This window comes from Medicago truncatula, chromosome 8, assembly GCF_003473485.1.
Source record: "Medicago truncatula cultivar Jemalong A17 chromosome 8, MtrunA17r5.0-ANR, whole genome shotgun sequence".
Lineage (NCBI taxonomy): Eukaryota > Viridiplantae > Streptophyta > Magnoliopsida > Fabales > Fabaceae > Medicago > Medicago truncatula.
In genome coordinates this window covers 48,855,125-48,999,303 of record NC_053049.1, presented here as the reverse complement: position 1 = coordinate 48,999,303, position 144,179 = coordinate 48,855,125, and the positions used below count along the sequence as shown (strand labels likewise).

Sequence of the window (144,179 nt, the reverse complement as noted above, 5' to 3'; positions counted from 1 at the left end):
TTATGTTGATTCAATAAAAGAATTCTAATCCTAATTTAGGTGGGCTAATTTAGCTTCTTCAAAAAAAAAAAATTCTAATCTCTCTTGTTTTCTGACACTATTCTACCGAATACCTGACATGTATGGTGGCTGTTGTTTTATGTATTATTCTGTTTTGTTGGTATTATTGACGTCAGGAGCGTTTTTGTACAATTTATTATTTAGGATAAAGGCTTTGTACAAGTATTGTTAGTGATGATAAAAATGTTGAATCATACTTAAAATTCCTTTTTTTTTTTTTTTTTTTTTGTTTCACGAGAAATTGTTTAATATTCTCTGACAGTTTTGTATGTATTGCAGACGATGATGTTCCATCAAAGACAGCCAAGGTGGACATCCCATCAACCCCATTTGCAGGTGGAATGGTGCCACCTCCTATGGGTACCGGATATCCTCCACGATCAACCATGGGCCCAATTCGACCAATGTATGCTGTTAAACATTTTTTTCATTTTGATTTTCTCATTCGAATTCTTATTCTATTTGGAACGTGGTAGAAGTGATATATTCGTGAATATTTTTCTATTTAGAAAATTATCAGTGACACAAAATCTGCTCATTTACTTATCTCTCTGCTGCTGCAGATATAATCCTGCTGTACCAGGCCCTCCTAATGCTTGGGGAGTTGTTCCACCTCGACCTCAGCCATGGTTTCCCCAGCCTCCAACTGTTTCAATGCCTCCTCCGGTTCAATACCCACAGCAACCATTATTTCCTGTTCAGAATGTGAGGCCTCCATTGCCATCAACTACTTCACCTGCACTACAATCTCAGATTACTCCTCCTGGACTGCCTTCATCTACACCTCCTGTCCCAGTTTCACAGCCTTTGTTTCCTGTTGTTGGGAACAACCACATGGCCACTCAAAGTTCACCATTTTCCGCTGCACCCATGTCTTCAAGTGTACCATCAATAACTCCTGGGCTTTCTTCAAATGTTCCTATTGACGCACATTTGGGCATCAACTCTTCTGTGACAAGTAGTTATCAAGCAATAGGGATTCCAGGTAACGTTTTATTTTCTTTCCTTGAACCACTGTGACTGGTTTTTTGACACAACTGAATGTGTTTGATGTAGTAAAAAACTTGGAACTAAAAATTTAGTGTTTCCATCTCAGTTGATCTTATATGATTCATGTGATTTTCATTTTCTTGTTCCTCTGGTTTCTTATAGGTGGGATAGCAAGTAACTCGCATTCTTATGCTTCTGGTCCAAATACCGGTGGTCCTTCAATTGGACCTCCACCAGTAATCTCAAACAAAGCTCCCGCTACTCAGCCTGCCACTAACGAAGTCTACTTAGTTTGGGATGACGAGGCAATGTCCATGGTCAGTCATATTCTTGAAAAATAATCTTTTCATTGGACCACTAGTCTACTATTGTTTCATGGTCGATAATGTTTTGATGCTTTGTTGCTGTAGGAGGAAAGAAGAATGTCTTTAACAAAATATCAGGTTCATGATGAAAGTAGCCAGGTAAGTCGTACTACCTTTTTATTACTTGGAGTTGCTTTCACATCTAACCAGATGAGTAGGCTTTATGCTTTCTGTTTTCAGATTCAGTTGTTTACACATATTAAAAGAGGTACATTCTGTATAAGTTTGCAATCATTTAAAAAAAAAAACGGCAAACAAAAAAAGTGTAGGCTTTATGCTTTCTGTTTTCAGATTCAGTTGTATACACATATTAAAAGAGGTACATTCTGTTTAAATTCCAAACACTTTAAAAGAATAGATGGCAAAGCAGACAGTTTATGCTTTACGCTTTCTGTTCTCATATTCAGTTGTTTATGCATGCTAAAAGAGGTACATCATGTATAAATTTCCAATCATTTTAAAAAAATAAACGGCAAAGAAAAAATGATCACTTAATTCTCCCTTTTGCCTCCCACCTGAATGGAAGTTACATTTATTTAAAGGACCACTGTCAAGTTATGCTTCCAATTTGGGGACCATATAAAGATATACGTAGCTATTCTACTAATTCCTTTTGGTAATTATGATTATAACAACATAATTTGTGAAGCTTGTTGCACACAACCAACTTTGTGATCCTTCATCCCAGCATTTGTACACGATAAAAGAGTATGTATATGTGATTTTTGTTGGGTTTGGTTTTACCAATGTTATTCTTTTTACCCTTTGCTTGATTCGAAAGTTTGGGGTTTTGGGTGAAACATGATCTTACCCAACAGACTTTTGCTCATTCGTAACATCATTACAATTTATTTTATGGAACAAGTGAATTCAGACTTGGCCCAGGTCAGCTTCTTTCGCAGAGTTTGGATCTCTTGCATAGGACCATGCTCCAAAATATTTGTTTGTTGCGGTAATTTGTGGTCTATGAATACTTTTTAATTACTATTGTCATGTTTATCTTGCAGATGAGCTCCATTGATGCAGCCATAGATAAGAGGATACTTGAGAGCAGGCTAGCTGGTCGCATGGCATTTTAAGTCGTCAATATTATCCATGTACACTTCTCAAATTTCTTCAATGATATGAACTGAAAATGGCATTTTATTAAGCTTCTGACAACCGGCTTCCAACATTCCTTTAATTGATCGATGATGGAACCTTATTACTGGTGCCATCCTTTGCTTAAATGGGCAAAAGTAGCCCTTTCGTCATTTTTAAATCTGAGGAAGAAGGTTGCAATGGTTTTGAAAGGCTCATCTGACAATATTTGTGCTTGGGAAGTTGCAGACTTTGTTTCTCTTTTCCTACTTTTTTCCCGCTGATATTTGTATTCAAACTTTAGGACATGATGATATATATACTTTAGGACCATTTGGTGTAATCTTTATTTACATGTCTTGATTTGGGGGGAAAGACCGCGGTTCTTGATTATATATTTCGATTATTAGTAATAGCATTTACCATTTTCTGTGTTAGAGCAAAATTAAAGAATGTATTGAGAGGATAAATTACAAGCCTATGCTTAGCACAGACAGAATGCTTCCTTATCCCCTAAAATATAAGATACAACGTCCCAATGTTGTGTTACGTTAGGTGTTGCAATAGCAAGTGAGCACCAAGACGGAGACCCCTTGATTAGTGACTTGTAAACCACTTGTTTTATACAATCCAATTCCAAGACTCTTTGTTTGAGTTGAGACACCTCGTCTGTCAGTACTTCAACGGGACTGGTAGTTCCATGGGAGTTGAGACAGTGCTAGATTAACTCCACTTCTTATGAGCCTAAACCCTTATCCTGAGAATGAGTTTTTTTTTTTTTTTTTTCCACTCTTGTTATGTCATTTCTATCAAATAATTTACTTGTAATTAACTAATTATTTGGTTTACTTACACCTTTCCTTTATTTAAAAAATGTATTACTTAAAATAGTGAGTATATTTTAGATGAAGTATATATGTATATCATAATCTATGTTTGTTCAGCCATCTCTCCAGCGGCTAATCCAACGGTTGAGAAACTACACAAAAAATAAATTAATTAAAAAAGCACTCTAGAAGAGAGAGAAAAAACGTGGGATGTAGATTGTTGCTGGTTTTCCCGTACTTGTTCCTACTTTCCCTAAAGCAATCATAAGTTTAACTTCTTTTCCAGCCAATTAAACAAGTCACCGTAATTTGACATGCATCTATTCCAATTGTTTACAAATTATGTGACTCTTGTTGCCATTTCTACTCTTCTACAGTAACTCAAATCAATCAATTTTGCACAAATCAATTGTATTTAAAAAAGACAAGTGAACAAACTCCCAAATTCTCAATTATGTGACTCTTGTTGCTCCCCATACTTGTAATACTTTGTTTACACCAGACACCGCCCTTGACCTCTTGTTGAAGCCGTATGACGTCAAATTGGATTTTCGTAATCACCGACGTCATTGTCAATGGCCAGTTCAGATTGAACTGAACGGTGAAGAGGAAGGGGTGGTGGTGCGGGGCAAAGCCCGATGAAGATGATAAGAGCAGCAATTATTGTCATGGATTGTGAAAGAAGATCATCTTCTAGGTTTTATTTTTTTATTTTTTTTTAAGTATGTCAACTTTTTGGCTCTGAGCCTGTTGGATTAATCCAACGGTTGACAGGACTGAAGCAGCAGAGAATACACTGGAGAGGATCCAGATCCAATAAGGTGTTGGAAAATCTTCTTTAAAAAAAAAAAAAAAAGGTGTTTGGAAAAGTCTTTGATGTAGGCTAAACAAAATATATTACATTGGACGTAAAAATAAACCCCCCCTTTCAAATCTATATGAAAAATAGAAATAGCTTTATAAATGAAACATTTTCTACTATATCAGATTGCACCTGAAAATTATATCGAAATCTTTCGTAACTATGAAATTTTGATTTATTTAATTTTTTGTTCTATATGTAACACGTCCTACTTCCCTTGCAATCAAAACATTATATATATATATATATATATATATATATATATATATATATATATATATATATATATATATATTTTTTTTTTTTTCCTTTTGGAGCAAAACATGTAAGTGAATAGGAAATAAATAAGTAGAAACACTATAGAAAAAGACAAATGAAACTGAAAGTCAACTAAATTGAAAATTTGAAGTCTTGAGACGTGTACCCGGAGGATATCATATCCCCTCCACTGCATACAGCCAAATAAATTTGAAGTTAGTGAGCATAGCTAAGTTGATAGGATAATGCATTATTATATGCAATGATTGAAATTTGAACCTCGAAACCTCACTTATTTATCTTATGAGGTGAATTTTAACCGCTAAACTACCTGACAAAAAAAATTGATAAATAAAGAAGTGTTGAATCACTACTACTAGAAGAAAGAACAGGGATTCGACACAACTAAGAACAAAGGTAAGGATGTAAATAGATGATTAAGTTGAGTTACGCTTAGTAACTTTTTTTAAGTAGATAGATCCACTTAGACCACACCACACAAGGTGAGATGATTGGGTTAGGATCTCTCCATTTACGTGTTTTTCCTTTTCTTTAATTTGGAGAGATAAAGACACGTGAAATTTTTTAAAAAATAAAATATAATTAATGATGGTGGGACCCACTTAGTGGTAGAACCCACCATCTATTTTTAGTCTATCTCTCTCTAACTTGCAAAACTCCATTTATTTTGTCAAATAGAGAGGATCTTCATCTATGATGATTACATTACATTATATCACCAATTAATTAATTGCTTTCATGTGCAATTATACACCGATGTCTTTAACTTCAAATGGAATGGATTAATTCATGTAGCTTTTTTTATTCAAACCTAAGAAATGAAACTACAATATGCCTTAATCATCACACACATGGAATCCAATATCGCTACTTTAAACGGTAAAAAACACACATTACTCCTAACTGTCACTTTCATTCCTATTCTTAAAGTTTAGGACTACTAAAACTTAATGAGAAAAATGCAAACAAGTTTTGGAGGGTCGATGACTGTTTAATGCATTTTTTTTTTATAGATTTAGCTTATTTTACATATTTCTTTTAATTGTAGTTATAGTTTAGGATGACGGTGGTTATAAATATTTTGCATTCATCTTTATTTTCCTTGCATTCCTCTATTAAATTGGTATCAATCAAAATCATTTATTTGTCTTTTCTTATCTATAATAAAAGATAAATAAATTATTTTGATTGGTGTCAACTTAGTAGAAATAACTCTACTTATATATTATTTTTTGAAGGAACTCTACTTATATTTTGTTGATGGGTAATATAATTTTCACATTTGTGTAAAAATATTACTACATTCTCATTTGTAAATGATGTATTCAACATTAACTTTTTATATTCTAATGTAAATTAATGGTATTAATTATACTATTTTTGTGCGTCAAAACAAAATTAAGCTATGTTTGTAAACAATTAATAAATAGATGAAAATTGAAAGGGAGTTCATACTTATGGATTTTTATTTTTTTTTGAAAAATGTTGAGAGAGTTGTTTGAAGCACATATTAGCCAAACTCGATTAATTCACTTAAAATTTTCTCTACAAGATTGTTTTCTTAATAAGCAATCAAATGATTAAAATTTAGCTTTAACATTCAAACTTCATCCTTACATATTACATATGAGTTGAATGTGTGTAAAACAATGATGATTGATGATGTAAGTAGACCAGTACCGGAGGGTAATTAAATTCCAGCATAGCATTGATGAGAGGATGGAGGACCCATTGTTTTAATAAGTTCACATGCCACTAACACTAATACTACTATCACAAAACACAACACATACACTAGATAGATAGTGACGTGTTTGGCTATTTCATGATCCACCGCATTCAAAATTAAATATGAGTTGTTGAGTCTCATTTAATTCCAATTCATTTCTATTGGCCTTTTGAATAAGGGAAGTTACCACTCTACTTATATAATCAATAAATGTTTACCCACTTCCTTTCATTCAGAGGACCATCACATTTAATTTTTTTTTGGACCACCTCCTCGGTACTATACACTGACATGTCACGGATAATATTAATTCCTACCATTATCATATCATTCAAAAATCTTATGCCACCAATTATCTCCCAAAAATGACTTCTTCCTCTTCTTCCAAATCTCCTCCTTTAATCCCTTCACGCCATTCTCCACAATTCACACCAGTTTAGTAACATTTTCATACTTTCTAGCTAGTACTATTACTCATTTTTATTTTTTTTATCTTATGTTATATTAATCAAATTAAATATGCAGATTCAAGAGGAACATGAATTTGATGAATACAGAAGCCAAAGTAGAAGAACAACACCAACAAGTGCTTCAACTCCAAAGCATCATCATCATCCACCAACACCAATCAATATCAACAAAAACACAAAACCAAATCACAAGAAAAAACGTTCTGAAACTGAACTAGAAGATGGTTCTGTTTCATGCAACAAATGCAGACCACATTCTCGTGACAAAATCTTTATCCTTCCCTTTGATCATTCCAACAACAGCAACAGTAACAGCAAGTATTCATCTTTGTTGCAAAGTCCAAATGGGATTTTCAAATCCATTGTTTCAAAGCTAACAAGAAAAAGTCCAATGTCAACATCAACAACAAACAACAATGAAGAACAATGGAAAATGGCAGTGGCAGAACTTTCTCACAAACTTGTTCATGCCACAAGAAAAAGAGATGAAGCTCTTCAAGAAGCTTCAAGGCTCATGAATTCAATGTCAGAGTTAGAGAAAAAGTTGAACAAGCTTGAAATTTATTGTCACACTTTGAAATCTGGTCTTGAAGAATGTAACATTGGTTCTTCTAATGTCGTTGCTCAGAAGAATTTTCATCATCATGTTCAAGACAATGACAACGTTGTACAACATTTCTTGGTGGCTGTTTCTGAAGCAAGATCTTCAGTGAGACTTCTAAGTCGTTCATTAACAATGCAACTTAGACACACAGGAAGCAAAGTGTATGAAAAAGTTTCTTTACTTTTACAACCTTATGATATAAAAATATCTTTTTCAAAGAATCCAAGAAGTTTGCTTTTTTACTTGGAAGCACTTTTGAACAAGACATTTTTTGAGGATTTTGAGTCAATAGGGTTTCAAAAGAATGCTTGTAATAGGATATTGAACCCTATGGAAAGGTGTGAATCAAGTTTTGCTTCATTCAACATGATACATGGGTTGACTTGGGATGAAGTTTTGAGCAAAGGGACAAGACATTTTAGTGAAGATTTTAGTAGATTTTGTGATAGAAAAATGAGTGAAATTGTTGCTATGTTGGGTTGGAATAGGGCTTGGTCTGAACCACTATTGCAAGCTTTCTTTGTTGCTTCAAAGAGTGTTTGGATGGTTCATTTGTTGGCTAATTCAGTTCATCCAAGTTTACAAATATTTAGAGTTGATAAAGGAGTCAACTTTGATTCTGTTTACATGGAAGATATGGGTGGGGACAAGTCTTCAAGGTTGGTACCAAACATGGTTAGGATTATGGTTGCACCTGGTTTTTATGTCTATGGTAGTGCTGTTAAATGTAAGGTTCTTTGCAGGTACTTGACCAATAACCTCAGCAACAACAAACAAGACAAAGGTTTAAACCCATCACCTTAAATAAACCCATTTTATTTTTTATTTTTAATGTGGAATTGGAAAGTGTACTCTATTTGGTTTGGAATTTAGAATTTGGATCAGGTTCTATTGTTGTTATGATTCATGGCTTGGTTTTTTGTTGTTGATATTTTATAGTATGTATTTTTCATGCTTGAGTTGGGATATGATATGTCGGTATATGGAGTCAACGTGAACAATTTGGCATTTTATGGTTACCCTTTGTTTTATCTTCATTTATTTGATTAATTACTCTTTTGTTTTATCTTATGTCAAGTCTATTTGGACTTCTTATCATTTTTTGTTTTGTAACATATTTTTTGAAAAGGCAAAAAATTTGTTTTGTAACATATCTATCTGGAAATTTTAGTTTTTGGGTCCTCAATAGTTTGATGGGTCCTAAAGCATGTGAATGGTGATCAGAGATCATTATGAAACTATGAAAAGAGAAGAGGTAAAAACTATGAAATAGATCATTATTGCATCTCTATTTTTTTACTTATGTGTGTTACTTATTAAGTTTTCATTGTTTTAAACTTTGTGACCGTTGGGAATTTGATGTATCTTGTTAATATTATTATGATCAAATTGCATTTGCAAATTGTAATTGTTCAAGTTATGAGCTTCTACGATATAAGTCATTTACGCTTCAAAACAAAAAGGAAAAAATAATCATATTCTTCCTCTTGCTATTTTCTCAATGAACCCCAATCATCTTCGTCCCATGTTGAATAATGCAACTAGAGTCGGAAAGAGGATTCATTAAACTCTTCAAATTCTTCATCTGCTTAAACGAAAGAGTAAGAAAATAAAAAAATGCATTCAACTTATAAACCGCATGAAGAAAAATCAAATGTTTTTTTTTTTTTTACTCTTCAAAATAATGTGATTTTCTTTTTATCATGTAGAATTACACATCCTTTTAAAGGAATAAATGGATAATCCGGATTCGAGTTCTAACCTCAACATATATAATGTGTAATTTCCTACCAATTAAGTGATGCTTGCGAGAACAATATGATTTTATTAAATTGAAAACAAACCACATTTTTGTAAATAATAAAAAACAAGAGAAAACGTTTGTTGGTGCCAAAATGTTCAATACATGGAATATATTAATATCTATATAGACTTAAAATATACACACAATATCTCATTTTCCATTATATTCTAATATTATAACATTGTTTACGTTTCAAGTTTAACAAATTTAAATAAACTTATGTTATGTAAAAATTGTAATATATTTTAATGTGCATTATCATATTCTGCAAAATGTAACAATCATTATAGAGAAATAACTGCCCATCACATGTTAAGAAGTTATATTAACATTTTCAAAACCTAAAAAAAAATATTACATCAAATTTTTAAATAACAATATATAACAACCATTAAAAAGAAAATCATACTCTTTTAAACAACAAACGGTTTAAATGTGCATTACTAGTAGCTTATTATACAAATATAATTTAACTTAATTTAATATTTTTCCTTACAAATTTGCTTGAGATAAGTTGTTTGTCACATTATCAGATCAATGAAGTCTGAAATCAAAGAATACTTAAATAAAAAACTAAAAATTGGGTGGAATTATGCTCTGAAGCCGCAAATCGCGATGGAATCGCATCAAAAAGCGAACAAAAGGTAAGAGAAAGGAAAATTAGAAAATAGAAATACCTGGAAGGACGGACGGAGTTTCTGGCTGCTTATGGCGGTGAACGACCAACTCCGCATGCGATTTTCCGGAGTTCAAATTGTTTCTGATAGATAGATACATACAACAAACAAAAGGATTTAGGGTTTTAACAATGAAATGAAACTTATGCAATTTTGTGTGTTTTTCAATCATGGATGAGCCTCATCCTTCAAACACACATAATGGGCCTTATAAAAAAACGAGATTTTATTTCATGATAAAAATCGCAATTATTTGATTACGTAAAAAATTTAAATTTTAAATAAAATTGTTTAAATAACTGATAACATTTAAATAAAAATGTTCAACTAAAACTAGATGTTTCCATTGTATATTGGTATAGATATAGGTAGAGAAGTAATTACTATTTTCAAAAAAAAAATATATGCAATGATTATAAATAAAATTAAAATATAATGTTCGTGTCTAAACAAATATTTTAAATCTTTTATCTTATTGAGTAAAATAATATCATTCGTTAAACATTTGCATTAATTTGACTATAAAATTTGTAATAACAATCATTCGTTAATGTAATGTTCGTGCCTAAACAAATATTGTAGATTTACTTCTGCAAAAATACCATCAACGTTTATATTGTAAAAAAAAAAATAAAAAAAAAAATTAGAAGAAGTCGTTTGAATTTAAAACCCCGTTCCCATAATTTTTAATATGCAATGTCATCTGTCTTAGTCAATTATTTCGTATTATACATGACATAATCATTCTAATTTATATGATTATAATTACCATATTCTCGATGAAGTAAGAATTCGTCATCAAATCTAACTTCACACTTAATCAGTTCATTAATTCATATAAAGAATCTAATGTATAAACCGATGAGGAATACTCTTATAAAGAGAGTGATGGATATACCTATACAGAATGTAGAGAGAGTAAAAAATATCAATTAATATTTTGTGACTACTTAAAAGTGCTCTCTAATCTTTGCAAGTCTCAGACTACCTCCTAAGTACAAGTCATTATTGCTAAGTATAGAAAAAAAATGACATTGTTGTAGAGTTTTTTTTTTGTTACACATTGTTGTAGACTTCAGACTAGAAATTATAAAAAAAAATAGAGAAAATAAATAAGATTGGTATCAATAAAATTGACTACGGTACTCATTAACATAATAATTACTTAGAAGTGCTCAAACACGCTTTTAGCATGGAGTACATTTTTCTTATGACTCATGTTATCAACCTTGGTTTCTACAACCCCAAGGACATGATAATGTTCTTCAAAATATTGTTTTATCTTGAACTAATAACAAAACTAATTTTAGTTTACTATATTTTCATGTTTTATTAATAATAGTTCACAATTGTTGTAAACCGGTATTTCAACATTATTCAAGGGTCAAAAATAGTAAAACACCCTAATGTGTTGAAATGATCTAAAATATTGTACTAATAATTAACTACAAATGTGAACATATATGAATAACCAATTTTTTTGTTGAAACGATGCATGCTTGTTTTATTTAAAAGTAGTATATATAAATTGTCATTATATAACTAATATTCTACGAGTTATTATCTCATGACATAACAGTTTCACATTGTTTATTTAATTGTAATGATGTGCATAAGAGAATGCATAATTTTATTTTTTTTATAATGTTATATTTGTATGTTTATAATAACATGAATGCATTGCGAATAAATTGTCAAAAATATCAAGATCATGTTTTAATGATATTGTTGCTTTGTGTAAGAAATTATATTACATTCAGAATTCTTAATCTCATATCATGTGTATGATAATATGAAAGTAATTGTTCATTTTTTTGCTTATCTTAATATTAAAAATAATTTGGGTATGTTTTAAATTATTGCAAGTTGGTAAATGTTTTTGGAAGAAAGTAATAGAAAATATTAATGTTTTTTTTTCATTGTTTATTTTTCTATTATGATTATTTGGAGTAAGCATAGAATATTTTCAAACATAAAACTTGAATTTAACACAATAAATTTATGACACATGTATTAGTTTTATAATAACTAAGATCAAAATGGTTGTGTTATATTTAATTTTATATGAACTATATGACTTGCATGTTTAAACTCAATTTATAAAGTTAAAATTAGTTATGACATTCTTTTATGATAATATTTTATTTTACTATATATGTTCAATGCATTCAATATATGATATATCTTGGCCCGATATAAAACAAATTTGAAACTCAAATTGAAATTGAAATGCATGTTTAATATTTTAATAGAAAAGGTGTAAAAAACATAAAGTTTTTTTATTTGAAAGAAAAACTTAAAAGTTTATGTTTATTACAATATACTCAATTGACAAAAGTGTCATAGTTTGATGATAATTGGTGAATACTATCAAGAGTATATAAGTTAATCTACAGACATAACTACGAGAAGTCAAAAATCTATGTAAATAATTGAATATTCAACGCTTATAAAAATTAAAAAGCAAATATTTGACGAACTGATCGACAGGATATTGCTGAGATAAAATATAAAAATCTATAATTGATGTTTTAATGATAAAAATACCTTGTGAAGTAAACCGACAAGTTTTATGAATGTTAATCTACTGATGTTTGCACTTGAGTTTTTGTTACAAGCATAAAAGTCAAAGGGGTGGACAAACTAGAATCTACTTAGATCAAGTGCATTATTTATACTCAATGATAGAAGAATCAAAGTAGCTTTACACAATAGTATCAAAATCATCGTGAAGATATTGAAACTATTGTTTTAATCAATAGAGGTTTAATCGAAGGTTCAAGCAAAAAGATGAATTTCATGATTAATGGAAGATTTCACATTACCATAAGATTAGCAATAAGCATTTAAATTTGAAGGAAGAATATCATGTTCATAGTTGAATAATCATGACTATGATGAATGTTTTTTCCACAACTCACGTCAAGTTTTTGAGTTACATTCTTTGAGGATTTATTACTACAGTCAACACCAAAAGGAATTATGAATATATTTTATGAGGATCTTAAAATATGTTCAAAGTGTCATCCTAATAAAGTCTCTCAAATATATTCAATGAACAAAGACACGTCGTAGGAAAATACCAAGAGAAATTGTGGGAAATAGTGAAACAACAAAAGATTTTAAAACTGATTGATCAACAAAGAAAATAGTGCATACGTCATGATGAGAATATTCATTGCACTCAAAAGTATTCATGTCTATTCACCAAAGTGAGAAAAATCAAGTTTGAATTTCATGATTTATTTACTAAGTCACTTGTGGTAAAAATGTTTGGATAATGATTAAGAATATTTTTATGATCAAAGAATATTCCATAACATGTTCAAAGGAGTTGCAACACCTTTCAATATTAGTTTTGGATCAAAAGGAATCAAACAACTCACTTTTAAGTGAAGAAATGGATTCACATTCGGTTGGGGAATTATCTCAAAATTGAGATATTGATCTCAAGTATAATGGTCTTTCTACAATAAAGCAAGTACATATGAAATAAATTTTTGCATCACCCAGTTGTGTGTCATTTATTTTCTAATGTAAATTTGGACCAATAAAAGATCAAATAGAGGTAAAGATTGTGTGTGGTGTTCCGACACGGTGGCAGTAGAGTCATCGCGGTCGGACGAATGGTGTCTGCAAGCATGTTAGCACTCCAACACCCAAGTAAGTATGAGAAATAAAGTTGTTTGTGTGTGTAAGTGTGAAAAATGAATCGTACCTTGAGGGTAGTCACCCTTATATTGGCGAAGGAGACTCTAACAGCTTACACGAAATGTGGCGCTCATCAGGGACCGTTGGAGGCCACTTGGACGATGCAGATGAGATGGATGCACGTTCCAGCACGGTGGTCCACACCCGAACTAGTGTGTTCCCTTAAGGTATTATGCCAAGTTTCATGGGTTTGATCCAGGTGGCTTCATGGGATTGGGTGTTCTTGCCGGTCCAGAACAGTAACCATTAGAAAGCATACAAATTTGGCAAGTTTCATAGTCTTATTCTCTCCCATTTTCTTACTATAGATCATCCTCCTCTTCTCTAATTCATGAATGAAATGTAGGAAACATTCTTCTTTAATCTATCATCGAAAGATATGTTTAATGTGCTTATGCAAATCACATTAAGGAAATCAATAGTATCCTCAAGAGGATTCATTGTTCATCCAATTTATACCCAATATTTACTTATTGGTGGGGCGAATTGAATCTAAAGATCAGTGTGGAACCACATGCTTTGTTTTACATGAATTATTCATCATCTTTTTCATTAATCAAGTGTTGCAACGTCTACCAAGCAACAAGATAAACAACAATGTGATAAAACTTGTATCCAAATTCACATTCATTATGAATTATACCTTAGGAAATTATAAAAAGATGACCTTTAACACTTACCTAAAAATATGGTATTGCATTCACATTCATTATGAATATCATCAAATTTCTATTCAAATTTGAACAAAAATCATTATTGAACTTGATACTAAATTTTATCACCCTAGACCTCAAAAAATAAGCAAAAGATGAATATTACGTGGTTGGTATCATAGATGTATGTATTTCCCTTGATCGAAGAAACATGATTTTAAAAAAGAACAGTCCAACGACTATTCATCAAAATATACAGCAATCGGTTAACATTGCCTTATGACATGAGGTATACATTTTTATCATTGCAACCCTTATTTTGACAATTATCATATAGACGAACTTCAGATTACTAAGATGTATTTCTCCAAAGAACTACGAAGATAACAATATCTTTTTATTTTATTTTATTTTATTGTGATAATATGAGGAAAAGAAAAAAGCTAAGGCACATTTTTAGGGAAAAATGTGAAGTGAAAAATCAACTTTGTGACCTCAAAGGGCTAACGCATTACTATAAGAATTGGCTTTGCAATGAATGTGTAGAATATGATTGTCCAACCGAAAATGCTAGTTGATAGAATATTTCCAAAAACAAAATATGTTGCAGGGATCAAAAACTACAAAAAAAAAAAAAAAAAAAAAAAAACCAAAATGAGACATATTTTCAGGGACGTGATTATGAGGATCCCAAGGCAATTTCTCTTGCAAAATGATCCATTCATTATGCTTATATATATATATATATATATATATATATATATATGGATATAACTTAGAAGCCAAGTGAACACTACCTTACGTCACATTTTTCCAGCCACTCATCTCTAACATTTTTGGGTGTCTCACTCCAACAATGGTAAGACTAAGGACCACAAACTGTGTCTGGCGCTCTTAATGACATCATCAACAACTGCATTGCTAGGAGAGTGAGCCTGTAAATTATTTAAAGAAACAAAATATTAAGTAAATATTGTAACTTAAATAAGTATTGAAAGAAAAACAAAGTATTGTAACTTACACTCTACCGTATGGTCTTACAATGATATTTCCATTGGCATCTCTTTCTGGCATGAGATGAGGATTATTTTCCTTCACCTCCTCATCCTCCTCGCGGTAGTCTCCATTTTCCTCCTCATTGCACATACTCCTATGCCTGAAGTCCGCATAAACAAGAATACTTCAGGGGTAGAGGCATGGATGGTGTCGGGTGGGAAGGTGATGCAAGAGGCTGAGACGATGCTGGAGAGGGTCGGTGGAATGGCAGTGGATATTTGCCCAAGAATCGTTCAACATCTGATAGCATGAGCCTTTCTTTATCACCATAAGACAAATCAAACAAGACAAAACGTAAACACATTTAGAACTAGACACAAACCAGTGTGCCAAACAACTCAAAGAAACATGTCAAAAGTCACAACTCATAGAAACATTGTTAAGATCGTATTTTCTTTGACAACACTCTAAAGTTGTTAAAAAAGAGCACTCCATTACAACTCTTCTAAACCCCCAGTTTAGACCAATACATTAAAGTTAAATTTGTATTGAGCATTGGAAAAACTGCAAACAGCTGAATCTAGAGTTAAAAAAAATTAGCCAAATCCTTAAGTTTTGGATTTGTCATTAAGCAGACAAATTCTAGTTTGCAGTTATCCTAAGGGGATTTTCTTACCTTAATCATGCAAAAGCAATGCAATTGTTTCAGGTTTATTAAGAGCATAACTTACTTGCATAGTAAAAAACAAATAATAAAAGGAGTTATAGACCCCATTTTCCATGACTAAGTACTAGCAACACCATGTTATTGAGAAACAACTAAATTGAGAATTCTAAATTCACATTCAAGTATAAATCTAAGTTATTTGTCATAGAAAAAAATTCCAAATAAAATATATCATTCAATTTTGTCATTCCGACAACTCTTAAGGATGAAAATATTGAATAACCACCAAATTGGTCGTTGAAATTATAATCAGCTGATAATTTGGTTAAACTATAAATTCGTCAATAAAAACTTTATGCAATATCATCAACGTCTAATGTTATATATACGTCTCCTTCATGTATTTGTAGGCACAACCAAGATGAAAATGAAATTATAATCCAACTGAAAAGTTTATTATAAAACTCCAACTACATCACTATGGAGTATCATCGTCATTCATTCATTCCTTCTCTATATAAAATAAGTTTCATCAAACCATGAATCTAACTACGAAATAGTACACACTGTTCTTCCGTATTAGTTGAAATGAAAAATGAAAACATAAGTAGTGCTTAAATTTCCGAATGATATATAGGAAAAACTAACGCACAAAGCAAAGGTAGTGCATAATGAAAGGAACTTACGTGTCTTACAATATTGCTTACAATGGCCAGGATGTTCGGTTTCACATTCGTCGCATGTTTTACGAAAGAACAACGTGTTTGAGGAAGAGGAGCATGGTGGCACAGTCATACACTCATACGTGCATTGTACTAAACTAAAGTTACATGTTACTTTCCAACGTTTGGGTGGTGGGGTTTTAAATGGCCTGTGCTGTATGTTACACCAATCAAACTTTAATTCATAGAAAGTTTATATTCAACTTTCATGTAGTGGATCAAGTGCAAAGATTAAAGTTTCTCGTCCGAACAAAGAACGTTTCATAACAAACATAATCGACAAAAGAAATGAGCGTCCAACAGCTGAGCAATCACATTACGAGGTCGTAAAGAGTCGAAATGGTCGGATTACCAGCGAAACTAATTCACATCAACAGATAAACAATCCAGTAAGGAATCAAGAGGAAAGACTTTGGAGATTTTAATGTTTTGATTATTGTCTATTGATTTGAGATCAATGTTGTGTAAGGAACTAATTCTAGTCTTCGACCACATTTTATCTTATTAATAATTTCGACTCAAAAAAATCGAGCAGAGATATCAAGTACATGCTTAAACCAATATAGCAGCAGCGGATTTAATAACTAAAAATCTTAATCAAGGGGTCTACAACTGTATGTGATTCATAAAATATCCCAAAAAAAACTACGAAGATGTGTTTGGGTGCTATCCTTAAAATACTAAGTCTGATCCATTATACATAAGTTGGCAAGGCAAAAAACACAGACATCGGAACAAATCTCGCACGTAAAAGCAAATGATCTTAGTTAAAGACCACGGGCTTAACACAATCGGAGAAAATATAGGCCATTCTACCTGCCTCGTCCCATTCAAAGACACATCAGGCTATGCTGCACAGCCTTCCCACAAGTCCAAGTAGAATTTCTGTTATGATCAAACAGCAAAATCAAAAAACAATAACCATCACACCACCCACAAATTGAGGTTAAAGATAAATACAACAACAAACTATAACAATCTCTCATGACGAATAAGTAAAACCCCAAACAAGATGCACCAGCTAAAAGAGCCATGCTCGGCAACAGAAATTGCCTCTGAACAACAGTAAACAGTGCTTCTAAATCTAATCTAATATCCAGTAGTAGACAAAACCTCACTAGGAAAAGACAAGCAAAAAAAAAAACTAAATCACCACTTCCAGTTTGTGATTGCAACTTTGCAAGAATGCTGAAAATGAACAAAAAAATAAAAATGATCCCACCCTGACAGGGAGCTTCAATAAAAAACAGATCAGTAACTTTGGAACAAATAAAATGAAAAGCAAAATAAAACAATAATTAGTGATGTAAACAATTTGACTTCATCAGATTAGAAATTGGAACTCCACTACTTCCCATTTCCCTCAAGTGACAAGCGCCAGGGTGCCAAAATCTGTATTCGAGAATTAACATCAGTCTTTAAGACAACAATCAAACTTCAAAAAGCATCAAAGTACAGTAGATATAAGTATTCAACATAAAATTCATGCAGATAGGCATTATGTAGTCCATCAAGTATAAGAATCGAAAGGCCTCATAATGAAGCAGAGATTACAAAAACCTTCTTGAACAGCGCATAATATGCTCATCTCTTTCTACCACCACGCTCTCTCAAGGCTAGGGAGAGTGTTTCTCCTCCACTAACATTGTAATGTGCAAGTGACATATTGTCCTTGAGAAAGCCTGGTTTTCCACTCAATTTCTGCTTGTTAGCAGGGAGTTGGATCTCCCCAGCAATTTTTTCCTTCAGGCTGCCAACAGTTTCAGACAGAGATTGCACAGTTATTTCCAGAACTTGTCCTTTGAGATTTCCTTCATCAACATTAGGAACAGATATACTGATCCGAGCAGGTCCCTGTAGAAAACAAATGGCAGTTAGAATAGCATCAGTAGCAGGTAGAAAATGTAATATAAATGTATAATTGGTGGTTCTTTTTTATTTAAAAAAATTATTGTTATCAAAGTAACTCTCCATACCGGATGTTGAGCCAGAAATTTATCCTCAGGGATCAGAGCAGAATCGTCATGTTTCTGCCTCTTCGGTTCTGGTTCCTCTGGAAGCGGGGGAGGAGCTTCCTCAGGTGGCGGCGGTGGGGGCACTCCTTGAGGCGGAGGTGGTGGATGCATCATAGGCATCATCCCTGATGATGGATGAGGGTGAGGAGCATAAGGTCTTGGAACAGGAGTGAACTGAGATCCAGGTGGTGGAGGAATGGGAATTCCTTGGTTATTCATAGAAATTGATGGATGCATTGGGGGTGGTTGACCACCCATCATGGAATGTTGTCCACCAGGCATCTGCATTGGAGGAGGAGGGGCAGGCCGGAGAGATTGCATCATGTGCATGCCTGGTCTTGGTGGAGGCATCGGAAGGCCAATGCTATTAGGATTAGAATATTGCATGTTATGCATAAGCCCACGGGGTAGATTCAAAGCTAGTCCAGGTGGTGGCGGAAGAGGACGAACTGAAGGCATACCAGGTCTTGGAGGAGGTGCAGCAGGACCAGGGAGGTTTTTAGATTCATTATTATAAGCATCATTTTGATCCTCACTTCCAATATTCTGTGACATTGCTTGGTTTGCAGTACGGCCAATACTACCGCTGTGACCATCCCATATAACCTGCTTAGGTTGCTCATCATTTTTCTTCTCAATTTCAGCCTTAACAGCATTGGAAACCTCTTCCTCGGTAGTACCAAAAATATCAGGACGAGTCCGAGCAAGTCCAACAATGTTTTTTGAGATTTCATCATCCTGTGCCAAAGTGGTTTCTCGAATTTTGGCAAACATTCTTTCTTTCTGTTCTTTGTACTTAGGATCAATGAGAGAAATTCGCATATGTTCTGACATTTCACTAATAGGAATCAGTTCACCGGTGATAGGAGAAACCACAAACTTGGTTGAATCTCTATCTGCAGGAAGCCTGTCTTCTGGTCTCTTCCAGTTCTTCACAATCCTAATCGGTGGTTCAGGGTCTTCAGTAACCCTGATTTCACTCTTCTTCCCTTCATCATCGTCAACAGCATCCATTCCCTCTTTAACAAGCTGGGCCTCTTCCTCGTCCATTTCCATTTCTACTTCCTTCCCTGGCTCAACGGTATCTTCTTCCATGGGAGTCATCTTGCTTCTCCTTATAACCTCTTCAAGGGTCATCGGAGGAGGTAATTCTTCATCCTCATCGTCAGCAAAATCTATTGATTCAACCACCACAAAATCATGCCAATCAATCATAGCCATTTGTATTCTTTCTTGCTCTATCTCATCTTCAGCCTTTTGCCTAGCTTGCTCTTGTGAACGCTCCCATTCCAGCCTATTCACACATCTTTCAAGCACGGTAGTCATGTCGGGTACACTCTTTTTTAGCTTCTCTGTCAACCCCTTTGGAGGCATCAAAACCTTTGAATATGCATCGGCAAGGGAAGTGAAAAATGTAAACATGCTGTGAGTTGGTTTCATGAAATGAAATTGGGGGTTATTAATCTCCCTACTTGTCAATCCTGTCAAAAAGGATTTCCCGTTACGAGCCACAAATTGTGCTGTAAGCTTTATAATATCCAGCTCCTCTCCTGTAATGCCTTCAGGAAGCCTAACTGTATACTGCTCAGCCTCGGGAGGATCAAGTACTTTCCTTACTGGTTTAAACTGGGCGGAAATATCAGGCTTCTCTGTAGTTGCTACATCATTACTATCAGTTTCCGGCGCAGGTGGACCTGATTCCAGTAGAGCAGAATCCCCTGGTTGTTGAGTAGAAGATTGATTCTGACTACGAAACTCAGAAAGCCTGTGCTGATAATATGCATGATAGGGATCGGATGGATTGAGGAAATTAAACTTGGCATTGCCCGCATTACTAGCAATAATCCTCTTTTCAAATTCAAGACCATTCTTAGCAACGAACTGAGAGGTTTTATCAACAATGTTTCTAATGTCTGGAGGGGGGTGAATTATTCCAATAGTTCTAGTGTGTGTGGCAACAGATGTCGGTGCTGCTTCCTCGATGGAGGAACTCTCATTCCTCTCCTCCACCTCCTCTTGAGTGAGTTGAGCCTCGGGGAGAGGACCAAGATTTCCATCAGTGGGAGGAGCGGGTAGAGGGAGTATAGGTAATGAACCTAGCATCATGAGAATTCCTTAAAAACCTACAAAATGAAAACAACAGAAAGTTAGAACTGGCACAAAATAATTATAATTAATGATGTACACTGGCTTAACACTGTTTAAGTGAAAATTGGAAGGTTGTTCTAGTGTTTGGTTGGAGCAAATCAGCGAATAATCAAATAGTATTAGATTCTGTTTGGGATTTAAAAACTTACATTGTTCTAGTCTAGGATCAATTAAGTGGCCTGTTTGGATTGACTTATTGGAGTTTATCCACTTGCATAAGTTTTGTGAGACTTATTGGGATAAGTAATGAAAACAGCTTATCTCTCTTAATATAAGAAGAGAAGATGTTGTGGAAATCCTATTAATGCCCCAACCTGGTTAATTGACAAATCACCAAAGTAAGGGTAAAATTTGTCTTTAACTTACTTTATTCAACCAAATTACAACAATTAACTAAGATGATGTCATGTAACTATAAATAACTAATAGTTTAGTTCATTTGCTCTTCATAAAGTCATTTCCATTTGATGCCAACTAAATAAATCCGATTTTGGTTGACACGGAAAACGAAAAAAGTTTTCTTTTGTACAAAAAAGATCTACAATCAACTACTCTTTCATAATTTAATACTCTCATTCTCTCAACTGTCTCTCCTCTCTCATTTTCCTTTTCCTCTTCTCTCGTTGACAACAAGAAGAGCACGGCAGGTATAAGAATTCATTTTCCTAATATCATTAATTATTTCATTTGTTGTTGACCTTCATATCATGTATATTTAACAAAAACAGTCCTAACACAATTTTAAAATTATATCAACAACAAAAAAGCAAATATACAAAATATATTCATTAGTTATACAAAAAAGCAAATAAGAAATGAATATTATTTGAGTCATATTACAAGAAAATCTAAGTGAAATTTTTGTTAAATCATAACAAGTAATAACAGAAATTGAATATTGAAAGTGAAAAAAAAAAAAAAAAAAAAAACTTTTTTTTATCAATAGCATCGGAACTTAAAACAAAATCACATCCAATTTCAAATTTGTATTGTTGTTGTTGCATGTAATGGAAACAAAATATGTAAGGAACTTGACCTTGATGAAGACAACAGCCCAGGTTTAAGTGTTTGTGTAAAAATTCTGACCCAGATCTAGACAACATACAAGATTGGGATGAAAACACGTAAGCTCTTTTCCGGCGCGGTGGTTGAAAGCTACGGCGTGGTGGTCACCGGCGAAGGTTGTCCGTTCCTGATATTTTTAAATGGGTTTTGTAGAGAAGATGGAGGGGACTCTTTTTATGGTGATGGATTTTCAAAAGCTTGTACGTGGATGTCAAGATCTAGCCGAAAAGATGGTCGTAGGGAAATTTAAAATCATCTTTGACTTGAAATAAATTTGATAGAGTATAATTACAAATGAAAAGGAGAGGATGAAGATGGTGGAGCAATGTAACGACCGCCGGAGACACACTGAAGGAGGGAGGAGGCGGCGGCTAGGGTTTGTTTGAGAATGAGAGAGTTTTCCAGATTTCTTTGGTGAAGAGAGAGAAAATTAACTTTAAAATAAATATGGTGTGTGTGGAATAAAGTTAAATGACAAAAAATAAAATAAAAATAAAATTATAAAAAAATACTCTAGGTTTGTACGAGATAAAAAGGGGTAGAGAATTGTTGTTCCCACTTTTGGTTTGGCTGTGCCACACAAGTAAATTAGTCAAATACCCCTCAGCAGTTAACTGCCGAAGTTTTAGAAATACGGTTGCAGTTAACTGCCGAGAAAAACTTCGTCAGTAAACTACCGAGAAAAAAAAAAAACTTCGACATTTAACTGCCGAGGAAACCTCAAATCTGTTTTTTTTTTTTTTTGACAAAATCCATAAATTGTATTTAATAATATTTATTGATTTTGAATCGAATATGGGATACAAGGTTTTCTATTCAGCATGGTCAGTCTTTTCTATCAAAAAAACAATGGAATAAGTCAAATTCTAACAACCGTATAATTTTGTAGAATATTATACATAACATTACAACTTGATATTGGATAATTAAACAACATAGTCGAATCACAGGGGAAATTAAATCCTTGCCTTAAACATAATTGCAAGGTGCATTTTATTTTAGGGTGTACATGAACATTAAATTTATCGGTGTACAAAATTAATCTAAAAAAATTAACTAGTCCAATCTGCTCTTTAAGATTCCAATTTTTCTGTTGAAACGATGCATGCTTATTTTATTTAAAAGCATTATATATAAATTGTCATTATATAACTAATATTCTACGAGTTATTATCTCATGACATAACAGTTTCACATTGTTTATTTAATTGTAATGATGTGCATAAGAGAATGCATAATTTTTTTTTTATAATGTTATCTTTGTATGTTTATAATAACATGAATGCATTGCGAATAAATTGTCAAAAATATCAAGATCATGTTTTAATGATATTGTTGCTTTGTGTAAAGGGATATAGACTTTTTTTTTATTGCAAAATTAGTGTAACATAATAAAAATAAAAATAAATAAATTCTTTAAAAAATATATAAAAAATAATAATAATATTTATAAGTGGTCATTGACTAAAATTTCAAAAGTAACATAAATGAACGAAACAAGTTGTCGCTAACTAAACTAACTTTGATAAACGATATTTATAAAAAATTGATTTTGCTAAAATGTTTCATATCACCTCACTTCAATTTTATAATGATATTGAACCCTCATAACTAAACTGCACGGGATAAATGAACATTGACTAATCTTTCAAAAGAAAAAAATAAAATACACAAGATATATTATCATTGACTAAGCTAACTTTGATTTACACAACAAGTTGTCCTTTATAAAAATTGTTCATGTTAAAACATTTAAACTATTTATAATATCATCATCTCAATTCAATTATAAAATGATGTTAAACTATTTGATAAGTTGTAATATTTTTTTTTTAGCAAAAGTTGTAATATTATAATAAATTGTTCGATATTATTTTTAATATCTATATAGACTTAAAATATACACACAATATCTCATTTTCCATTATATTCTAATATTATAACATTGTTTACGTTTCAAGTTTAACAAATTTAAATAAACTTATGTTATGTAAAAATTGTATTATATTTTAATGTGCATTATCATATTCTGCAAAATGTAACAATCATTATAGAGAAATAACTGCACATCACATGTAAAGAAGTTATATTAACATTTTCAAAACCTAAAAAAAAATATTACATTAAATTTTTAAATAACAATATATAACAACCATTAAAAAGAAAATCATACTCTTTTAAACAACAAACGGTTACTGTACCCGTGCGTGAGCACGGGTATGTTACTAGTAGCTTATTATACAAATATAATTTAACTTAATTTAATATTTTTCCATAGAAATTTGCTGGAGATAAGTTGTTTATCACATTATCAGATCAATGAAGTCTGAAATCAAAAAATGCTTAAATAAAAAACTAAAAATTGGGTGGAATTATGCTCTGAAGCCGCAAATCGCGATGAAATCGCATCAAAAAGCGAACAAAAGGTAAGAGAAAGGAAAATTAGAAAATAGAAATACCTGGAAGGACGGACGAAGTTTCTGGCTGCTTATGGCGGTGAACGACCAACTCCGCATGCGATTTTCCGGAGTTCAAATTGTTTCTGATAGATAAATACATACAACAAACAAAGGGATTCAGGGTTTTAACAATGAAATGAAACTTATGCAATTTTGTGTGTTTTTCAATCATGGATGGGCCTCATCCTTCAAACACACATAATGGGCCTTATAAAAAAACGAGATTTTATTTCATGATAAAAATTGCAATTACTTAATTACGTAAAAAATTTAAATTTTAAATAAAATTGTTTAAATAACTGATAACATTTAAATAAAAATGTTCAACTAAAACTAGATGTTTCCATTGTATATTGGTATAGATATAGGTAGAGAAGTAATTACTATTTTAAAAAAAAAAAAAAAATATGCAATGATTATAAATAAAATTAAAATATAATGTTCGTGTCTAAACAAATATTTTAAATCTTTTATCTTATTGAGTAAAATAATATCATTCGTTAATCATTTGGATTAATTTGATTATAAAATTTGTAATAACAATCATTCGTTAATGTAATGTTCGTGCCTAAACAAATATTGTAGATTTATTCTACAAAATAAGAAATTAGAAGAAGTCGTTTGAATTCAAAACCCCGTTCCCATAATTTTTAATATGCAATGTCATCTGTCTTTGTCGACTAATATCCTACTTGGTATGCGTAAAAAAAAAAAAAAACATCCTATTTGTTATCAAGAGAGTGTGATGTCCTACGTCTCTTCAAAAATATCAACGGTGTTTATGAGAAAATATTTGAATTCAAAATCTCATTACATAATACATTATGTGCAGAGTTAATAGTCTCCGTCCACCAATTTAATATTTACTATCAAGAAATTGTGGTATCCTACATCAATCGCCTCTAGCAAGCATATCATATGCGTTGGTTAAGTTGTTTAATTTAATTTAATAATGGATTAAATTATTTATTTTTTTAGAGACTTAAATATATTTTTTATCTTCTAAAATTTGTAATGTTCAATTTTTAGTCTGCCATTTAAAAAGTGATGGGTCTGCGTCCCTAGCATTTTAAATTTTGTCGTATTTAAACTCTAAAAAAATTATTTAGTCCCCCTTTATTTATTTTTTTAAGGTACGGTAAATAACACATTTCCAAAGTTAAAGGAAAAATATATACTCCTTCCATTTTTAAATATAAGTAAAATTGATTTTTTGGATTCATTCAATTAATGATATATGTGGTTCATATTATGGACCACATACATCATTAATTGAATAAATCTAAAAAGTCAATTTTGCTTATATTTAAAAACGGATGGAGTATATTTCAAAAGTTGAGAGACACAAACACATGACTTATCAAATGTGTGACTAAAACAAGTAAGAAGAGAAGAAAGAAAGAAAAAAGTCTCATGGGAAAGGAAAATTCTTTCCCTTTATGGAAAAGTATAAGAAGAGTCGTAGATTTATTACTTCTTTATTTGGATGACCTAGATTTATGATCTGGTAAAAAGATAAATTTTTTGATGGTCACATGGTGGATCATGAAAACCGACCCCACCAATCATTAAATAACATTTTATTATGTGTTTGATTTATATATATTTTTTGTAGCAAATGATGAGCCTGATAATTTTTTTTGGGCTTGTTGTCTGTAAGCCATAACTTTCTGGTTGTAGACATTGCTCTTCTTTAATTTTTGTTGTCTCACCTTATAATGCTGCAATATTAAATTAAATTAGCGAGGGAATTAAGTTTTTAAAATTCTATTAAAAAGATAAATAATACTATGACATAAAAATAATTTTGTTAACATTTATTAAGTGTGACTTTAATTTATTTATTTATTAAAATGACTTACTAAAATGACTATCACATTTGAAATAACATGATGATCAATTATGTCCTTGAAAAAATTACTTACTTATAATTAAACTAGGTATGAGATTCTTTCATTTGGAGAGTTTGAACGGTTGCTGAACAATTATATAATTGGTTTAGATCTTAAAATCTTTCCTTTTCGGTGAGACCTTAGATTTTGAATAATCACTAAACAGTCTTAAAAGTGGTTTAGGTCTAAGAATCTTTCATTTCCGGAGAGACCTTGGAGTTTGAACATTCAATGAACAATATTACAAGTGGTTTATGTCTAAGAATATTTCATTTTCGGCGAGACCTTAGAGTTTGAACAGTCTTACAAGTGGTTTATGTCTAAGAATCTTTCTTTTCTGGTGAGACCTTGGAGTTTGAGCATTCAATAAACAATCTTACATGTGGTTTAGGTCAAGTAATATTTTATTTCCGACGAGACCTTGGAGTTTGAACAATCAATGAACAGTATTGTAAGTGGTTTATGTCTAAGAATATTTTATTTCCGGCGAGACCAACGAGTTTGAACAGTCTTACAAGTGGTTTATGTCTAAGAATCTTTCCTTTCCGGTGAGACCTTGGAGTTTGAACAATCACTAAACAGTCTCAGTAGTGGTTTAAGTCTAAGAATATTTTTTCCCGGTGAGACCTTAGAACTATCTTACAAGTGGTATTTAAAAAAATAAGAATTTAAATCATTTTTTTTTGTCATATTGTTGGTGTCATTGAAATTGATAATCATGTTAAGTTTAATTTGTTATAATTCGAAAACAAAAAACATTTATATTTTTACTTTTTTCCAAATTTCATAAAAAAAACATTGTTCATAATTTTCAAACGTTAACACTATTAAAAAGGCGGAAAGACGCACGTGAATGTCCATCATTTCGCTATTTACCTATTATTAATGTTAGCATATTTTAAAAATAATAAAGGTGGTCTACTTAATTAACTTTGAACCGGGGATATATATTTTTAAGGGGAACTGGTATTTTTTTTGTTAAATAAATATTTGCTATTAGAATTATTTTCATGTAAAGAATAATAACGAGAATACTTAATTGATCTTGAAATTTTCTTGATTACTAGCCTTTCCACCCGTGCTGCCGCACGGGTTATATACATTGTAGATGTAGTAGACAAAAATAAATCTCAATACATATCAAAGAGAATAAAATATGTGGTCCTAAATATATGCAGATGTTGGAATTCGAACCTCAGACACCACGCTTATTCACCTTAAAAATATTAATTTTTATCAATTGTGTGTTACTTCATTCTTTTGTTAAAATTATATCTCAATGTTAAATTATTGGTATGTTACTTCATCTTTTTTTATTTTATTTTTGACAAAATGTTACTTCATTCTTTTGTAAAAATTATATGTTAATGTTATATTATGTACCTAAAAATAGCTCATTCTTAACCTCAACATGTAAAATGTTTTATTTAAATAATTTTCCTTTTATCGAATATTTGGCCTTTACCGTAAATGATACCCTTTAACTGTTTGTTGAAATGTTTCTTCCACCTGTTTATATAGATTAGGGTTAAAATTAGGGCTTGCGAGTTAACTTTAATTTATAAGAAGATTAGGTGTGAGCATTAGGGTTGTTCATGAAAATAGGAGATTAGTGTGAGCATTAGGGTTAAAACAGTAAAATTATGCAATATAGTTTAGGTTAAAATTAGGACTTACATGTTAACTTTAATATATAAGAAGATGTAAAATGTTTTATTTAAATAATTTTCCTTTTATCGAATATTTGGCCTTTACCGTAAATGATACCCTTTAACTGTTTGTTGAAATGTTTCTTCCACCTGTTTATATAGATTAGGGTTAAAATTAGGGCTTACGGGTTAACTTTAATATATAAGAAGATTAGGTGTGAGCGTTAGGGTTGTTCATGAAAATAGGAGATTAGGTGCGAGCATTAGGGTTAAAACAGTAAAATTATGCAATAGGGTTTAGGTTAAAATTAGGGCTTACATATTAACTTTAATATATAAGAAGATATTTGATTAACCGATTATCATTGAAATTATTGAACTATTTCAATTTTTTTATGCTATTGCATTATTTCGAATTAATTAAAAATACTCAAACCTATAGTTTGTATAATACACAAAAGCATTTCCACCAATGGATTCTTTTGTCATGTGGTTCTGGGTACATCTTTGTTGTGCATAAATCACCTCCAACGAAATCAATCTCTGGTGGCTCAGTTTGATAATTTTCCACAATCTCTTCTATATCCATTCTGCAAATTGTAATACAGATGCACTTGTAACAAGAAAATTACAATTTCGTAATCTTCATTCATTACAAAATTTTGATAATAACAAAACCAAAACTTCAATTTTCATAAAATTTATAATTTCAATCTTAGGTTAAAAAATTAGAACGATAAAATTCGCATCCCAATCATCATCATTTATGTTTGAGATGCAGCTTTATAACTACTTGATTCCAGATAAATGTAAAAGCTTTACTTTTCTTTTACTTAGAATGATAGCCGTCCCAAGTATGATTTGTTTTGTGTGTTAGAACACCAAACTTTAAAGTGATAATTATATTGCCATTGCCGAAAATATCAGTGAACAAAAGCAAGATTGTTGTTGTGAGGGAAGCTTTAGAAGAATATTCTATTTTTTTTTTGTCTTTTGCTGGGTTTTTACCATGAACAACTTGAACTGAGATATAACACACTGAATGTTATTCAAACGGTGGTGTATCAAATTCTTGGTGCCATTTAATTTGGAAAAGCAAACTTCTTTCCCATCATGGGAAAGTAAATCTCAACCATTAAATTTAAGAGAAACATTGATTTTATCATAGTCTTTCTACATTATATTTTTTTCCCTTTATTTTTCTTCATCCTTCAATAAAAACTCTCATTCATCTTTATTCATCTCTTAAACCCAAAATTCACGTTGACTCAACAAAACATGAATATAAATATAAACATAACAACAAATAAATAAATAAACAAGTGAATCATAATTAAAGTGATGAAAATAAAAGCAGTAAAGGAATTGAAAGAAGTAAGAGAGATTACTTCAAGACACCCCATAAATTTGGAGACCAACCAACGAGCAGTTGCAGCAGCATCCTTTGGGTCAGGTTTTGTTGAGATCGACAGCAATCTACCTTGTACCACAGAATTTTGAGAACACAACAAGATCAAGATCAAAGGGAGAACAAGATGGAAGAAGACCTTCATTTTGATGAAACTCAAGCACAACAAGTTTTCTTTTCTTCTTATGTATTTGCTTATTATATTCAACGAAGATGGAAGTTAGAATTAAGGGATTTGATGTTGAGGTTGTTGTTGTTGTTTGTAGAAAACATTGCTGTTAGTGGAATTGTTGTTGTTGTTGAAATTGAGGGATAAAGGGGAAAAAATATAATGTAGAAAGACTATGATAAAATCAATGTTCCTCTTGAATCTAATGGTTGAGATTTACTTTCCCATGATAGGAAGGAAGTTTGTTTTCCCAAATTAAATGACACCCAAATTGTTATTGAAAAGTAATTTCTAACAAAAAGAAGTTCAGTTAGTAAAGTGTGAGAAAATATTAAAATATAAAGACTGACTGTTTTTTTGTTTGGACTGAACGAGTGACAACCTCTACCTGTCCTTTAAAATTGGATTTTCCTATGATGGAAAACATCTTTAGTTTTCCAGGCTAAATGCCACCAAGAAAAAAGTCTAATAACTCATAAAACTATATTGATAAGAAGAAATGATATATTCTCCTTGAAATCAAATGCTTGCTGCAAACAAGTGGAATTCACCGGTAACAAGAATCAAAGTGGAATTTCTTTCAAAAAAAAAAAAAAAAGAATCAAAGTGGAATTCACTAGTAACAAGAATCAAAATCGTTTACCTAAATTGAGTGAATTATTTGTTTAAAAAAAAAGGATTATTAAAATACTGTATATAGATTGTATATTGACGATCTGATCAAGACTAAATTTGTTGAGATTTCTAGATGATTGTTCTTTTCATCAACTATGAAATCTGAAACTATCGTCACAGATTTTGGATTTTATACGGATTCCTAGTTATATAATTTATTTTTTTATTTTTTAAGTTAAACATGTTTTTGATCCCTATAAATAATAAAGAAATTTTTTGTTTTAATTCTTTAATTTTTTTTTTTAAACATTTAGTCTTCAAAATAATGTTTAACGTCGCTTTTGTTAGCTCCTTTTAAGTAAATTCATACGTATAATTCATATTTTTGAATAAAATTTTGTACAATTTTTTTTAATATTAGAAGAATCTCTCTAAAAATAAATTAGATTTTTTTTTAACAAAGCATGAATTAAATTTGAAATTCTATATTTCTAGCGCTTAAAAATTCTTATTTAATTCTTCATTTTTAATTCTAATTTTTTTGGAGAAATTTTTACAATATTCTACACATTTCTGCATAATTTCATTGATAAAATATAAATGCTACAGATGCGTTAAATTAAAATTAAAAATATAAACAAAAGGTGATGATTGAAAATTTTATAAAAATTAAAAGTCCAAAAAAATAAATTAAAGAGACTAAAATCAAAAGTTAATATATTTATAGAACAAAAATATAATTAACCCTTTTTTTATCTAGTTCTTGTTACATAAATGATTGGACTTGTGAGCTAGAGCCATATATTGCGCATTAGCTTCTATTTTAAAGGTGACAACCACTTTTTTATTCAAAAAAAAAAAGTTTCTTCCACTTTTAAATATCTTCTTATCTTCTTATATATTAAAGTTAACAAGTAAGCCCTAATTTTAACCTAAACCCTATTGCATAATTTTACTGTTTTAACCCTAATATTCACACCTAATCTCCTATTTTCATGAACAATCCTAATGCTCTCTCCTAATCTTCTTATATATTAAAGTTAACAAGTAAGCCCTAATTTTAACCTAAATCCTATTGCATAATTTTACTGTTTTAACCCTAATGTTCACACCTAATCTCCTATTTTCATGAACAATCTTCTTATATATTAAAGTTAACATGTAAGCCCTAATTTTAACCTAAACCCTATTGCATAATTTTACTATTTTAACCTTAATGTTCACACCTAATCTCCTATTTTCATGAACAATCCTAATGCTCTCTCCTAATCTTCTTATATATTAAAGTTAACAAGTAAGCCCTAATTTTAACCTAAACCCTATTGCATAATTTTACTGTTTTAACCCTAATGTTCACACCTAATCTCCTATTTTCATGAACAATCCTATTGCTCTCACCTAATCTTCTTATATATTAAAGGTAGCCCTAATTTTAACCTAAATCCTATTGCATAATTTTACCGTTTTAACCCTAATGCTCACACCTAATCTTATATTTTCATGAACAACCCTAATGCTCACACCTAATCTCATATTTTCATGAGCCCTAATTTTAACCTAAACCCTGTTGCATAATTTTACCGTTTTAACCCTAATGCTCACACCTAATCTTATAGCAACATTTTTTTTTGTTAATATTACACTTTTCATCCAAATTAGAACTGAACTCTCTTTGTTAAATATTTACCACAAAATGCACCTGAATTTTGCAATCTATATAAACAAGTGGAAGAAACATTTCAACAAACAGTTAAAGGGTATCATTTACGGTAAAGGCCAAATATTCGATAAAAGGAAAATTATTTAAATAAAACATTTTACATGTTCAGGTTAAGAATGAACTATTTTTAGGTACATAATATAACATTAACATATAATTTTTACAAAAGAATGAAGTAACATTTTTTCAAAAAAAAAAAGAAAAATATGAAGTAACATACCAATAATATAATATTGACATATAATTTTAACAAAAGAATGAAGTAACACACGATTGATAAAAATTAATATTTTTTTGGTGAATAAGCGTGGTGTCTGAGGTTCGAATTCCAACATCTGCATATATTTGGGACCACATATTTCATTCTCTTTGATATGCATTGAGATTTGTTTTTGTCTACTATATCTACAATGTATATGACCCGTGCGGCAACACGGGTGGAAAGTCTAGTTATATATTAAAGTTAACACAGAAGCATATTTTAGCCCTAATTTTAACCTAAACTTATTGCATAAATTTACTATTTTAACCCTGATGCTAAATTCCTTTGTTTAACCTTATTGAATTTTCCCCTTCTCAATTTCTCGATAAATCTTCTTATATATTAAAGTTAACTAAACATATTTTGAATCAATTATACAAATTTCTTTCAACATAATTTTTGTATCTTTGTTAGTGATATATAATATATGAATTTTCAATGTAATTGACTCACGAGAAAAAGAGATGTGTGCAGTGCTTTTGGCAAAATCTCTTATGTTATTAAATTATAGATTGCTGCTCAATGTCACTAAAAATATTTAGAATCAATTATACAATTTCCTTCTATAGTTGTATTTAAAATTAGGCTTAATAACACTTTTGGTCCTCGTGTTTTGGCATACTCACGAAACTGGTCCTGCTCTTTTAAAACAGAACAAAACGGTTATTCAATTATCATTTTTGTTGCATTTTTGGTCCTACCCCCCATTTTATTCTCCAAAAACACAGAGAAATGACAGTTTTAGACCTACCCCCTATGCTCAACCATGAAATAGACAACGAATAAAGCATGTGGGTACAAAGAATCCACTTTATTCAACACATTAACCGAAAAAACCCTAATTTCTAAGATGTTTTAAATTAGGGTTTTTTTGGTCAGTGTGCTGAATAGAATAGATTCTTTGTGCCCACATGCTTAATTCCTTGTTGATTTCATGGTTGAGCATAGGGGCAGGTCTAAAACCGCCTAAAACTATCATTTCTCTGCGTTTATGGAGTTTGAAAATAGGAGGTAGGACGAAAAATGCAACAAAAATGATAATGGAAGGACCGTTTTGTTCTGTTTTAAAAGGGCAGGACCAATTTCGTGAGTAGGCCAAAACATGAGGACCAAAAGTGTAATTAAGCCTTAAAATTATGACATTAAAATTATAAGTTGGGACTGTATTATAAAATTTTGCTTTTATCTACTACACTTACAATGTATATGACCCGAGCGGCAGCACGGGTGGACTATCTAGTTGACATATAAATAATGACAATGATCGATAATTTTTTTTTTTTTTTAAGGAGACAATGATCGATAGATAGTAAGTCGACATATATATATATTTTCATGAAACGTCATTCAAAATATTTTTGAAGTTTTATCATAAAAAAAAAAAAGTCGTAGCAAATGAAAAAATACTTAAAATAACTTTTTATGGTATATTTTTTAAACAAGTCAATTTATCATTTGAAACTTCTTTTAAAAAAATTATAACAAAAAGAAGAAACATTGTAAAAATAATTTTTCAAAAAACTGTAACAAACAAACTCATGCTTCATTTGTCCAATTGCATTTCTTTAACCGGCTTACACTCCAAGCACCACATCCCCCAACTTTTAGAGTGCTATGCTATGTACCTTCTACACTCTAGTTTCAACTTTTGGTCATTTTTCTATTCATGTAAGTTGTCTTCTTTTTTGAAACTTTTTATCTGATTCGAAGTTCGATTAATTTGATAAATCAATTTCTTCATCCTTTAACGGGGTTCATTTAACACCAAAGCAAGAATATGTATAGACTAACCTAGTAACCCACATAAATTGATATCATGAGAATTTGAACTAAAACCTTGAGATAAACACTATATTAATGGTTTGAGGCATCATGTTCTTAGCAACACTTAACCTGAGAAGTCAACATACAAATGAATCCCATATATATTTTGTTCATACCTAACCCTCGTAAAATTTGTTCCATATTGCCACTGCTTCACCAAAACTTAAAAGGGTCAATGATGCAAGGATTGAAGTAGACTAATTTTTAGAGCAATATTGGTGGAAGAAGTCATCCATCGCTCATAGATCAGGTCAGTGTAAACAAGCACCTGTCCCATGTGATTGGTAGAAGATGCTGGCATAGGCATAGGCATGGGCAACATATGACACATCGATCATTTATTCATTATCCAACATAAAAACATTAAGACTTTTGTTTGAAAAACTGCATGGACTCGGTCTATTGTATGTATATTTGATCAACATTATATGGCCGACAACCCCACATTTCACACACTTTGCTTGACACACAAAAAATACTAGATAGATATGTTCCTCCTCTCCAAGATTTCTAAACAAAATATAGAGGATTAAGAGAGGAACAAAAATAATAGGAAAAATGATAGTATATCAATTTGCATTTTTTTTTAATATAGCATTGTTAATTCAACCAATAAAAACACCAAAATTATTAAACTGAATGTCATGACCAAAGTTCAAATTCCAACTATTGGTATCGTCATTTTTGTCTATCTATTAAAAAAAGCTCTACTATATGTGTGTTTGGTTAGGTCTTGTGTCATGATAAAAATCATTTAGTAATATGTGGTTGAGAAATGTTAGGTTTACTCATTCTAAGATAGTCCTATAAATAACACACTCAAATAGAAACTAGCAAAATCATGATAAATAAATAAAAAAAAGGTCCTCGTAAACAATATAATATAGTTCATGTTGATTTGTTCCATATTGACAAGATATTCCTTTTTTGCGGGAGCCTACTACCTTGCTACTACTTCAAAAGGGAGAGTGTTGCGTGTGGCAATACTTTTATCACCTATCCAACCTATTTTGTTTCTTGTGGTTGTGGCCAATTTCATATCTGGGATAATATTGATGCATCGACAATAATTTTTTTTTAAAATGACATAATTGAATAGACATTGTGTCTAGTGTTAAACTTATCTTTGATTGTAAGTGTCAAGCGATTTATCAATACCTTGATGAATGAATTGACTATAAGAGAGACATCATATATTTACTATAAACTTTAAAATACTAGTAGACTTTGGTCACATTTATTATTTATCAAACATTGAAATCATCAATAACCGATGTATATACTAACCACTCATATAAATAGCAAACTCCTGTGTACCATTTATCCATCACACATCAAAGTAACACAACTACACCTCCCCCTAAAAATATAGAGAAAAAGATATAATTTATCCTTTTAGGTCTTGATTTGTCAAGCTATTTTGTTACTCTCATATAGAATATGGTGAAATAATTATCTATCTAATATCATATTAGATTTTTATATTATCTTTCTTTTGTTATATTAGATTTTTATATTAAATCTAACTGATTCTTATAATACCAACTTGTAAAATGAAGTGCATCGCACCTTATAAACTCACTTTAAATTTATGTGAGATTTGATTTTTTTTCATCCAATATTGAAATACTCGACAGTATTAAAAAGTAAATGAGTATTATTAGATCCACATGCTACATAAGTTTCGGACAATATAAAACTACAAATTTTGTTGAGTAACATGACTCCAACCTTCTAATGGTGAGACAGAAAGAGAGAACTCGTAATTATAATTGATAGTTAATAAAATTGTTGGTGCATTCAAAAAAAAAAAAAAGTTTGGTACATTTGCTTTGGTTAATAAAACAGGCTTTGATCCAAACTTATTGGTAATAACATGTCTCGCGTTTTGTGTCAAAAAAAAAAAACATGTCTCGCGTTGATTTTTTTCCCCTCTCAGCTTTGGTCTTGTTCATTCATCATGCCCATGTGTATGTTAATTTACAAATTACAACTCATACATATTAAATATATCTGTCCCCATGAGCTTAGCTCATTTGGTAAGGGATAATGCACAATTTGTGCAGGGTCTGGGGTTCGAACCCCAGACACCACACTTATTCATCTTTTAAGGTGAATTTCTTTAGCCATTAGACTACTTGACCAAAAAAAAAAATATCTAATCAACATCATTATCTTATTTTTTCCGTTTTTGAAATATTGAGTTGCATTGATTAAGGATTTTTATTTTACTTCGATTAAAGATATCCGTTAGGAGAAATCAAAACTGTCACACCTAAATACTTAATTTTGATAGTAAGAAAATCTTATGATCTATTTATATTTGAAGGATCAAATAAAACATTTTCTTAAGAAAAAATGTGCATTTGTTAATAAATCAAAAATGAAATAAATGATAAGTTTTATGCGGAAAAAAAATTCAAATTCTAAAGTTTTGAAGCATTGAATGTGCCATTTTCTTTAAGATATTAGTTAACATTTTTTATATTTAGGGTAAAGAGATAATATCTGAGTTCAAAGCAAAGAATGTCATAACACACATGCTTAATAAATTATAAACACGTGTGTAGTGGCCTAGCCAATTTATTTTTTATTTTTAAAAAAAAAACACTCTTAATAAATCACAAACAATTATAAGGAAGAAAATATAGCACCCATTAATTAAATCTATGCTAAGTTTGTTTTTGTTGGGAAATTGCATTAGACATACGTCCAACTCAAAGCGACAATTCATAATTTAATATTTTTACGTTTGGAAATGCCTCTCCCAACGCGAGAAATAATTGATTCGTCACAATTCATTCAATTCAAATTGGTTTTTTATTTTAAGTCTTAATACTCAATTTGATTAGACTTTTTTTTTTCAACTATCATATTGTCAGTTAATAACACACAATTTGGTATAGTCCGGTCCACAAGTAATAATTTCGATTCAAAAAATTGTAGTTAAATTTCTTTTGTTATTGCACCGGGTCTTTATGTTAGTTAATTTAACCTGGTTTACAGAATTATTGTAACATTTCAATTCAGTTCTTCTTCTTGAATAGTCCTAGGCTCTGTTTGGTTAACCTCAAAAAAGAGCTTTTAGTTTTTAGCTTATAGCTTATAAGCTCGTTTGACAAAAAAAGCTCTGTTTGGTAACACTTTTTCACCATGAGCTTATAGCTTATTTCACGAGCTTATAAGCTATTTTTCAGAAGCTATTCCAAGTAGCGTTTGAGCTTATAGCTTATAGCTTCTCACTTTTTCTTCCAATTTTACCCTTTTATTATTTCATTTAAATTGTATTTTTATCTATTATAATTTTTATAATAAGCTACGTAATAAAGACTACTATCCCTTTATTCCAATTTTTGTATATATATCAGCTGACCTTTTTTTTTTTTTTTGAAAAATATATACCTTCATTTTTTTTTTTACGAAACAAAATACTATTATTCTATTAGTGTTACTTTTTTTTTTTTAAGGTAAATGTTATTTTTTTTATAAAGTGGAAACACTTAAATGATAATAAATATAAGATAAAATTTTAGTGAATAAAATTTAATTTAATTTATAATACATAGGATATATTAAATTAATAAATTTAAAGTATTTTTTTAAAGAAAAATTAGTTTACAAAATTACAAATACTTAAATTAATGATATAATTTTTATTATGAATTAAGAATACCCTTTATGTCATTTTACATTTATCAGCTAGTTGAACCGCTATTTTTACCAAACACTTCAATTAGCTTATCAGCTAAAAGCTATCAGCTAGCTTATCAGCTCTAGCTTATCAGCTAAAAGCTATCAGCTAACTTATCAGCTATCCGCTATTTTTACCAAACAGAGCCCTAGTTTTTCTTCAGTTCAGTTTTCCTTCTTCCAACCGCTTTAACCTTAATATTTAGTATTGTACTTAAAATGAGAGAGATTACCGTATGATGATGATGAAATTTTCCACGACCCTGTTGTATATTGAGTTGCCAAACCGACTTTATTAATGATAAATAAAATAAATGATTGTCCTATATTTTAGTTTCGTGATCATAGAACTATAGAAGGAGAAAATTAAGGTTAAAGGTTCACTGAAAATTCAATCGATTCCTTTGAAAGACATAACAAGTTTTCATCTTCGAGAAATCTCATCAAATTGATCCTCCTGTCACTTATTTTTATTTGACTATTAAGCTTTTTATTTTTTTTTATTAATTTTGTCAAAATTTGTTTATGTGACATCTATTTTTATTTTTTTATCTTAAAAAGAAAGATAGACGTGACATATATGGAGTCAATGTTCTACACACAATTAGGACCTATTTGTTCAAGTTTTTTTAAAATAGATTTTTGTAGTGTAATATAATTTTGTTATAATATATTTTTTTTAACCATGAAATTCATAAGGAAGGCTTCAAATAAAAAAATTTGTTTGAACAACTTATCTTAAACCCACTTAGTGGAAAAAAGTTTGGTTGTTGTTGTTGAACAAGTTATCTTAAAATATTATTTTAAATATTTCGTAATTTTTTTTATACTAAAAAAATCTCTAAAAAAATGGCTATTTCAAAAAGTTTTTCGTAAAAATCGTTTTTGAAAGTTGTCATTTTGAAAAATATGTGATTTTTGCTATATAAAATCTTGAACAATAATAATTTAAGTAATTAATGTCATTTTTTAACTTATAATAACTGAGTTTGAAATAACTTATACTATTTTTAAGTAAATTTTCAAAAAAAAATCCATTTTAAAAAATACAATGAAAAATTCATTTTTTTAAATCGAAAAAGAAAAAAACTAGCCCTTAAACTACCATACAAACATCATATATCTAAGTTAGCACACTAGGACTAACATAAGGACCTAGAACCAATATAAAGACTATTTTTATTGTCAAAATCTAGACTTATTAGAACTTTTTTGTTTTCTAATTTCCAAATGAGTTATATTATATGAACAATTTTTTCTTGTGACAACTTGATTGACAATCAAATTATACAAAGAAATTTAGATAAATATACAAAAATCAAAGCAATAGAGAGAGAAAGTAGATAAATAATGTGAGTATGAGAGATAAAATTGTCACAAAAGTTGTCAAAAATGATTGTTCAATTATCATTTTTCTTTTCAAATATTGAACTTTTTCTTACAAGATACAAATGAGGCATTCTTCGATAGTCACGAACACAAATGCATAGTGTTTGGACACACACATATAATTTATATGTCATTTCTTGAAATACTAAATTATTTTATTATCAATTTCTTTTTCATTATTAAAAAAAATTGTAATGTGTACGCGCCTAAACACTATCCATTTGTATTTGTGATTTCTCGATGCGAAGACTAAACTTGATGGCAATTATTTTATTGAAAAATTTGATAGCAATTAGTACCACTTAAGAATTAAATTGGTGGTATATTCATCTATTCTTTCTTTAGAGATGTAATCATGCCTTTATTTGAATAAAGTGCCACAACGAGATAAGGTCACCTTAATAATTTGGAAGAGGACATTCTATCTTTCTTTTTTTAACATTACATTTATTATTTTTAATGAAGTCGCAAAGATGTAAAAAAATTGTCCAAACAACAAAGTAGGGAACCAATCAAACCGTTTTTTCTTTTTCGTTGCAAAGTTAAGCTAAATGAAATGAGTAGCAATATTTGAATAACCATGTTGGATAACTTATGTGATAATTTTTTTTCTCTCTTTTTATTGGTCAAAATCAATGGAAAGAGAAAAATAAGAGAGAGAAAAAAAGTATAATATGAGTATGAGAGAGAAATTTGTAAAAAAAAAAAATCATAAAATGGTTATACAAATGTAATTTATCAAAAGAAATAACTAAATTAACTGTTTACCAACAATGAATGTATGAGTACTACTATACATAGATTATTAAGGATACATTAGTCACAACATTAATTAATACAAAACAACAAAGTTAATTAATGTTGATTATCCATTGAGGGTAGTTATGGAACTCTAAATAATAAAAAGGGTGGGTGTTTAGGGTAATTCACATGGGAATAAGATCCTAGCATTGTCGCAAGTCACTATCTTTCAGATTTGTGATTGTGATTTTTTCTATCTTTCTCTCTCCTCTGTTCCACTACACAACATTGTTTAACGTTGGAACACATAGAAATAGTGAGAAAGACCCATTTGAAGATTCAACTCTAGAATGTGAAAAAGTTTCAATTCTTACATTCATTTTCCAAAGTTAGTAATAATAGCTTAACTGGGTCAGTTCATTCTCCATTGAAGCTTCTTTTCAAAGTGCTAGTTGAAAAAAGATGCTAACTTGAGGAGAAAATATTGTTGGGTTGAAAGAGAGAGTTTTGACTTGACTAGAGTGTGAAGTAGAAGGGAGACAACAACAGCGTATCAGAGAAAATCGAAAAAAATTCGATTTAGTTTTAGTAATGTCCTGTTTTGTGCTTAAAAAATAAAGAAAGTAAAGTAAGAAAGCATATATAAAAAGGTTGTATAAAAAACAAAAACTAGTACAGAAAGAGAAAGGTGCAGTGCAGTGCAGTGCAGATCAAGACGAACCCAACCAACCAATCTGGTCTCAACTGTGTTCATTGTATTGTTTCTCTTTCCTATTCCTATACAGGTAAACATTGTTTCTCTAACTTACTCATTGGGTTCTGTGTGTGCTTCGCTGTTTTTTTTTTTTTTTTTGTTTAGTATGGTTTGTGTGTTTTATTTTTGAGGTCAATGTTTGGTTTTTTTGATTAAACAAATAAAAGTGTGAACGTGCTTTTGTTTGTCCTTGAGCAGAGACTGGTTTCACGCCTAGAGAGCATGATTAGAAGTCTCTTGAATTTTTAATTCATAATATTGGCTGTTGAGAGAAAGGAGAAGGTGCTTCTTTGGAATTTGAGCTGTTTTTCCATCTTTTGAGACCCATGCTTGTCTCTATTTCCCTTCTTTTTAATTCTTTCTCTCTTTTCTCTCACTTCTTTTTTTTATTCTCTAATTTTCTGTGTAATTTTTCAAATGAATTTTCCTCAATCATTCATCATGCTTGGTTTTGCTTTTTTTATTTGATTCTTGTTTCCTAAGAGGCTTTGTTTTGGTTTGGTTTGAATCACGCAAAACAATGCTGTAATGATGCTGTACTTGGTTTTTTGTTCTGTGAACTTTTTCTTTCAACCATCAGATAAAAGTGTCTGAGATTTTAGGACTACTTTACACTTTAAGCAAAGTAAAAGCTACTTCCTATATATAAAAAAGTTTGTGCTCTGTTAATTGAGTATCTTTTGGGACTTCCATAGATATGAAGAAGAGTTCAGAGAAATAGGCAGAAAGAAAGAGATTTGGTGTTAGTTGGTGTTGTAATGGGTCTTCTCTTGAAGATGAAGATGCAGAATCAGCACCACCCTTTGGCTTCTAAGTTACAAGAACAAACGGGGAACAAAAGATACACATTCATTCAAGCACATAGAGCTTGGCTTCTCAAATTAATGTTTCTATGGATTCTTCTGATGGCTCTGATTAGTCGTATCATCTACAGCAAAATGGATGTGGGTACTAAAGTGAGAAGGAAAGAGGTTTTGGGTAGTCTTTGTGATCAAAGGGCTAGAATGTTGCAAGACCAATTCAGTGTTAGTGTCAACCATGTTCATGCTCTTGCCATCCTTGTTTCAACTTTCCATTATTACAGAAACCCTTCTGCCATTGACCAGGTTTGTGCTTGAAAGTTTTGATCATTCTGTGTTGGAAATGAAAAATACTCAATCTTTGTTGTGTTTTTGAACCTTTATGTATCCTCTGATGATTATTTGATGATTTCCCTTCAGGAAACTTTTGCAGAATATACGGCTAGGACCGCTTTCGAAAGGCCGCTACTTAGTGGAGTGGCCTATGCACAAAGAGTTGTTAACTCGGAAAGAGAGCAGTTTGAGAAGCAGCATGGAGTGGTTATAAAGACAATGGAAAGAGAGGCTTCACCGGTTAGGGATGAGTATGCACCGGTCATATTTGCTCAGGAAACTGTCTCTTACCTTGAGTCTATTGATATGATGTCTGGAGAGGTAAAGAACGACACTTGTGAACCATTCCACCGCTTGTTTTTTTTTTTTTTTTTTTGGTGGTGGATTACTTTTATTACTACAATTTCTCATTTTTGCAATGCAGGAGGATCGAGAGAACATAATGAGAGCTAGAGCTACTGGGAAAGCTGTTCTGACTAGCCCTTTTAGGTTGTTGGGTTCTCATCATCTCGGTGTGGTTTTAACATTTCCTGTTTACAAATCTAAGCTCCCTCCCAACCCAACAACAGAAGAGCTCATTAAAGCGACCGCAGGGTATATGCTTATTTCACTAATTGTCAGCTTTTTGTTTTTAGAATCTTTTTTCTTATGTTTCATATTAGTAATTAGAGGATGAAGGTTGTGTTTAGTATAAAAATTTTAGGTACATTATTAGCATTTTATTAAGCAGCAGTTAATCTGTCAATGCCACTATTAGTGTTATCGACACAACTTCTATCATTGAGTTGAAGAAAACTGTTTCTGTTACAAGGCTTGTATTTGGTTATATTTTGTTGTAAGCATTTCAATAGAACATGTGATTAATGAACTTTTTAATTGGAGGCAGATATGTTGGAGGATCCTTTGATGTGGAGTCACTTGTGGAAAATTTACTTGGTCAACTTGCTGGTCATCAAGCAATTTTGGTCAATGTATATGATGTCACGAACTCTTCTGATCCCCTAATCATGTATGGCAACCAATACGAAGAAGGTGATGTTTCTCTTGTCCATGAAAGTAAGCTTGATTTTGGAGATCCATACAGGAAACATCAAATGATATGTAGGTAGGTTCTTCTGGCTACTGTACATTACATTTTCTGGAACTGACTTTCGGCATTTTGTCAGCAGAAAGATGCTTATGATCAAACTTTTGTACAGGTATCACCAGAAGGCACCGCCAAATTGGACAGCACTTTCTACTGCAATCCTATTCTTTGTGATTCTTCTTTTAATCGGTTACATTTTATATGGTGCTGGGAATCATATTGTCAAAGTAGAGGATGATTTCCACGAAATGCAGGAGCTAAAAGTTCGAGCAGAGGCAGCCGATGTTGCCAAGTCACAGGTACTTTTCCTTGACATGTCGTTGGCACTTGGCATATTTCGATATTTCCTTTGATTACGCAACAATAACTAATACTGAAATTTTTGTTTTTGTCAGTTTCTAGCTACTGTCTCTCATGAAATTAGAACACCTATGAATGGCATTTTAGGTAACTGCAAAATTCTCTCTCTCTTTGCCTAACATGTAACATATGCTTTCATAGCTTTCACTTGCTCATTAATAATGTTATCACAAAACAAAACTCTGTATGATTGTAGGAATGCTTGGTCTGCTTCTACGCACGGAATTGAACTCAACTCAACGGGACTATGCTCAGACTGCTCAAGCATGTGGGAAGGCTCTGATAGCATTAATAAATGAAGTGCTTGACCGAGCAAAAATTGAAGCTGGCAAATTAGAGCTGGAAGCGGTTCCATTTGACCTTCGTTCCATACTCGATGATGTCCTCTCTCTTTTTTCAGAGAAGTCTAGACACAAAGGTTTAGAGGTATGCTCAATCGTTACTAAACCTATTGTGAAGGCCAATACGAGTTTCATAATAATATCTTAATTCGGTTTCCTCTCTTTATTTGATGATCTAACTTCATTATCCTTTTTTTTTTTTTCATTTTACCTTTCATAGCTGGCAGTGTTTGTTTCTGATAAAGTTCCAGATATTGTTATGGGAGATCCTGGGAGATTCAGACAAATTGTAACAAATCTTGTTGGCAACTCTGTTAAAGTAAGTGGAATTTTCAAATTTTATTTGCCTAAAGTTATTTGCATTACTAATATTCATCTTATGTTGGAAATGTTTGAAATTTTGCTGTTGTATAGCAAGATACTTGTTGATTACATTTCTGATTAACTTCAATATATTGCAGTTCACTGAGCGAGGCCATATATTTGTTAAAGTTCATTTATCTGAAAACAGAAAGCCCGTAACAAATGGAAAGCATGAGACTTATCGAAATGGAGGGTCTGAAGAAGTTGTGCATGCATCTGGCGGTTATAATCTCAAAACGCTAAGTGGATATGAAGCTGCTGATGAACGCAACAACTGGGATAATTTTAACCACTTAATTGCTGATGAAGAGTTTTTCTGCGATGCTTCAACTAAAAAAGTGGCCTCGAATGAATTTTATGAACAAGTCACCTTGATGGTCTGTGTCGAAGACACTGGAATTGGAATTCCTTTCTCGGCCCAAGATAGGATTTTCATGCCTTTTGTTCAGGCAGATAGCTCGACTTCTAGAAATTATGGTGGTACCGGCATTGGTTTGAGTATCAGTAAGTGCCTAGTTGAACTAATGGGTGGTCAAATAAACTTTATAAGCCGGCCGCAGGTTGGAAGCACCTTTTCATTTACTGCGGATTTTGGAATATTTAAGAAGAATCCAATAACTGAGGTGAAGAAGGTTAACTATGAAGATCTACCATCCAGTTTTAGAGGGCTTAAAGCCGTTGTGGTTGATGGGAAACCTGTTAGAGCTGCTGTGACTAGATACCATTTGAAGAGACTTGGGATACAAGTTAAAGTCGCAAATGCCATCAATAAGGCTGTTTCCTTGTGTGGGAAAAATGGGGCTTCCAGCACAGGGTAAGTTTTTAATTTTCCTTTTTGTAATTAATGCATTGCTATTTTTAATGAATTAATGTTAGGACTATGTGTGTTTAATCATAATTCCATCTAAAGTCACACATGATAGGCTGTGACTTGCTGACAGTGTAAAACGTATAAAACATTATACACTAACAGTGTATCAAAATTAAACTCTTTGAAGAATTGCATTTGTTCTTGTTGTGTGGTTCAATACTTGAGTTCATTAACTGAGTTAAAATATTTGGTTGTGGCAGGTTATTCCAGCCTGATATTATTTTTGTTGAGAAAGATTCATGGGTTTGTGGAGAGGACGGGATCTTCAGTGTGCGCCAACTGGACTGGAAACAGAATGGACATATATTTAAGATGCCTCAAATGATCCTTCTAGCTACAAATATTAGTAATGACGAATTTGATAAAGCTAAATCCGCAGGTTTTAGTGATACGGTGATCATGAAGCCACTGAGAGCTAGTATGGTGGGAGCTTGCCTTCAGCAAGTTTTGGGAACAGGCAAGAAGAGACAGCTGGGAAAAGAGATGCCTAATGGTTCAACTTCAGTTCGAAGCCTTCTGTTCGGAAAGAAAATTTTAGTGGTTGATGACAATGTAGTAAACCGGAGGGTGGCTGCAGGTGCCTTGAAAAACTTTGGAGCGGATGTGAAGTGTGCAGATAGCGGCAAAGCTGCTCTTGAAATGCTTCAATTCCCTCACAAGTTTGATGCTTGCTTCATGGATATTCAAATGCCAGAAATGGACGGGTATGTTTGTTTGCATCGATTATTAATTTTTTTTTTGGTATTATTTGAACATAACATGTTAACATGATAGTTGCATTGCTGATAATAAAAAAAAAAACTTGCATAAGTTGAATGCAAGTTACGTGATAGTTGCCCTGCTGATAAATTCAATGATATGCACGTAAGTTGAATGCACGTAACTTGCATGTTGGCTATACTAATTCACATTCAAATTATTTTGTTTGTATATAAACTCTAATTACACATGTTATGTATGTTCTAATTCACATCCATACTATATTTGTTTGTATATAAACCTTATCAATAGATGTTATGTGTGTTCTAATCCACATGAATATTATTTTTACGCATATTGTTTTTTATAAATCATGTACTTGCATTATTTTCAGGTTTGAAGCAACTCGTCGAATTCGGGAGATGGAGAGGACAGCGAATGAGGAGACGAATAGTGAATGTGGTGAAAGGAAAAGTGAATTCCATTTACCTATATTGGCCATGACAGCAGATGTAATCCATGCTACATATGAAGAGTGTTTGAAATGTGGGATGGATGGTTATGTTTCAAAACCTTTTGAGGAAGAGAATCTTTATCAAGCAGTTGCAAAGTTTTTCCAGACAAAACCTACTTCAGTAGATTCATGACAAAATGCAACTTAATTTATAGCATGTTCACACTACTGGCATATCATTATGCAGAGAGTAACAATATATATGAGGATTCTTGATTGATACTCAAAGTATGAAGTGTTCATTTCTAACAAGCTCAAAGTTTGAGTGGACATGATTACAATCTCAAGAGTAAATTTATACCCCTCATAACTCTTCATCCCTAGCTTGTGTATAGATCTCCCAAGGGAAAGGGATGTGAAAAATTATGTAAATTCCATATTTTTCTTATGCATCTCAATACTTACTTCCTTATTAGAAGGGTTTTTCTTTCTAGTAGTATTTTTTGTAAAATTGCCTCGTGTAAGATTTTCTTAGTTTTCTTTATATGTTCCCAAGAAAATGTTGGTGCTTAATTTAGAATGTGAGTGATGTGGGAACTATTAAAAAAATAGTATTAGAAATAGAAATTGATAATTGAAATGTAGTCAGTAATAAAAAAGATTTGAGCTGGGTGTTATTTTATTGTTTATTTTTTTTTTCTTCAAATAGTTTAGTAATTAGAATTTTATCCATTGAGATGAATAATTGGAGAATGCATGTTCAAATCCCGGTCCATGCTTACCGTAATGTTTCTATAAACTTTATTAGTTGATTTATATTGATGTTTCATTTAAAACTAGAGGATATTATATTCAACATTAAAATTTTAAATGTTACAACATTTATTTATCTTATAATTCAATGAGACATTGAGTCAAAAAGAAAAAAAATTATAAGGAACAAGTAAGGTCTCTATCCTATCTATCTATCTATCTATCTTCCCCATAAAAGGCACATGGTTAGGTTTGGTTGCAATCCAATCCAACACCCACTTTGTCCAGGCTTGTTAAGTGACAGTACAAAAAAGGGGCCCTCTACATGCAAACATGTGTCATCTCGTGCTTCATATATATCAATTTCATTTTATCCCGCATATTTGAATTTATTTATTTTTTTTCAGGTAAAAAGTTGTTTAAAAACATATGCAAATAACCAAAAAATTTAACGGGCAATTAACTACAGTTACTATTAGGATTTTTTGGTCATGTTTATATGTTTTTATGCAACTTTTTACGTGGAAATCAAAAAGCAATGTTGAATATATTTTGTACTCTCATAGTGAAGAATGCTTGCCATTTACAGCTGAGTGAAGACTGAAGCAAGGAAATCGAGGAATGATACTATTTTAAATTATCTTATGGTCTAAATCTCCTTCTAATCACCGACCATTTCTCCCTCTTTCCAAATTTTGTGAAGGATTTTAGTTTTGTGGTTCATATAATTGAGAACATCAAATTGCTCAACTCTTACTTTCGGTGGTGCAATCACTACTCCTTGTCTACTCTATGCACACTGTGCTTTGAGTAAATTTATTTTAATTCAATCTTAATTTCAATATCTTTCAAGTAACATGACCACTCCCACTCAATCCAGTTGAAAACATTATGTCACACTTGGAATGAGAACTTGCAAGTTACAAGGCCACAAAACACACATGATAAAAGATAATTTGACGAGTAGGAGCATTGTTTGAAATTCCCAAGAAAAAACAACCATTATACTAACAAAAATAATGATAACCTCCATCTCGTAGTTCTAAATTTCTTTTACTATCCCGTGAGTTTAGTTTGGTTGATAAAAAAAAAAAAAAAAAAATTAGTCCGAGGCTTAAGAATTTTTTTACATCCATACTTAGTCCCAGGCTTATCCGTCTTTATCACCCGTGACGTGACAACAAGGTCACTTTGAAGATAAATGAGTAAAGTTTTCTCATTGCATTTTTTACAAAAAGAGTCATTCATAATCAAACTTCTTTAGAAATATGTTTTCAATATAATTCATGGAGTTAAAGATAAATGTATTTTTATATAATATTAACTAATAAGTAAAAGTAAAAATAATAATATAATTCTCTTTAAAAAATGGTGTCATGGTCGCCGCCCTCGAGGTATGGTATTCGCACGTGGCAATCTCTAGTGAAACTTGTCACCGTTTGGTAGCAATTACAATGACAAGGCAGTTAACAAATAATGTTTTCGAATATGAATATATATATATATATGTGATGTGATTGCACTCACAAGCAATCTCTAGTGATGTGTTCGAACTTTGATCCAAATGCATGCATAACCGATTAAAGTTCGTTTAAGAAGAGAATTAGCTTTAGCTGGCTTATTATAATGGATAATTTTCAAAACCAGTACGGTGCTGTTCCTATAAGCAACAATGATCTAATTCATAGGGAACTTGATACTACCGGCGTTGTTGATGGTGGCGGAAGCACACAAGCCATGGCAGATACAACCACCGCAGTTGACACTACCACCACAGACGACGGTGTTTTTGTTGATGGGAACAAGACAAACAACCATCACAACAAGAAAGGAATAATTGACAAGATAAAGGAGAAGCTTCCTGGAACACACCATCATAAATAACTAGTTTTTATTTATTATTGTTTACATCATGTGTGTGTATCGTTTATTACTTAAGATTGCAAGTATTTGTGTTGTTTTTTACATGATGCATGTGTATCGTTTTACTCAACCAGTTTAATAAATTACTTGTGTTCGTGTTGTGTGTTTGAGTATATCTTAGTAAACTAGTATTATTATGTTACACACGAATATTTTTACATGAAAATTTGATAACAATAATTTAGATGAGTTTATAAGGCAATTCTCATTTTCCAAACTAGGCTTTCTAATATGGTATTAGAATTAGAATTTATTGTTCATGATCACCCACCATTTAGATCCATTCACTCATAATGAGTGGTAGATTTTGTCTTATATATAAATCGATTTTGTAAAGATAATTTAATAGAACATCGAGTGAGAGAAAAATATTTAACCACGATCGAATGGAAACATAAAACAAAGAATCATATTAAACAAAACAAAGAATCATATTAAGAACCTTTGTAACTATCTTCAATATTGAAATTAGCCTTCAAAATTTGAATCACAGAGATTCTCTAAGGAAAACAATTAATTATTGTACCCCGATGTCATGCTAATGCGAGAACAAATTGAATGGAGGATGATCTATATGCTTCTTCCTCAACGACAACTTATGGAATTAATGTCATCAAAATAAGGATTGCACTTGGCACTTTTGATGGTGGATATTATGGTTCTAATACCATATTTAGAAGCATGATATATAGCCCTATAATCCAACAAATAGAAAAGTAAACTAAGATTGTCAAAAAAGAAAAGTAAATTAAGAAAAAGATAAATTTTACTTCCTCTGTCCATAAGCTCCTTCGAAAAAAGTTGTCCTAAATATACGACAAATACTAGGTGCATCTTCCATTAAAATAAAAAAACACAAGGTGCATTTTTTGAGAGGGAGGTGCATTTATTATTATTATTATTTAAAAATATACCCGATCAAAAGTAAGTTATACATGCAAAATGAAGATATTAAATTCACTATCAGATTTTCTTTTTTTTTTTTTTTTTTTTTTTGGTAGATAGATGAAATGGCAAAGCCATTATAAACTCACACACACAAGTGGAGGTACCGGGGTTCGAACCCCGGTCATGACATCCGGCCTAACAATTTCGGCATTTTGCCAGTTGAGCTAGGACTTCTAGATCTATCAGATTTTCTTAATATATGTGTGAAAGTAAGAGATATTTATAATTATGAACGAGGGGAGAATTAAACGAATAAGAAAAAGTTGATTACAATTTGAGTTTCATACACTTTATATAGTGATTTTAACTAAACTAACAAATTTCAACTAATATGCAACTAATACTAATAAACTTTGCAACTACATTTAACAATATCTAATAAATATTTCTAATTATATCTAACAATATTTAAAAATGTGGTTAATCACATTACATTCTGTATATGAATAATAAATAATATAATGTATTGCAACTCATGAACCGTCTATTGGATACATTTAACCATGATTTGGAATGTCATTAACATAAAGTTTAAAGTGATCAAATATACATATACGTTCACAATTATCCAACTTATGCTTAATTATACATGATTTTTTTTTAGAAAAAATGTTAGTTTGTATCCTTAAGACACAGTTTTATAAATTAAATGTAGAAACTTAATTTTGAAAATTGAACATTCAATGTTTTGAAAGATGCGGATTAATTGAAAATGTAGAAACTTGTTATAATTGAAATGCAAAAAATTAACATTTTCCACTCAAAGCATCATCATTCAAACTTTTAAGTTTCTACATTTCAATTGGTCTTATCAATTAAGGGTCTTACTAACAAGTGTCATTTGAGTACTTTTTAATAAGGGCATTTGTTAGCGATACAAAAATAGAAATAATTGATAAATTTTAAGTAGAAAGGGTTGCATTTTAAAGTTTCAATGTTGAATGCACCATTTTCAAGACAAAATTTCTTCTTTAGTCTTCTTAACAACCGCATTTATGACACTTGTTATCATTTTCCTTTTTTTAATACAAAACTTATCTTTTAATTCTTTTTTAGATCTTTAACTTGTTTTGTAAGGGCACAAGTTAGCATGACCCTTCTTTAAAAGAAAGATGCTTAACATTTAATTAATAACAAGAGTATTAATTTATTTTGGGCTTTGCCCTCTTCTTGTATAAAAAGGAAGAGTATTAATACAATAGTGTACACCATTCACTCATTAATTATTATAGAAAAAACTAATTTTTTTTAAATTCGTTGAATAAATGTGCAACCGTATATATTTGTCATCAATTAAATTTCACCCGAAAGTTTGTAAAATGAGATGCAAAAATATTCCTTAAAAGATTTTGAGATGTTTAAATATGTATGATATTCATTAGTTACAATGTATTTTATATATACTCTTCAAAATAGTTGTTAATCATGTTCAAAAATCGTAGATGATACATTGACCGTAGATGCGCAACAGGACTTAAGGAAATTGAAGTGAAAATTAGGTTTGTAACACCAGAATTCGTCAATCTGAGAGTTGATGGCACAAGCAAAAGTTAACTTGAGAGAAAAGGAACCAAACCAACGACAAAGCTTATTCTCCAATGAAATAAGACAAACAAGAAACCGTAATCATAATAGTAAATCTGTGCATGTGAGGTCAAACCTAGATGAATGATTGCATCTTTCTTCTTCTTGAGCTTGGGTATAACAACTTTCAGAAGGCCATTCTTCATCACAGTTATGTCGCAGCATCAATTGGATCTTCGATGGTGAGAGTATTGTTATTCACATGAAAACAACGAAATCGTCTGATTCTCTCTCGACAAATTAAATACGTTTTCCGTATCCGAAAGTATATACGGACCCACCCACCCTCTTCAAGACTTGCGGGATTGTAGTTCTTAGGCACATTAGTGAGGTAAACACCGACATGGCGTGGATGGGGTATGGCAGCCATGAAAGAGCGGAAGGAGGAGAGGAAGCGGGAAGAAGCCATTGATTTCTAGAACCAAATTAATCCCTATTCATTTATAATAAAATCAAATAAAATAATACTAAGTCGTTGTTGTTTAAATAGTTGATGCATCTAATCTTGATATAGGACAGAAAGAAAGAAAAAAAAGGTACATGCAGGTGTTTTATCCCATATCAATTTTGTTAGCCAACATGCGACATCACTAGCTCATGAGAATCTAATTTAACACACTCAAACATCAAAAAACAACTTTTTATACATAAAAGTTAACAACTGTTTTCATTTTTGAATCCATAACACTTGTTAGCAACACTTGTTTGTTAAACAGATTTGAAATTTAATGGTCACAAACTATCTCATGAGATAAAGGTGTCCAATCAAGGGATTAGGACACTAGAGTAAGAAAAAAAAATAACTTGGAGAAAGTAAATTGAAAATCTAAACCATTGTAATATAATGCATCGTCTTTTAAAATAAAATGGAGAAGAATCGCTTAAAGGTAAATTGAGAATAAATAGAATGGAAGGAAATAAAATTGAGAAGATTCATTTTCATGTTCAAACACGTACTGGTATGTATATTGTAATAGATATTAATCAAAAACTGCATTCTGTAACTATTTTTAGATAAGTTTGTTTTAAACTCTATGAGTTAGTTACATTACCTGCTCCACAAGCTAAAAGCTTTGTATTGTGAAACTCATAACAAATGAATGAAATTCATATTGCATACAATAATTATCTCTATTTGTTCTTCTTCTTCCTGATCCAAAATCTAGAAACCAAGGTATAACCGTCTTCCAGTTTTGACAGTTTATCCACCTTGTTCTATAGGCTCATCCACCTAGTTCTATTGAGAAAACACCATTGTTGCGCTAACATATTGCACAACTCAAGAAATGTGTCCAAGTGCACTACAAATTCCAGTTTCCAGTTTCAGATTTAACACTGTTAAATTAATTTGAATCTTACACGTATGTACATTTTGCAACCTACAAACTTGACGAAATGAAAGAAAAAAAAAATGTCAAGTTTGCGCAAGTGTAACGTTTAATCTAAAATTGCGGATTTATTTACTTAGATATGAGAAATCGACTACTGATGGAAGCACTATACATGCAAATCTTATTATTTTTAATTTTCAGTTATATCTACTTTGAAGGTTAAAGGAAGTCTCTAAAAGGCAGAAGCATAGAACCGAAAAGTAAACGTTGATTTTTAATGACTAGTTCCTTCTGTGTTAGCACAACTCAATTAATCAACGATACAAAAGCTTAAATACAGAGATTCGTGATTATGAACACCCATAAGAATTGTAAGCATGAAAAACTGTGACATTTTAAAATGAAAGTCCTCAACAGAGTCACTACTCTCTATAGTCTCCCACAGAAACCTTGGCCACATTTAGTGAGACCATAAGTTATACAAGTTCTTAACAAACAAATTTGATACGATAAAAACAAATTAAACGCTGCAGATCGGCCGCATGCTGCTTCTATTCCCTGCTTTGATTTACATATAGTGAACCAGTTCACAGATTAACCACACTAGTCTTTAGGGAAAAGGAAATTCACGCCCAGGAATTTGAAATTCACGCCCAGGAATTTGGCTTTAAGTGGGCAATAGATCAGGTAGTAGTTTTTTTATTAGAAACGGCAATAGATCAAGTAGTAGTGACTCGAACAATTCATTCATGTAGCTACTCTCGAGAGAGCCAATTTTCTAAGCACCTTGACGAAGATTTGAACATTTGAGAATAAGAACCAAACTTAAGATGTGTACTCGAATGGTTGAGGAGGTTGAGGCTCCTCGTCCACAGCCATTGCTGATGAAGAACTCTGCAATCCTGGTCCTGACCCGCCAGCAGTTGATGTGGTAGATGCAGGTGTGTCAGTAATAGCAAGAACTTCAGGCTCGGTAGGACGCAAGTCTTTAAGAAGCACAAACCCTGATGGTGCCAACTTAACTGGAACATATCTGCTGTCCTGCAAAAATTTAATGAACTTTTCCTGAGCAGGAACAACTCTTGCTGGATTTGTTAGAATCTCAAAAGTAGGCTCGGGCTCTGATTTCTTCTCTGTTGGGCTATCAACCTTTAAAACAATAAAGTTTCGGAATGTTATTAAGTTGCACGTAGAAATCAAATATTTTAACAGAAATAATAATTTTATCTGACAAGTCATGAATCGAGAGAACTGTAATAAAACAATTTTCACTTATAATGTGATAATGTATGCATTACCTGCATGGCTTCTCCATCCTTCTCACTGGAAGATTTTCCTTTTCCAGCACTTGGAGCTGATGTAGAGTCGGGACTAGATGCAATTTCAGCATTAGCCTTCTGTTCCTCAGCTTTCTTACTAGCCCTGGCTTTGGCCTTAGCTGATGTTGACAATACAGCAGTTGGAAGTTTCACAGTTGAAGTAGTGGTGGGAACAGTGGTAGGCTTGGGGTATTCAAAAAGTGAAGGCTTTGCAAGAGACAAGAACTCAAACTTTGGAGATTTCAGATCATAGTTCAGACCGATTAAAGCCGTTGGTGAAAAGGCCAAGCTTATGAAATAGATAAGAGGGTACCAATACCAAAATTGGCTGAAAACTGCAAGACCAACCACTGCAGTAACTTTATCATGCTTAGTCTTAGAAAGTAGTCTTATGGTCACATTTCTTCCGCCAGCATCAAGGATTCCGGAGGCCAAAATTGCACCCATCTTGCTCATGGTATCCTCATGCTTGTCAAGGATAATTTTCTCCAATTGTCGCCTGGAATACACGCACACGCATGTCAGAAATTAACAGATTTGTTGCTTCAACATCCAAATAATATACATTCCTTACCTGAAGGTTCCAACACGCGAATCACTAGCTTCACTAATCTGAACCATGACCATAGCCATTGCTATGAGGGCACCCTGACGAACAAAATCAACAACATCCGAAGTCAAAGGCTCCAGCAAAGATATGGCCTCACTAAGACCTGTACCCGCACAGGAAATACCCACAGCAAGAGCTGCTCCGTAACGAACATGTGGATTGTATGATTCTGATAGGAGGGAAACAATTCGAGGAGTCTGCAGTGTAGGAAAGTAACATTGTAAATCACAAAAAATCAACCAAAACAGACTACAGCCACACAAAAAAAAAAGGTAACTTGGGACAAGAGGAAATATAAAAAGAAAAGGACAGAACTAACCTGCTCTGGATCAGAGTACAACACAAACCCTAATGCTAGGACCGCAGTCCTCCTGACATCATCACTCACATCAGACACAGCAAAGTGAAGTAATTGACGAATGGCCTTATTGTTTGCTGTTCCGCTATACGCCAAAGCCAGTGCATACATGCCACCATAACGTAATATTGGATCCTGATCTCGAGTCATCTGCTCAATTAAAGTGTCCGCCTCTTCTTCTCTTCCGTAAACCGTAAGAGCAATTCCCAGAGCTAACCCTCTGAAACATTTAGAAACAATAAATATCAGAGCCAGAGAAGCCGTGGTTTAACGGATTGCCGAGTGAAACACCTTTACCTTATAATTTTTTCGTGTTGTGTCTCGTGTGCATAAGTGAGCATTTCATTTGCCTTATCGCTGCCTGTTCCAACCATGAGTAGGCCCATACTGATACCAGCAGCCTCACCGGCAACAGCACTATCGGTGTACAGAACATTTTTTATTTCTTCATAGATATCCTCATCAGCAGTTCCTAGAGATGCCAATCCAAGACCTAGACATGCACCATGTTGAATGACCTGGCCATAAACAACAAATTAGATATAGCAATAGTCTTTTCTTTGACGGGAGAATTATCTATATTTATGAGCACCTCAACAGTCGTGCTGCGCAAGCTATCACGGAGGAATTGTTTGATGCCCTCTCCATGGTTGGCATGAATCAGACCGAGGGCATAAAGAGCACCACCTTCTGAGTATGGACTACCACCACCAGTCCCACCCTGAGGCAAGTAGGGCGCCATCAGTGACCTTCCCTGCTGCAAATGACCTCTATGGATAACACCAAGTCCAGCCGTTGCACTGAATTTGGCCCAATTAGTAGCTCTGCTCAACCAATCCTAAAATTTTCAAGGAACAAAAACCTTAAGAATGGGAAATTACAGGGAAAGAGGGGGAAAACAAAACTATGCGATGATAACTCACCAAATTTTCCCTCAGGAAAGTATCCACGGTTGTTCCAGCATGCATTATTGCATTGGCATAAATGGTAGCACTGTGGCAGACACTATTTCTCATCTCCACAGACTGCTTTATGGTCTTCAAAATAAGGAGGTCAGATCTGAATGCAAATTACATCCAAACAGTATAAGAACTAACATACTACCGATGATCTAATAAAATATTATTAAAAGAGAACAGTCTCACTTGTTATGGCTGTAAAGGAACTGCAGAGTCAGCTGTATCGAAGTTTCTCCAGACAAAATTCCCTTTATTTTGTTTAATCTCTCAGCATACATTTTTTCACTTGGATCCTCAGGCACATTGACAGCAGAAGCTGGTTCCCCATCCGTCATTGGAACATCATCTGGTCCACTCACACCAGCATTCTGAGTAGAATCTGCATCACTGGGTTTTGGCTCTACGGACTCTAAAGGTTGAGACTTTGGCAATGAAAGGCGATCTCTGACATTTAGAAGAAAAGCTTGGTGCTCATTCTCGACCAAATCAAAAGCTATTTGAAGTGCCAAAAGAGCATCATCTTTGTTTTCAGAACGTAAAAGTTTTTCCAATATGCTTGCAACCCCCTCTGGCTCATCCAAGAACATAAGACACTGACAAATGCTCAGATAATCTGGTGAAGGAAGCTTTTGAAATACTTTAACAAGGAGACGGAGAACCTGAACAAAAAAAAACAAGCAATATCAACTTTTGTCAAGACCGCCGCTGTTAAAAATTCTTTATAAATATTTCCAGCACAAACATTTGTCTCATTTGAGAACAGTTGCTAAAGATTTGAGAGTCCTATTAACGGTCAACACCAAAAGAGATGTTTAAAAGATGATTAAAATCATAAAAATTTCAATTGAATATAGCTCAATGACTAAAATTAAAGGGATGAAAAGGGAAGGGAAGATTTTCCGGATATATTCTGCGTATAGACTTCAATATAACTATAAGATCTCATTTCCCTTACCTCTTGTCTGTATTCTCTAAGATTCACAAAGGAATGAGAGACATGAATGCAGTATGAGAGAGTTCCTTGCACATTGTCACTTCTTGTAATTGCTTCCTCAAGTTTATCCAATCTCCTGCATTCAATGGCAGTTCCCATAGCTTGTTGGTATTTTCCATCCACAATACACCTGAATTGAAAAAAAGCAAGGAAAATTGAGAATTGAGGGAACTCAAAGTTAAGGATACAAAAAACATAAGAATTATTATAGTTTATACATACTTGTCCAACAATCTCTCCACAATTGCTTCCAGTCTTGGGTCCACTTTGCTAGATTCATCTGCTGCCTTAGACTTGAAACTAGCATATTCATCTATAGCCTTAGCTGAAAACATAAGATTTTATAAATTGTCGTGGAATAGAACATATGATTTCATTATACCAAAATGAATAAAACCACTAACATGTAACACCAACTAAACCAATATTATCAATGCAGTCCATTTTCATAGAGATCGTAGTATTCTTGAAAGATCTGCATACGGCATTAAATTAAAGGCTTAATTGCACTTTTGACCCCCTATCTTTTCAAAAGTTGCGATTTTGGCCCCCTAACTAATTAAAATACAAAACAGCCCCCTATGTATTGGATCTTTGGCAGTTTTGGCCCCCAAGGCCACTTTTGACTTAGTACGTGGCACTCACATCCCTTAAGTGAGGTGCCACGTGTCAACCATTGTGACTAAGTCAAAAGTGGCCTTGGGGGCCAAAACTGCCAAAGATCCAATACATAGGGGCTGTTTTGTATTTTAATTAGTTAGGGGGCCAAAAGTGCAATTAAGCCTAAATTAAATAGAATAAAAATAAATAACAATTCTCACCTAGAAGAGTATGGACATAGTCAGAATCCTGTGAAACATCAAACAGGGGACCAGCTCCAAGGGCATAGGATAGTGAGTCATTCAACTCGCCCAAGTAATAAAAGACCTAAGATAAAGGAGCGAAGAAAAATCAGATACTAAAATACAAACCATGAGACAAAATCCAGCATTTAAGAATAATAATATATGGATGGATATGAAAAAACTTAAGTCCTCTGGTGATTGGTTTAGAAGCCGGGTACAATCAAAAAGAATGAAAGCCGACAATAGTTATCTCAAATATCATGTAAAACACATCATAACAGCTTAGCTACTTGACGAAAGAGACTCCGTATGTGCAAAAACAGCATCGCACAGTTATCAATAGAACATGTGACAATTCAAATAATGAGCAGAATACACTACCTTTGATACAAGTAATGCGGCAAGTTGCCTTTGATGCTGATCAAACTCCTCATCTTCGTACAAACTCTCACTGTTCAAAACATGAATAAGAAACACACATGTTTAAACCCCAAAAACATTTTCATTCCGACAAATTAACACTAAAAAACTAATTCAACCAAGTAAGAAAGAAACATGATATCAACGAGTGAAAAAAGGACACGATGCTACAAGGAAAAGTCTTAATGATTTCGTATAAATTCCCTTAATTCAGAAGCTTTCAAAACCTATGTTGTCAATAGTGGATAGCAGAAAATGGTGTTTTGTTCAAATTCCCGCTATTAATACTCTAACTATATCCGCTATTTGACAACACTTTGTACTAAATAGCCTATCGTGAAATAGTAGCAGTTTGTTCAAATTCTACTACACGATGGCGCCGCTATTCGTCAACACTGTTCAAGACTGAATTGTTGAATTTTGTCACTAAACCTAGACGATTGAAAATAAACTCTTGCAAGTAGAATTTGACTACAAAAAAGTATTGCTATAATTGAAAAACTAATTAAAAAAACAGAGATGAGCGAAGCAATTGAAACCGAAAAGCACGAAATGAAAGAAAGTTGAAAAAAAGTGATTACATACATGAGGGGAACACTTGTGGAGATCTCTGGCCAGAAGCTATCGACCAGATTGTTGAGGTTGGAGAGAGCGTGAATCTTGAGGGAGATATGGGACTCGTTAAGCATCGCCAACATACCACCGGCTGAGCTGACCAACGTCGTAGCCATGATTGAAATCTAGGGTTAGGGTACGAAACGAAGAAGAGATTCAGCGATTGATTGAGAGAGAAAGAGAGAGAGATCTCGATGAAGAAGATGATTGAGTAGGGTTGGGGTTTGGTATTGAGAGAGAGATTCAGCGATTGATTGAGAGAGATCAAATTCGCGATTTCAATTTCAATGGTGGTACCAATATCAAAGGGTGAGTTAATTAATACTGACTGTGTATTTGCTGCTTTCAATATATGTATATATATCGTATATCGTATATCGTATACCGTATATTCTTTTCTTTTTCAACAAGCTATCATAGATTTTTTTTTGGTACAAAGTAATCATAGATTTTTACTATCTCCCAATCTCGCATGCTTAATATTTCCTTCGTCCGACAATAAATGACTTATTTGATAATATGTAATTTTGATTTAATATATTTTGACAACATTTTTCTACTAATATACAAAAATAACTAATATCATATTTTTAAAATATTAAATTTTCATTTTTTTTTAATATAAAATTAATAATATTAAAGATACAAAATGTGCATTGGTGGTGGCAATAAGTTGTAGTTTTTATTTTAAAAACATTATATCTCTCATTTAATGGAAATGACTGTCATTTTGATAATAATGAATGTGTTTTATGTTTGACAGTTTTTTTTTTTTTTTTTACAAAATGTTTCACAACTTCTGATAAGCATATATTTGTAAAATGTTTAAAAAATTATAACAATTATTGATTATGGCCTCATTTGAATTGGCTTATTTTGAGCTTATGTAGGTTTATCTACTCCCATAAGCATTTTTAAAGGTGTTTAGATAAATAAATAAAAATAGCTTATCATAGTTTCATAAGCTGCTTATGTCATATTTTAATAAGCCTAAATTTTCAACTTACCCTCCAGCTTAACAAGGAGCTTATGAATTTATGTAACCTCCTTCGATTCTCTCTAGATTCACTTTTTCAAAACATATATTTTTATTTGATTTTTTTGTTTTTAGAAAAAAAACATATATTTTAATTATAATGTTAGTTATCTTTGGTTGTGCATGAGTGACAAAATTGTTATATACTTATCTTATTAAAGTAACACACGTAACTAAAATTTTTTTTTTAAGGATGATTTTTATTATTTTTTTGTTACGTAACAAAATGAAACTGAATAAAAAAAACAAACTTAACTTGTCTCTTTTTTTAGTAACAAACTATACATTAATATCTATATATATGGTAAGTTTACAATCATAGTTTCTCAAGTTTCTATTTATATTATTATACTTTTTTTTTTAAGAAAGCTTATCATATATTATTATACTTGTGTATAATGATGTTTAGACTATTTATTTACACCTCGAATGTTAATTTTGTCTTATATGAATATTAATATTTTTTAAAGACGAATATTGATTATACTATATATATAATTATAATTAATATATTATAATATTATTTTTACATCTTGATTAATTTTATCAAAAACTTGATAATTGTGGTTCGATTCTTTGATTTTTTTGTTAAATTAAAAATATTTAAAATTTTGATAATTGCTTATGTAATGTCACATCCAAACACTTCAATTTATGTAAGTACTTTTTAGTGTACATATCCAAACATAAATAGCTTATCAAGTATAAGAGCTTATGATGTAAGCTCTAATGTTATAAGCCCTGATGCTATAAGCATCTATATAAGCTGTTTATCTAAACGGGGCCTATGTTGATTTTGATTCTTATAATAAGAATTGAAGAGAGTATTTTTATTTTTTTTATCTGCAAACCACTTACTTAATTTTTATTTTTTAAAATATACTTACTTTTTCCAATTCAATTTTGCATCTATTGTGTGCTTTTTGTCGACAGTATAATGAGATAATTTCACATCTCTTTACGAAGTGTCATTGGTCAGAGCAATTATGATCTGCTTTCTTTTTAAGTGTGGTGCTCAATTCGCATACTTTCAGGTACGTATTCATCTAAAAGTGTCATTGAATAATCAATGTATCTTGCCTATAATTATGATCGGATACATTAGATATTTAATGAATCTAAAAATTTGTTTTTTACTTGTAAATGTGACTGGAGTATAATGCATTAAAAATAAAAAATATTTTGAGTGGATAGATGTTGATGTGGATCTATTGTATCATGATGTATGTTTTAACCGTTTTTTGTGTCACTTGTGCCATTGTAATACTTTGCTAAAAAACAGGTCTTGCTAAGAAACTAAATGTATAAATTTAAGGGTTAAATATGTGTTTAGTCCCTACATTTTGCGCTCCTTTGATAAATAGTCCCTACATTTAAGTAAAAGTTTTTAAAATTCTCACATTTTATATTCATTATCAAATTTAGTCCTTGCCGTCAATTCTTTGTCCACTCACCAAACGGACTACTGATCTGGATTTTTTTTTTTTTTTACCTTTAAATATGTTTTTAGTCCCTGTAAAATTGAGACCTTCTAAGTTTAGTCCTTACTTAATTTTAATAGTTTTTTTTGTCCCTATGAAAAATTTCTCCACTCAATATTTGTCCTTAGTCAATCCAATTTGTTTAATTTATGCTTAAAATTATCGAAAAAATTTGATTTTTACAATTGATAATATCATTGTGATCACACCCAATTATTGATTTATCTATCGATAGCTACTCAACAAAATCTAAAACGAATTTATACACAAGCTAAGCTAGCAAGGGAAGCCATATGGTTGATTATTTTCCATTTAATTATCTTCCTCTTCATAACAGAAGTGAAATATTAAATTTTCTTCCTCTTCATATGAAAGCAACTTCACTCTGCCTACATAGTAATGTATGAAAATAACAGAAGTGATACACGTTGATATTTCCGTAAAAGAATGAACAAGTAAGACTACAAACCTTCATAATCATTAGCAAAATAAACATATTCATTAGTATTATATAAAATGCAATTGGCATTCCAATTGTACATCATAATGAACCTGCAATTGGTACTCCAATTGTCTATGTTGGAAATGTCTATCCAACCAAAAACAAAATAAAAGAAGGCTAGAAGTTGTAGTAGTTGGACCTAGGTTAAGCTTCATCACATATTTAACAAAAAAAGATGAAGCATTACATGTCAAATGCTTCATTACACACACTTAGTTCAACATAAATAGGCATCAAGCATCAAAAAAGTATTACTAATATAAGTTATAATTTCATGCTTCAATTTCCTTCCTCTTCTCCTAGATTTGATTGTGTATATGTATGTTCTAGTTCCTGAAAAATCTTTTAAGATAAATATTCATACTCTTTTCTTGTGTATATGTATGTTCCATTCGATTTAGATTTTGTTCAGTAGATAAATCAAAAATTATGTGTGCGATCACAATGATATTATCAATTGTAGAAATAAATTTTTTGCGATAATTTTAAGCATAAATTAAACAAATTGGATTGACTAAGGACTAATATTGAGTGCAGAAATTTTTCGTAGGGACTGAAAAAAACTATTAAAATTAAGGACTAAACTTAGAATGTCTCAATTTTATAGGGACTAAAAACATATTTGAAGGTAAAAAAAAATAAGTTGTTAGATCAGCAGTCTGTTTGGTGATTGGACAGGAAATTGAAGGCAGGGACTAAATTTGGTAAGGAATATAAAATGTGAGGATTTTAAAAACATTACTTAAATGTATGGACTATTTATCAAATGAGCGCAAAATGTTGGGACTAAAAACATATTTAACCCTAAATTTAATTTTAAATTATATTTTAAGATCTTTGTCTTATGTTCTTACACGCAAGTTAACATTTCTAAAAAAAAAATATTTGTCATTTAACGAAAAATTAAGAGAAATTTTGTAGGCATCATATAGACGAAGTGGAAGATCATCATGCAACTAATATATGGAGTAAATTATCGTAGCTCATATAGTGAAATATAAACCGCTTTGGCATTTAATTTTCGACGATTTCTGTTGTGGTCTTATTTTTGTTCTATTAAATTTTCCTATAAGTTTATTAGTTATTCGGTTAACTTATGTTTGCTTTATAAACATTACATGAAATGGCTAACTATGATTCTTACACTATATAATAGTACAGTTTATTTATGAAACAAAATTATATCAGTACTGTAATTCTTATTTACGTGCAAATGTTTTGTTTTTCTTAAAATTACCATAACTGCGGTTCAAACTACTATCAAATGCACACAAAAAAAAAAAAAAAAAAACCTTAATTACAACTTTGGCCCTCTAAGTATTACGATGTTGTGATTTTGGCTCCCTATTGAAAATAAGGGTCTTGTTAACCATTGTCCTGCCTCCGAGGCACTCGTTAAGCAACTAAAAGTAGAAAGAAAAATTAAAATTTACATTGAAAAGAACACTTTTTAAACATTCAAAAAGCAGAATGCACAATTTCTAAGACAAAATTTCCTTTTATAATTCCTTAACCACTGGTTAACATTTCCCTAAAAACAATAGCAACACAGTCCGTTAAGTTTACTCCCTTTTGCATTTTTGACCCCTCAATCCAATTTTGACCCACTTAACACAGACGTGACACCTCACTTACGTGAGTGGGATGCCATGTGGGTAATTTTTTAATTAAAAATAAATAAATAAAGTCAAGAGTGTACTTATTGAATTAAAAAAAATTAAAAAAGAAAAGAAAAGAAAAGAAATGGAGAATGGAAAGAGAGACCGAAGAAAGAGTTTCATGAAGGATAGACCATCAGATTTTCCTGAACTACTCCTATCCACCGCAGTCGACGACGCATCAGTCGGAGCACCAGATGGAACGGAGTAGGCGCATCCGCCGGTGAAGGAGCTGAAGCAGGTGTTTGTGAAGGAAGGAGCACCAGCAAACATCGGCGTCGGTGATGATAAGGGTCACCATTTTCTCACAAAGCCACAAATTATCATCACTGAAATCGCTACCAATAATTTGTCTCAAAAGGGAAATCAATAAAGCAATGTAGCCAATCCAAGAGACTCGAATCATTTCGTCAGTGACCCAGATAAGTTGATGTTTCACGGACCCAAGATGTTTTAGGTATAGTTGGTGGACGATATTGAGGAGGAGGTTGAGGAAGGTGGTGTAACCGTTGGCGATGATAGTGTGTAAGTGTTTGGTATGGCGTGAAGGATAGCGTGGTTGAGTTGAATGTATTCGTCAGGATTTGGAATGGTTAAGGAGAAGGGTGGTTTCAAGGAAGGTTCAAGAGATTGGAGGGATTGTTTGAGAGAGATTTCAATTTGATTTCAAGGAACACGGTAGTGTTTATTACATAGATAGGCATACAGGTTTTTGGGTAGCACAAAGAACAGGGTAGTGCCTTTTCCATTTTCCATTTATTTTTTTAATTCAATAAATACGGATTTGGCTTTTTTTTAATTAAAAAAATATCAATGTGGCATCCCACTCACTTAATTAAGTCAAAATTGGATTAAGGGGGTAAACTTAAGAGTCTTGGTTGTTATTGTTTTTTATAGAGGCCAAAATAGCAACATTGTCATACGAGGGTCAAAAATGTAATTAAGTCAAATAAATTATGTAAAGATGAAAATGTCGTTACATAAAAAAATCAGCCATTCAACATACATTACTGCAGTTGTTCTTAAAGTGACATTTTAAATTTTGTGGTAGCCAAAAATACGACATTTTAGAAAACGTCATTTTGGTTTATACTGGCGGTTCAAACTGCCATAATTTGTAAAATTTAGCCGCGGTAATAAGCAGTTTTTTATAGTGGCAAATTAAAAATAACACTATGATTTTATTATATAAGAGTTTATACAAAATATAAACTTAAGTAGGTTTACAGTGAACACAAATATAACTGACGAGAAAGCTTAATAAAAACACAACAAAGTTAACAGCAATAAATCATTATTACAAGTATGTATGTACAGTTGGCAGAGATTGTTGGACTTTCTGTTCATACATGTTGTAACTTAGTTTAAAGTTTAGAGTTTTACTATAACTGGATTATATGGAACAACGTTATATAATATTTTTGGTTATCTATGGTATTACATAAGGGTATATCCTCCCAAATTTAAATTTTCATTATTATTAAAAATCAAAATATGCGTACTAATGTTGTGTACGTACACACATGCATACATATATATAAAGTCAAGTAACTAATTTTTGAGCTTACATTAGTACTATTATTACTGTTATTATTTTCAAAATCAACAAATCATGGAGACACTTGTTATCCACGTTCTTAATAATTTTCAAAACACCAATCACCTCCGCTCAATCTCACATGATTTGAAGGTAAATTGCCACAATTTCTATCGAAGATGACTTGGAAAATATTAGGCTCGACAAAGAAAAAAAATATATGTAGTTTGAGTATCTACATAGTCATGTAATGAGTGTGACATGACTTGACAAGTAAGACATTGAACATACATACATCAGTTAAAGGATGGCATGTGCCTTTTTTGGTATGTTAGGTTTCGTTAATTTTATGCACCGTAGATTAAAAATTGTCTATTCGCATGGAAAGGTTTATTTAGATTATGTGATCATGTCAGACCTATAGTATATTGAGGTATGACTGTAATAAAAATGTTTAATTCATCCATCAAATTGATAAAATAAAACCCTTAGAGGTGAAAAAAGAAAAAAGGTGACATGATCCTTAACTAACCTTCGACAAAAAACAAAAAAAAACTCATTACAAATATTATTATGTGTGGTTCCCTTTAAGTGTAAAAATAAAACTTAACACTTATTACAAACCATTGATTTGTAAAATATCCAAAGTAAATGGAGGAGTTAACACGTCACATCCAATTTCTCTCTCTCTTTGCTAAAAAAAAAAAAAATCACTTCCCTTTCTCTTTCGTTGCATAGTCTTGTCTCCTTAACAAAACCAATTTCTCTCTGACAAAACTTTTTTTTTTCATTGGGGGTTCCTCTTTCTCGTCCATCGTTAACAGATGCAATGTGATCGTCTTCCTTCTCGAACCTTTTGTGGGGGATTCTTTATTTTTTTCCTCACATTCAATATCCAATTTTATGATACTCATAATAATTATCTAAAACACAAAAATAATGGGAAAACTTGGATTAAGTTATGGAGGTTCGTTGGATTTTGTTTTTGGCTTGGTGTTTTCTATTTTAGTTATCTCAATAAGGTGTGAAGATGTCGAGGTTATGAATATTTTGAAGAAAACCATAAATGCTCCTGTTACTTTTCAATGGACAGATCCTGATGTATGTAAATGGAAACACGTTAATTGTGATTCAAGAAAACATGTCATTGCAATTCAAATAGGGAACCAAAATCTTCAAGGCTTTCTCCCGAAGGAACTTGTGATGTTAACAACATTACAAAAGTTCGAGTGTCAAAGAAACGGCCTCACCGGTCCATTCCCTTACCTCTCAAAATCACTACAGAGGCTTCTAATCCACGACAACAAATTTAGCTCTCTTCCTAACAATTTCTTCACGGGAATGAGCAATTTGCAAGAAGTAGAAATCGACAACAACCCTTTGCCTCCATGGCAAATTTCTAATTCTCTTAAAGACTGTGTTGCACTCCAAACTTTCAGTGCTGAAAGTGTTAGCATTGTTGGGACTATTCCAGATTTTTTTGGCAGAGATGGTCCCTTCCCTGGATTAGTTTTTTTGGCACTGTCTGGTAATTCATTAGAAGGTGTTTTGCCTGCAAGTCTTTCTGGAAGTTCAATAGAGAACCTTTTGGTCAATGGACAAAATAGCAACAATAAACTCAATGGTACCCTTATTGTGTTACAAAACATGACATCTTTGAAACAAATATGGGTTAACGATAATTCATTTACAGGTCCTATACCCGATTTATCACAGCTTAACCAACTATCTGATGTGAATTTAAGGGATAACCAGTTGACTGGTGTTGTTCCACCTTCTTTAATGAACCTACCAAGCCTGCAAGTGGTAAATTTAACAAACAATCGTCTCCAAGGTCCACCTCCCAAGTTTAGAGACGGTGTTGGAGTGGATAATATTATCGGTGGGGGTAGAAATGAATTTTGCACAAATGTTCCAGGGCAACCATGTAGTCCTCTTGTGAATATTTTGCTATCAGTTGTTGAACCTTTGGGTTATCCTCTTAAGTTTGCTGAAAGTTGGCAGGGTAATGATCCTTGTGCCAATAAATGGATAGGTATAGTTTGTTCTGGTGGAAATATTTCAATTATCAATTTTCAGAACATGGGACTAAGTGGAACTATTTCTCCAAATTTCGCTAGTCTTTCTTCTTTAACAAAGCTACTTATTGCAAACAATGATATTACAGGTGCCATACCTAATCAACTTACTAGTATGCCTCTTCTACAAGAATTAGATGTTTCTAATAATAATTTGTATGGTCGCGTGCCATCGTTTCCAAAAGGTGTGGTTCTTAAAATTGGTGGGAATCCTGATATTGGGAAGGATAAACCCATCACTCCATCTGCAAGTAGCCATGGGTTTGGAAAAGACAACGACAAAGACGAAGACAAAAACAAAAACAGTGTTGACGGCGTCAATGTTGGAATTGTGTTAGGGGTTGTCTTTGTACTTGGAATTGGGGTGATAATATTATTTATGTTTTGGAAAAGGTCAAGGAATCATACGAAGAAAGGTAAAAAACCTGATGCAATAACAATACATTCTAGTTATAAAGGTGGTGAAAATGTTGTGAAGGCGAGTGTTGTTGTTAGTGGTGGAGGAAATGATGCCTTAAGTCCCACTTGTAATGCTTACGAAGTTAGCAACATGGTGATTTCGATTCAAGTTTTGAGACAAGTTACAAATAACTTTAGTGAGGAAAAGATAGTCGGGAAAGGTGGTTTTGGTATTGTGTACAAAGGGGAGTTGCACGATGGCACACAAATTGCAGTGAAAAGGATGCAATTAGGAATGATGGGCGAAGGATCAAATGAATTCACGTCTGAGATTGAAGTGCTTACAAAGGTTCGACACAAACATTTGGTTTCACTCTTAGGGTATTGTTTGGATGAGAATGAGAAACTTTTGGTTTATGAGTACATGACTAGAGGTGCTTTAAGCAAACACTTGTTTGATTGGAAAGAGGAAGGGATAAAACCGTTAGAATGGAAGACACGACTTAGTATTGCTTTAGATGTTGCTAGAGGTATTGAATATCTTCATGGGTTAACCCAACAAATTTTTATCCACAGGGATATCAAACCATCTAACATTTTGCTTGGAGAAGACATGCGAGCAAAAGTATCTGACTTTGGATTGGTTCGGCTTGCTCCTGAAGGAAAAGCTTCATTTCAAACCAGACTTGCCGGAACTTTTGGATATATGGCACCAGAGTATGCATGTAAGCATATATGCTTATCTTTTAAACTACTTTTACATGCGACTAGTTATAGTCATATTGAAAAACGTTGTTATTTATTATATCGTTGATTTAAGTGATACTCCCTCCGGTCCTATATATAAGAAACAATTTACTTTTTTGATTCATTGAATAGTTGATGTATTTGGTCTATTTCTAGGCTATGTACATCAATTATTGAATGAATCTAAAAAGTTAACTTTTTCTTATAAATAGGACCGGACCGGAGGTAGTATTATTTACTTTTTAGTTTATGATAATATTATTTTAGTGCAAACATTCATTATGAAGATAAGTTACATAAATCTTATTTATTTTGACATTACACTGTACATAAATTACTTTTGTGAATTATATCAGAACAAATTGATTGACCAATAAACTCGAGGCTCGTTTCTCCGATGATCATCACGATGATTAGATGTTGACATTGTATCATGCATTTATTTTTTGATCATTTTTTGCCAATGTTTAAAGGGCACTAACCAACGCTGTAATGAATAATTATGCAGCAACGGGAAGACTAACAACCAAGGCCGATGTATATAGTTTTGGTGTGGTTCTTATGGAGATCATAACAGGAAGGAAAGCACTTGATGGTAGCCAACCAGAAGAGAATATCCACCTTGTTACATGGTTTTGTAGGATGTTACTAAATAAGGATTCATTTCAATCAATGATTGATAGGACAATTGAGGTTGATGAAGAAACATATGCAAGCATAAACACAGTTGCTGAGTTGGCCGGACATTGTAGTGCAAGGGAGCCTTATCAGCGTCCTGACATGAGTCATGTTGTGAACGTGTTATCATCCCTTGTTGAAGTGTGGAAGCCTACAAAACAGGATGTTGATGACATATACGGGATTAACTTTGATATGACATTGCCGGAAGCTCTTAAAAGATGGCAGGCTTTTGAAGGAAGTAGCACCCTCGATTTAACCCTTTCTCCTTCGACAATGAATACGAGTGGAGGCAGCACACAGACTTATCAATCTTCAAACGCGTCTTCACATGCACAAATGTAACACACACACACACACACACATTGCCCGCACTACTACAGTGCCACACATGTCTTCTATATCCTTTCGTTTTCCTAATTTCTTCCTTCTCCGCCCTACCTGTGTATGTTTATGTCTCAATTCTTTCAATTAAAAACTACGGACGTTGTTTTTTCATTCAATTAAAATTTCCAAGCGTGACGAATTGTCTATCCATTCCAATTAGAAATTGCGGGCGTCCGTTTTTTTTCAATTGAAATCACTGTGTATAAATACTTTCATCTAATGCACTCACCTCAATTTATGCACTCACCTCAATTTTCAATTGATTCAGGTCTAAAGGCTCGTAAATGTTTTCATGAGAATCATAGATCTTCGCTTGTTATTATATTTAGTGAAAATAGCTATGTTGTGTGAGAATGATGAAAACACGTTCATCCTTTCATCTTCTCCAATCCACGTCTCTATACCATTTGGCTTCGTGATTTCATAGCAACACCTCCCCATTAAAAAAAATACTCTCTGTAATTTTTTTAAACGGAAAATAAATTTTGCGTTTTCTTTCCTTCCAATGAAAATAGCTATGCAATTGCATTTTTTTTTGCGGTGGCCGAGGTTTGAACTCCGGACCTTGCATATATTATGCATTGTCTCTGCCAGTTGAGTTAGGCGCACAAGGAATTAAGACTCCCAAATGAATTTAACTTAATTTTATTTTGGGTCCTCTACCTTTGCCATTTTAAAGAAATCGGGGCCCCATTTCAAATTCGAATACTTTATCCCCGTATTGTAACATTAATTACAAAATTACACCAGTCCCTATTTTGGCATCCAAAACCTCATAATGTGGCAATTTTTTTAAAGTGGTGGCCTAAAAATGATGATTTGGCAAAATCGAAGTAGAAATAAAATTAAATGAAATTAAAAAAATGATTAAATGTTTAAAATATAAATAAAAAATGATAGTTGAAAATATTAAAAAAAATAGAACACTAAAAATTACGTTCTTCATCTTTCTTCTTTGTTCGTCGGCTACCCAATTTCTCTTTGCACATAAGCGCACCACCTACCCTGTTTGTTTTTCTCTGTGTTTTTCTTCCACTTGAAAAACATCTCACTTTGTGACAATTGAGCACCACCAACCTATTCATCATTTCATTCTCTTGGTTAGTCAGGGTGTTTTTTATGTTTGGAAAAATCGATAACATCAAAATTAGGGGGTGGTGACGTTTTTATTGTTTTTTTAGACGTTTAAATTTCAAAATGTGCCTCAATTTGGATTATTAAGCTGTGTAAGCAAAATACAGTAATATGGGTATATGTCACAACTTTGGGAAGAAACAAAACGATGAAACGATCGAGCTTTGTTAAGATGAACCCAAAAAAAGAAGGAAAGTAGTAAGAACGTAGTTGTTGTTCATGAAGGGAGAGGAGTATTATCTACACCGGACAAGTGAATATACGAATAGATTGTGCAACCGATTTAATTGATACTCATCTCCCTGCTTTCAAAAGACGTCTTCTCAACCAGTTTTGAATTATTTGCAAAATACAATCTCAAATTTATGTGAAAATGACATTCTTTCTTCAATTTTAAAAACGAATAAGTTAATTTATTTTTTGAAGAGAAGTTAATTGTAGCATTATGTGATGATCTAGTACTTTTTTTTATTTGAAGAAATTATGACCTATCTTGTTGTTCTTTTAATTTAAAAAAAAAATGTTAAGTACATATCACAATATAAATTTAATCCTAAAAAACATGATACCATCATCTATAAGAAAAAAAAAAATGATATAACAATTCAATCATATACATTTCATCTAATCTAGCAAAAGCTTGTAAAAAAAAATTAAAATTTAATCTAGTAAAAAAAAAGATTTTTATTTCATAGTTGCGTAATTTATTTATTTTAAAATTCAGTGATACCGCAATCGAAAATGCAGAAGAATATCCTGAAACCCTAAATCCATCAAATTCCGGTTTGATATAATAACAAGGGAATGCAACTCTCTTCTTCTTCTTAAACCCTTTCTTCCCGAATTCACCTTCAATAATTATTTTCTAGGGTTTGCGATCATGTCCGTGCCACCGGTGCAGTGTGTATTCATAACAGAAGACTGTGTTCGCGAATGGAAGAGTTCCAACAACGCTTCTTTCAAACTCTCCCAACCCGTTCCATTGCTCAGATTCCTCTATGAACTCTCTTGGACTATGGTGCGTTCTTTTTCCATTAATTAATCACCGATTCATCAATTCAATTCAATGCTCTTATTATTGTTTTCAATTATTGATTGTTGTTAGGTTCGAGGTGAATTACCGTTTCCCAAGTGTAAATTAGCGTTAGATTCTGTTGTATTTTCGGATAAAGCTTCTCCTCACAAAATTGCATCAAATTTTGCGGATATAGTTAGCCAGATGGCTCAAGATGTGAGTTACTCATGCTTTTGAATTTTGAGATTATTATTGATAAGCTCGTTTTTTTCAGCTTTTACTCTTTATTTTCCCTATTTTTCTTTTGTTTTGAATTGTTGTAATAAAATTTTGTTAGTTAGTAAAGGATTGATGATAGTTATTACTTACCATAGGTGGTTTGTAGAAACTCGGCTTAGGTGGTTTGCACATGTATGTAGAGAGAAGACTTGTAGATTTTGTTGTAAGAGAATAAATCAGATTGCGAGTAGTCAAATCAATAGAAGCAGAGAAGACATAAAAAAATTATAAGAGAAACAATTAGGAAGGATAGGGACATGGAGCTTGTTTGGATTGGCTTATTTGAGCTTATCTACTGGGATAAATTATGTGAGACTGTTTTGGAGAACTTAGAACAACAACTTATGGCAATTTTCATAAGTTTTTCAACTCATTTTCATAAATTATCCAATATAGCTTACAAAATCATGCGATGGGATATTGAATATAGCTTACTATGTTTTTTTGAAATTCCATATTCTTAAACACCGGAACACACACACGCACAGAGGCCTATAATCATGCGATGGGATATTGAATGTTTTTGTAACTTTGAGTGTTTACGTTTTATTAACTATATTGTTTATACTAAGTCCACCGAATTTATTTACTTGCTCATTTCCTCTGTTACAGCTTACATTGTCAGGAGAGTTTCGTTCTCGCCTCATTAAACTGGTCAGTATTTGATTTTGTGATTTATTCAATACAAATGTTTTTGTGTAGATATTCATCTTTTGTATAAAATTTATGGTTTTTATTCATAAGTTTTTCTACAATTTGTTTTTTTGCTTAAAAGTTTTAATTTTACAGGCAAGATGGCTTGTAGAATCTGAATTGGTTCCAGTTAGGCTACTTCAAGAACGTTGTGAGGTCAGCTTTTCTGGTCTCCTTCATTTTCAAATTATAAACATTACAGCTCATTATTTGTCTTCCAGTTAGTTTGTTGAGCAATATTACAAAGGCTTGAGCTTTTATGCATTAGTAGGTTTCATCCATTTATAGAATTTTATTGGTATATTATGCATTTGCAGGAAGAATTTTTGGGGGAGGCTGAATTTATCAAAATTAAGGCTCAGGAGTTAAAGGGAAAAGAGGTGAGCACATAATCTATAAATGTGTGCCACAATGTAACGGGCTTCTGCTTCTTTCTTTTTCTCTTACTCTAAATTACTCACAGGTGTTGTGTTAAGAGGAAATAAATTGAGTTTTGTCCTGAGTAAAATGTGGGGTTGCTACCTGCGAACCTCCACCAAAAGAAATGCCCATACACCTGTGTAGACACGCACATGCAATGGAAGAAACTATATGACAACGAACTTACAATTATATGTCACACACATCTCTATTAATCTTAAGCTTTTTTCATACTCGGTCTTTGTTGCTTTTGAGTTGGAATTTTTTTTATAAGACAATGATCCTACAAATACAAAGTTATAATTATACGTCACACATCATTATTGATCTTAAAATTTATTCATACCCGGTCTTTGTTGCTTATGTTATGTTATGTTATGGAAACAATTATATGACAAGGACCTTACAAAGTCGCAGTTTTCTTGAAAAGGACAGTCACAATTTTTTTGAAAATGGCAAAGTCGCAGTTATATGTCACAAACATCGATATTGATCTTAAACTTCATTCTTACTCGTAGTTGGTTAATGTTAGTTAGCATTGTTCGTCAGTAAATAACAAAATCCGTTTCTGCTTTACAAGTTAGTTGCAAAGTGTAACTAATTGAATTCAATCAGTTAAGTTACACTGACCTTATAAATACCCAAAACCTCTTGTATTCAGAGTCAACTTTTCAGAATCAAATATTTAGAATTTAGATTCTTCACTCTTTGCTTTGTCTTTGACTCTATGTCTGCTTGAATGGGAATTTCATTATTGTATGTATTTGATTCATTTGTGCTGTTGACTTCAGGTCAGAGTTAATACACGACTTCTTTACCAGCAAACGAAATTCAACCTTCTCAGAGAAGAAAGTGAGGGCTATGCCAAACTGGTATGATCAGAATTTCTTTTCTCCCTGACTTTTTTTTACTTTCTAGGATGTTTTCTACGCATTATTATTACATTTTTATTGTTGCATTTGCACCCAGAGAGGTTTTGACTGAACACAGTGCATATAAGAGAAATTGTATCTTCCTTTTTTGAGTTCAATTAATTAGGAAGTGTTTCAGATCTTAAGAAAAGTAAAACAGTGTTGTAGGTTACTGTCGATATTATCATGGTACTAAACGATACTCTTCTACTATGGCAGTTAATTGGTTTCAGGTTTTACATGGTCTGAGACACACATGTTTGGAAGTTCCGAACCAAAATGGAACCTATTTTTCAAAACCTGACCTATCTTGGTTTTGAAATAGCTTGAGTATATGGCATAATTGCTTCTTGACATTTTTCCAATACTCTGTAGAGAGTCGGATCTTGTGGATCATGATAAGGAACAAGCAAATACTCCCTCCGTCCCATAATAACTGAGCTATTTGCAAAAAAAAGTGTCCCAAAATAATTAAGCCATTTCACTTTTCAATACATCATTAATTACTATTTTTCCCTTTATAACTCTAATTAATACTACTTTCACCATTCCCAATTCAATATATTCCACTTTACATTTATGATAGTGGAGAATGCACCAATACTTAACAAGTGCACTTAAAACTATTTTTCTCTCTCCTTCATTTATACATTTGTCTTAATACGTGTGAAATGAACTTTTGGGATAGTTAATCCGGGACGGAGGGAGTAACCTTTATGAACTCAAGAGTATTCAAGAAAACTATGTTTGACTGAAAGAGCAGATAATTTATTTTGACTTAGAGTAATCATGCACGGAAGACAAATATAGATATTAGAAACTCTGTTTAAATGGCAGGATGACATCCAATTAATCAAGCATTAGGATGGGTCCATCTATCGTTGTACCTCGGTCCAGTGAAAATACACTGATGTGGAAATAATATAAGAGCATTAAGGAGTGAAGTTATGTTTCTATGTAAGGGACTTAAAATTATAAATCTTGTTTTCTATTTTGGGGGTTAGTTATGAAACTCTTTTGTAGATTTAGGAATAATCGCATCATGGTTAATAGATATCACATTAGATCATATCCTTAAATTTTTATTGGGCCTTTTCAATCAACAATATGGTTCTTTTTGGTGTTCTAATTCTTACATATTGCGTGAATTGAATACAACATCATGTCAGTCTTTAATATTTGTTTAAGTTGGAGATTTTGGCTGAGTTGTAAGAATTAGAATTCATACACAGTCATAATACTTTCTTTTCCTGTGCCTTATGCTTTCCACATAAGATTAAATTTAGGATAATTGTATAGGTCACTCTTCTTTGTCGGGACTCTGAAGCGCCAACTCAAAAAGGATCTACATCAACAATTGGCATTATTAAGGTCTTAATGGTTCTAAGTATTATGACATTCTGATTTTCTGTTTTTGTTTTATAATAATAATGATCATAATTCTGGTTTAGCTTACTTTTGCAGTCATTGATTGGCCATTTTGATTTGGATCCAAACCGTGTTTTTGATATTGTAAGTTGGAACTCTTCAAGCGTCTTTTTTCCCCATAAATTCAGGTCCTATCTGCATTATCATTTCTTGTTATATCTGGTTACTGACGGATGTTTCTTATCAGGTACTTGAGTGTTTTGAACTTCAGCCTGATAATGACGTGTTTATAGAGCTGATTCCTATTTTTCCCAAGGTAGTAAAAATCGAAGCCTAGGCCATTCTTATATTTAATTTGAAATTTTTAATTGGCAGTTTTTTATATCATAAATTTTTCTGTTCTATGCAGTCTCATGCTTCACAGATTCTTGGATTTAAATTTCAATATTATCAGCGCATGGAAGTCAGCAATCCTGTACCATATGGGCTTTATAGACTTGCAGCTCTGCTGGTGAAGCAAGATTTTATTGATCTTGATAGCATGTAAGATGTTGTGCCCATGTGCTGCTCAAGAATCATATTTACCTTTCTTACGTAATATATAGTCATAGTTCTGAACAATTCAATACTGAATCAATTTTTTGCTCTATGGGTGATACAAAGTGATGGTTGCATTGAAGGATATTTACACACACCATTTTTGCTTGTAAATATTAATACTTATTGTGTGAGTCACGTTTTAAACATTCTAGAAGAAATTGGTGATGTATAGAAGAATGATTGCACCATATAATCATGCCAAAAACGAAGTAGTCTGTATGCATGTTCTGATAATTACCGTGTAAATGCAACTGGCATGTAGACTGGAAGTGCTTTGTGCAATTTATGAGATACTTTTTAACTATAATTTTGATTGCAGTTACGCTCATTTACTCCCCAAGGACGTAGAAGCATTTGAGCATTATAGCACTTTCTCTTCCAAGCGCCTTGATGAGGTATTCATGCTCTGGAAGTTAATTTATTTATTTACTTATTGCTGTTGGTTTATTTTATTCTGCATAACGACAGTGGTGGTGGATAAGGCTTTATTGTTAAAAAAGATATTCTTCATAACGATAGTGGTGGATAAGGCTTTATTGTTAAAATGAAAAAAAAGGAATCTAGCCATAAAATCATAAATTTTGCCAAAGAGAAAAAGAGTGATTAGAGTTAACATGTCTTTAAATTGCAAGAAAACAGTCCAATCTCTTCCTTTCAGAACTAAAAAAAGAGATCCATTTTCCTTGAGTCATATTAATATATGGCTGTAAGTTCCTGAACTTTTACAATCACTAACATTCTGAGGGCCTTCTGACTATGACTTTCTTAGCCATGATGCTTGCTTTGACGGTTCCTTGTTGATGACCTATGTGAGGCCAGCCAAGTGTTTGGGCTCATTCATGCCTTGCATTATTAATCTTTCCTTAGTTTGTTGGTGACTTGTTTCTGAATGTTGCAAAACAATCTGGGTTGGGTATTTTGGAATATGTAAACTCCCAGTTCTTAATTCTCCTTATATTTGACCTATTTGTGTTGGTGTTGATCTTGTGTAATATTAACATAATGTTTTATTCTACCCTGTCCTCCAGTGCTTTCATATTTCGTTTTGGTGCTTGTCTGGTATCAAGAAGATTAACAATCTTAATTACAGGCTAATAAAATTGGAAAAATCAACCTAGCTGCTACTGGAAAAGATCTAATGGACGAGGAGAAAACGGGGGATGTCACCATTGATCTCTTTGCCGCCTTAGCCATGGAAACTGATGCAGTTGACGAGCGGAAATCCGAGCTTCAAAACAATCAAACTTTGGGCTTGCTTATTGGCTTCCTTTCTGTAGATGACTGGTATGCTGATTTGTAAACCTACTTCTAGCATGTGACTATGAAAACAGTTATTATTATGCCACTTTTGTGGTTCTTATATGATATATCAACTTTAATTTTTGCTATGTCACATGTTTTTACTTAAAAATACCATACTTTTATTTATCATCTATCTTACAATTCATAACAAAATTATATTAAGAATTTAGAAATAGGTCTTTCAATCCACAATTTGAATCTCAATTCGATAAAACCATGTTATTGAGATAAAATGTGGATCTTAAGGTTTATGATTTTTATTCTTAAGATTTGGTTCCTCTCAAGTTCTACTAAATTGATTGATGGCTTACCACGATTCTTCTTTTTGTAGAATGTATTTGCTGTGTTTGTAGAATTCCTTCTAATGCATATATGTATATTTTCATGGGTTCATTTCCTTTTGTTTTAACAGGTATCATGCACATGTACTGTTTGAACGCCTCTCAGCACTCAATCCAGTGGAACATATCCAAATATGTGATAGTTTGTTTAGGTAAGGCTTGTGTATGATATCTCTCTGTTTGCAGACACCAGCTTTGAGAACTTATATTTGGGTGCATTTTGGGCATGCATGTCTGTTGAATATATTTTTGATGTGTTTTTCTTTTGGAGATAAGTATATGATAATATTGATGAGGATGTGTACTTATCAGTAGCAGAGTTTGTAGTAATATAAGAGAAATAAAGAGGGTGGGTAATAAGACATCCTCCAAAAACAAAAGCTATGTTTTTCTTAGACTAACTACCATGCCAATAAAATAGAGTTAGACTGTACCGAAAACTGTATGAAATCCAGGACACAAAGAACCCCCACAAAAAACCAGGCTCTGATACCGACTTTGTCACCACCCAATTTGGATCATGACCGGCTACGAAGTTGGACTTAGTGCCAGACTAGGGTGGTAGTCTGTGCGCCGGTCATGATTCGAAAACATTGGTGACTGGGGTGGCAAGGCCTCTGGACTACTTGGTCATTGAGATGGAAGTGATGGTATTGAAATCCAATGCCATTGCATATTAGAAACTGTAATGGCATTAAAAGCTATAAAAGCTATTTTATCCTGAAGCAAAGCCAGAGGAGTTATGTGACATCAGTATCCTTTTTCTTCTTTGTTTAACCTATTATACACTAAAAAATAGAAAATAGGTGAAATTGTGGAACACATGGGAAGATATTATAGTAGAGTGATAAAAAAGAGTGATGATGGCCAAACATAGGATATAAGGCTGTGAGAGGGGGGACAGACTGAGTTGAGCAATAAAAAATGGAGGTACGGGAGGCGGAGGGGGATGGCTGTTTGGAATGAATAGCATTGGGTATATTACTTTATTGTTTATAAAAAAAGGAAAACCATTGAACACAATTTTAAGAAACGGGTCACATGAAGCTACCCATTTTTGGAAGGCAACCTGAGAATAAACAGAGCCGAACTATCCCCACTTGTTTCTTGAATTATTTGATCTGTGGGCCTTTGCCGGTACACACACACACACACACACACACACACATATATATATAATTCATTTGGCGATACAGCACAGTAGCTACACTGCTCTAAAATGTTCCACTACATACCAACCAAATAGACATAACTGCTCCAACTGCATGCCTCCACAAACTTTGCCCCAATCTTTCGTTCCAAAATCTTTTGAAATAGACTGCGAGAAGCACTTCCAAATTGGAGGTGCACATCCAACATTCAGTTATGCCTGTATGTTTGTACTTTGTAGCATGTGCGTGCATTTAAGAGCATATATTTTTGGGCCAATTAATTTTGAATTTTGTTATGGTCAACTATTTGTTTGAGTGATTGTTTTTAGCCATAGCTTTAAATAATACCGAGATCTTTATGCAGGCTTATTGAGAAGTCAATTTCTTCCCCGTATGATGTTATTCGTCAAGCACATCTTCAAAACTCTGGATTGTCCACTGGAGGCAGCACTGATGCTATGGATGTTGATAACCCTTCAGGACACAATTCTTTCATAGATCTTCCAAAGGAACTTTTTCAGATGCTTGGTTGTACTGGACCTTTTCTCTACCGAGATACTATGCTGTTACAGAAGGTGCATCAAGTTGTTTTAATATTCCCGGTGATTTGTCTCCTTTGTATATTTTACGCTGATCATGATTTTCCTTCCTGCCTTATTCTCCCTCAAACATGTGTAGGTTTGCAGGGTGTTGAGAGGTTATTACCTTTCTGCTCTTGAGCTTGTAAGTCAGGGCGGTGCCTTGAATCCTCAATTTCATGTTGGAAATCCTAACCTACATTTGAAGGAAGCAAGGCTAAGAGTGGAGGATGCTTTAGGAGCTTGTCTACTACCTTCTCTACAGCTGGTTCCTGCTAATCCAGCTGTTGGCCAGGAAATTTGGGAACTAATGAGTCTTCTTCCTTATGAGGTTTTCCTTTGCATTTGTTGTTTATCTTTTTACCTGATATATTGTTATCCGTTATGTACAAGATTGGTTGATGAGTGTTACCTATCTAGGCACGATATCATTTATATGGTGAATGGGAAAAAGATGACGATCGCTATCCTATGCTGTTGGCTACGAGACAAACAGCCAAGGTTCGATGATCTACATACGAGTGGACTATCTGTGCTTAATGTCACATCTGATTCTTCATTATGTTTATTCTCTTTGCTTTATTTTTATGCACAGTTGGACACTAGACGTATTTTGAAACGGCTGGCAAAGGAAAATTTGAAGCAGCTGGGTCGGATGGTTGCAAAATTAGCTCATGCCAACCCTATGACTGTCCTTCGAACAATTGTTCACCAGGTGCTGATCTACTAGAGCTTTTATTCTGCAAAGTCTAGGGGCTTGGCCTATATGATGCTGTGCACTGTTTTGTTAATTTTTTCATATTGTTTGATATGTAGATTGAGGCATACAGAGACATGATAACTCCTGTAGTGGATGCGTTTAAGTATTTAACTCAGGTTTGTATTTTTGTCTTCCTTTCGCTATCTTGTTCACTGTATCCACTATAGACATCGTAATATCTGAACTCACAATAAGCGATAAAAGACGTGCGACCTAAGATCTTATTTATTTTTCAATCCTTTGAGTCACCTCCGCCGTATTCAAATCAGGAAAAGAATGTGCAATAAAGGAGGATATGAAGAAACTTGAATTATGCTTACACAACCACCTATGGATGAAAGGAAGCCTTCTAATTAGTTTGAAGCATTGCACAACCATTTTTCTTTTCATATATGCTGTGGCACTTTTCCATTTGTTATTTCTTTTATACGTTAACCGTGTTCTGCTTTTGGAAGTTGTTTTCAATATTGGTAGATTGATTTTGATTTGGAGCCTTACTCTTTTGTCATAACAGCTTGAATATGATATATTGGAATACGTTGTGATTGAGCGATTGGCACTTGGAGGACGTGATAAGTTGAAGGATGACGGGCTTAACTTGTCAGACTGGCTTCAATCTCTAGCTTCTTTCTGGGGCCACCTGTATGTATAGTTGTTTCCTTTGTTCTTCTACTATATTTAGTTTTCTTGACACGTTATCCTGTGCATTTGGTTAAGTTATAGGAAGCAACTACAATCCTTTTGAAATTTAGTATCGGGATATGTGAATGAATATTATTGGGTTTTCTTCTTTGATTAAAGCATAATGGGAACAGTTTTTCTTTTATATGTTGTTCGGATGATATTTGACTTTTATAGCTATTTCTTGCAAATTCTTATTTTTTATGGAATCATGTCATGTGTATCTTTGATAATAACATTCCCTAGTCATTTTTGTACATGTACGGCATCCTATAGAATTTAGATATGTCCGGAGTACCTTGTATCCAATTCCAGGTTGCAGATCAACCTTAGCAAATTCAGGATTGCTGGGTATAGCAGCATTTTGTATCCCTGACCGGCAATTCACATCAATTCAAACCACTCTGCTTGCCAGTTGGTGGGCATGCACAGACAGCTGTATGATGTGCAGTTACTGTTATTTGGGGACAGATATTGTGGAACAGATATTTATTGGTCGAAAGGGGTGGGCATTTCTTTGCTATCTTTTCAAAGTTCAAAGTTCAAACTTCCATTAGTCCATTGTCCTTGTAATTTCTTAAGGACTATTTATACAGTTAATATTGCCACTTAAGGTACAAGTGACTTGTCAGCTGCAATAGGACTCTACCAGGATAGATGGAGAATTATCTGATTTAAATGAAGTTATTCGTTAAGTTGGTTATTAATGTCTCTTCGATAGCTGGGCAGCTCAGTTCTGTTACCAAATACAATTAGTTACTGGAGATAAAAGAATGAGTGCTTACAAAGTGGAATAATATCAGTTGGAAGTCATCTGTGTTGTATGCATGATATCTGTGATTCTCAATGATCTATGTTGGAAGTCTCTAATAGAGATATAAGAATGGAGTGATTTTAATGTGAAGAATGATTTGTATTGTATGCATGATAGCCGTGTTTTCTCTGTCATTTCTAATGTCCATAATTAAATGACAGTTTAACGGCTATTATGGGATACTTACATTCAGGAGGGGGACAGATCCATATACCATGCGTTAAACATTTTGTCTTTGCATAATTGGTCATGGGTTTCAAAAAATTTGGGACCAAATTCCTATGCTTTTGGCCTTGTAGAGAAGGAAGAACCTGGACTGTTTAATTTGGGCTATTACTTTATGATGATTAGTCATTGCGGAATCCCAACTGTTCAACATGAATGCTTTGTTCTTGGCATGGAGCTGATAATTTGTAGGTTGGATCCATCTGATGAAACTTATGTTGGTAGTAGCATTCTTGCAAGTGGAATACTCCATTAGTTATTACTTTCACCCTGTGATGCTAATGGAGACCGCGAAATATGAAAGAAACCATTAACTCTCTGTAGCTGTTAATCTGCAAATGGACATAATGGAGGAGCAGTACTGTTAGATAATAGTACGTTCCGTCTTCAAATACAAGGAACTCAGAAAATACAAAATTCATTTGACTTAACAGTAGTTTACCTGGTTGACCTACAATAGTTCACCACAACAGGATAATTCATGATTGTGTTGTCTGTATAGCACATCGAGATTGAGTTCCCTTGTTCTGATAAATGGATAGCATAACATATTTTTGTAATATCTGGTCTTGCGTGGGTATACATACTTCGGTAATGAAGATTGATTTGCTTGCCGCTGCATTATGTTTGCTGAGCATACTTGTAAATCCTAAACAACTATGGGGGCCATTATTCCGCTAGAAATTTGTTTTTGCTTTGGAGGGATAGGGCCTTGGAAGTTGGAACAGTTTGGTTTGGTTTTCTTCTCTCTCGCCCTCTTTTCCTCTGAAGCATTCTCTTGATTTATATAGTATTCAGTGCTTAATAATATAAAATAGAGTTGGAGTGTGGTTATAATCTGTATTAGCTTTCTAAATTCCGGCTTGTGAACTGAAGTATATGTTTAATGGTTAGGTGCATCTTTAGAGGGCCGTAGTTATATTATTAATAAGCTACTTTTAACATACATACGTGATTCTAAAAATACACGATATGAAAAAATATCTGCTTGATAAAGTTATGGCATAATGTTGTGTAAAAATAGGAAATTGGAGGAAGGTATGATCTATCTTTCATGATTTAGTAAACAAAAATAAATAATTTTTTTAGATAAAGAATATCAGTTTTTACTTTTTAGTATGTATGCTTATTTGAGTTATTTATTAAAGAGAAACCATGTACTTAGACAAAGTCGTTAACTGTGAAATGTAAGAGATCAGTATTAAATGACTGGAAAATATTAATTATAAATGAATTCAAGCAGCAGTCACTCAATAAGAAATAATTTTGGAAACAATGGGTAATGGAGCATGAAAAAGAAATTTAACAAATAGCATGCGAAATAAAGACAAATAATTTGGTCGAAATCATTGACCCTCAAGTTTTATGTGCAAGTAGGACCTGGTATGCAGCATGTCTTAACAGAATGTGCCACTGGTTATATTGTTGAGAAAATTAATCATCTGCGGAGTACCCGATTTCATATTCTTTGGGCAGAGTTGTTGGGATGTGTGGCAGTTATTATATATGAATTTTTCTTTTTAAATCTATTCTATATCAAGAAAGGGGGAGCCTTGGCGCAACGGTAAAGTTGTTGTCACGTGACTGAAAGTTCACGGGTTCAAGTCCTGGAAACAACCTCTTGTGTAAAAGACAGGGTAAGGCTGTGTACAATACACCAAAAATGTTGGGACCCCGTCCCAGACCCTGCGTATGCGGGAGCTTTAGTGCACTGTGCTGCCCTGTTTTTTAATCTATTATATATCAAGTTAAGAGGGTCTTCAGTAAACCTGTTTCTAGTTGATGAAACCATGCTTGCAATTTCTTGCCGGTTTTGTTGTAAGATTCAGTGTCCATTTTTTATTTATTTAGGTCAATGTCCGTGCATTTTGTTATAAATAGTTTGAGTTGGTTGATCTCGACTCCATCATTGCCTGTTTTTGTTCAGAATTGTGTATAACGTTTTTTGTATGTTATTTCAAGAGCATGATATTCTTTGAACATTTTCATGAGTTTGTGTATATTATTTCAATAGCGTGATATTCTTTGAACATTTCCATGATTACAAAACGTCTTTTTATGATAGATGTAAGAAGTACCCATCAATGGAATTGCGGGGCCTTTTCCAGTATCTTGTGAACCAGTTAAAAAGGGGACAAGGAATTGAGCTTGTTCTATTGCAGGTTCTTTTTCTTTGTTGATTTTTTAATGAAGAATACTATTGTGTGAGATATGACTCATGAAATACCAAATACTGTTCGTTATTGAATATTTTTGCTGGTTTTTTAGGAGCTCATCCAACAAATGGCAAATGTTCAGTACACAGAGAACTTGACGGAGGAGCAGCTGGACGCTATGGCAGGGAGTGAGACTCTGAAATATCAAGCAACTTCTTTTGGGATGACCCGAAATAATAAGGTACAAAATGTAAATCTTAAAAGGTTTAGGAAAGCAAGAGATTAATGAAATGACACTCGACAGATTGAAATTCTAATCTAGGTGAAAGGGAGACAATTTTGTCGGTACTGTTTTAATTTACACTGGCCCAGTTTTTTTGTACTTGTCTAACTAATGAACACTTGTTTGCATTTGGTTTTTGAAAATTAAGTGAAGGCATACAATGAACATCTTTTTGTTAGTTGCATAATTGATTGAGCTTAAAATGGACCGATGTGAACTGTGATTAAGTAGCGATTTCATGGTTGATCTTTTTTCATAACTTCACTGAATACTGAATAGAAAGCAGAGAGGATGCCTCCTGTTTGAATTGTGTTTGGTGTTTATATTTTTTCAACCTCTAGTTAATGATATATCTTGCTTTGAAGTTCAACTGCAGAGCAGTTATACCCAATTTTATGTGGATTGACTTTGTAAGTTACTAAGATATCTAATAATTATGCAGGCATTGATAAAGTCAACTAGCAGACTTAGAGATGCATTACTTCCGAAAGATGAACCGAAGTTGGCAACCCCCCTCTTGCTTCTTCTTGCTCAACATCGTTCTCTGTAAGCTCTTAAACTTAAAAATGTTAGAGCTGATGATCAATATTTTATTCTGAAACCCACTTGGGTTGGCCTAGTGGCATTGGCTTGGGACTTGGGAGTGTGCTCCTCCTCAAGGTCTCAGGTTTGATTCCCTCTAGTGTCAATTTGGGTGGGCTAATTTAGCTTCTTCAAAAAAAAAAAAAAATTATTCTGAAATTTGATGTTTTTGCAGGGTTCTCGTCAATGCAGATGCACCCTACATCAAGATGGTCAGCGAACAGTTTGATAGATGCCATGGAACTCTCCTTCAATATGTGGATTTTCTAGGCAGTGCAGTCACACCAGGATCAAATTATGCTATTCTTATTCCCTCTCTTGATGACTTGATCCATCTTTACCACTTGGACCCTGAGGTTTTTGTTTCCCTTCTGTCTTTACGTTTCTGATAAACTTCATTACCTCATGTCATCATCTATATTTCTGTTCTGGTTTTCCCTCGAGTTTCAGCTTTTACGGCATATGGTTCTTTTACCCGAACCTGCCTTTAATTCCTTTTTTCTGGTCAGGTTGCTTTCTTGATATATCGCCCTGTTATGAGACTTTTCAAGTCTCAGAAGACTCCCGATGTTTGCTGGCCCATGGAAGATAAATATTCTGCAAGTGATTCATCCACAAACTTTGAGCCTGACCCTACAGATTATTCTGGTAGTATGGTTCTAGATATTGGCTCCAACAAAAATCCCATTAGGTTATAATTCTAAACTTTTACCCTGTATTTTTTTATAACTTTCATGTGGCATTGTCATGTTGAACTCTCCAGTATGCAAGATGGATTTAGATGCCATTCTGTGTGAATGTATAAGGAATTTAGGCAATCACAAGTATATTACTGCCTCAGTTTGTATTCTAAGATTTTAGAACCTTCTGCTGAGCTCTAGAAGCTTCAACTGTTAGTTTCAGTTCTGCCCGCGTGGCTAAAGGTAGTTCTATTCTATTCAACTGGCACCGGCAGTTACTAGGGTGAAGGTTAACTCAATTGTGAGTGTAGGTAAAACTGCCCTATATAAGGGATTGTAACCTGAACTTTCCGGTCAATAATTCAATATAATCAATAGTTAATGAGATATTCAAGGTTTATTTCTGCTATTTTGGGGATTGGTATTTACTATTTTATTATTGCATGCAGTTGGTCAGATCTTCTTGATACTGTTAAAACCATGTTGCCTCCAAAAACATGGAATAGCCTATCTCCCGATCTTTATGCAACATTTTGGGGTCTTACATTATATGACCTGCACGTTCCAAAAAACCGTTATGAGTCAGAAATAGCCAAGCTGCATGCTAATCTTAAATCTTTGGAGGAGCTTTCTGACAATTCAAGCTCAGCAATCACCAAGAGGAAGAAAGAAAAGGAAAGAATTCAAGAATCTCTTGATCGTCTGAGTAGTGAACTGCATAAACATGAAGAGAACGTCGTATCTGTCAGCAGGCGGCTTTTTCATGAGAAAGACAAATGGTTAAGTTCCTGTCCTGATACCTTGAAGATTAACATGGAGTTTCTTCAGCGTTGTATATTTCCACGCTGTACTTTCAGTATGCCAGATGCTGTCTATTGTGCTATGTTTGTACACAAACTTCATTCCCTTGGAACCCCTTTTTTTAACACAGTCAACCACATTGATGTTCTTATTTGCAAAACCCTTCAACCAATGATATGCTGCTGCACTGAATATGAGGTTGGCAGGCTTGGCAGGTTTCTCTATGAGACTTTGAAGATTGCTTACCATTGGAAGGTAACAATTTGTGTACTTTTTATAATTTTATTTTCACAAATTTTTTATAGCTTTTCAGGGCTTGTTCAATTATTCTAATATTTACGTTCATCTTTGTTTCTTCCTTTTATTATCTCCAGAGTGATGAATCTATTTATGAACGTGAGTGTGGAAACATGCCGGGATTTGCTGTTTATTATAGAAATCCTAACGGCCAGCGAGTTACATATGGACAGTTCATTAAGGCAAGTTCATCTGTTTGCTAGTTTACAGCTGCTCGTAATTGTTTCCTTGCCTCTGTTGTCCAGATTTTTCTCAATTATTTTTGTGGGGCTTGCCTTGTTCTTTCCACCTTTACATAAGATAATGCTGTATACGAACCAATTTCATATTCTTTATTTATTGCCGACAGGTACACTGGAAATGGAGTCAAAGAATCACACGGTTACTAATTCAGTGTCTAGAATCTAGCGAGTACATGGAGATTAGAAATGCTCTTATAATGTTGACTAAAATTTCTAGTGTTTTTCCTGTTACACGGAAGAGTGGGATAAACCTTGAAAAGCGGGTAAGTTATCCCTAAATTAAACTTGGTTGTTTTGAATACTGATGCATTTTTTATTTATAATATTTCATCTTCCATGTAGGTAGCTAAGATTAAAAGTGATGAAAGAGAGGATCTTAAGGTGTTGGCAACTGGTGTAGCAGCAGCACTGGCTGCTAGGAAGGTATGATGTTATCTTATTTCAAGCTTATTTGTTGTCTGTTTTAGTACACTAATCTCTTTCAATATGCAGCCATCCTGGGTTACCGATGAAGAATTTGGTATGGGTTATCTTGAATTGAAGCCTGCACCATCTATGACTAAATCTGCAGCGGGAAATTCTGCCGCTGTACAAAGTGGGATAGGTCTTCAATTTTCTCAAACTGAATCTGCCAGTGGGAAACATCTGGACTCCGGAAACACAGTCAAAGACCAGACAGTAAAAACAAAAACTGCAGATGGGAAGTCAGAGAGAACTGAAAGCCTTACAGCGACAAAATCTGATTCTGGCCACGGAAAACTCAAGGGTAGCTCAATGGTGAATGGAGTGGATGCACAATCATCTCTAGCCTCACCTGCTGGACAATCTGGGGCATTAAAATCTGTGGAAAATCAAAAGCAAGTGGAAGAATCCATAAGTAGGGCACCGGATGAACACATTACAAGAAATGTTGAGGTAGCATTTAATCATTTTGTTATTTTTGAGCTAGCATTTTCCATTTGTATGATGGGCTTGTCTGTAATCCATTGTGTGTCACTTGTCACATTGTTGACTAGCTGCTAATTGCCTCAGCTTTCCTCTTTAGTAGTGGGAAAGGAGACTGGGTGAATACATGTTATCTGGAGGAAGAAGTTCCACTACCAGCTGTATTGATAATAGAAGAGTTGAATAACTTATTCTGTAATTTACAGTTTCTAATAATCATTAAAAACTAATAAATTTATAACTTAGACCCAAGTTTGTGTTCTCAAAAGAATTTGGCAAAACATCTCAAGCAATTCCTAAATCCAATTGTTTCAAGTAATTATAGTATGTTTCATTGTGTGTAGTATCACAATGCCAATTTCAATGGTACATTAATTTACAAAAACCTATTCCCTTGGTGCAGCTGTGCGCATTGCTAAACTGATATTTTTTTTGTAATTGTTGTTTCATTCATACTGGTGGACACCTTCCTGGCAAGGATGACACTAATTCTAGTGCATACTTGCTTTGGAGTGTTTATTCTCTCCCTGCTAAAATTCCTGTTTTTCTCCTGTTTTCCATTTTATTCCTTTTATGTTTATCCATAATGATTTGGTTCTCCTGTTTTCAGTCAAGACCCTCTGTGAAACAACGTTCAGTGGCTACTGGTTCACTTTTGAAGCCATCAAAACAAGATCCTTTGAAAGAAGATGGTAGATCTGGAAAAACTGTTACCAGAACTTCTGGTTCCTCAAGCAGTGACAAGGATCTTCAGACCCATGCATCAGATGGAAGACACACAGGAACAAACATTTCTTCTTCATTTAGTGCTAATGGTAACAGTGTTTCAGGTTCTGCAAAAGGTTTGGCTCAAGCGGCAACAACTGCATTTGATGGTTCTGGTAACGAATCAAAGGCAGAGGTTGGAGCTGCCAAATTTTCTATGGTGAAGGATGATGTAAATGAGTTTGCTGACTTCACAAGAGGATCCTCTTCTCGTGTAGTTCATTCTCCTAGGCATGAAAACACAGCTACCTCAAAGTCTAGCGATAAAATTCAGAAGCGAGCTGGTTCTGTTGATGAGCTAGACAGACTAGGTAAACGACGGAAAGGGGATATAGATCTAAGAGATTTAGAAGGTGAAGTTCGATTTTCTGAAAGAGAAAAGCTGATGGATCCTCGATTGGCTGATGACAAAGTGGGACCAGATGAACTTGGTGTATACAGAACAGGTGATAAAACATTGGAAAGGCCTAAAGAAAAAGGCACTGATAGATATGAAAGGGAACACAGGGAAAGATTGGATCGTCTGGACAAGTCTCGTGGTGATGACTTTGTTGTAGAAAAACCCAGGGACAGGTCGATAGAAAGATATGGAAGAGAACGGTCTGTGGAGAGAGTGCAAGAAAGGGGTAGTGAGAGGAGTTTCAATAGACTCCCTGACAAGGCTAAGGATGATAGAAGTAAGGATGATAGAAATAAATTACGATACAATGATGCAACAATAGAAAAATCTCATGCTGAGGGCCGCTTCCATGGACAAAGCTTGCCTCCGCCACCCCCTTTACCTCCTAATATGGTTCCTCAATCTCTTGGGGCTGGTAGGCGTGATGAAGATGCTGATAGGAGGTATGGAGCTACAAGGCATTCTCAAAGACTTTCTCCAAGGCATGAAGAAAAAGAACTGAGACGGTCTGAAGAGACTGTGATTTTGCAGGATGATCCCAAACGTAGAAAAGAAGATGATTTTCGTGATCGGAAGCGTGAAGAAATGAAGGTATGAACCAATATTGTGCATGTTAAGATCCAAATTCTAAGAGTGCATACCAATTCTCTCAATTTACTGGATGTGTTACTAGGATATGTACAGTATAGTGAAAGGACGTAATTCCTATGGATTAGTGTAAACGTTTTACTAGTGGATATGTGCTTAAAAAATCATTAGTCATAATGGATTTTTTAGAGGCTCAATATGTCCCTTTGTCTATTCACTGAACTAGTTTTTTTTTTTTTTTAATTTCTTAGTACTTAAAGACTAAAATACAGTATGCTTATTTCTTTGTACTACTTATTAAACATGGATTAACATGAAAAATTGTGATAAGTGTCTTCGGTGACCAAAATTTGATACCAAGTAAAAGAGTGGCAGGCATTTACTGAACATGGGTTTCTATGTTAAAATGCAACAAATGTGGGAAATACTTTAGTATAATGTTATAGTTTAAGACATTATAGGGGTTCTATGGTTAGAGTTTCAACTGGAGTTATTTGTTGTACAGGTTGAGCTAAGGTTGCTTCCTGGTTTTGATTAACTCTGATTTATACTGGTATACTTTGACATACATATGCATTGTCTTATAGAACTTAGGTTTGGTTTTTGTTGGTTTTGAACAGTTGTGTTTCACAACACTCAATTTTTGTTTTTTAAGGTTTGCTTCTCAACAATCATTAACATCTTCTGGTGTTCTAATAGAATGGACATTTGATACAGCTGTTGTTCTTTTCTGCAGGTGGAAGAGAGGGAAAGAGAGAAAGCAAGCATTCTAAAAGAAGAGGATTTAAACGCTGCATCCAAGAGGCGTAAACTTAAGAGGGAGCATCTACCAACTATGGAGCCTGGGGAGTACTCACCAGTTGCACCTCCTCTCTCCGGTATTGGTATGTCACAAGCGTATGATGGAAGAGACAGAAAGGGGCCAATGATTCAGCATGCCAGTTACATAGATGAACCGAGTCTTAGGATTCATGGTAAAGAGGTAGCCAGCAAGCTGAATCGTCGTGAATCAGATCCGTATCCTCAATTGTGAAATACTTATGTTGATATGCATGCATGCTTTATTCACAAGTCCACTTCTTATCTAGATACTTTTTTATTTTTCTCTCCGTTACATCATGCATGGGAAAAAGCTGTGATTGGCGTACTTGATAAATGAATTGCTTAAAGATGAATGACGTGCTATGATACTGTGTCTGGATTGCATGCATTTTCTTCACCAAAAGGATAGTTAAGTTTTATTTTTTGGTGATTATAAAGAGAGTTAATTTAAATTCCTTGAACAGATGTGTTACCAAAGTTTAAACACATGTTTTTTTATTGGATTTAATTGATGTGAAGTTTCCATTAATAATGATGCCCTGCTGTGTCCTTAATTGATTATTGTTAGCTTGTATGACCGTGAATGGGATGATGAGAAGAGACAAAGAGCTGATCAAAAGAGAAGGCATCGGAAGTAAATTATGAAGGGCTGATTCAGAAGTAAAACTTTTTAGAAGGTTGTTCATTTCATGGAGTTGCTAGGGTCACATCACTGTTACCTGCTACCTTGTACCAAACTACTTTAAATTGTTTAATTTTTTTTTTTTCCCCACTATAGTGGGTGCAAAGAAAATATGCATTGAGATCTACACTTGTATATAGTGTTGTATATTTTGGGTAGCCAGGGGTCAAATGTACTGTTTGAGAATGTGATTAATTCGTGGAACGCTCATTTACAGGATTAGTCCTACATAGGAACACCAATTTTTGTAAACTTAGTGTAATTGTTCAGCTGTTCTTACATGAAAAGTTGGAAGTCTATGTCTTCCGGTATGAATGCCCAAATCTTTGAATTATTATATCTCAGAATAACGAAACCAAGTTTCAGAAGAATGGGTTAAATAACTTTTGTCCTTAAAATTTTCTAATTTCATATTTTCGTCCACATAAAAAGCATATTTGCCTCTGAAAATTTTCTGCACACAATTTTAGTTTTTGCAAGTTAATATGTATTTTTAAATGATTTTTTTTACAGATATGTTTATAACAATATAACTTTTAAAATTTTATTTTTAATTCATCTCAAGTTAAAAACATGTCATTTTGTTTGATGGAGATGGAAAATGAAATTTGTTAATTTTATAGGGGTGAAAAATTTATTTAATGCTTTATTAATTAATATAATAAAATTGACATAGATAAAATTAATGAAAGAGCTGATCTAGAAAAATGATGATTAAGACATAGATTGATGAAAAAATGTTGGTTATCACATGTATTTTTTTAATGTATGAACTTGTAGGATATCCTAAGTCATCAAGATAACTTGATTGGTCCTCTAAAAAATATATCTTGAGTCGTCAAAAATCTAATTGGTGTGAGTTAGAAAAAGAAATATAACCTTCCTCTAAAAAAATTGTAGATCCTTCAAAAAAAAAAATATAATTTTCCTCTAAGAAAAAACATTTTAATTTTATTTTAATGAAATAAATAAATCAGTTTTATAAATATTTGGAGTTGGAGGGGCATTTTAGTATTTTGCAAAAACCCTATCGGAGGTCCTATATAAACTGAAAACAGAGGTATTCTCTGAAACCCTAGAAATCAAAACCTGTGTGCTTCAGCTGCTGGTGTTGGTTACGGCGGAGAGAGAAAGAAGCTCAGCAAAATGGAACAGGTGCAATGCTTTGGCCGGAAGAAGAACGCCGTTGCAGTTACCCACTGCAAGAGAGGTCGCGGTCTCATCAAGATTAATGGCTGTCCAATCGAACTGGTGGAGCCTGAGATTCTTCGTTTCAAGGCATACGAACCAATCCTCCTTCTCGGCAGACACCGTTTCGCCGGAGTTGATATGAGGATCCGTGTGAAGGGTGGAGGTCACACTTCTCAGATCTATGCCATTCGTCAGAGTATTGCCAAGGCTTTGGTTGCTTACTATCAGAAATATGTTGATGAACAAAGTAAGAAGGAGATTAAGGATATTCTTGTTCGTTATGATCGTACTCTTCTTGTTGCTGATCCTAGACGCTGTGAGCCTAAGAAGTTTGGTGGTCGTGGTGCTCGTGCTAGGTTCCAGAAATCTTATCGTTAGATTTTTTTTTATCTTTTCTTTCTGTTATTGGATTTGATATTTTCATGTTATTCGGTACTCTTGCTATGCACTTGTTTCAATTCAGTTTTGGTGGATTTTCAGTGGAATTATAAAAGATTTTGGTTAATTCAATTTGTGTGCTTTTTAATTTATATTTATATATACATTTTGATTTGAATATGCTTCTGTGTTATATGTTTGTATTGGTTGTTCTGCAATTGCCACCAAGTTTCGAATGTTAACAGTAACTATAAGTTGGGATACTTGCTACCGTAGTTGTTACAGTTTCGGATTGAATGGAGTGAGTATTTGGTTTGAATTATTTTAGTCTATAGGTGTAAGGTTGTTACCCTAGTATGTTAAAGAAGTAGCAAATTAGGTGTGGCGTTAAACTATGTTAACGACTGCTATTTGCATTGTTTTCTGCCTGGTCTTGATTAAACCTTATCAATTTTATTTAGCGGGAACTGCAAACCCTTTAACCCTCTTTGTCCACAACATTGATGCCACTTTTGTCTCTGTTCTCTAGAACCAAGTTTGTTCCTGGTCCAATTGTCTGTATAGATAGCACTTTTTTAATTCAGTTTTGGTGGATTTTCAATGGAATTATAAAGGATTTTAGTTATTTCGATTTGTGTGATTTGCGTGGTTTTGGTAGACTCATGAATCATGAGAGAAGGAAGCATATTTCAGCATTGTTAAGAGGACACGATGTAAATTGTTATCTTAAATGTCATGGAAACGACATATCTTAAAATGTATTAGTTGCCTACAACTTTTATTTGAAATTCTTGTATGTTTGAATGCAACTTGCCCATGTACATGGTAGTGATGTATATAATAGAATGCGTTGCTTCTGAAATTAAAGTAAGGATGTATATGAAAATTTTAAATAGAACTAAGGATTAGTACTACGAGGTTAAAGAGGGAATTGCAGGGCAGTTATATAGTTTATCTACCTTGTATGTGATTGTGTCTTTCAACGTCGTGAGACTACTAATGCAGAATTTTATTTTGTTTTGAGACTGTTAATGCAAATTTTTGTCATAATTTGCAATATATTCATACTTATCCTCCCAGGTTAGAGAGGGAATTGCAGTAATAGAATGTTCGTTGTGACTTGTGAGACTGTTGATGCAGAATTTTGTTGTGAGACTGCTCATGCAAAATTTTGTCATGGTAGAACGACAAATTGAGTTGATGTTGCAACTAGTAGGTGTGGATGACCTTGTGATGCCCATACTTTGCCATTTGTAGTTTAGAGTTAAACAACAACAAATATAGGGAAGTTGATATTCATGAATATATGAAGGATTTTGTATTAACTATAGTGTTTCAAACACGAGGTAGTGTCAGAAAAAATTGTAATTTGTTACAGTATATTTGTTGTTCTCGGCCATTTTTCAAGGCATAATGTTTTGCAATTTGACTGATTCAAAATTGATTTAAGTTCAACGAGTTTTTAGAGGATGGGGTGGGTTAGATTAATTATGACTATGCGTAAAGACTAACCAAATATTATTTCACCTAAAGATTGAATTCACATGAGACTTAATTCAACACTGGATGAGATTAAATGGTCATAGCTTAAGCATTTGATAATTGTGATTGCAAATTTGTTACAGTATATTTGTTGTTCTCGGCCATTTTTCACGGCATAATGTTTTGGAATCTCAAATTATTTAGGCTTGATCATTTGGTCCCTTAATTTAATTCTTTTTTACGAATTGGTCCTCTAACTATTAAATGTTTTAAAATGGTCCTTTAGCTTTGTTTTAGTCATCAATTTGATCCTATTTTATTAATTTTAAACCCCTTAAAAAGAAGACCGTTGGATAAATGAGGTCTATCGGATCTAACAGTGTATAACCGACACATAATTTATATTTCTCTCTTCCTCTTCTTCATCTTCTCCATATACATTAAATAATTGCTTTTCCAATTAATCTGTTATTTCAATTCTGAAAATTCTTGTTCGTATCGGTAGAAATTGTTGTTCATTGTGTAACTTGCTTCAGATCCGTTGATACTGTGCAGTAGACGGGTTTAGAATTTGTATCTCGTGATGATTTTTATACGTGTGATTTATTGATGTTTGCGAGGTTTTGATTTTATTTTGGGATCATTTTTTGTGTGTTAAGTGTTCAAGTAGGTGAATTGTGGATATGTAGAGTATCACTGAGCCTAAAAGATTAAATAGAGGCAGCTAGCTAGGAAGAAATATCATGAATCAAACCCAGTAAATTGGATTTTTTTAATTTTGATTTTTCTGATTTTAGTGTTTTATATCAATGTGGAGAGAAATTAAATTTGGTTAAAACTTTATATGTTGGGTTGAAGACAAGATAATTTGCAGATTTGGTTTGCTTTCTATATATATTGAGACCTTGGAAGATTAACAGTAATGAATGTTTATAGTGGAGGTCCATCAGATTCATGATTGCAGATTTGGTTTGCTATGTATATAGTAGATTGCTGGTTTTAATTCATGAATGTTGATATGGTTAGATGAAGATGAGGAAGAAGAGGAAGAAAATAATATAAATTATGTGTTGGTGATACACTGTTAGATATGATGGACCTCCTTATCCAACAGTCTTCATTTTAAGGGTTTTAAAATTAATAAAATATGATCAAATTGATGACTAAAACAAAGATAAATGACCATGTTGAAATTCGAAAAAAAGAATTAAGTTAAGGGATCAAATGATCAATTAAGCCAATTATTTATATGTTTTGAAACAATATAGAGAACAAGTGATCAAAACCAGGATAATATCATTAACACGTTGACAAAAGAGAGTTGAATATGAATAGATTTATATATCGGCTCAAACTTAAAAGAGAAGGACTTTTCTATCTCGTGTAAACTTGCATATGTTAAAAAATTAACAATTTATATTGAAACCTGTATATTTTATTTTTGTAAGGTAAACTTATGTATTTTTATATTAATTATATAATATTCTTTTTTTTTTACATAAAAGAAATGATAAAGCCATCATAAACTCACACAAACAAGGTAGAGGTACGGAGTTCAAACCCTGATCAAGACGTCCGGCCTAACAATTATATAATATTCTAGTAAATAGTTGCGGCCAGACAAACCCACGCCAAGAATAAAAAACAATAGTAAAAAATATATAATAATTTTAAACGAACGTTATATTTAATCAATTTTTTTTAAAGAGAAATAAATGTATCTTAAAAGTACCCTAACAAAATTATTTTAATCAATCAACTACTAATTAATATAATATACCTGCAAGGTTACTAATTTTCCCTGTTCCAAATCTAATTAAACTTTAATTCATGCCCATTTTAGTAATTAACAAACCATTAATAATTTGTTACATAGTAGATTTTTCCTTCTTTATTACGGTTATAATAGTAGAAGTTTTTCTTTCTTTATTTTTTCCTGTTTTTTCAAATTATACGGTTACATAATAGCAGTTCTCAACAACCTTCCATTATAAATCTATAAACCTGTAATGCTTCAACACAGTTCCATTTGTTTCCCCTGATAATTCTCTCTTCCTGTTATTCTTATAAACAAAGGTATGTTCTATCCTCACTTCCCATTCCTTCTCTTAAGATTTCTATGGTTTCAAGTGTTATTGTTCTTAAACTGATTTGTTTCATCAAATTAGACATTTATTTTTGTAAATCATATACTATGTTCATTTCCTAAATGACTGTGATTGGAGAAAAATTGGATTAATATCTTTTTGGATTCAATTTGAAGTAAAATTGGAGAATGGCTTTGAATCGATTTAGAGTTTTACTCATTTCATTCATTACCTATAGTCACTGATTTTATAGTTGAAACAAAACTTTCGGTTCCATATGCACTACATTTGTATGATTAGATTTACTTTTATAAACTGTTTGTTCTTCTTATAAATTTGCATCTCTTTTGTTCTTATAATCATTCTACACACTTTAACATAAATTTTAATTTTCATTCTTAGGGCTGAACAATGTCTAGGGACTTTGAGTTCATTAAAGATTTGACCAAGGGCAAATCTACCTGGAAAATTGCTGTAAGAATCATAGACAAATGGAGATCAACATATTGAACTCATTATGCAGGATTCTAAGGTCTATTAGATACACTTTAAGATTATTTCATGTCTTAATTCTTATGTTCAATTACATTGAATATAATTTTCATGTCATCGTAGGGGGATCGTATTCAAGCTCTTACCCGTAGTGATGATCTAAACCACTGGAAAGCTTCTCATTGATTAACAGCATCCACAGGTTGACAAGTTTATGAATGGATAAGAATAATAATCTTATTATAAGTCTTTAATTATGTATGTTTTTCAGTCTTATCAATTTTACTAATCATAATTTTTTTGGTTGTCAATGCCACACAGATTTGACCAAATTAAAAAGTCTCAAGTCGCAACACTTGACTTCAGTCAAGTTTCAAGTTCATCCCAATGGAAATATTAAGATTAATGAATATAATTTCCATTGTTAGGACACGTACTGGGGAACACCTACAGAATTCGATTCAAACAAATATGGGTGGTATTATGAGGGGTGCAGTAAGTGAAACAAGACGAAAGGAATGAGTTATACATACATGTGGATGTGGAGAAAAATCTCGACAAGATGTTGCATGAGGAACTTGCTTTCCGCGTTAAGTATCAATCTCACTATCATCAATGTTTTGTCTTCAAAATATCTAAGGACCCTATTGTTATCCAGAACAATTCAAATATGAGGTATGTGTCAATCTGTATACATGCTAAAACTGACGTGCACATTTCTTACCTTATATTTGCAAGAAACAATAAAATCAGATAAAATTATTAAGTTAAAGTATTGAAATAACTATTTAAATAAAGAATCAAATTTGAAAAGAATCCTCACAAGAAACCACCAAATTCAAAATTTATCTAAAAGTCCAATTTTATTTTATTTATTTTTTTTAAAATTGATTACCGTTAAAAATCCAACAGTTTTTTCAACAACTTCCCAAAAATTCCTCAAAGCGACTTAAATCAAGGATTGAAACACCATCACATTCTGTACAACTACAACCAGATGTATCCAACAGCGAAGGACCTCTTAACATTATCGAGGAGAAGGGCATACAAAACAAATGTCAAAGAAAACCTCGGGGTAGACCAAAAAAAAATTGTGGTCTCCCAAACTTAGCCATGAATCTTATGCAAAACAAATCTACAAATAATCAAGATGTTTGACCAACGCCGGTGCTCAACATGAACACTACTTATAGACAAGCACTACGCCAAAATGATTCTAGGATTGATGAAGGTAATATTAAAACTTACAACTCAAATCATACTATGGTTGTTGATATAATCCATCTCATAATTTTTTGTATGTCATTGAATCAAAGTAATTTTTAAATTCTAACTTAACTGTGAGATATGTCTAATATTCCACATCATAAACATTTTTTAACGATACTATTTTAAGTATATATTATTGAAATTGATTTTACCATTTTTTTTAATAGCCATGGAGAATGAACAACAGCTTCCCAAAAATTCCTCAAAGCAACTTAAATCAAGGATTGAAACACCATCACCTTCTGCACAAGAGCGAACAGATGTATCCAACACCGAAGGACCTCTTAACATTATCGAGGAGAAGGGCATACAAAACAAATGTCAAAGAAAACCTCGGGGTAGACCAAAAAAAAATTGTGGTCTCCCAAACTTAGCCATGAATCTTATGCAAAACAAATCTACAAATAATCAAGATGTTTGACCAACGCCGGTGCTCAACATGAACACTACTTATAGACAAGCACTACGCCAAAATGATTCTAGGATTGATGAAGGTAATATTAAAACTTACAACTCAAATCATACTATGGTTGTTGATATAATCCATCTCATAATTTTTTGTATGTCATTGAATCAAAGTAATTTTTAAATTCTAACTTAACTGTGAGATATGTCTAATATTCCACATCATAAACATTTTTTAACGATACTATTTTAAGTATATATTATTGAAATTGATTTTACCATTTTTTTTAATAGCCATGGAGAATGAACAACAGCTTCCCAAAAATTCCTCAAAGCAACTTAAATCAAGGATTGAAACACCATCACCTTCTGCACAAGAGCGAACAGATGTATCCAACACCGAAGGACCTCTTAACATTATCGAGAAGAAGGGCATACAAAACAAGTGTCAAAGAAAACCTCGGGGCAGACCAAAAAAAGATTGTGGTCTTCCAAACTTAGCCATGAATATTATGCAAAATACATCTATAAATAATCCAGATGTTCGACCAACGCCGGTGCTCAACATGAACACTACATATAGGCAAGCACTGCGCCAAAATGATTCTAGGACTGATGAAGCACTGCATATAGTTTTAAGTTTGAAATGATTACTTATTGCTGGCTGAAAAGGATAATTTATCTGTCACCTTCTCCTTTGTTATTCATAGTCTATTGTTGTTGTCCTTTTTATTCACCATAGCTTCTTATTTTCTTGCCTTTTTACAGCTAACAGTGGCGACTATGGTTCCGCCGATTCCCACCGCCGACGACAAGAAGGTTGATCAGAAAGTCGATCACTCTAACCTTCCTTGTCCCATTCCCTTCGAAGAACTTCATCGCGAAGCTATGAGTCTGTTCTCTTTTGAACTTATTTGATTCTAATTCCTCTTCATTTTCTATGATTTTACTGTACAATCTCAATTAATTTCTTTGTTTTCAGTGTCTTTGAAGCCTGAACTTTTTGAAGGCATGCGTTTTGATTTCACCAAAATTCTTAACCAGAAATTCTCTCTTAATCACAGGTACCTTACTTTCTCTTTCAGATTTTTCATTCTTGAACTTGAATCTTTGTTTGTAGGGTTTTATTTATTTGTAATTCAGTGTTTCGATGGGACCTACTGAGATTCCTTCTCAGTCTGCGGAGGTTATTAAAATTCCAACTGCTAACTATGAATTCGGCGCTAACTTCATCGATCATCCTAAGGTATACCTTCCTGATACGACCCAATTCGAGTAGGGATTACACTCCAGAATTTAGAGGGAGAAACTATAGAAAAGAGAAAGAAAATTCATTATATTTTTCATTGATTTTCATAATAAGGAATACAATGTTTATATAGACTTGTGCATACACATAGTAAGCTAACTACAACGGCTACGCAATAGCATTGCTTAGTAACTAACTAATAGAATATGCCTAAAAGATCCTTTCTAGATTAAGATGAGTCATACTACCTTCTAGAACTAGGGGAGTCACCACATTTATATTCCTTATTCTAGATATCCTATCATTACCAACCCCTTCAAGATCAACCTTGTCCTCAAGGTTGTACAATTTGCTCATGAAACCAATTTTTTTCCAGGATCCCATACCTTGAATGGTGACCAACTAGCTGATGCAGAGGTACTAAGATATCCACCGGGATCCCACTGTTGTTCTCTTCCACTCCTAAAAAACAATACAAATTGCGTTTGCACCATTTTAATCAACTCTGCCTTGGTGTCACCGTTGATTTTCTCAACATTCCCCAAATTTTTTTGTTGCTGCCCAATATTAAAATGACAAGAAATGGAAAGTTTTCTGAAATAATTTTGGCCAATGGCCTCAAAACTGATTTGACAGTCAACAACTCCAACCATGGCGCATACAATGTTGTGAAGCCAAGCCTTCAAAAGTTCAGTGGCATTGTTAGCAAAAGAAGCTTGTAACAAATCCCAATTTTCCATTCCATAATTCTCAGTTGACAACACAGCTAAATGGATTTCATAGCTGTCAATTTTAGTAACAACCAATGCATTGCCAAGACAATGTCCAACATCAATTGTGTGAATTGCATCAGCAAGATCTTTATGGTTATATGCAAAGCCTTGCAATCCCCCAAAAGCAAGATAAATAAGTCTTTCAAATTTCCAACTCTTTTCATGAGACCAGTAGCATACAAGTGGTGCATGCTTTATGTGATTACAAATCAACTTATCTAAACCAATGTACTCAACCATAAAATATTGCTTAGAATCAAGTGCAGCTATATGATCTCTAATGTTATCACTCTTGGGCCAAACACCAAATTCAATAGCACCATCACTAATATCTTCCAAAAGAACAAGAACACTAGACAATCCAGGTTGCCTTGAATAGACTTCTAAGAGAAAAGTATTGCATACACTAATCATATCATTACCAACCCCTCTAAAGGTGATCTTGTCCTCAAGATCAAAGTATAGCAATATATATGTCAACACATACTCAACAGTAGCATTTCTACTCATGACAGCCATTAAATCAAGTCCTAAATTCACAAATTTCTCATAGAAAATTAGCACAATGTTACCACACCATAGCTTATCCGGGAAAGACAACAATTCTTCACAAATACTATTATTTCCACACATCAAAGATTGAAAAGGAGCAAGTGAGTGACTTTTACAGGAAAACTCAACAAAACTTTTAGAGATTCTCCCATAAGTAATCAAAGCAAAATAAGTTCTCTTGGGAATTCCAAACCAAACTGTAATCATCCAGCAAGGAAAAGCAATGGAAAATTTGGCTTCGTTGTGAATCAATCCCCATTTAAATTTTAGAACCCAACAATTAAGAACATATAAAAATGTGGCAGTAATTGGGTTAAAAACCAAGGAGAATAACATACTCTGATTCTGGAAGTGATAAAACACATTGTGAAATATTGCATAGTCGAATAACAAGTAGATAGATGCAGTACTCATAATCCTCATGAATAATGGTCACAATCTTCACTTTAGCACACTCAAACTCACGCTTGCATTTAAAGGTTGGAAAAACCTCAGGATAATTGTCACACCAAACTACTGATCGTGTCTCTAAACCTTTGTAAATCTTCCACCAAATTGAATAATGAAACGATTTTCTACCATAAGATTTATGGAAAAACCTGAACTGAACCCAATCAACACTCACTTCGTTGAGTTCAATGTGATGGCTGTAATGCGGCGGTTTTGCTGGCGGACGATGTGGCAGATTGAACATGGGCGGGAGCTCTTTCTTCTCAACATAAGCACTTGAGTTCCGCAGTTTGAGTCGTATCGCCGGAATGTCGCTTTTGTCTGGCGGTTTCGGTGGGGGGATCGCTTTCAATGATAGTTTGACAGGGTAGTCAAGATCCCCATGCTTAGTCATCAACGAAAACCCCTTCATCTCTGTTGAAGACTTTCGAATGGTGGAGATGGAAAGATACAACGTGCTTTGGGGATTCGAATATCCTCCTTCCTCAATTAACGACTGTGCTTTGGTAGTCAGTTGAAGATTCAACGTTGGAGGGTCAAAATAGGGAAGAGAAAAGGAGATATGTATTGGGAATTTTGTGTCGGCTGTGGCTAAACTTTGATCTGGTGGTTTTGGTGGTAAAGACGGTGTCGGAGGTGTGAGTGGCAACAGAGCTATAAGCGGATCTGGTGGTTTTGGTGGTAGGGACGACGCCGGAGGTAAAACAGAGAATGGCGATGTTGGTGGATGAGTTAGGAGCAGTTCCAGTGCTTGCGGGGGTGATATTTGTGACCTAAAAAAATCGTACAGCGGTTTGGTACGTGGAGCTGGCTGCGGTTGTAAGAAACATGAATAATGGTTGGTGGCGTCGTCGGGAAGAAAAACGAAGGAATTTGAATCAACGTCAAAATCTGAATCCCTGTCGGAATCTGTAGCAGCACAAGGGTCCGGCGGTTTCGGCAGCGGCGAAGGTGGACTGAGAGATCGATTGCAGAATTTGTTGTTTTCCATCACGATGTTGACACTTCTTTGCTGTATTTGACCAATGGAGGTTGTGATTTCCAGTTGTACAAGAGGCACTTCTAATTTTAGAGGAAAATCCAGATCATGTTCTCCGGCATCGGTAGTGACGGAATCAACCAAATCGGAAGTGATGGGAGGCTTCTCAACAAGCTTGGAGCATGGTGAGGGGTTTAGATTGTTCGCACCTGCGATGTCAGTTACGAGCTTCACTGCCGACTGTGATAATTCACAAGCTTCCTCTGTTTCCTCCTCTAACACCGGTAAGAGATGACGCCATTCATGCTTGAAACGCCACAAAAGAGCAGTGGTAAAAGTGTCCCAATTGGATCGTGAGTGACGGTGAGACCACCATAGCCACCATTTGAGAGCTTCACCGCGCATGGCCAGTGCAGCCACCATCATCTTTGCCATCTCGGATTTTCCGGTTGCCCTGAAATAACTTTCAGTAGAGAGGATCCACCAGTAGGCATCTTCATCTCCGTCGAATAGAGAAAGCTCCATCTTAGCGGGAATGAGATCGAGAATGAAAGCACCAAATGATACGACCCAATTCGAGTAGGGATCACACTCCAGAATTTAGAGGGAGAAACTATAGAAAAGAGAAAAAAAATTCATTATATTTTTCATTGATTTTCATAATAAGGCATACAATGTTTATATAGACTTGTGCATACACATAGTAAGCTAACTACAACGGCTACACAATAGCATTGCTTAGTAACTAACTAATAGAATATGTCTAAAAATCCTTTCTAGATTAAGATGAGTCAAACTACCTTCTAGAACTAGGGGAGTCACCACATTTATATTCCTTATTCTAGATATCCTATCACTTCCTTTTCATCTTTTTTTAAGTTTTTAGTTTTAATCTACGAAGCACAGCCCTGACACTGATACAAATAATACTTTAAGAAAATGGCATAATTGATATGTACTCCCTCCGTCTCACAATTATTGTCTCTCTAGCATTTTTTCTTTTTCTCAAAATAATTGTCACTTTACAATACCAATGCAGCATATTAGTTTTTTCCACTATTATACCCTCATTTATTGAATTTCATCCAACTTAACTACTCCACTAACTACAATTAATAAGGGTGTTTTAGTAAATGCTACTAATTTTACCATTGAAATCAACACAATTAATCATTTCCTCAAACCTTAAACGACTAATATTGTGAGACGGAGGGAGTAATTATATGTGTCCTTGACATTGACGTCAGTCACTAAAAATGACTTTGAGATCAGTGACACCAAATACATCTCAATCAGAAATGTCAGCAGTACATAGGATTCTGACATGTATACCAGTAATATTTTAAGAAAATGACTTTATGGAACTAATTTCTTTGGCGTCGAAGACTGACACTCCTCAGACACCTCACAAGCCTTCAACCATAAGTGTTGATGTTGTGGAGGTTTTAATACTATAATAATGCATTCTTTGACCATGTTGATGTTTTGCAGCTGTTGCTTTTGGGGAGAGCTATGACTGATGGAAGGGTAACTGCAAGAGTCAAGTATGATGTGTTTGACAATCTCACTTTGAAAGCCAATGCTCAGGTGGGTGTATATGCTTGTTTCAATTCTGAGCAATATAGCTTATGATTTTCTGCTGTTTGCCTGTTTCTACTTCCTTGATTAGTTACCAATGTATCTTTTAGATTTTATTTGATAGTGTTATGAGAGTATGGTACTGTTTTCTTGTGTCTAGTTTTAAGTTTGAAATGATATTACTTATTGCTGGCTGAAAAGGATAATTTATCTGCCATGGAATGATCACTCAATTTATTTGCAGAGTATTTGTTTTATGACATCAACTTACCCCTTCCCCTTTGTTATTTGTAGTCTTTTGTTGTTGTCCTTTTTATTCACCATAACTTCATATTTTCTTGCCTTTTTACAGCTAACAAGTGAGCCACATATGTCGCAAGGGATGATCAACTTTGATTACAAGGTCAACTATTTTTCCTTTTCTGATTATTTCATTTGTTGCCCTCATCTTCTAGTTGACATATATTGTTTTTGTAGTTTCTTAGTGGAGCATTATCTGATTATGCATGCATATTGTCATCATGTACTTTCATGTACTTTCCCTGTTTTATAGTTCAATATTGTATTTTTCAGGGAAAGGATTACAGAACACAGTTTCAAATGGGGAATGGAGCCTTGCTAGGGGCAAGTTATATTCAGGTAATGGATCTGCATGCAGTGTGCCACATTTCTTTTTTCTTCTTCTTTAATGATTGTAGGGGCGAAAAATTTATTTAACGCTTTATTAATTATTATAACATAATTTACATCCACAATTGTTTGGACAGTACTTTTGTGACATTGGCCAACCAGTGTACCATGCGTCATCCTTTATTTAAAAAAATAGTAACAAAAAACAAAAAGTCACTGTAAAAGAGTGAAGAAAACCATTTACCTTGTGACAATGTAGTTGATCAATGTCACATAATGTCACTCAATTTCAAGTAGTTTGAGCTCATTTAATAATGATTTACCCATTTTCCTTTTTTGTTTTATTTTGTTTTGAAGAGGTCCCTTTTCCTTTTATTTAATCAAGTATAATATTTCACTATAAAGTTTCATCAACACACTACCAGCTTCTAAAATTTGTAGCAAAATAGAAGAAATGTCAACAATCGTTTTATTTATTCTTTTTTTTTAGTAACATTTTAATCATTCTATGTTCACAATGAATTTTCTGAGACGTTTGCTTATAATTTCTTCCTGTGGTAAAATTCCACACTTAGAAATATCAAAACAAAATTCCGCACTTAGAATTTGATACCCAAAGAACTAGGTGAAACAACAAATGAAATAATAAAAAAAAACAAAGAAATTCAAAGAATACAATAAAAGGTGAAATCCATTATAGACCCCAGGGATACAAAGGATTGTGATCAAATCTCCCATTGTAACTGGATTCATAACTTTGCTGAGAGAAAGGATTATAAGCAGCAGATTTGTATGTTGAAATTTTCCACATGCCATCAAAGCTGTGATCATTGTCCATTAATCCTTGTTGACAGCCATTAGAATTGATCAAGTCACTATGAATCTGATCGTAACTATGGCAAAAACTAACAGAAGATTCCAACACTGTCTCCCAACTAACATCATCATATTCTCCTTCTAGATCAATCAAAGGCTTCTCCACTTCAATACCTTTCATCATTTGTTGTTGTCTTCCATCTTCTTCGGTAAAAACAGAACTAGATTCCTGGTCAGACAACGATGATGAACACGACTCTGTCAACTGCCACATACCACTCAAAAAACTTTCCAAAGCTTTGATTTGTATATGTGGAATTGGTTCTAACAAAGGATATTCATAGTAACCACACAACCCTTTTGCTTTACACCATTCATAGAACTCACAAAGCTTATTTGTTTGCACGGATGCTTTCTTGTATATATTAAAAGCAGCTATGCTGTTCCTATAAGACATTTCAAAAAGATTCTCCATTACAGCAACAATTTCTCTTCTGAACATTGTGTAACAAATGAAACTGTCGCGAATTATGTGTTTCATTGCAGACTGAACAATGAAACTTTTTGTTGCAACTCCTATAGGATAACAATCTATCACCCTATCAATAATACTCTGCAATTGTGGCAAAATTTCAAGTGTCTCACCCATTTCTTTCATCTTCTCTTGAAAAGTTACATTTTTTTCTTCCAAGTGTTGTTGGTTTTCAAGTTTCGTGTTATCCAAGGCAACACAGTTAAGAGCTTCATCAAGTAAGTGTGCATAAGAAGTTACAAATTTGGTGTAGGAAATGGAACATGTTGATGAAGAAGTAGCATCCTTGAAATGACAAGGGTAGAGAGAGATCAAACCATTGGAACGGGTCCATAATAGTTCGGTCCACAAAGGAGAGTTTCCTTGAACGGAACGAAGTAAACGGTGGAGAAGAATCAATGACTTGAGTGCTACCCTCCAACTGCGAGTAGTTCCGAATCGACGAGTGAAGCTGATTGTGAAAGAATGACATGAAGATGGAGATAATGAGAAGAGTTTCAAGAGGTGTTGTATGTATTTTTCATGAACTGGTAAATCATCAGGGGATGTTGCTTTTATGATGATGAGATTCATATCAGAAAAACCTGCAGCTGAAGCAATCTTTGCATAGCTTATACAACTTTGCTCTTTGAGGGAAGTGCAAACCTTTTGGAACCTCCTCTTCATGATTCTTAGTTTCTTTTTTTCCCTCTTGATGAGAAATTAAGAGGGAGAGAACAAGATTTAGCGAGTCTTGTTTGTATGAGAAACTATAACCTTAATAATGAAGCAGGTGGTGAATTGTTTATTGTAATTTGTCACTATATATACATGCCAAAGTAGTAAATGATGTTTTTTTAGTCTTTGGTTTTGTCGAGGCTACAACTACTATGAAAAAAGTTTGTAATTCAAATAAGCTGCAAAAAAACTATTGCATATTGAAAGAGACAGATCTTAAAGGAAAAACTAGAGAGCCTGCAAAACCCTGTAGCCTTAAGGTGTGGGTTTAATAATGTTGGAATTTTGTGGATCCTAATGGAAAAATGTGCAGTAAAAAAAATGAATTAGATTGTAGAAGACAAATTTTTGGTCTCTTAGCCAGCATATGGTTATTGTTATTGATGCATAGTGTAACTAAGGAAAATTCACCAGCTGACAGCTGTTAGTAATTAACTAAACTATTGACTTTACTGCATATTAAACTAAATCGAATGTTCCATTAACAACATAAACGTTACCAAGCTGTTTGTAAGAACATGTATACTTGTTTGCATAATTAGATAGATAAGCTCGTGTTTGGATATCGTGTTACCAAGATTATAAAAAAAAAAATTAGATTGTTACCAAACACATGTTGAAGAAAACTCTTCACTTGATGTTCATCTTCCAACACCTCTCTAAAAAGCATAATTAGAATCATTTAAACGCCCTCTAGCGTTGCAAGACAATCACCACAAAGAACCAAATCTTTAGCACTGGTTGTTGGTTCTGCGGAATAAAGAAGACAAAATTATGAAATAAAATATAGCATCAAAATAAGTATATGCCTCAAGTAACAAATACAAATGTTGTACCAAACGTATGTCATCAGACTAATTTCCTTCAATATGTGGCTTTTCTTTCTGTTCATTACATTCAAAACAAATACTCCTTTTTATATTCGTAATGGACTTTTGTCAATTGTTTTTCTTCTTTCATTTATTCACTTAGTCATCTATTAGATCCACCTTTGCCATTTCATGTATTTTCAAACTCAGATGAAGAACAACTAATTAATATCATTTGTCATTCACTAGAGGTTGAATAACTCAACTGATTTAAATTAAAGAAAATAGTTATTTGTCCTGGGTTTAAACTCAGACGAAGAAAAAAAAACTAAAACAACAACTAATTAATAACATTTTTCATTCAAAAAGAGTCTATTCTAATACTCTTACCAAATACACTTTTATACTCATCCCTTAATACATGGCACTCACATATGATTGCATCCCTAACAACAATATACAATTTTATTCATCAATGCATTTCTATTTGGACCGTCATAATATTCCTGGAGGCCCCAGGAACCTTGAGAAGGATCCTTAGACCTCACCAAAGGGCTAGACACCCTCCAAAGGGACCTTAGAGGTCCAATGCGCATCCTCATAAGGACGCCCGCCTTCAACTACTTCTAGAAGCGGCCTAAAAATACTAAGTTACCCCTTGTTGTTTATCAACTAAGCAACCCGCAAAGCAAAGCCCGTGATATGGCTATAAATAGAACCCTTGGAAGCAATCTCAAGGCATCTGATAATCAGTGTAAACCCTGAAAATACAGAGAAAACCCAAGTTTTCCTTACTGTACTTTTTTGACAAGTACACTATTAGATAAATGCCTTCATATATATATATATATATATATATATATATATATATATATATATATGTGTGTGTGTGTGTGTGTGTGATGTATCAAATGAAATAAATAGATATAAAGAGAGATGGAATGAATAAACTTCAAGCATTAGATTTAAATAAGTGGCTCAGATTAAAAGTTCTATTTTACCTAGTTAGTCACATACTATTCTAACTTGTTGAGCTTCATCTTCCCTACTTTAAAAAAATAACACTTTCAACTTCTCTATCTACGCTGCTTGCTTTGATTTTCTTCAGATAGATCTCAATCCTAACCAACAAGAATTGAATGATATACGTATCACAATCTAAATACTCTACGCTGTTTCTCAATGAATATAAAAACAAAGACATTATTTGTTGGATGGCTCAAACACAAAGTCAAATGTACCTAGACCCACATCTCAATCGTGTCCAGTGGTACCGAGGTTGGATGATCAACTTTGATTACAACTTACAAGGTCAGTTATTTTCCTTTTATGATTATTTCATTCGTTGCCCTCATCTTCTAGTTGGCATATATTGTTTTTGTAGTTTCTTAGTGAGCATTATCTGATTATGCATGCATATTGTCATCATGTACTTTCCTTGTTTTATTTCAACAATAAATACTTTTTGCCCGGTCAAGGGATATGAAGTATTGGTCACATATAGGGTTGGGAATAGACCAGGCCGGCCTATAGGGGTCTACAGCTTGGCCTGTTTTAGCCTGGACTGTTTAGTAGATAGGTCTAGGCTTCGGCTTTTTAGAAAGTCTGTTTAGTTAAATAGGCAAAGTTTAGGCTTCAAAAAAAGACTGTTAAGCCTAATAGGCCGGCCTATTAATACTTATTTATTAAAAAATATTTTTTTTATATTAAAATAATTGCATATATTAAAAATATAAACATCTTTTTCTCTATCTATTAGTCCCTTAATAGGCTTTGTTGTTATAGGCTTTTATGTAGGCTTTAATCTAATTGAAATTTATTTGTAGTGAAATAGGCTTTTAAATAGGCTTTTAAGTAGGCTTTAAGACATGTTTAACCTATTTAGTAGGCCAAATGAACTATTTGATGGCCTTAATGTGAAGTAGGCCTGTAAGTAGGCTTTCAGGTCAGTCCAGGCTTTTAAATAGGCCAGGCTCAGGCTTGTGATTTATTTCGTAGGCCAGGCTCAGGCCTATCAAAGCCTGGCCTGGCCTGGCCTATTCCCACCCCTAGTCACATATAAGCTGATAATTCTTCATATATCTTCGTATATCTTGTGGCAGTTATTTGATACAATTGAAAGTAACAAATATTTGTACATATAATTTTAATCAAACTCTAAATTTTATATAAAATATTTTTCACAATTTACGTGCGTTAACGAAATAAAAAGAGCGAAAAAAATGTGCGCACGAGTGCTCAATATTTTTTTTGGGCTTATGCCCAAGTAAGTATTACTAATTTATAAAAGGGGTTAAAATGGTCTACAGTCATAGCTCAACCAGCAAAAAATGACAATTGTTAAATCAAATGTGTCTAGGGTTCGAACCTGGTTCTCTTTGTTTGTGTGTGACTTTATATGATTATTTAAAACGGTTGGTCATCTCCCTAGTCAAAATCTCACAATCAATTCAAAGTACACTTACCTCGGACAAACATGTTTTGTGTCGGTATGTTGAAAGGGTGTGAAACTAACGAAGAGAAATGAAGGCTCTTGCAATTGTTGTTGCGGATTTGGGTGATACAATTGATAATGTGAGTTATGTGTAAGTGAATCCCTTAAAGGATGCAATGACTAATGAGGTTTTTGAGATGAAATGTCCAACCAAAAGTGATGGTCATCTTATAAGGGTTTTGATTAGATTATACGACAAAGGTGTTGAGGTTTACTTCAATAGGGATGATGAAATCCAAACCTTTGATAGGGTCTGCACCTTCTTGGTCGGTTCATTTGTTGGTCGAGTTGAAGAGTTCATTCATGCACAGGTATGTGATTAGCATCATCTTGTGTTTTCCTTAATAAATCAAAGGTAGTTAAGTTGAATATGGTGAAAGGACCAATTTCAATTCCAGAAGTTCATATTTAGAGTTAAATGACTGACTTGGATGAGATTACCTCTGATATGAGGCGATCTATATGTTAATAAAAATCTTGTGTTTTTCTATTCATTGATATGTTGCAGATGATTGTTAGTTTATTTGGTGTTGAGATCATATAAACTATTGGGTTGCTTAAAAAAGATTTTTCTCTTCATATCATTCAATTCCATTGTTGAGATCATCTAAGCTATTTGGTTTTGTCTATTCACCGTACTTGAAATTGAAGACACACCCTCGTAATATATATAAGAAATTGAACCATTCATGCAAGGATGAACCCATAAGTCTTAAGTAGTGAAGGCAGTTGTACTTGCAAAAGGTACAATAGGTGATTCTAGGGTTCAGAATTGTATATTAGGGTTTAGACTGATTATTGGATATCTGAGAATGATCTCTAGAGTGGTATTTATAGCCTGCTGTGGGTTTGGATTACTGTTGCTTGGGCTCCAAGCAACAGGGGTACTTTGGTATTTTTAGGCGGCTTCCAGAAGCTTCCGAGGTTAAGATGGGCGATATCCTTTAGAAGGTCACGTCCACACCCAATAACCTTTCTGAACGACCCCTGGCCCTTCCGGAGAGCGTTTAAGTCCTTCTAGAAGGCTTCCGAGCCTTGAGGAATATTATGACAGTCCACAGCCCCCCAAGCACAAGTCTTGGTACAAGGCGTGGTGCTTTTTATCTTATGAGGTCTTTTGGATACACCACCCTCTTGGGCGGGGTATTTCTGATTCTGACACTTTTTCCATCTAACGGTCCACATTTCATGACCTTTACTCTACCGGTGTCGTGTCGTCATCTCACGCGATTTTCCACATGTGTCTTCGATCAGCTAAATTTATGCGTCTTCCCGAGGAATTGTTGTCTCGTTTTTTCCCTTTTTAAAGAGGCGTAAAACCTATTCCACTTCATTTCACATTTCGTCGCTTCCGATCCATCCTCTTGCTTACTTTCCGCCTTTGATCGTTCGCGCATCTTCGGGTATTCTTCTCGTTCTTTTTCTTTTCTTTTTTGTATATCCATGGTAGTGATAGGGAGTGTGATGAGAAAGGGAGAGAATTACCCCCCTCGAATCCTTTAGATAGACAGAGGTTGAGATTAGAGTGTTTAAAACATGCCACTCGAAAAGGTGGTTTAATCGATTGGGAGGCGTATGACTCTAGTTATTTTGGTCATATGACTTTCTCCGACATATCTAGCGAGAGTGACTGTAGTGAATCTGATGATAGTGACTGTATTTTGCTATATTCAACCTCAGGGGATAATTTTGGAGATTCACTACAGCCACTCTGATTATAATAGATTAAAATATATATTATGCAGTTCAAATTGAACTTATATACTTGATATATTGAGAAGTAGTGTTCTATCAGTTTTATTCACCCAATCAAATATATTCGTTGGCGTTTCTGGTGCAATAATGGGCTTATTAAGAGGAATGATCTATGAGCTCATTGCTTCAGGTTAATATTATTATGTTATTTATATTTATTTATGCCACAAAATATTCGGTGAATAAGTATATATATGATTACAAATTTGTTGTTATGTTTTGCAGTTTGCTAAGTTATTGGTTTTTACAATCTCCATAATGTTCAATCTATCAATTGGAATGGTTCCAGTTTTCAATTTAACAATTGGAATTGTTCCAATAGTGAACAACTTTGGTCTCATTGGAGGACTTATACCGGGGTTTCTTCTTGGCTTTGTCTTACTGTGCAAGAAAGATCCTTTTGTCCTTCCTGACCAAAAACTCCATAAGCGGTGCCTTCCTATCATCTGTTTCATCCTCCTAAGCACCGGGTAACTTCTATTGCCTCCTTTTTGTTGTTGCATTGCATTGTTTGTTATACTTAGGTCATGAAAGTTTGCTTATTTACAGATTGATAGGTGGACTGGTGTCCTTACTAAAGGGAGTGAACATGAATGATCACTGCTCCTAATGCCACTATTTAATTTGTATCCTTACTACAAAAAGGAGCTGCAGTAAACATGGACTCTCTTGTGATGTGAGTATGCACCTTCACTGATACATAAAAGTTGTAATGTAATGTTTCAAGGGTGGCATTTAACTTGGGAAAGGAGACTTCTTTCCCACCATAGGAAAATCTTTTTTTTACCATTAAATTGAGTAGTACCACCATTGTTATTATAGTCTATCCACACTATATTTTCTTCACATCATCTCTAACCTTAACAACAACACACTCTCTCTCCTTTGAAAATCAAAACAAAACAACATGAAAATCCAAAAAATCTTCATAATCATAAATCTTCATCTTCATCTTCTTCTCTCCTTTTTTTTTTAGGGAATCATCTTCTTCCCTCTTCTTCTTCTTCATTTTCATCATAATCTTCATACACATTCATCTATCTTCATCTTAAAAACCAGAAAATTTTCAATTCAATTCATCAATCAACAACAAAAGAAACAAAATTCTTAAAAAGATTAAAAACATAAAAACAGATTGAACCCCAACATCAAAAAGTGAAAAAGTATCACTTCGACCTTCTTAAACCCAAATTCCTTCTCTACCCAGCAACAAATTCTAAGAAACAATCAAGATCAAAAGCAAAAACCACACAACACAGGAACAAAAATACCCTTTTGCGTTTCTTCCACATTGAATTCATCAAATAACAAAACAAACAAAACCCATTGGAAAAATAAACAACTTGATTATAAACTAAGAATAAATAATGAAAGAAAACAAAAGGGTTTAAACTTTGAAGGTGCTAGAAAAATGAAAAAATTGAAAGTCATTGCTAGATCGTAACACTAAACAAAATCACAGTTTCAATCAAAGCTTGGAAAAATCCAAAAATCACCGTCGTGAGGAACAATTATGATCCAACAAAATGGTGGAATTTTGAAGACCCCACCAACAATTCTGATTCACTATGCAAGTGGATGAGAGAGGCATGTGAGAGAAAGTGATTGGGGAAGATAGTAAGATAAAAATCTAGTGTTGAGAGACTATTGTAATAGTGTGTTCTTTGTATGATCCAATGATTAAAAAAGACTTTCCCATGATGGGAAAGAAGTCTCCTTTCCCAAGTTAAATGCCACCTGTGCCAGGTATTCCATATCGGAAACCAACTTAGAGTTAGATGCTTGACCAATGGGAAAAAAATGCCATTTCTCCTATGACAAACGGTAACCATTATGAGCTAAATGAAGAGATATGTTTCAAACTCCGTGGTTTATAATAGATATGATCAAAATAAGGTACGTGAATAGTGAACATTGTAAAATTGCGACATGATAAACTAGTTGTTATCATATAAGCATGTTATTAAATATGTAATGTTTTTTAAAAATTAAGTGTTGAACTATCTTATAAATATGAAATATCATTGAAAAATATGTTCTAGTAATATTTATTTGTAGCATAAATGATAATTAAGACTTATAAAAAAAAATGTTTCCTTAAAAAAACAGACTTATAAAAAAAATGTTGGTATCAAACGTGTCTTTTTTTAACTAATGAACTTGTAGGATATAAACTATCACTATAAATTTATTACGCATATATTAAACACATCCTAAATCATCAAGATAACTTGATTGGTCCTCTAAAAAAATATATCTTGAGTCGTCAAAAATCTAATTGGTGTGAGTTAGAAAAAGAAATATAACCTTCCTCTAAAAAAATTGTAGATCCTTCAAAAAAAAAAATATAATTTTCCTCTAAGAAAAAACATTTTAATTTTATTTTAATGAAATAAATAAATCAGTTTTATAAATATTTGGAGTTGGAGGGGCATTTTAGTATTTTGCAAAAACCCTATCGGAGGTCCTATATAAACTGAAAACAGAGGTATTCTCTGAAACCCTAGAAATCAAAACCTGTGTGCTTCAGCTGCTGGTGTTGGTTACGGCGGAGAGAGAAAGAAGCTCAGCAAAATGGAACAGGTGCAATGCTTTGGCCGGAAGAAGAACGCCGTTGCAGTTACCCACTGCAAGAGAGGTCGCGGTCTCATCAAGATTAATGGCTGTCCAATCGAACTGGTGGAGCCTGAGATTCTTCGTTTCAAGGCATACGAACCAATCCTCCTTCTCGGCAGACACCGTTTCGCCGGAGTTGATATGAGGATCCGTGTGAAGGGTGGAGGTCACACTTCTCAGATCTATGCCATTCGTCAGAGTATTGCCAAGGCTTTGGTTGCTTACTATCAGAAATATGTTGATGAACAAAGTAAGAAGGAGATTAAGGATATTCTTGTTCGTTATGATCGTACTCTTCTTGTTGCTGATCCTAGACGCTGTGAGCCTAAGAAGTTTGGTGGTCGTGGTGCTCGTGCTAGGTTCCAGAAATCTTATCGTTAGATTTTTTTTTATCTTTTCTTTCTGTTATTGGATTTGATATTTTCATGTTATTCGGTACTCTTGCTATGCACTTGTTTCAATTCAGTTTTGGTGGATTTTCAGTGGAATTATAAAAGATTTTGGTTAATTCAATTTGTGTGCTTTTTAATTTATATTTATATATACATTTTGATTTGAATATGCTTCTGTGTTATATGTTTGTATTGGTTGTTCTGCAATTGCCACCAAGTTTCGAATGTTAACAGTAACTATAAGTTGGGATACTTGCTACCGTAGTTGTTACAGTTTCGGATTGAATGGAGTGAGTATTTGGTTTGAATTATTTTAGTCTATAGGTGTAAGGTTGTTACCCTAGTATGTTAAAGAAGTAGCAAATTAGGTGTGGCGTTAAACTATGTTTGGTGGATTTTCAGTGGAATTATAAAAGATTTTAGTTAATTTGATCTGTGCGGATGTTTTTACTTTATATTTATATATTTACATTTTGATTTGAATATGTTTCTGTGTTAAATGTTTGAATTGGTTGTTCTGTTTGGATTCGATTTGTGTGGTTCGAAGGTTGTTAGTAACTTAGTATCACCATGTATGATCTGAATGCAATTGTGAAGTTTCGAATGTTATTAACTTTAACTATAAGTTGTTGTGGTGCTCGCTACCGTATTTGTTATAGTATCGGTTTGAATGGATTGATTGTTTGGTTTGGAGGATGTTAGTGAACTAGGGTTGGCATTAAGCTATGTTTCTTTCTGACATTTGCTTTTATTTTTCCTGATATATGCTAAGTTAAATCATGACTAATACTAGTGTAGGTTGTTTTTGGTCTTACACCATTGTTGCATCTTTTGAATTGAGAATTTTTATATAGCTTGGTGTAACGAATCACTAGGGCATTGTTGCTTCTATTGTGTCTTGAATAAGTTTTATCGATTTTATATGGTGGGAACTACATACCCTTTACCCTCTTAGTCCAACATCGATGCCACTTTTGTCTCCGGTCCAGTTGTTGGTTTTACGTAGGTAACTTTTTTTGCTTTGTTTTATATGGAAAAAGAATTATAATGTTGTTAAAATTAACTTGTCATCGTCTTTGTGTGAATGCTGATTGATGGCAAGGTGGTAAGGTAAGGAGCGTCTTTGTTGCGTCAATGCTGATTGATGGGCATAAGGTGTTTTGTAATAAGGTGTTTGAGTGCTGTTATTTTCTGTGGATTTGGATCATTTCCCTGGATTTAAGAGAGATATTATCAAATTCTATCAAAATTCTATCAAATTCTACTTCATTGTCGATCGTTTGTGTTAGAGAATCCAAATTGACATTGTTGTATGATATGGGTGTTTAAGCATAATCTGAAAAATCCACAGTGCTGGATTTGCAAGTTGCATGATTTGCTGAATCCGGTTTTTTTGCCCCATCTTGAATACCTGCCTACAATTAAATTCAAAACTTAACAGTGCATGGACACATTTCTTAACTATTTTTCATGATTTGCAAGTTGCATGATTTGCTGAATCCCGTTTTTAATTACGTTAGTATTGCCTATTAGAGCTTTTTTTGCCCCGTCTTGAAACTTAACAGTGCATGGACACATTTCTTCAACTACGACCCTTTAATACTAGGTGGATACAATACAGGGACATAAGTATCTCTGTTAACACTAGAAAAGTTTGTGCATATATTTCTTCATTAGGAACAAGACCCTTAAAAATATAAAGAAAACTACAAATATTGCATTGGAAATTGAAGTCTTTATTTTTTTTAAAGAATAATTTCTTCATAACCCTTAAAAATATCAAGAAAAGGACAACTATTGTATTGAAAAGAGCATATTTTTCAATTTTAAAAAATGATACTACCTCCGTCCCTAATTATAAGATTCTTTTGAGAATTTTTTTTGTCTCTTTTTATAAGACCCATTTTCTATTTCCAACTACATTAATTATTTCTTTACATACATGTCCTTATTTATTATACATCTTTTTCTTCAATCAGCAATAAATAGAATGTTGAAAACATAAGCCAACCCTCTTTCTTAAAGGATAAAATTGTAAAAACAATAGTAATTATAAACATATTTAATATAAATATCCACTAATTAGGGACGGAGGTAGTACACAAATAAGAAACCAATAGTGAATTATTAAAAATATTCCAAATAAATGAAGGGAGGCACATTTCATTAAAAAAAAATGAATTATTAAAAATATTCTCTCTTTGGTTAAAGTTTTCTATTAAGAAACCAATAGTGATGTATATATAATAGAATGTGTTGCTTCAGAAATTAAAGTAAGAATGTATATGAAATTTTTAAACAGAACTCGTTGATTCTGGATCATTTATACTTATCCTCCCAAGTTAAAGAGGGAATTGCAGGGCATGAATATAGTTTATCTACCTTGTATGTGATTGTGTCTTTTGACGTTGTGAGACTACTAATACATAATTTTATTTTGCTGTGGGATTGTTAATGAAATTTTTTGTCATAAGTTTGCAGTATATTCATACTTATCCTCCTAGGTCATAGAGGGAATTGCAATAATATAATGTTCGTTGTGAGACTGCTAATGCAAAATTTTGTCATTATAGAACGACAAATTGAGTCGATGTTGCACCTTTGTGCAACTAGTAGGTGTGGAAGACCTTTTTCAATTTCGCTAATTCAAAATTGGTTTAGGTTCAGTGACTTTTTAGATGATGAGGTGGGTTGAGATTAGTTATGACTACGCGTTCTCGGTTATGCATCCCAATTTATGTGGGTGAGTGTTGCAAGATGACTGTGGAGGTTTCATTTCTCCATATTCTTATAACTTAAGTTGCTGTTATATTTTCCTCCACAAGTTTTTATGATTTTGCCATGTCCTCAACATGGCTGGATCTATGAGCTTTTGAAAAGTGACATAAGCGCCAGACTCTAAGGGTTTGGATGAAGAGTTTGGAAAGGGTGTGTGTGAACGAATGATTTATGAGGGGAGAACTTAATTTTCTTTTTCAAATTACGAACAATGTACTACCTCCGTCCTTAATTATAAGGTCCTTTTAAAAAAATAACGGAAATTAAGATAGTGAATATTTGTATTAAATATGTTTGTAATTACTATTGTTTTTACAATTTTATCTTTTAAGAAAGAGAGTTGGCTTATGTTTTCAACATTCTATTTATTGTTGATTGAAGAAAAAAATGTATAATAAATAGGGCATGTATGTAAAGAAATAATTAATGTAGTTGGAAATAGAAAAGGGGTCTTATAAAAAGAGAGAAAAAAAATTCTCAAAAGAATCATATAATTAGGGACGAATGTAGTAATTTTTATTTTAAAATCAATTAAGTGCATCATCAATATATCCTCCAAAACCTTTCCCTGATATTTTCAATTTTCTTTCGAAAAAACGTTGATGTGTCACCTAACTTGCTGATGCGTTAATAAAATTTAGAGTAAATTACACTTCCCTCCCCTCAAATATACTTGAATCACACTCATCTCTCCTCTTATGTTAAAATATACACTCCCCTCTCCTCTTATTCAAAACATATTAGAAAATATTTCACTAATCTCCCTTGAGAGAAGCTTTAATTACATTCACCTCCTCTCTTAAGTTAAAATCTACGCTTTAGTCCCTCAATTTTTTTTTCTTCTAATAAACTAGCAAAAAAATAATCTACCACATTTCAAAGAAAAATAGCATGCGGGTTCATTTTAATATAATCAAATTTTGAATACATATCTTTCTCTATTTTTTATTTACAATTTCATTAACATATAGTTTTAAACCCTTTTATAAAATATGAAACAACCCATAATAAAATTAAAATATGTGAAAAAGTACTAAAATCGATTAAGTAGGGTTATTTAACAGTGAATTTTATACTCTAAATTATAAAATTAATAACACAAAATTTAAATTTAATTGTCATTGACATTTAGATTATAAATAAACGAATTTATATTTTTTAAATGGTGATTCAAAATTAATATATGTTATAAAAATATTTATTTATGTTAAAATAGATTAAAGTGTAGTCCATATTTAATTATTAAGGGAGGGGGTTGTAATTCAAACATCTTATAGGGGAGGGAAGTATTAATTTTATTTTTCAAGGGAGGGGAATGTATATTTTAACATAAGAGGGAAAGAAAGTGTAATTCAAACATCTCTGAAAGAAAGGGAGTGTAATTTACTCTAAAATTTAAAGAAAAATATCTTCCGATTTAAGAAAAGCCTTGTGCATCTTCACCCCTCTTTAAAAAAAAATATGGTTTTTCTTCCCTAGATCAAGAACCCTAAAATTAAAATTCAACTTTGATGGCATGATATGTTGAATCCTTACAACTTTCTAATTGGTTGGAAACAAAGACATATTTAAACTCGTTTAATATATATGTCATGATAGAAGAACTTGTGAAAGTTTCATAAACATGATCCAATAGTTTGATATTAAAGTTGAACCAAATGTTCTATAGTTTTCATTTTGTTGGTTTAATCTTATGATAACTTGTAAAGAAGGGGTCTGACTAATTTAGGGTTTAATCAAAGGTAGTAAACACGACACTCAATTAGTTCAACACAGGTGGAATGTTATCAACACCTAAATTTAATGCTCATAGTTTAAGCATCTAATAACTTTTTTTTTTTGTTGAAAGAAAGCATCTAATAACTATGATTGCAAATGTACAAAAGTCCTGTATTTTTTGTTTGAAAGGAAAAAAAGTAACATTTGAAGGGAATCAAATCTTGTTCAAACTTAGAAGAGAAGTTTTGGAATATCAAATTACGGAGAACATACGTGATTATTAAAACCAGAATAATATCATGAATACATGGACTCCAACCTCTATCAATAACTGACAAAAGAGAGTTGAATATGAATAAATTAATATACATGGCCAAAAAAGAAGGACTTTCTTTATTATTATTATTTTTTTAAAAGGAAGAGGGACTTTCTATAATGTGCAAACTTACACATTAACACAATTTAAAATAGCAAGTTTATATTGAAACTTATGTATTTTTTTTTTGGAATGGAACTTGTGTATTTTATATTAATTATATATATTTTAATAAATAATTATTATTTTCAATTAGACAAAGCTACACCGGTAAGAAGAAATAATAGTAAAAACCCTCTTAAATAGATTATCATAAGTGGCCATATATTTTAAATAATAGTAAAAAATATATAATAATTTTAATCGATGGTTATATTTCACTACCAAAACAAACGATGGTTATATGTCATCAATTTTTGTTAAAGAGAAATATATTTATCTTAAAGTACTCTTATTTTTATTTTTGTTTTGAAAGTGACTTGGTAAAGAAGTCAATAGTAACCGGGTTGCGGTGATCGTGGTAGTAAAAAACCGTATCCATCATGAACGGGTCGGGTAGAAGTGTGTAACGATTGAAGTAAAGCGTGTGAGCTAAAGAGTGATGCAAAAGAAAAAGAGGTAGCTAGGGTTTTAGCAGTCACAACCCACCCAGAGTAGTAGAATACTTTGGGAACGAACGAACGAAACAAGGGTTTTAGAAAATCAATTCCGAATCTCTCTCTTTCTCTGATCTCTAACAATGGCGACTATGGTTCCACCGATTCCCACCGCCGACGACAAGAAGGTCGATCAGAAAGTTGATTACTCTAACCTTTCTTGTCCCATTGCCTTCGAAGAACTTCATCGCGAAGCTATGAGTCTGTTCTCTTTTTCACTTAATTGATTCTAATTCTTCTTCATTTTCTACGATTATACTGAACAATCTCAATCAATTTCTTTGTTTTTTGTTTTCAGTGTCTTTGAAGCCTGAGCTTTTTGAGGGTTTGCGTTTTGATTTCACCAAAATGCTTAATCAGAAATTCTCTCTTAATCACAGGTACCTTATCTTCTGTTTCAGATTTTTAATTTTTTATTCTTGAACTTGAATCTTTGTTTATAGGATTTTATTTATTTATTTAATTTATTTGTAAATCAGTGTTTCGATGGGACCTACTGAGATTCCTTCTCAGTCTGCGGAGGTTATTAAAATTCCAACTGCTAACTATGAATTTGGCGCTAACTTCATTGATCATCCTAAGGTATACCTTCCTTTTCATCTTTTTTACTCTTTTATTTTAATCTATGAAGCACAGACAAGACACATTGCTATGTAATTACATGTGTCGTTGACATGTGTCAGTCACTAAAAATGACATTGACAGTGTCAGTCACTGTCACTGTCACTAGACACATCTTCAATCAGAAATGTCCGTGGTACAGTTGTCAGAAATGTCGGTGGTACAGTGGTTTCTGACATGTATACTAGTAATATTTTATTTTAAGAAAATGACATAATTGAACTAATCACTTTTGTCATTGTTGTGTCGGTGTTGGAAACTGACACACGTCGGACACCAGACACACTTTCAATTCGAAGTGTCAATTTTATGGAGGTTTTAACACTATAATAATGCATTATTTGACCATGGTGATGTTTTGCAGCTGTTGCTTTTGGGAAGAGCTATGACTGATGGAAGAGTAACTGCAAGAGTCAAGTATGATGTGTTTGACAATCTCACTTTGAAAGCTAATGCTCAGGTGTGTGTATATGCTTGTTTCAATTCTGAGCAATATAGCTTATGATTTTCTGCTGTTTGCCTGTTATTCACTTCCTTGATTAGTTACCCATGTATCTTTTAGATTTTATGTGATAGTGTTATGAGAGTATGGTAATGTTTTCTTGTGTCTAGTTTTAAGTTTGAAATGATTACTTATTGCTGGCTGAAAAGGATAATTTATCTGCCATGGAATGATCACTCAATTTATTTGCAGAGTATTTGGTTTATGACATCAACTTACCCCCTCCCCTTTTCTTATTCGTAGTCTTTTGTTGTCCTTTTTATTCACCATAGCTTTATATTTTCTTGCCTTTTTACAGCTAACAAGTGAGCCACATATGTCGCAAGGGATGATCAACTTTGATTACAAGGTCAACTATTTTTCCTTTTCTGATTATTTCTTTTGTTGCCCTCATCTTCTAGTTGGCATATATTGTTTTTGTAGTTTCTTAGTGGAGCATTATCTGATTATGCATGCATATTGTCATCATTTACTTTCCCTGTTTTATAGTTCAATATTGTAATTTTCAGGGAAAGGATTATAGGACACAGTTTCAAATGGGGAATGGAGCCTTGCTAGGGGCAAGTTATATTCAGGTAATGGATCTGCATGTAGTGTGCCACATTTCTTGTTTGTTCTTCTTTAAGGGCCTGTTTTATATGAAAATCTGGATATGATTAACAAAGAAAGTCATTAAGGTTAATTAAAATGTCTATGATTATTTTAATTAGTATTAGGAGTATTATGATTTTTTTATTTGAAGATGGATATTTCTACTCAGGGATGGTAAGGTACAGGTACGGGTGCGTGTTCTATTTTAAAAATACTTCAGGTGAGTGTACGGCGATAAAATGCACGAGAATTTTTTTTTCCCGACTAAAGAGAGTTTTTTTTTATTTTATTTTTTATTTTTTATCTTTTTGAGTAATCAGAGCTTTTTTTTTATAATACATATTAGAGAGCTAAACTTTTCTATTCACAACAAAACATCACATTAATAGATTGTAAAGTAAAAAATTGTGTTTTCTTACAACATAGAAACCCAAATAATCAAATATTATTATATCAAGGGGGAACCTTGGTGCAACGGTAAAGTTGTTGTCGCGTGATTGTAAGGTCATGAGTTCAAGTTCTGGAAACAATCTCCTGTGTAAAAAACAGGGTAAGGCTGCGTACAATACACCAAAATGGTGGGACCCCTTCTTGGACCCTACGGATGCGGGAGCATTAGTGCACCGGGGTGCCCCTTTTATATTAATATATGAGAAAGCCACAAGTGTCGGGTATATACATGGTACAAGTACATCACCATTTAACAAGTGCTCATGCTTCAGATATATAGATATGTGGAAGATAGAAAATTTTCAGTGCTATGCATATATGAGTTATGCTAGCAACACTCTTTTGAATGCCCTCTCTAATAGTCACTCTCTTTTATTTCATCCAATAAAAGAGTGAGTGTTGCTAGCATTCCTCATGTGTGTGTGTGTGTGTGTGTGTGTGTGTATAATATATGGAAGATAGAAAATTTTCAATAATTGAAATAATTTAAGCTCTCTAGACATATAATTGCCTGTTATTAATATTTTTTAACTGAATAGTAGTTTGGCCAATATTTTAGGTCAGGTGATGGTCAATCTGTCATTGTTGAATGATATATATACATATATTATTACTCCAAAGGTTTGGTCTAAGGGTAAGAAAACAGGTCTTGGATCCGGAAGTTATGGGTTCGAGCCTCGCTAGTGCCTTTGGAGAGAAGTTAATATTAATCCCTTTGTAAGTGCTCCAAGTCCTATGGTCTTACCTGCCTTGGACTGGGGTGCCATCCCCTCACCCTAAATTTTTGTAACAAAAAAAAGTTTGAATTATATATGTAAATTTATGGACTTGTCTGTGTGGCCGTCAGCTTAATTTTTTCAGGTTGAAATATTTAATTTCATTTAGACCCTATGGATGCTATTTGCTTCTTTGAAAATTGTTTTACTTCGTTGTTAGTTTTTATTTTATTAATATTAATAACTGATGGTAGTATTGAAGATCATTGGAACATTATTCTTTCTGTTTCTTAGTTTTTGAGATACATTCCTGTTATGGGCAATTTTTCATGTTATCCAGGGTTTGATGCATAATGTTGTGTTGATATTTTAATTGGATAATATCTATATCAGGTCTGTTTTGGATTATCGTTATTCTAAATAGTTCATGGGCTTTACTGTGTTTTCCCTTAATCCTGAACACGTCAATCGATCCAATCTGCTGCATGGTGTGGTACAATTTATGGGCTTGTGAATTAATCTATTTTATTACTGAATATTGACTTTTGTTTTCCAGAGTGTGACAAATCATTTATCGTTGGGTGGAGAGGTATTTTGGGCTGGTCAGCATCGGAAGTCTGGTGTAGGTTATGCTGCTCGCTACAACACTGATAAAATGGTACAATGACTTGAGACTTGTTCCTACATGCACAATCAGCAGCTTACCTGCTTCCCTTTGCTTATATATCTAATTTCAGATATTTTGCATCTGTTTATTTATCTAGAATTTGTAGTAGTCTATTCTGATGTTTGTAAGCATATTATGCCCAATATTATTGTACTGCTTTACCAGCCAATTTCAAGTTTTTTGTTTTTCCAATATTCCTGGAGTAAAACAACGATGTACATCATAGATATTAAATACCACGCGGGTATGGTATGCTTTTACTTATCCAATCGTAAACCATTGGTTATGCTACAAAGGGTTACCTATAGTGCCGTCATGTTGCGGAGGGGCCCGTGGCTGCTGCCGTACTTGCCTGTGGCCACGGATTGTGGGAATACAGGCATGATAATGCACCCTTATCTATTCCTCCATTGACCCAACCTCCATGTTCCACCCAGTAAGTGGGAGATGGTGAAGAAGAAACAGTCTGTTTCACATACCCTTCATTGCTGTAACTATTAGTATATGTATAGACATGAATATGAAGTAATAAGGCATCTTTTTTAGAAATATATGAAATGAATATAAATATTAAATATAAATATGAATGTAACTATTACCATTGTAGTATAATGAAAATATGAACATAGAAATATAAAATACTCCCTCTGTTCCTTTTTAGCTGTCGTTTTTGGGTTATTTACACATACCAAGAATACTTAAAATGAATTTTGTTACATTTGATGAAATTATTTGTTTTTTCCTATAATACTCTTGACTATTTATGATCTCATTTCACTTATTTCTCGTTGGAATAAATACTCAAGGGTATCATTTATGCTAGCACTGTTGGGCTGATAACATTGATGCTATATATTGTATTCTCTGTTCAATGTTTCCTTTTTCTTTTTTATCTATTCATTTTATTCGTGTTGTATGGCTTCTAAAATTCATCAAATTGCTCATCTGCATCCAGGTTGCCACAGGACAAGTTGCCAGCACTGGAATGGTTCTTTTAAGCTATGTTCAAAAGGTTTCTGAAAAGGTGAGTACATCATCACATTGTAGATTTGTGCTTTCAGTAGTCCTTTTTATTTCACACACGAAATGTTCCTTGCAGGTTTCTCTAGCTGCTGATCTGATGTGTAACTACTTGTCAAGAGACGTCACTGCTAGCTTTGGTTATGACTACATCCTCAGACAGGTAGTTTTTTCTTTTATGAATTTAGCCATGGAAACTAGTACGACATGAATGTGAATGTGTGGTGATGTTTACATTAGACATAATTGAGCCTTGAACAGGATTATTGGCTCAACAGTTAGAGTTGCTGTCATGTGACACGAATGACACATTAAATTTGCCCTAATTGAGTATGAAACTCTACATTGTTCTCATCTTATATGGGTGCATCAGAGGGAAACTTGCTGCAATTGAAAGTGTGGAGCTAATATTGACTTTGTATCATTCTCTACATTGCATTGGATCTAGATGCATTTTCAAGTTTCAGGACTCCCTTGCTGTTCACCTCAATCTAATGAGCGTAATAATATTATCATCAAGGGAGCGTTTGTTTCTTGGTTGAGAAATTTATACCCAGTATAAGAGTATCAGTTAGTTAGAATGCTCTCAGTTTCTCTGTAGTCTTACACCCAGGAATAATGTTCCCAGGAATTAAGAAGTGGAATCTTAATCCCAGATACTTTTCAAAAAAAGCGTTGGTTAATATTTACTATCCTAGGATTATTTGTAAACATGGGTAGTTACTAGGTGGTTACGTAAGTTTATCCCCACGTTCATGGGAATTAATTTATTCTTGGGATTGTTTTATACCTGGGAATTAATTTCCTAACTTTGTAACAAACATATTCCTGGGAATGATTTTTAAAACCAGGAAACAAACCCCACCCCCGCCCAGGCTTGCAGAGTTGAGAAAATTTGCATGCTTTTGTTTTGGCACTGCATCCTCCAATGATTTGGATGCCGAAAATACTCTAGAAAACACATCATGGATGTAGTGCACTGAATGTGTAAATAGAATTTCTCTCATTCAAGATTATCCCTAGTTTGTGTCCAACTTCCCACCTTTTTAGCATAAAATGTATATCTCACAGGTTGTATTTCCTTGGGTTGGTAATTTTTACTGTAGAGCTACAGAGTTACATTTTCAAAAATATCTTTTCATTCCTTTCATATTTTCTTCAGAGCAACATTTTTGGCTGTCTTCTCTATTTGATAAGAAATAGAGCAGTAGCTACTGTCTAGAACTTTCAATTTCTTTAACTGCATTGTGTTTTTTGAAAGTTTGCACCATATGTTTTCTAAAAACGTTTTCAATTTTGATTTGATACTGGATTCTCTAATATTAATTTTTTTTCATTGAAAGCCAGAGCACTGGACCCTAATTTTTCGAATTTCAATGGATACACATCCGGACAGAATAATTTAATTTGTTTCCTTTACTAGAACCAAGGAATGGTGCTTTGTCTTTCCTTGGCTGATTTCGGTGACGCCAGATTTTTGCATGCCTATTTTCTGAATTTTAATGCATAATATAGTATTCTGCAATATCAATTTACAGCGGAAGAAAAGCATATTAAGTGCAGTTATTAGAATTTGCAGAAAAGTATAAGTAAGACTTTCCCTTTAATTAAAAAAGAACCCTTTGAAAGCTTACTTGGATCACCTTGATATTAATAATAATGCTGTGTTACGGACATGAGAGGTCACATTGATTATTATGTTTCCGAATTTGGATTAGGGAGGTCATCCGGTGGCCATTTAAACTTTGCATACTGTGATGAAATTTAACCAATTTTATCCAGTTTAAGAGCCTTATCTGATTTCAACATTTGTGTTGATTATTTTATAGTGCCGCCTTAGGGGAAAGGTTGATTCCAATGGTGTTTGTGCTGCTTTTTTGGAGGAGAGGTTAAACATGGGTCTGAATTTCATTCTTTCTGCAGAGGTCAGAGCACTTTCCTTTTTAAAACTCTTTGTTGTTAGGGTGTGTGTGTTTGGAGTGCATGAAAATCTAGTCTGATGAGTATGTTCATATAAGTTTCTCAGATCATTCATCCTGCCTTGACATGATTTTCATATTTACTCATTGCAGCTTGATCACAAGAAAAAAGACTACAAATTTGGATTTGGTTTGACCGTTGGAGAATAAATTAGAGCTGGAGTCAGAGCTGTATTTCCATTTCCTTTAGCCAGACTAGCCTTGCAAGTTTTCTTGCTTCTTTTTACTTGTTGGGAATTTTTCTTTTTGAAAAGAAGAAAACAAAGGAGGAATATATCATTTGTGTCGGCAAACATCATTTGTTATCCACAAGTTGACCCAACAATACTTCAAATTTATTTGGAACTCTTGCCCTGTTTTCCCTTGAGGGGGAAGGATGTAGAGTGATAGTAGCAGATCAATGCATATTTTGCGATTCAATTTCAACATGCTCATAATGCTCGTTATGCTAATATAAATCGATTTCTTACTTTTAATGATCTATGAAACTCGGCAGCAAGAATGACTTCTTGAAGTCCTTGAATAATTTGGTGATTTGTTCAAGATTTGGTGGGTTTTCACACATTCTTGTAAGACTTCTTGGAGGACTTTACTATGTAAGAATTAATCAAGTTAATAAAGGTTTTAGAAACAGCTTGTCTTTTGTTTTTCTTACTCCCCTCTAATAGGCTGATTTTGCAAGTGCTCTAATCTAAAACTCGCAACCAATAATATTTAGGCTGATTGAGAAAGAGAAAAAAAACCAGTTGTACTAATTAGTACTACTTTTTTAGGAAGTACTCGTATTTGTTTATTACTTCTGATTATTAAAGTTGTTCTAGCAATTTTTGTCTCTTTAACATTTCACAGCGAAGCGTTAAGAGTATTTTATAATGATCTTGATTTTTTATTAGTATCTTAATTTCAATTTTGTAATTAGGGAAAATCACTTTGACCTCTTGTGTTATTGAAAATTAAACTTGCACCTCTATACTTTTAACGAACACAGTTATCCATGGTTGGACCAGCAAATAATTATTTTCAAACTCACAAATTGGCCCATCGATTTATAGGAAGTTTGGTTTCCCGTTCTGGTTCTCAAACTCACGTCAAGGGAAGCACTTTTGTAATTTTTGACAGTTAACGTGAAAGCTACAACTTGTAGCTTCTATAATGTCCGCGTCTAGTACCTGCACAACCAAACACATACTTAATCGTTGTTACTTCTATCTATTTAACAATTTAGATAATATACTGCCAACTACATAAAAAATCTTGCCTTGACAAGAATGACTATTACTCACAAGGCTGTAGAGTATTTAAGTATGACAAAATAGTTATTTTAGTATGCAACTGTGACCTCACCTCTCCTGCAACAACAGTGACCTCAACAAGCTTCTCCAACCTGACCTATTACATAGATTCATCAACCTCACCTCCCTCACCAAGCTTCTCCTCCAAACCTCTCTTTTCCCATTGCACTTCAACATCACTCATTCTTTCCCTCCGACACAACACCTTTCCCAGAAATAGGTTGCAATTTTGCAAACCTTCCACCGAAAGAAGATTTCAACCTTAACCTCTCTTATTTGTTCCAACAATGATAATAGTGATCTGGTCCTCATTGCCTATCCCTTCCCCTATATGCAGCAACTTGATTTGAACGACTGTCGTTACATATTTGAAGAAGGTATTTCTCATGTTTTAAGGACATGTTCTAACATAACACATTTTAACTTAAACAACTGTTCAAGAATGAAGCTGCGTGAAATAAAACACTCATTGTGATCTCAAAGAGTTGTTGTGGGCTTTTGTAACTGGTATTGAGCTATTGTTATAATGTCACAACGAAGGGAGTGAAACATGTTGTAGAAAATTGTACACAACTAAGAGAGATCAACATGAGTTGTCGCTATAAAGTAGCTACTAGTAGCATTATCTCAGCGGTACCATCAAGACCATCATTGAGAGAGATAACTGGTACATGTCGTTATCATTTTAGTGACAGAGAGAGGGAACTCTTGTCGCGTCACAAATGCCTTGTTCACTAGTATTTTGAAACTTCTATATTGAAGTTTGAGTTTTGAAATCAAGGATGTTATTTGTTAAGATTTTCTCTGAGATACTACTTTTTTGAATGCCAGTTTACAAATGTGTATTTTCTCATTAGTGCATGTCTGATAATCACCTAAGTATTTGTGCAAGATATTTTATATAATGCATAAAATCCAGCTAGTGGAAAAATCATCCAATTTTTCCTCTCCTAGGTTCTCTGTATTCCTCTCCATCTACACCATTGTTTTCCAATAATCCATCAACAAGTAATGTAATTGTTCACTTTACTTAGTCCATACCCATGCGAGAGTCTGTTTTTCAATTGTTTGATCTATCAAGCTAATTGCTTTGTGTTTTGGTTTGATTAATGTCTGTTTCTGATTTTCATATATTGAAAGATTGAAGGAATGGTAAGTCTAATGCCTTCACTAAGTTATATATATAATGTCAGATATAGCAAAAGAAGTAGTTCCACATCAACACTATCCTTTACCATATTTAGATTGTGATATCTTTCAGGGTGGGTATGGCCTTTCACCAATGTATGATCTGATCATGAGATTAATGTTCTCTCAGAACGCTAAGATGAGCATGGAGATTGTGGTGTATGGGGGAGTAGCCGAGTAGGTAGCTCATCTTTCCTTACTATATCAATGTTTCTCAGATCGAATGGTCATGGTTCGTCCAGGTTTCCCTCCTCAATCTTGGTGAGTTTTCTATGACAATATGCATTAATCAATCCAACCATGATCACAGAAAACAAGTCATGTGGTATGCCATTTCCTTTCTAAGGATCTCAACACTGAATAAGGTATTCTCATTTATTATTAATACCACAATCCATGCTTAATCAACTAAGCAAGTCCTTGATTTGTGGCAATATTGCATCATTATAAGAGGTAGAATGCAAGGAAGTATAGGGGCTGAAGGGTTAGACTTAGAACTAGAAGGCACATCTACTCCTTATTTGATGTCAATTTAATTCCCAACAAATCAAGAATTATTGCTATAGTTACTGCCTTGTTGGTTTTGGAAACTACTATATCTTAGGAGAGCCCATATTCCCTTTCTCAACATTCGGCGATAATCACTCAAGAGGTCAAATGGTACAAGGTAATCATTCTGCACATATCACTAATAATTCATATGTACCAAAAAAAAAAAAAACAGTGCATATATTTTGTTGGCATTGATGATGAATGGAATGAATTTTAATGGAGAAAATCATGAGCACATTAGGAGTTATTATTATTTCATTAAAATAGTACCATATATGGATCAACAAATTAATGCCTCTGAGAAATATCTGGAATTGTTTGGTGACCATTGAAACCCAACACATATTTGGCTTTGGGGATCATGTATTGTCCATCAATAAACCAAATATTAGGATCAGAAGAATCATATAAGTAATTTAATTTTCAAATCATTAAAAAATTTGGAAGAAATACTTGTTCTAAAATTATAGAGGTATACTTGTTCTAAGGGCATAAGAATAAAAAACTGTCGGTCAATGCTATACAACTTAGCAGTTGCTATAAAATAAAACTTATACTACAAAGTTAGCTTTCAAGTTCAATGCCTCATACTACAAATTCTTGATCAAATTATCACCCAAGTCAGAAAGTAATAAGATAATTAGTTAACAAAATTCCTGCCATTAAACCTACCTCACACATCAATCTTCAAAATCATCTGCACACAATCTGTTGCTATAGTGATAGCACTTGTGCTTACGAGCAGTGGCTGGACGACATTATCCTCCAAGATGTTTGTGTTAGCTTTTGCAAAGGCAGCAGAAGCAATAAGCTCAAGACAGAAAATTAAGGTTAAAAAATGGTGGAGAAGAAAGAAAAAAAAAAAATCAAAAAGTTAGAGAAGACAACAATGTTTTGTGAACAAAGTACTAAAAGCTAAGATACTTTGATACATTAAACTTAAGCATACACTACAAATATATAGAGTCAAGCCATAAGCTTGCTTGTAAGACTAAACATAAAATCTGCACTAAATCTACTCTAAACACTAGTCATCATTACCTAAGAACCATAGACATCATTACCTAGGACTCTTACTTACCAAATAAGCAACAACCTAACTATGACACTTAAACTTAAACAAGCAACACATTAATTATGACAGAAAATAACAACACAATTAATTTTTAAATCAGAAAAATATCAATCTCCAACACTCCTCCTTGATATTTTTCTTGAAAAAACTCCAAACATTGATCTCATCTTTCCAACCTTCATCTGATAAAACTTCACTGGCCAAATTTCTGTATCTGTTGCAGCGGAAACACATTGAGCTTTAGTTGATGATTGGGTGATCCCTTCTTGCTTCTTCGAATTCCAATCAGACAGAACATGACCAAATGAAAAAACACAATCAGATGCAGTCTTGACATCATCGCTTTCTGCATAATCTAGGAGGTATCCACTTTCATTTTGAATAAAACACAAGTCATAAACAGAGGCATCAACAACATTACAATCAACATCCTTTTCTATAATCTTTTTCTCCTCCTGCATGGTAACTTTACAACCCTCAAAATTAGCAGCTTCAGTATACCTTGCAGTCTCTAACATAGCAATATTGAATCTAGCATAATTGTCATCCAAAGTTCCTCTTTTCTGAGCTAAAAAATTTGAATCAACTCTATTTGGAAAAACACGCAAGGATGTCTTCTTCCACTCCACTGGAAAGCTTTTTCCTCTCATTTCAACAATCATTAATTTAGATCCATAAGGATCAAAAATTGTGCATTTCATATTCTTAAAGTGCAAAGAATAGTTTTTCTCCATCATCTGCCCAACACTCAAAAGACTTTGATTTATCTCAGGCACAAATAAAACATCTAAAATATATTTTATACCTAAAAGAGTTTCAACAGCCACAACTCCTTTGCCTTTGACCTTAACATGTTGTCCATTGCCAAAGACAACTTTGGAGTAAAAAGATTCATCAAGTTCTTTAAAAAAACTAACATTGTTAGTCATATGATTGGTGCATCCACTATCTATTAGCCATGTTTCTTTGCTACTACATGCTAAATAGCAAGAAGCCTTAAACAATTGCTCCTCATCTTCTTGGTGGTGCTCAACAACACGGGCTTGTTGTTCCTGCTGGTTTGTTTTGTTTTTGCAAACCTTCTCCACATGACCAAGTTGGTTACAAGCTCTACATTTAACTCCTGGCCTATACCAACAAAACTTGTCTAAATGAGTATCCTTTTTGCAATGTGGACACGGCGGAAACTTCTTTTCCCCAAAACTTTTAAAGCTTTGATTTTTGCCTTTGTTGCTGGCCAAAAAGGCACCTTCAACATTTTCTTCCATCCTTAAAGATCTTCTTTGTTCAGAAGCTTGCAAAGCATTAACAAGCTCTGGAACTGTGATTTCAGAAAAATTCTTATTTTCTTCAAGAGATGAAATTTTTGCTTCAAACATCTCTGGAAGACACACTAGTATTTTTTCCACAACTCTTTGATCACTGAGATCTTCTCCCAACAATCTGATTTGTGTAATAACTTTAGAAATTCTGTCAGAAAACTCTCTAACAGTTTCAGTTTCTTTCATTTTTAGTGCTTCAAACTCTCTTCTCAAGTTTAGCACTTTCATTTTCTTTGTTCTTTCACTTCCTTGGTACTCCTCCATCAGCTTGTTCCAAGCTTCTTTTGCAATTTCAAGATTCAAAATCTTGATAAAAATATCATCATGTAGAGCTGCATGTATTATGGCAAGAGCTCTACCTTCTTTTGCCACTTCATCACTATGATTTCTTATTTGAGCTAATGTTGGGTTGTTTGGGAGAGGTGGTGGGTTGTTGCCCTTTTCAACCACATCCCACAAACTTTGAGCTCTCAAATAAGTCTTCATTTTTACAGCCCACAAATCATAGTTTTCTCCTTAAAACACAGGAGGTGGAGGTAAAGAACCACTATTGGAAGCCATTTTTGGTGTTTAAAAGTTTTTTGTAAAGGTTTTTGTGAAGGTTTTCTTGCTGGTTTTCTCTCACCCTCAAAGTTCTATACTAGTTTTCTACCCTCACAGACCCGTTAAGATCAATGGGGCTCTTGATACCACTGTTAGCTTTTGCAAAGGCAGCAGAAGCAATAAGCTCAAGACATAAAATTAAGGTTAAAAAATGGTGGAGAAGAAAGAAAAAAAAAACCAAAAAGTTAGAGAAGACAATGATGTTTTGTGAAAAAAGTACTAAAAGCTAAGATACTTTGATACATTAAACTTAAGCATACACTACAAATATATAGAGTCAAGCCATAAGCTTGCTTGTAAGACTAAACATAAAATCTGCACTAAATCTACTCTAAACACTAGTCATCATCACCTAAGAACCATATACATCATTACCTAGGACTCTTACTTACCAAATAAGCAACAATCTAACTATGACACTTAAACTTAAACAAGCAACACATTAATTATGACAGAAAATAACAACACAATTAATTTTTAAATCAGAAAAATATCAATCTCCAACGGTTTGTAAATTGACCTTTCCTCACATCGATTCCAGCATTTATCTCACCTTGTGCATGACGATTCCTCAGCTCAGTAACAATCGCAATCGGATTCAAACCAGCATTCTCGGCCAAAGTATACGGAATGACTTCGAGTGCCTCAGCAAATGCTTGAATGCAGGAACCTTCCATCCCATGCAGCACCTTTGCCCAAGCACCCAACTGCCTCGACAACTCAATCTCGGGCGCTCCACCACCAGCAATCAAAAACCTCTTACCAACCAAACACCTAACAACACACAAAGCATCATGCAAACTCCTCTGCGCTTCATCAAGCACAAGCAAGTTGGATCCACGAACAAGCACAGTTGTGGTCTTTACCCATATCCTTAACACCTGAAATCTTACAATCTTCCCATCATCCCCAAGAGCAACCTCCTCCACAAGATCAGCATAACCCAACTTCTCTTTACAAAAATGCTCAATATTAGCCAATAGGCAAACAATTAAGTGTCTTGGTAATAATCTCAATCTCATTGCATTCAACATCCTTAATCACCAAAATGTTAGCTTTAGCAAGATAATGCAAAGACAAATCAGTAGCAGCATCACTCAAAATACTCTCCTCCTGAGTCAACAACACATTACATCCAGATGCTTTAATCTTATCAATCATACCCAACATATAACTTCTATCTTCCTTCAAAATCCTATCCATTTGAGAATAATCATCACTCACCACAGTACTCTGTTGAATATCAGTGTTTTTTGGAGGTGAAATCTGAAACTGAATCACAGCAATCTTAGCATTCTCCATTCTTGTAGGTCCACCAGCAGCATGACTAACCTTCTTATCAAAAACCAAACCCTTCTTCACAAGCTCAGTATCATCAACAGTTCCACCGAGCTTCTTAACCATCTTCACGTCACGGAGATCCACCATTTGCGGCCTAGCGGGGTCGATGACAGAGAGAACTGAATCAACTGCGATAGGAGCGAGGAGCGAGAATTGAAGTGTTAGTGGATTTCATGAGAGAGTCACGGTCGAAGAGTTCAACCGGAACTGCCATGGCGGTGAGGATGTCCAAGGCTTTGACGGATGCTTTGAGAAGTGAATCAGAGATAAGATACAAAATTGCAATATGGATTTGATAATTATATGATTTAAAGAACCAAAGCATAGAGACACTATGTAATGATCCTAAATAGCAAACTGTCATTGCAGTAAAGACAAGAAACGTGGGCAAGTATTGGATGAAAGAAGAGATTGAAAGAAGGCATGGAATATGTTAATGAAATTCTGATTCTCCTTCTCAGATAGTTCTTATTCTCCTTTCCCCTTTATCCTTCTTTAACTTCTATAACGTACGTAAGGATTATGTTGCTTAGTAACTGACTAATTGAAGAATTTCTTAATCAACTTACGAGAGACTTTATTCACAAAATGCAGGGTCCTAAACACATTCGCAGCTATCTTGTGTTCAACAACAGATGCGTAAAGCTCAGAGACTTCATCTCCATCAAAGTAAGTAAGCAATCTATAAATCGTCAAAATCAATAGAAATCCGAGAACCTCCTAAGAATTTTCAGTATTTTCTTTTATGTTAGCTTTCAACTCATGTGCTAGCTTCAAAGCTTCATCTCTTACACAATGCAGTGTTATATCCAAAACTATTTTCGCTAGATCCGATGATTCTCGCAAATAAACTAGAGTGTCAGATTTCTCACTTGTTCCATCAATTTCTCGCAAATTAATGAAGATGGCAGTAGGAGTTGAAAAATGTATATACTATGAAAGCATTATACTAACATTTACAAAGTCAATATAAAACTTTAACTAAACTGGAGCAGTGTTTAATAATTATAGCCAAAACTACAAATAGTTGCAATAATAGAACTGTTAAGTGCACCTCAATGTTTATCAGGATACTACACCTACACTATTGGCAATATACTTGAAAAATTGATTAGTATCAGTACCATACTTTCAGGATTAAACCTTAGTAATGGATAAAAATGCAAGAGTTTTTTGCATTTAAGAGATTCTTAAAATGTTCAAGAGTTCAGGGGTGAAAATATAATCCAAATTAATACTAGTGTCATTGAAGGAAGTTTAGTTGTGATATTAGAAGGCATACTGATGTGATGGCTATTGTTAGAAGCGCTATGAAGGTGGTTATGTGGAGGGAGAAAAGCTGTGGGGTCCATATTTAAGAGCAGAATTCAGGGGTTGAAATAAGGACACAAATGTTAACCCTTGGCTACTTGATGGCAGATATTTTAACAATGGATGAATGCAGAGGCAGGGAGGTAAAGCACGTGGAGCAGATTGTAACAACATTCATAGATTGGTTGGAAGAGTTAAGATCGGAAGGAATCATGAAACAAAATCACCAATACTCATGCGACACGTTGATGTGTTAGAATCTGTGTTGAGAGTTTGCTACAATAACTTGATCAAGAAGATAATGAAAATGAACATGAATGATGAAGAGTGCACATAAATTCCAAAGCGTGTGTGGGATACACTAACCTTTATGTTCAATTCACCCCTGCGAGTTATGCCAACCGGATGCAAGAGGGTAATACCGGCGAATCCCCTTTAGGATACATTGGAATCCTTGACGTGACTTGCACATTCATACCAAGCGTATCGATCAATGATAGTTTACAGAATGTAGTTGTCAATCTCTCTCGTGCACTAGGGAAATGAAAGAATGACTTAATATTATTTTCGGCTGAATTTTTTGACTCACAATAATGTAATGTTCTTTCTTTTTTCAGCCTCCAAAGAGTCTCTATTTATAGAAAAACTTTCGTCCTTTTGGCGAAGAGAATCAAATCTTTGAAAGAGTTTCGTCATGAATAGACACAATGATTACATTGCTTCAATATTTAAGCAATACATCCTTTCACTAAAAGTCTATTCAACCATTGCAACTTTTCAAATTTATATTTTGGGAATTCTTCTCACATGATGCACACTCTAGCTCCAATTAATGGGTGTACTTTAAACATTACCAACACTTTTTGATACGCCTGATCCTGATGCGACACTTCCTATGCAAGCTAGATTAGTTGTTACTCCATTGATGCAATTGGAAGGTACATGTGGCGGTTCAAGTCAGAGGGTTGAGGAAGAGAGCAATGAAGCACGAATTGCGTGACTTGTCATGGAAGCGAGGCTTAAAAATTCGAGTTCTGGTATGCTGCTTTTATAATCGAGGTTAAAGTGTGAATTTAAAGTGTAAAATGTTTTGGTTTATGTGTTTTTTTTTTTTTTTTTTTGCTTTAAAATTTAAAAACTAGATCAAATACCTCAATGGGTCATTTAAGTTTCACGTTTGTTTCAGACAAGTCCTTTAAGTTTTTAAGGTTTCAGATAGATTCTTTAAGTTTCGAGTTTGTTTCGGATAGATCCTTTTTGTCAACCTCCGTTAAACCAAAGTTGTTATGTCCGTTAAGGCAAAGCTGATATGTCCGTTAAGTGGGTGAGGTGGTTCTCTCTGACACTTGGTATCAATTTTTTTTCCAACCAGATCAAATTTGGTTTAATGGACAAATCAACTTTGGACCTTAGAAACTTAAAGGACCTATCCGAAATAAACTTGAAACTTAAAGGACCTGTCTGAAACCTTAGAAACTTAAAGGATCTATCTGAAACAAACATGAAACTTAAAGGACCTGGAGAGGTATTTGGCCTAAAAACTATGATCAAGGTTGATTTTATTGATTAGAACGTGATTCTTTTTTATATTTCTGAAGTTATTTGTAAGTCTTTTGATGTTATTTACTATTTAAATAAAAATGAACTCTTTTTAAGTTTATGGTGCTTAGGGCTCAATTCATAAAATTAAAACATGGTCTCCAAATTGTTTAGGACGACTCTATTACCGTTAACTTGCATATAAGCACGATCAATATCACACATACAACCTTGGTTGGATCCTCTCCGAACACTCCTAGGCCATAGCATACACCCAAATGTTAAATATTTATAATACGTCGAGATGACGAAGCCAATGTGATTAATGTACGGGAGGACCTAGTCCATACCTAGGAAGCTGAAGAGCAACTCAATACCAACGAGAATAGATTCAACCATCAAGGAGAATGAAACTCAACAAGACGTTCAACTTTTAGTCAAAATACTACCCTCATAAGAGAATTGCTGAATACACATTTAATAAGGCTGAGAAACACTAGTATTTTACGAAAATGTCCTTCGGCAATTAACTGCCGAAGTTTGAAAAAACGGCTGCAGTTAACTACCGAGGAAAACTTCGGTAGTTAACTTTCGAGGAAACTTCAAACCTTAATTTTTTTTTTTTCACAAAAAAATTATATTGTCATTATGAATATTTATTTGATTATAATACTATTTAATTCATTGTGATTTTATGAGGAAACATAATCAACACTCTTTTAATGTTTTGGATTACATTAAAAAATTAAACAAGAAAGTTATGATTTTCTTTTTCTTTTTTAAAAAGAAGCAATAATAAAAGCACTTTAATTGTGTAATGAAATCAAAATTTCACTCAAAGAAATAATACTCGATTTTATCAATCAAGATTGTATATCTTTGCTAATTTAAATCATTAATTAAAAAACAATTAAATCACGCACAAATCACTGTTCCTAATTAAGAAACAATTATTATTATTATTATTATTATTGGTTGTAGCACTGTTCCCAGTAAACATTAACCATGTTTAAATCACTGTTCGTGGTTAAATAAAAACAATTAAGAAACAATTATTATTATTATCATTATTCGTTGTAGCACTGTTCCTAGTAAACAATTAAATCACGTACCAATAAAAATTTATTTTAATATTATTTATTAGGAAAATGCTCTTTTCCAAGTAAAAATTTATTATTATGGTTCATGTTTTTATTTGTATGTGATTTAATTGTTTTTTAATTAATGATTTAAATCAGTAAAGATATACAGCCTTGATTGATAAAATCGAGTATTATTTCTTTGAGTGAAATTTTGATTTCATTACACAATTAAAGTGCTTTTATTGTTGCTTCTTTTTAAATAAAAAAAAGAAAATCATAACTTTCTTGTTTAATTCTTTAATATAATCCAAAACATTAAAAGAGTGTTGATTATGTTTCCTCATAAAATCACAATGAATTAAATAGTATTAGAATCAATAAATATTAATAATGACAATATAAGTTTTTTGTAAAAAAAAAAATAAAAAAATTAAGGTTTGAAGTTTCCTCGGCAGTTAACTACCGTCGGTAGTTAACTGCAGCCGATTTTTTCAAACTTCGACAGTTAACTGCCGAAGGACATTTTCGTAAAGTACTAGTGTTTCTCAGCCTTATTGAATATGTATTCAGCAATTCTCCCCTCATAAATATGTTAGAAAGATTGATCGTTAATAGAGAACTGAAATTCAATATTGATCAATATACTACCCTTAATTTCATTGTTAAAATATAATAAGGGTAGTATGGCTGACCAATGATGAATACCTACCCCTTTATAGAAGAAAGAAAGGGCAGAGGCTATTGACTTTCCCTTTTTAAAATTATTCATATAGATTTGTCAAAATAAGTATTGGCTGATTATTGTTTAGGAGAAACACTTGAATATTTTTACTAATAAAACAATAATGTTTTTTTCTGGACCAATTTCCTTTAAAATTATTTGAATTAGGGGGATGTATTGGATTAGGATTCTATGGGATTTTAAAAGACTTTTTAATTATGAAAAAGTCTTGTGGTATTCAATCAAGACTTTTTGCAATTTAAAAAAAGTCTTGTGGTATTCAATCAAGACTCTTTGTCATTTTAAAAAAGTCTTGAGGTATTCAATCAAGACTTTTCATCATTTAAAAAAAGTCTTGTGGTATTCAAAATCATTCAAATTTTGAAGGATTGTTTAATAAATTGGATTTTGATGGATTTTGTGGGATTTTGTAGTGTAATTTTAACAAGAAAAAGTCTTTCATGAAAAGATGAGATTTCTTGAGATTGTTTTTATTTTAAAAGTTACTATCTTTTTCTTCTCATCTCTCTCTCTCCCCCTCCCCCTCCCTATTCTCTCTTCGTGTCTCTATCTCTCCATTCTCTCTCTCTCTCTCTCTCTCTCTCTCTCTCTCTCTCTCTCTCTCATCTCTCACCCCCCCTCTCTCCCTCTCTCTATCTCATAAAAAAATAAAAAATTGTATTGAGAATATTATGATAGAGAGTATGTCGTAATCAATGTTCCGCAAATCGAGTGTTAAATCTCAGAGATTATCGAGATTACATTTTTAGGTACAAAAATCGTGTTAACTCTGAGGTAAAATCGGTTTCTGGTAAAATTGGAAGGTTTAACGAGTTTGACTGAGTTAACACTCGGTAAACTCGTGTAACTCGAACGATTTGTAATGGCTGACACAATATATTTTTTTGAAAGATTTGTAAGTGCTAGCATAATTTTAAATATGTACAATTGAATTTTATGGGAATAACATTTTTAACAAATAAAAAATGTGTATTGAGAATAATGTGTTAGAGTGTTTTTTAGTCCCTTAAAATCTTATAAATTCCATAAAATTCTTAAAATTTGAAAATCAATAGTAAAAGAATTTTTTATTGGTTTTATTTTTCTTTATTCAAACGCTATAATTTATTTGTTCATTATTTTTATCATTCACGCTTGTAAGTTTGTTCTTTTTCCCCTAAAATTTATTGAATCTTTTGAAATTTTAAAATCACATGAAATCCTTTGAAATCCTTAAAAGTCTGTGTGATAAATCCTTTAAAATCTTGAGTGTATAAAGTCTTTTACATAAAAAGTCTTTTAAAATCTCACAGAATCAATACAATCTCACACAGTCTTTTAAAATCTTAAAGACTTTTTTTATTAAAATAGTCTTTTAAAATCCTAATCCAATACACCCTCCTTAGTTTCAATAATTAATTAAAAAAAACTAAATTTTAATACTGGAGAGTTTTTTTATTTTTATTATAATTTGATCAAGAATTGTTTTAAACATGAATCAAACTTGAATTCTTTCGAATGATTCGTTTTATAGACACTCGTTAACCACTTGGACTCATTCTCTTTTTTTAGAGATTTTTTTTATATCATTTCATTAATAAAACGGTTAAATATGTTTTTAGTCCCTATAAATATACCAACTTTTCGTTTTAGTCCCTCTAAATTTTTCCTTCAACTTTTAGTCCTTTAAAAATTTTCCATCTTCACTTTTGGTCCCTCTTTTAAAGTAAACTCATATGTAAAATTCATATTTTTAAATAAAATTTTGCAAAAAAATCATAATATTATAAGGATCTCTTCGAAAAAAATTTAGAATTTTTTAACAAAACATGAATTTAATATGAATTTTTATATTTTCGATGGTTAAAAATTCATATTAAATTTATGTTTTGTTAAAAAATTCTATTTTTTTTGGGAAAGATTTTTACAATATTCTACATATTTGTGCACAATTTCATTAAAAAAATATATACTAAAATTAACTTTAAAATATGGACCAAAAGTAGTGATTGAAAATTTTATAGGAACTAAATGAAAAATTGGTATATTTGTAGGGATAAAAAACATATTTAACCCTTAATAAAATATGTTTAATACATCTTGGTTGGTCAACCAAGATTTGGAAACTATCTCATAATATGACCATCTTTGCTAATTTATAGACACCTTCATTTACTTGTTTCTTATAAACTTGTCTGATCATTTGGTTATGTGTTTTACTACGTTAAAAAAACAAAGTGTTTATAAGATGATTTCAGAGAAATCAAAGAAAGATATTCTCATTTTCAATTTGAGTTGCGTATCAATCTTAAAATCAAAATTAAACTACAAAAATATTTAATATTTATTTTTTGAAGGGAAAAATTATTCAATATTTTTTTTTCAGATATCCTGAGTATCAAACCTAGAGGTTAGCTTTTTTTTTTTTTAGGGAGAAGGGTAGATTTTCAATCAAGTGATTTTCGGATAGAGAAGTGTTTAATCTCGCGACAAAGCTTATCAAGAATATTTCACGAATGTGGTAGCTACAAGCACCGACTTGTAATTAATACCAACCTTTCTCTTCAAAATGACCCATACTAGGGTCAAACAAACTCAACACCTATTGCATCTGCTAAGAGGACAGAAGTTATATTAGGAGGGGCTTCATTCAAAATAACAAGGCTACTATCACTAAGAGCACCTTCTTTAGCTAGAAAATCAACTACAACGTTACCCTCACGAAATGTATGTCGTAAACTAACCACCCAATCTCTACGAAGAAGGTGTTTAATAGCAATGATTAAATTTTCATATTTGTGATGAACATTCAAATCTTTTTAGACGAGGTCAACAACAGTAGTTGAATCAGAGAGTGACACAGCACATGCTATATCCCAACACAGCTACAAACCATATGGTATAAACCTAAAATCTCAACATGAAAAATGCAAGGTCTACTAATTTTTCCAAAGAAACCATGCAAAAAAGAACCTGATCCCAAATAAGACCACCAATTAAATTGTCTAAAATTTTAAATCCTCTAAAAATTTATAATTGATTATCTCATCTCCACAAATTCTAAGAAAATATATGTATCTCTCTTGGCCGCAGGCACAACATTTCATCATCCCCTTTGATGATCTCGTTACACGGTATGTAGTAGCTATTACACAAATTATACACACATTTCAAATATACAAACTTCTATAACTAAATTTAAATAAAAACTTGTAAACCCCAACGTACATGAACTATATACTCTTTTGAATAAACCATCAATCATTGGATTGTCACCATTTATCCAATTTGGTCACTGAATTATAAAAATATACTAAGCTGTCTCTCTAAACTATTATTAATCTATCAAAATAGTTCCTCGGTCATCATAATTGAATAATATAATATTAATTGAAGAACTAAATTGAAGGATTAATAATATGGTTTATGAATAACTTATTTAGACTTCCTATCTAAGAATAACTTAATATTTTTCCCATTGTGCCAATTATCTAGACTCCCTATCTTTCTTTTTTTTGAGAGATCTAGACTGCCTATCTTAAAGCCTCGTTATCCACTCAAATGATCAAGACTTAGATTGTCCATGCTTAGAGAGCTAGCTTTATCAAATGAGATGGTATCTATTTAAAGCATACAAAATAGGGGATTGCATGAACACAAGTCAGTCAATTATATATATATATATATATATGTGTGTGTGTGTGTGTGTGACCAAGAAATATGAAGTGGTTGTAATATACATTTGAAACACTTGCTTTTGATACATAATGTTGAGTGGTTGCAACAATCCTGGTTGCAACAATTCTAGTTGCAAATATAATACTTTTGTGATCATTTTCTCCAACAATTGCCCTATCATTGGTTGGACAAGCCCTTTGCCCACAACTAATGCACCATCAGTATTCTGGTTGCAAATATAATTCTTCAGTTTATTAGAAATTTAAGTTCAATGAATTTAGTCCCTATTAGTTTGATCTAATCCTCCAATGATGTTGAGTTTTAATAAGGATTTTTGCACAAAATGAATTTCTAAGGCTTTGTGTGCATATTGAATTGAAGTTACCATATTTCTGAGATTCAAAAATCCATTGAAGTTATGCCTGACTTCATAGACTGAACCAAGGTTCACAAGATATGTTTTTCTGCACTATTATCGAACACTCAAACTACCAGATATATACCTATTTGATTTGGAAACCTAAATTTCAAGGTTTATATACATAAAAAGAAATTTAAGACCTCGCACCGCAATGCCATAGAGCATAATGACTTGGTAATTTGCAGACTAATCATATGAACATTCAAAAACTTCTTCCCCTTTAAAGAAAGCTTTTTATGATTTCTATTCCGACAAGTACTCTCAATAAAACAAGTGGATACTTACAACAGCTAGTTTACGTTCAAATTTTTCATAACCCGCTGTTTGATGATTGATATGTAGTTTTTAAATTAGGATTGACTTTATTAAAGTTCAATTTAGGATGTCATTGATCTGTATTAGGCTAGCGCTTGAAGTTCGCAACATTACTGGTCTGTAAGCTTCAGTTTTATCCGTTTATCGTCATGTTTTTGCTGAAGTATCTGATAACTTTCTCAAGTTAATTACTTCCTGGCTGCATTCATTTATTCAATAAAGGGTGGCGTTAAAACTGAAGGGTCATATTATATACCCTATTCCAAATTACGCTTGCCAACTTCTAGTGCAAGCTAACTCCTTTTGTACATTTAATCATCTTCTTCTCACTCCATAACTGACTATTAACAATGAGAATCATTATATTCACTTTTCACAGTGGACATAGAGTTGTCACAAAGCTATTTTTCAAAGACCAAGGACAGTCATTGGTTTCTGAATAAATATCTACCTCGAAGGATAAAGCTTTCCTATGAATAACTTATTTTTTCAAGAGAGCCAGATGATGCTTTGGTGCAGGCTTATGATACCAAAGTCAGAATCACTGTTGTGAATCTGATCAATAATCACACCAATAACAACTTGATGTGTGGAGTAAGGGATAATCAAGCAACCAAAACAAAGTGTATGGAATAATTAAATACAAGTCAAAAGTAGAAAACAACGGCGAGAAGAACACAAAGAAGAGAAGAACACAAAGAAATTTGTTGACCCAGTTCGGTCCAAATTGACCTAGTCTGCGGGAGAGAGCAGCTCTCCAATCCACTATATGATGAGTACCGTTACAAAGAGAAATCAATGGGTTACAAGAATAAGTCTCCCGCCTAATTCTACCCAAAGTCCCAGCCTCTTCCCGTAACCAAGAGACTCAATCCTAATAGTGTTTTCCCAAGGTGAATCAACCCACAAACCCTAGTGTTTGTTCCGAAGAGACAGACTCTATACAAAACATAGTTTTGTTGTTGCCTTTCTAAACCCTTGTTTCAGCCCCCTCTATCTCAAAGTTTGCTTTGATATAAGGTCTATATTTATAGTAAAAGTCTTGCTTAAAATCTGTAACAAATCTGCTTAAAATCTGTAACAAATCTGCACCCAAAAATATGTTTCTGTTTTTGCTGCCAGCGCACCATCGTGCCACGATGCGACCCCATCGTGCCACGATTTTTCCAGTACCTTGCCTCAAAACTGAAACCTCCAAACGTGCCACAATGCCCAGCAATCATGCCACGATTCTGCAGAAAACCTGATTTTAAGTTAACTCTCACAATTACAATGGAAGAGGCAGAACCATAGGCATAAGCACATATTTTCCCTGCCATATGCAGTAAGTAACTTAATTTCGTCTACAGTTAACTTTTCAAGATAATATTTCCCGTCACATTAAAAACTCAAGTGCTGCCATACTCGATAAACCTAGGTTTGTTATATGACTTACAAATTTGTATAGGATGTAACTCCATGCTTAGAATAATGATAAATTAGACCTACCATTTCAAATAAGATGATTGTTCTATTTTAGTAACCGCTTACTTACTTTTGGCTTCTTCTTGGTAGTTGATATTAGTTTGAAACAAAGAAGATAAAAGTAAATACTGTTAGCTACTTGAACATATCTGTTTCATCCATTCTTTTATTTTTATGACAGTTAATTACAACATGGGAAAGCATCTGACTATGTGAACGTTTAACCATGTCAGCCTTCTGTAGGTAACATTGCTGCTTTTAATGCTTTAAATGAAAATTCAGATATCAACTTTATAATGTATGTTCATACGAAAAAATACAAATAACTTCAGA

The 144,179-nt window shown here is 33.1% G+C and overlaps 11 protein-coding genes and 1 pseudogene across 22 annotated transcripts in view; 9 read left to right on the top strand and 3 right to left on the bottom strand.

Moving 5' to 3' along the window:
• Positions 1-2,932, top strand: part of LOC11415762 (protein SUPPRESSOR OF FRI 4) — a 4,963-nt gene extending 2,031 nt beyond the window's left edge. The window contains exons 3-7 of one of the 2 annotated variants that reach the window (XM_003630974.4): positions 340-466; positions 624-1,045; positions 1,213-1,367; positions 1,461-1,514; positions 2,423-2,932. In XM_003630974.4, the coding sequence (XP_003631022.1) occupies positions 340-466; positions 624-1,045; positions 1,213-1,367; positions 1,461-1,514; positions 2,423-2,494 (830 nt within the window). In that variant the 3' untranslated portion in view covers positions 2,495-2,932. Of the gene's footprint in view, positions 1-339; positions 467-623; positions 1,046-1,212; positions 1,368-1,460 lie in introns of both variants that reach the window. The other variant, XM_003630975.4, reaches the window with a different exon arrangement.
• Positions 2,933-6,438: 3,506 nt separating this feature from the next.
• Positions 6,439-8,285, top strand: LOC11426504 (IRK-interacting protein). Its single transcript, XM_003630973.4, has 2 exons — positions 6,439-6,626; positions 6,718-8,285. Exons 1-2 carry the CDS (start codon positions 6,558-6,560, stop codon positions 8,068-8,070), a joined length of 1,422 nt encoding a protein of 473 aa, XP_003631021.1. The 5' UTR covers positions 6,439-6,557; the 3' UTR covers positions 8,071-8,285.
• An 8,756-nt stretch (positions 8,286-17,041) lies between these two features.
• LOC11411169 (probable splicing factor 3A subunit 1) lies at positions 17,042-22,186 on the bottom strand. 4 transcript variants are annotated; one of them, XM_003630969.4, is made up of 4 exons: positions 21,696-22,185; positions 18,473-20,634; positions 18,057-18,350; positions 17,042-17,888 (listed from the first exon to the last, which is right to left on the bottom strand). In XM_003630969.4, the coding sequence occupies exons 2-3, from the start codon at positions 20,615-20,617 to the stop codon at positions 18,081-18,083; spliced, it is 2,415 nt and encodes an 804-aa protein (XP_003631017.1). In that variant the 5' UTR covers positions 20,618-20,634; positions 21,696-22,185; the 3' UTR covers positions 17,042-17,888; positions 18,057-18,080. The 4 variants fall into 4 exon arrangements, with proteins under 4 accessions (XP_003631017.1, XP_024628475.1, XP_024628474.1 ...); XM_024772707.2 differs by having other exon boundaries at positions 17,042-17,381; XM_024772706.2 differs by adding an exon at positions 20,809-20,973 and having other exon boundaries at positions 17,049-18,350; positions 21,696-22,186.
• Positions 22,187-39,816: 17,630 nt separating this feature from the next.
• Positions 39,817-46,281, top strand: LOC11411168 (histidine kinase 4). 2 transcript variants are annotated; one of them, XM_003630966.4, is made up of 12 exons: positions 39,817-40,327; positions 40,992-41,402; positions 41,517-41,750; positions 41,854-42,023; positions 42,316-42,534; positions 42,629-42,815; positions 42,912-42,963; positions 43,073-43,302; positions 43,438-43,536; positions 43,679-44,394; positions 44,652-45,155; positions 45,545-46,281. In XM_003630966.4, the coding sequence occupies exons 2-12, from the start codon at positions 41,055-41,057 to the stop codon at positions 45,795-45,797; spliced, it is 3,012 nt and encodes a 1,003-aa protein (XP_003631014.2). In that variant the 5' UTR covers positions 39,817-40,327; positions 40,992-41,054; the 3' UTR covers positions 45,798-46,281. The 2 variants fall into 2 exon arrangements, with proteins under 2 accessions (XP_003631014.2, XP_024629694.1); XM_024773926.2 differs by lacking the exon at positions 39,817-40,327 and adding an exon at positions 40,441-40,578 and having other exon boundaries at positions 45,545-45,797.
• A 6,151-nt stretch (positions 46,282-52,432) lies between these two features.
• LOC11407588 (26S proteasome non-ATPase regulatory subunit 1 homolog A) lies at positions 52,433-58,594 on the bottom strand. Its single transcript, XM_003630963.4, has 13 exons — positions 58,234-58,594; positions 57,610-57,679; positions 57,205-57,310; positions 56,606-56,708; positions 56,345-56,513; positions 55,576-56,048; positions 55,354-55,489; positions 55,023-55,268; positions 54,728-54,948; positions 54,392-54,650; positions 54,037-54,269; positions 53,442-53,961; positions 52,433-53,292 (listed from the first exon to the last, which is right to left on the bottom strand). The coding sequence occupies exons 1-13, from the start codon at positions 58,377-58,379 to the stop codon at positions 52,969-52,971; spliced, it is 3,006 nt and encodes a 1,001-aa protein (XP_003631011.1). The 5' UTR covers positions 58,380-58,594; the 3' UTR covers positions 52,433-52,968.
• A 6,924-nt stretch (positions 58,595-65,518) lies between these two features.
• Positions 65,519-68,724, top strand: LOC11412394 (receptor protein kinase TMK1). The gene is made up of 2 exons (XM_003630961.2): positions 65,519-67,679; positions 68,210-68,724. Exons 1-2 carry the CDS (start codon positions 65,519-65,521, stop codon positions 68,722-68,724), a joined length of 2,676 nt encoding a protein of 891 aa, XP_003631009.2.
• Positions 68,725-70,614: 1,890 nt separating this feature from the next.
• LOC11410144 (THO complex subunit 2) lies at positions 70,615-90,618 on the top strand. The gene is made up of 32 exons (XM_003630960.4): positions 70,615-70,918; positions 71,006-71,131; positions 71,807-71,848; positions 71,984-72,043; positions 72,205-72,267; positions 73,099-73,179; positions 74,518-74,589; positions 74,683-74,730; positions 74,834-74,902; positions 74,996-75,129; positions 75,506-75,581; positions 76,277-76,470; positions 76,901-76,981; positions 78,345-78,555; positions 78,659-78,889; positions 78,979-79,059; positions 79,154-79,273; positions 79,375-79,434; positions 79,833-79,960; positions 83,104-83,200; positions 83,307-83,435; positions 83,920-84,023; positions 84,235-84,415; positions 84,569-84,750; positions 85,189-85,795; positions 85,915-86,019; positions 86,187-86,342; positions 86,422-86,502; positions 86,572-86,994; positions 87,635-88,780; positions 89,514-89,794; positions 90,168-90,618. Exons 1-32 carry the CDS (start codon positions 70,781-70,783, stop codon positions 90,235-90,237), a joined length of 5,577 nt encoding a protein of 1,858 aa, XP_003631008.2. The 5' UTR covers positions 70,615-70,780; the 3' UTR covers positions 90,238-90,618.
• A 717-nt stretch (positions 90,619-91,335) lies between these two features.
• LOC11412393 (40S ribosomal protein S16) lies at positions 91,336-92,002 on the top strand. Its single transcript, XM_003630959.4, has one exon. The coding sequence runs from the start codon at positions 91,428-91,430 to the stop codon at positions 91,848-91,850; it is 423 nt and encodes a 140-aa protein (XP_003631007.1). The 5' UTR covers positions 91,336-91,427; the 3' UTR covers positions 91,851-92,002.
• A 6,172-nt stretch (positions 92,003-98,174) lies between these two features.
• LOC11410143 (mitochondrial import receptor subunit TOM40-1) lies at positions 98,175-107,847 on the top strand. Of its 7 annotated transcripts, none has more exons than XM_039828789.1 (7): positions 98,175-98,477; positions 98,568-98,649; positions 98,729-98,831; positions 103,080-103,175; positions 103,519-103,569; positions 103,740-103,805; positions 107,779-107,847. In XM_039828789.1, the coding sequence occupies exons 1-7, from the start codon at positions 98,369-98,371 to the stop codon at positions 107,830-107,832; spliced, it is 561 nt and encodes a 186-aa protein (XP_039684723.1). In that variant the 5' UTR covers positions 98,175-98,368; the 3' UTR covers positions 107,833-107,847. The 7 variants fall into 7 exon arrangements, with proteins under 7 accessions (XP_039684723.1, XP_024628315.1, XP_024628316.1 ...); XM_024772547.2 differs by lacking the exon at positions 107,779-107,847 and adding an exon at positions 105,398-105,994; XM_024772548.2 differs by lacking the exon at positions 107,779-107,847 and adding an exon at positions 105,159-105,994.
• Positions 107,848-113,398: 5,551 nt separating this feature from the next.
• On the top strand, positions 113,399-114,068 carry LOC11426501 (40S ribosomal protein S16). Its single transcript, XM_003630953.4, has one exon. It carries the CDS (start codon positions 113,494-113,496, stop codon positions 113,914-113,916), a length of 423 nt encoding a protein of 140 aa, XP_003631001.1. The 5' UTR covers positions 113,399-113,493; the 3' UTR covers positions 113,917-114,068.
• A 5,276-nt stretch (positions 114,069-119,344) lies between these two features.
• LOC11411167 (mitochondrial import receptor subunit TOM40-1) lies at positions 119,345-126,370 on the top strand. The gene is made up of 11 exons (XM_003630952.4): positions 119,345-119,597; positions 119,695-119,776; positions 119,876-119,978; positions 120,382-120,477; positions 120,818-120,868; positions 121,029-121,094; positions 122,833-122,934; positions 123,899-123,967; positions 124,043-124,126; positions 125,793-125,888; positions 126,036-126,370. Exons 1-11 carry the CDS (start codon positions 119,480-119,482, stop codon positions 126,090-126,092), a joined length of 924 nt encoding a protein of 307 aa, XP_003631000.1. The 5' UTR covers positions 119,345-119,479; the 3' UTR covers positions 126,093-126,370.
• A 6,086-nt stretch (positions 126,371-132,456) lies between these two features.
• Positions 132,457-133,679, bottom strand: LOC11414384 (T-complex protein 1 subunit delta-like; annotated as a pseudogene).
• Positions 133,680-144,179: the final 10,500 nt, after the last annotated feature.

Excerpts from the sequence above, each read along its gene's own strand:
- LOC11426504 (XM_003630973.4), top strand. The coding sequence starts at position 6,558 with ATGACTTCTTCCTCTTCTTCCAAATCTCCTCCTTTAATCCCTTCACGC. Across the intron at positions 6,627-6,717 it reads ATTCTCCACAATTCACACCA|ATTCAAGAGGAACATGAATT; the intron begins GTTTAGTAACAT and ends TTAAATATGCAG.
- LOC11411169 (XM_024772706.2), bottom strand. The coding sequence starts at position 20,617 with ATGATGCTAGGTTCATTACCTATACTCCCTCTACCCGCTCCTCCCACT. Across the intron at positions 18,351-18,472 it reads AATTTCTGGCTCAACATCCG|GGACCTGCTCGGATCAGTAT; the intron begins GTATGGAGAGTT and ends TGTTTTCTACAG.
- LOC11411168 (XM_003630966.4), top strand. The coding sequence starts at position 41,055 with ATGGGTCTTCTCTTGAAGATGAAGATGCAGAATCAGCACCACCCTTTG. Across the intron at positions 42,964-43,072 it reads ACCTATGAATGGCATTTTAG|GAATGCTTGGTCTGCTTCTA; the intron begins GTAACTGCAAAA and ends GTATGATTGTAG. Across the intron at positions 44,395-44,651 it reads AATGGGGCTTCCAGCACAGG|GTTATTCCAGCCTGATATTA; the intron begins GTAAGTTTTTAA and ends TGGTTGTGGCAG.
- LOC11407588 (XM_003630963.4), bottom strand. The coding sequence starts at position 58,379 with ATGGCTACGACGTTGGTCAGCTCAGCCGGTGGTATGTTGGCGATGCTT. Across the intron at positions 55,490-55,575 it reads TTCCTTTACAGCCATAACAA|ATCTGACCTCCTTATTTTGA; the intron begins GTGAGACTGTTC and ends ATTTGCATTCAG. Across the intron at positions 54,270-54,391 it reads TGTACTCTGATCCAGAGCAG|ACTCCTCGAATTGTTTCCCT; the intron begins GTTAGTTCTGTC and ends CCTACACTGCAG.
- LOC11412394 (XM_003630961.2), top strand. The coding sequence starts at position 65,519 with ATGAATATTTTGAAGAAAACCATAAATGCTCCTGTTACTTTTCAATGG. Across the intron at positions 67,680-68,209 it reads TATGGCACCAGAGTATGCAT|CAACGGGAAGACTAACAACC; the intron begins GTAAGCATATAT and ends ATAATTATGCAG.
- LOC11410144 (XM_003630960.4), top strand. The coding sequence starts at position 70,781 with ATGTCCGTGCCACCGGTGCAGTGTGTATTCATAACAGAAGACTGTGTT. Across the intron at positions 78,890-78,978 it reads TGAGTCTTCTTCCTTATGAG|GCACGATATCATTTATATGG; the intron begins GTTTTCCTTTGC and ends TTACCTATCTAG. Across the intron at positions 88,781-89,513 it reads GGAAGCGTGAAGAAATGAAG|GTGGAAGAGAGGGAAAGAGA; the intron begins GTATGAACCAAT and ends TCTTTTCTGCAG.
- LOC11412393 (XM_003630959.4), top strand. The coding sequence starts at position 91,428 with ATGGAACAGGTGCAATGCTTTGGCCGGAAGAAGAACGCCGTTGCAGTT.
- LOC11410143 (XM_024772546.2), top strand. The coding sequence starts at position 98,369 with ATGGTTCCGCCGATTCCCACCGCCGACGACAAGAAGGTTGATCAGAAA. Across the intron at positions 98,832-103,079 it reads ACTTCATCGATCATCCTAAG|CTGTTGCTTTTGGGGAGAGC; the intron begins GTATACCTTCCT and ends GATGTTTTGCAG. Across the intron at positions 103,176-103,518 it reads CTTTGAAAGCCAATGCTCAG|CTAACAAGTGAGCCACATAT; the intron begins GTGGGTGTATAT and ends GCCTTTTTACAG.
- LOC11426501 (XM_003630953.4), top strand. The coding sequence starts at position 113,494 with ATGGAACAGGTGCAATGCTTTGGCCGGAAGAAGAACGCCGTTGCAGTT.
- LOC11411167 (XM_003630952.4), top strand. The coding sequence starts at position 119,480 with ATGGCGACTATGGTTCCACCGATTCCCACCGCCGACGACAAGAAGGTC. Across the intron at positions 119,598-119,694 it reads ACTTCATCGCGAAGCTATGA|TGTCTTTGAAGCCTGAGCTT; the intron begins GTCTGTTCTCTT and ends TTTTGTTTTCAG. Across the intron at positions 124,127-125,792 it reads ATGACTACATCCTCAGACAG|TGCCGCCTTAGGGGAAAGGT; the intron begins GTAGTTTTTTCT and ends ATTATTTTATAG.